Here is a 144,179-nt window from a genome sequence, read left to right as displayed (position 1 = left end):
GTAGCTTGGCAACGAGCGTCAAGGCTTAACTTAGGAGACAGTGTGTAAAGCATTCAAATATCACAAAACAGTAATTAAATAAAACACAGGAAACAGTTTAAAAATCCAAAACCAATTTATAAAATTAGTTTATATTTCTATCTTTAAAATGACACCAAAACGAATAAAATCGGATAAAGGGAACCGGAGATATGAATTTTAAAGAATTATTATTTTTCTAGCGCTTAGAAACAAAAAGCGCCAATCGGGTCATCTGGTTGCACCTCGACCGGGGCAAAGTCAAAGTTTCAGGCCGACCGCGATGGAGCCCTGCTCGGCTACAGGTCGCGGGAGGCCTCGGTTAAAAAGTTACCTTCTGACTTAGTCTTTATTTTGAAGATTTTCTTCAGCTGGACGAACCTGCCAGTCCTATCCGACCTCCTGGAGCCCTTCTCCGGATACGCGATGCTGGATTCCTCGGTGGAGATTTTTACCTTCGGACTTAGTCGTTTTTTCGAGGTGAAAATCCTTCGACCGGGGTAAACCTGGATCTTGATCCGACGTCCTTCTCGGATACGATGGCTGGGAGGTCCCGGTCAACTTTTTACCTTCGGACTTAGGGGGTCATTCTAACCCTGGCGGTCGGTGATAAAGCGGCGGCCAACACGCCAACAGGCCGGCGGTCAATAAAATGCAATTCTGACCCTGGCGGGAACCGCCAACACAGCCCGCCGCATTAACACTCCGACTGCCACGGCGGAACAAACAAACAGCGCGGCGGTCACCGCCAACAGCCAGGCGGCAGACAATGTACCGCCCACCCTATCACGACCCACCAATCCGCCACCTTTTCCGGGGCGGGAGCACCGCCGATAAAAACACGGCGGAAACAGACATTTTCAATGGAAAACGCTCACCTCGAGACACTCCACGCGGAATCCGGACAGCATGGAACCCGAATTGAACATCATACCTGCTCTCGTCTACCTGCTCATCTACCACGAGTACGAACTCCGGCGCAGACGTCAACGGTGAGTACTGCACCTACGACACACGGAAGGGGGGAGGAAGAAAGGTTATGGGCATACACATATGCGACCCCCCCACCCCCCCAATATGTACACACCAATGCAGAGCAGGAAGTCACAGTGACACCACACAAAGACCCTTTAAAAAAACAATGACACAACCAAATTTTGAAAAAAATTACATGTACAAAAAAAGCACCAGGAAATAATTGAGCAACCGTGAAAAATATTTACAAAAACCAAAAAGATATACACATCAGTGTATCACTGAAGTAACAAGTCCTGCACATCCTACGAATCTAACATGTCCGTGGGCCAAGGTTCTGCGAAACAAGGGCAAAGCTCACACACGAGACCTGAGTCCTTTGGAGAGAACACTGCAGGGGCATCCGATGTCAAAACTACAGGCACCTCAGGGGGAAGGGAAGGGGGGGCCACCACAGCCACATGAGTCCACGACGCCAGATCCACGAGGAGCCACCATGCCCACTGAACCATCCTGGGGAGTGCAAAGCCACAGTCTCTCAAGTCTCTGCAGTGGGTGGCTTGCCCACTGGACCATCCTGGGGAGTGCAAAGCCACAGTCTCTCAAGTCTCTGCAGTGGGTGGGTTGCCCACTGGACCATCCTGGGGAGTGCAAAGCCACAGTCTCTCAAAGTCTCTGCAGTGGGTGGGTTGCCCACTGGACCATCCTGGGGAGTGCAAAGCCACAGTCTCTCAAGTCTCTGCAGTGGGTGGGTTGCCCACTGGACCATCCTGGGGAGTGCAAAGCCACAGTCTCTCAATGTCTCTACAGTGGGTGGGTTGCCCACTGTGCCATCCTGGGGAGTGCAAAGCCACAGTCTCTCAGGTGGATTACAGAGTCCACTGGTCAAGGAGGAGGCATGGTGGGCACAGTGAACCATAAACAGTGCCTGAGACGGCGGGACCCAGCGCAGCGGTGCATGACATGGCGATGTCCAGCGGAGCGGTGCTTGACAGGAAGGGTCCAGCGGAGCGGTGCTTGACAGGAAGGGCCCAGCGGAGTGGTGCTTGACAGGAAGGGCCCAGCGGAGCGGTGCTTGACAGGAAGGGCCCAGCGGAGCGGTGCTTGAGACGGCGGGGCCCAGCGGAGCGGTGCTTGAGACGGCAGGGCCCAGCGGAGCGGTGCTTGACAGGAAGGGCCCAGCGGAGCGGTGCTTGAGACGGCGGGGCCCAGCGGAGCGGTGCTTGAGACGGCAGGGCCCAGCGGAGCGGTGCTTGACAGGAAGGGTCCAGCGGAGCGGTGCTTGACAGGAAGGGCCCAGCGGAGCGGTGCTTGAGACGGCGGGGCCCAGCGGAGCGGTGCTTGAGACGGCGGGGCCCAGCAGAGCGGTGCTTGACAGGAAGGGCCCAGCGGAGCGGTGCTTGAGACGGCGGGGCCCAGCATAGCGGTGCTTGAGACGGCGGGGCCCAGCGGAGCGGTGCTTGACAGGAAGGGCCCAGCGGAGCGGTGCTTGAGACGGCGGGGCCCAGCGGAGCGGTGCTTGAGACGGCGGGGCCCAGCGGAGCAGTGCTTGACAGGAAGGGCCCAGCGGAGCGGTGCTTGACAGGAAGGGCCCAGCGGAGCGGTGCTTGAGACGGCGGGGCCCTGTTCAGCGGTACCTGTCTTCACGGCGGGGCCCTGTTCAGCGGTACCTGTCTTCACGGTGGGGCCCTGTTCAGCGGTGCTCTTCTGCACGGCGGGGCCCTGTTCAGCGGTACCTGTCTTCACGGCAGGGCCCTGTTCAGCGGTACCTGTCTTCACGGCGGGGCCCTCTTCAGCGGTGCTCTTCTGCACGGCGGGGCCCTGTTCAGCGGTACCTGTCTTCACGGCGGGGCCCTGTTCAGCGGTGCTCTTCTGCACGGTGGGGCCCTGTTCAGCGGTACCTGTCTTCACGGCGGGGCCCTCTTCAGCGGTACCTGTCTTCACGGCGGGGCCCTGTTCAGCGGTGCTCTTCTGCACGGCGGGGCCCTGTTCAGCGGTACCTGTCTTCACGGCGGGGCCCTGTTCAGCGGTGCTCTTCTGCACGGCGGGGCCCTGTTCAGCGGTACCTGTCTTCACGGCGGGGCCCTGTTCAGCGGTACCTGTCTTCACGGCGGGGCCCTGTTCAGCGGTACCTGTCTTCACGGCGGGGCCCTCTTCAGCGGTGCTCTTCTGCACGGCGGGGCCCTGTTCAGCGGTACCTGTCTTCACGGCGGGGCCCTGTTCAGCGGTGCTCTTCTGCACGGCGGGGCCCTGTTCAGCGGTACCTGTCTTCACGGCGGGGCCCTCTTCAGCGGTACCTGTCTTCACGGCGGGGCCCTGTTCAGCGGTGCTCTTCTGCACGGCGGGGCCCTGTTCAGCGGTACCTGTCTTCACGGCGGGGCCCTGTTCAGCGGTGCTCTTCTGCACGGCGGGGCCCTGTTCAGCGGTACCTGTCTTCACGGCGGGGCCCTGTTCAGCGGTGCTCTTCTGCACGGCGGGGCCCTGTTCAGCGGTACCTGTCTTCACGGCGGGGCCCTCTTCAGCGGTACCTGTCTTCACGGCGGGGCCCTGTTCAGCGGTGCTCTTCTGCACGGCGGGGCCCTGTTCAGCGGTACCTGTCTTCACGGCGAGGCCCTGTTCAGCGGTGCTCTTCTGCACGGCGGGGCCCTGTTCAGCGGTACCAGTCTTCACGGCGGGGCCCTGTTCAGCGGTGCTCTTCTGCACGGCGGGGCCCTGTTCAGCGGTACCTGTCTTCACGGCGGGGCCCTCTTCAGCGGTGCTCTTCTGCACGGCGGGGCCCTGTTCAGCGGTGCTCTTGCAGTATGTCAAGGGAGTCATACCTGGCCTGGACACCCTGCTCAGTCGCCCTCCGACCGTGCTGTGTCAGGCCCCTTCGGGGAGTGAGTCCTGGGCCCTTTGGTGTCGTCCCTTGCAGCCGGGATGGGGCTTGTGGGGCCCTCCTGCTCCGCGCTCCTGGTGGTTGTCCTCTCCGCCCTGCTGTCCTTTCGCTCCTTAGATGGGGCTCTCGGGCCCTTGCCTCCCCTGGCTGCTGTGGCCGGTGAAGTGGCCGGAGTCACCTCCTTGGGGGCAGCCGTCTCTGTCCGCTCACGGCAGCCCTTCAATTTCCGCGTCCTCTTGCCTGGGGGGGGGCTGGCTGTCCCCTTGCTGCTCACCGAAGTGTTACTGCCGCCAAAGGGTGGACTCCACATGCCATGCACCACTTGCACTGTAGTAGTTGGGCTGGTGGTGGCTGAGGTGACCTTGGGACTTTTCCCAGTTGGAGGGGGTGGGTCGGGGGAGGGAAAGAGGTCAAAACTGGCGAGGTAATTTTTCTTGGGACCAAGGTAAGGGGTAGGAGTAGTGGTGAGAGAAGTGGAGGAAGAGGATGTGGTTGTATGAGAGCCAGGTGTGCTGTCCTTGGGTGCCGGTGACTGGGACGTAGGCTGTGGTGAGGTGGTTGGCTGTTGTTTGGGTGTCTGCCTGCGTTTATGTGTCTTGGAAGAGGGGGTGACAGACACAGTGGGAGAGGACACAGGGGACGTGTAAATGCCAGTGGGGGTGGTGACTGCAGGTGTGCGGACTGTAGTGGAGGGTTTGCTGGTGGTGGAAGAACTGGCTGATGTTGGGGTGCATGCAGGTGTGAGTGTAGACGTCACAGGGAGGGAGGAGGGAGACGAGGAGGACGGGGACACAGAGGTGGTAGTGACTGTTGATATGTCTGCATCTGTGTGTTGCTTGGGTGAATGCTTGTGTTTTCTGTGGTGCTTATGTTTGGATGAGCTGGCCTTGGGTGTTGAGGTGTGTGCAGGCTGGTCTGATGGTGTGGATGGGATAGGTTGAGGTACAGGAGACAGAGAAAGGGTGGAGGCAGATAGAAGAGGGAGACTGGAGACAGGGACAATGGCTGCCATCAGTGCTGAGGCCAGAGCAGTGAACGCTCGTTGATGGGCAGCCTGACCCGAATGAATGCCCTCCAGGTAGGCATTGCTCCGATGCACCTCCCTTTCCACCCCCTGGATGGCATTCAGAAGGGTAGTCTGCCCAACAATGACCGTCCTCACCAGGTCAATGAGCTCCGCACTGAGGGCAGCAGGGGTAACAGAGGCAGGGGCTGAGGTGCCTGGGGCGAAGGAGACGCGCGCCTTCCTGGCCGAGCGGCCACGGAGCGAAGACTGAGGGGCTGCTGGGAGGGCGGTGCTGGTGCGCTGGGTGGCGGCTGTACCTGTTGTTGCGGGGGGCACAGATGGTGCCGCCCCCGCTAGGGAGCTCCCAAACGAGGACGTGTCCGTGTCGCTGGTGTCTCCACCGGCCCCCGTTGTGGTGCTCCCCTCGCCCTCCGGATCACTGGTGCCCTCGGTGTCTGTGTCAGTGCCCACCGGGGCCTGGTGACCTGCAGCTCCCTCCTGCTCCGACGCCAAATCTCCTCCGCCTGATGATGCTAAAACACAAGAAGACAAAGATTTAGGGTGGGGGGAGAAATTAAACAAAGTTGAGTGCATGCCTTAGCAATACCCTTTGCAGAGAGGACAGACACAGGTGCCTCGTGCACTAAGTCGCGAACTAGGGGTACACTACTCAGTACTTCTGACTAGGCCAACAGGTCTAGGGACAACAGACGCGCAACTGGGTGATTCTGGACCATGGGTAGCTGCGTTTGGCACCCTACAGAGGTGGGGGGCGGGGGCACAGGGCCATGCCTAAGGGAGAGGACTACACTACAGAAAGCGCCCTGGCCTAATGTCACCCACAGCCCTCCTCCCCCACCCAGACGCCTCCACTGCACATACAGATAGGAGAATGTGCAGATGCTCACCCCCTTGTGTCTGCTGTGCTGTCCTCAAGCGCCCATCCAGAGCAGGGTAGGCCACCGCCAGGATCCGGGACATCAGGGGGGTTATCCCCAGCAGTGTTTCTGCGGTCTTCCTCGTTCCGCGGCGGATGTCCTCCCACCTCTTGCGGCAGTGGGTGCCCCGTCTGTTGTGGACCCCCAAGTTCCGGACTTCCTCGGCGATGGCACGCCAAATATCGATTTTCTGGTGGGCGCTCACCTGTTTGACATGTACAGGGTGGGAAAGAGAAACCGTCACATATCTGCATGTTTGGAGTACATGCCCCCCCCTCCCCAACCTTGTCATGGTTCCCATTCTCTCATCTGTCGTGCATTGCACTCCCCATTCCCCAGTCCTGCTGGCGGGGGTCTTGACATCCTACTCTGTCTTTTTTTTTGGTCTCAGGCTCCTCTTACGGGGTGGTTGTTCTTCAGCAGGAGGTGGGGTTCTGGGGGGCTGTCGAGGTGTTGGGACCTCCTGTCCACTAGCGCCGGCGGAGGTGGTAGGCTGTTCCTTGTCCGGCCTAGTGACAGGGGCCCTGTGTGGTGCACCATGGTCCCGCAACGCGTCCTCTATCCTGTGGAGGGCCAGGACGATGGTCCCCATTGCAGTCCCGATGATTCTCAGCTCCTCCCTGAACCCCATGTAGCGTTCTTCCTGCTGTGCCTGGATCTCAGTGAACCTGGCCAGTACCGTCGCCATCGTTTCTTGGGAGTGGTGGTATGCCCCCATGATGGTGGTGAGGGCCTCTTGGAGAGTGGGTTCCCTGGGCCTCTCCTCCCCCCCCTGTCGCACAGCAGCCCTCCGAGCTGCCCGGTTTCCCCCGGCCTCTGTCCCCTGGACGGTGTGCCCGCTACCACTGCCCCCAGGTCCCTGTTGTTGTTGGGGTGTTGGGTTAGCCTGGGTGCCCTGTAGTGGCGGACACACCGCTGATTGAGCTGTCCTAGAGACAGAGGCATGGGCCCGCTGGGTGGGAGCTGTGCTGGTGTTGGCAGAGGGGGTCGGGTCTGGTGTGGCCTGTGGCTGCCTGAGGGGAACCGACTGCCCAGAGGTCCCCGATGGTCCGGGCTGGTCATCAGGTTCACTGTCGACAGAGCTGCTATCCTCAGTGTGGGCCTGTTCCGGTGGTGGGATGGACACTTCTGGACCCTCCTGGCTGGTGTGTTGTCGTTCGGGTCCTGCATGGGGTAAGAGAGTTTGGTTATTGTTTCTGTGTGTGCAATAGCGTGCGTGTTATGGGTGCCCTTGTCCCCCAGTGCAGGCATTCCCTTGAGGGAGGTGTTGTGAGGGTAGTTAGGGGGGGGGGTTAGTGCAGTGGTCATGCTTAGGTGATGGGTGCCCATGATTTGTGTTGGCATGCAGGAGTTGGTGTTGGGATGGGTGGGTTGTGCTGGTGAGACATTGTCAGGGAGGATGTGTGCTGGGGGGTTGGGGGTGAGGGTGGGGGTGTGGATTGGCATGCTGGTGGGGTGGGGGGATATAGTAGTTGAGATTGGACTTACCAGAGTCCATTCCTCCGGCTACTTCTGCGAGGCCCTGAAGATGCAGGATGTTCAAGACGTCTTGCTCCCACGATGTGAATTCGGGAGGGGTGGGTGGGGGTCCGCCGCCAGTCTTCTGGACCGCGATGTTGTGCCTGGAGACCATCGATCGGACCTTCCCCCGTAGGTCGTTCCATCTTTTGCGTATGTCCTCCCTATTCCTGGGATGCTGTCCCACCGCGTTGACCCTGTCCACGATCCGCTGCCATAGCTCCGCCTTCCTAGCTATACTGGTGTGCTGCACCTGCGAGCCGAAGAGCTGGGGTTCCACTCTTAGGATTTCCTCCACCATGACCCGGAGTTCTTGGTCCGAAAAGCGTGGGTGCCTTTGGGGTGCCATGGGGTGGTGTGGGTGAGGTGTGGGGTGGTGTATGTGATGATAAGTATGTTGGTGAGTGGTGCTTTGTGCTACTATGTGGTGTGTGTGATGGTGTAGTGTGCCTCAGTGTGTCTTGCTTTGGATTGTCTTCTGTGTCTCTCTCTCCTTCTCTCAGTAATTTTGGTCGCAGGGGTTTGTGGGTGATGTGGGTGTGTGTTTTATAGTTGGTTGATTGTGTGGGAGTGGTGTGTGTATGTGTATCAGGTGTGTGTATTTCAAATTGTCCAATGTGGCTGTGTTTTGGTGCTGTGTGTGTATTCTGACCGCGGCGGTGTGTAGCGCCAATGGAATACCGCGTTTGAATGACCGCTGTGTGGATTCGTGGGTCGTAATGGCATGGGCGTATTTCTGTTGGCATGACGGTGGAGGTTTGGTCATCTCCAGTTTATCGCTGCCCGCTGATGTGGCGGCCTGCAGTGGAGGACGGAATTTTGGAGGTTTGGCCGTTGTGGGTCAGAATGACCGTGGCGGTTAACCGCGGCCGCGGCGGTGTTATGGCGGTCTTCTGACCGGCGGTAAGGGCCTTTTACTGCCGAGGTCAGAATGACCCCCTTAGTCTCTTTTTCTGAGATTTTTCTTTACCGGGACGAACCACCAAGTCAGGCCGGGTCACGGTTGAGGCAAGCCGGCTAGAATTTCCGCGGCGGGTCAGTCCCTCTATGGAGCTTTTTTACAAAAATTCTCAAATCTTCTCCAAACTTCTGGGGCTTCACCCAGATGTTCTTTTAAGGTTCCTTTGGGGTCCACAGCTCACCCCAAGGGTCCAGAAGTTCTGAGATGGTCCTTGGGGGGTGCGGACTACCACTCCCAGAATGCACCTGGCGCAAACTCCTTTTTGGCCACTGGACAGTGGTCAGCTGGTCACTTTCTTCAGGAGTTGGTGCAGGGGACTCTGGATAGCAATTTTTCACCTGTAGCAAACAGGGAGTCCCTCCTTGAACCAGTTGAAGCCAGGCAAAGTCCTTCTTGTGGTGAAGCCCAAGTGTGCAGCTGGTGCAGTCCTTCTGAGTGCAGGTTCCAGGTGCAGGCCAGGGGTCCAGCAGGGCAGTCCTTCTTCTCCTTTAGTTCTTTTCTTGTTGAATTCTGGTGGGGATCTGAGGTGTGGGTGCAGGTCTGCCAGTTTTATCCTTGCTCCTGGGTGAAAAGCAGGGGGGTCCTGGTTCTCCAATCAGGTACAGGGTCGTCCCCCTGTGATGACCACTTCCTGGGAAGTGTGGCAAAAATCCATCCCAGAAGGCAACATTCTCTAAAAATCCAACATGGCTGAATCTGATTTTTGGAGGTTACATCTGGCTGAGCCCATCCACTGGTGTGGCTAAAAATCATAAACACACCCCTCTCCTGCCCTCTCCTAATCTAATCAAGGGGGCACCTAGTTATCTGGGGTTGCAGGATGTGGGTGTGTTGCTGGTTGCTCCAAATGTCCTTCTCTGCCTTTGAAGACCAGTTTGGCAGCCCTCCCCCTTCCTGCCTCACCATCTGCTGAGGGGAGATTCTCTCCCACAAGCACATTCCTTTGTGTGAAGCCAGGCCACTTCACACCTCATCAAGGCAGCTTGGCTAAGCTGCTGCAGGCTGGCCAATCAGAGCACAGCAGCAAAAACAATGCAGGGCTGAAATTGGAAACTTTTTAGGTAAAGTCTAAAACTTTTTACCTAAACAAGTTATATTAAATCCCACAACTGGAAGTTGTGGGATTTATTACAACAATTAATTTGATACCAAATTCTTGGTATGCAACATTTAAGGAGACTTTAAAATTTAAAACAAAGTCTCCCCATTCTAGCCTATGAAGGCCATTTACTACAATGAGGGAAAAATGAATGTGGCTGTTTTTACCTCACCAGGGCTTATAAAACTATTTTTATAAAGTCTCTGCTTATAGTTACATGGCACCCAGCCCTAGGGGCACATAGGGCACACCTTAGGGGTGACTTATATGTAAAAATAAGGTAGTTTAAGACTTTGGAAATACTTTTAATTCCAAAGTCGAATTTGCATATAACTTTAATTTAAAAGCAGCCAGCAAGGCAGGCCTGCCTTTAAAATGACAGTGGGCACCTCAGCAGTGCACCTATGGGTGCACTACCTATGCTGTGGTCCCTAAACCTACATGCCCTACCATATACTAGGGACTTATAGGTAGGTTAACTTAGCCAATTATAATTAGCCTAATTTGCATATTGATTTTACACAGAGCACAGGCCCTGGTTAGCAGTACCCAGGGCACCATCAGACTCAGGAAAACACCAGCATAAAGTGGAAAATGGGGGCAAAAAGTTAGGGGGCCTCTGCAATCAGCCCTGTTTTCTCACAAATAGTGCTTTTTTCTTTTTTAGAAGTAAATGCGTCGCCTTCAATTGCCTCTAAATATGCATCAAATGTCTCTTTCCATGTCTGCCAATCCACAGGCGGTGTTCCTGACATCTGTAAGAACGGTGCAGGTGCAAATATTCTCTCCATATGTCCAAGATTTTAATAAAATATTGTTGTACCCAGCTATCTTGGTCTTATTTTCAAGAATATGGTCAGAATATGTCCTTTCATATATATTTATTTTTTATCATTTTATTGTTACTTTTGTGCATCAAACTGTACTTCCGCAACTGCTTTTATCCTTTTGCTTACTATGTAACTTTTATTCATGGAAACTGTATACCTTTTGACATTCAGTACTTCCAAGATGGCTGCCACAGTTTCTACTGAGCCAGTTGTTTCTATGACTAGTTGGGCTTGTTGTTGTGTTTTCCCAACCAGTCAAAATGGCCACCAGGCATGCGTGTTGAGCTGTCAATTGCAGCTCCGTGCTCCTTATTCACTTTCCTTCTCACAGCTCCCGAATGATGTTTACGCTCGTCACCATACAAAAAAAATGCTCCTTAAGGCGTATGTATGCCACAGCAGCTGTTTCCGCCTCCGCCCACCAACTTCTGAACGTGGCTGACCTCGACCCACACCACCTGCGCTGCTCAGCTCATCATGTTATGAGGCACCTCGACACCCGGATCCTTTTCCTGCTTGTAAGTTCATGCCTGCACGTCTCCACTGCAGGGAAGATGACACCGGGTAAGTGAACAACTGTATCTTTATTGCCGTCTTCTCTGCGTCCCATAACCGACTGTCTCCAACCGACTCCAGCGTTCCCTTCCTTTTTTTCCACTGCATTCCACATTCCGCTCGGAATGTGGAATGCACCATTTATCTTAACAGGACCCAACAAAGTCACATTGTAACACTTCATAGAAACTCTTCTCATTTGTCACCACATGGACACAACAACACCTATATATTTCTCAGGCAGGATGAAGAATCTCAGGAAAGAGATCCAAGTTAACTACTTGAGGTTTGTCCATAGCTAAAGGCAGCACTATTGCCTCTGCCTTAAATGCTATCAAGACAGAGATCTTAGTCAAGTGCCTCTCTGGATCCATCACAGCAGCATTTCTATGTCACCAGATTCAATAATGGGGATCATCTTATGTATGATGTGCAATTTGGGTGAGCACTTTGAAAGTGGCACATAAACACAGTCCCCAAGAAGTGATTTGACAATATTTTTAATAATGTTCTTTCAAGATCTCACAAAATTACCCTCATGCGTTCCATATTTACTTCCTGGCTGTTACCGTAGTGTATTAATACATGGTATGTCTATTAATACATGGTATGAAAGCTATATCAATCTTTGACCTGGCATCTTACATACCTTAAGTTTGGAGCGGATACCCAACTTTTTTGCTGACTTTCAGCTTATATGGCATTCTGTATTATAATTTTGCAGTCAATTGGCTCTAGAGTCAATGTACTGTACACACCAACCTGTCAGTTCTGAGGTTCAAGAGAAGGGTTGAGAAAACAGATGCAATAACCATTGACTGTCCCTCTATTCTGATGCCAGTTGATAACAGATATTCACTCCTTCCACTGTTCCATCCTTTTCTATCCAGTGCAGCAAGTAAGGAGGCATTTCACCATTATCCTCTTCTTCTTCAAATGCCACAAGGTACATAGTCATTGCAGCATTGTCAAAATGGGGCTTCAGTCTATTGGTATGGAAGGCTCCATACGATTGCCTCTGAGTCTTTGGATCTTGCTGTTTTAAAAGCATTTTTCCGTGTTCTTTCGATTTCATTTTGTTTAAAAAAGCATTTTTTCACTGTGTGTATTGTATATTTCTGCTCCCATTGTGTATTCCTGCATTGTGTTTCTGCCCCGGTGCACCTTCTGTAATCCCTTTGCTGTGCTCACCCGTTTTTTCAGCCGGCTCTTGCCGGTCCCATTTTCCCTGCCGCTGCGTCCCCTGCTGCCACGCCCCTGCGCACCCATTGTCCCTTCCCTCCCACCTCCCAGCTGCTTCAATGGCGCCTGCTGCGCGGAGCCCCGTGTGACTCCCTGAATTGGTTCTGGCCAGGAGTCCACTTGACTCCACCAGCCTGCCTCCGTGCCCCTGACCTCGCAGACTGCTGCCTGGACTGAAGTTCGAGGCCCTCCACCACCCGCAGGCACCCGCCTGCACCTCATCCCTGGTGCCTAGTGGTAGGCAGATCTTGCTGTTTTAAAAGCATTTTTCCGTGTTCTTTCATTTTCTTTTTGTTAAAAAAGCATTTTTTTTTCTGTCTGCATTGTATATTTCTGCCCCCATTGTGTATTTCTGCATTGTGTTTCTGCCCTGGTGCCCTTTCTGTAATCAATTTGCTGTGCTCGCCTGTTTTTTCAGCCGGCTCTCGCCGGTCCCATTATCCCTGCCGCTGCGTCCCCTGCGTCCCCGCCCCCCTTGCGCACACATTAGCCCTTCCCTCCCGCCTCCCAGCTGCTCCACCCTCCCACCTCCGCCTCTTAATGGCGGCTGCACCACCGGAGCGCCAGAGGCAAGTCCGTCTGCGCCCGTCCGTGCCTGGTCTGCGCCCAGTGCGAGTCCCCCTGGCCCTCGCTGCACTGACCCCCCTAGGCAGCATTACTCCTCGCCCTCAACCCAGGACAGCACCCGCCTGCGCCCAAGCCAACCCCAAGCACACACACGGACCTTTCACATGTCATGCATGCTGTTTCTCCTGCACCCCCACAAACACCAACAACACCAACACGCCCCAAACCAACTCTAACACGCCACACACCAACTATAACACACCCCACAACAACACTAACACGCCCCACAACTACACTAACACGCTCCACAACAACACTAACACACTCCACAACAACACTAACACACTCCACAACAACACCAACATGCACCACAACAACAACAGTCCCCCAACCACCTTAGCTGCATACTCCTAAACACCCGCTCCGTACACAAGCACGCCATCGAGCTCTGGGACCTGATCACAACACACTCCCCTGACTTCGCCTTCCTCACGGAAACTAGGATGAACCCCTCATCTGAACCCGACATAGCCATAGCCATCCTAGAAGGCTACAAAATCTCCTGTAGAGACCGTCTAAACAAACCGGGAGGAGGCATCACCATCATACATAAAAACACCATCAAGATCACCACCACCACCCATGACACCCTAGACAGTGCAGAACACCTACACTTCTTAATTCACATTAACGCCAACAGCACCCTCAGAGGAACCCTCATTTACAGACCACCAGGACCCCACCCCCCTTTCTGTGATACCATCACTGACACCATCAGCCCCCAAGCCCTCACCTCCACAGACTACATCCTCCTTGGTGATATCAACTTTCACCTGGAGAACCCCCACGATCACAACTCCACAACCCTGCGAGAAAACCTCACGAACCTAGGACTCAAACAACTGGTCACATCACCCACTCACTCAGCAGGACCCACGCTAGATGCAATTTTCTCCTCCAGCAACCACATAACATTCACACACACCACCGAACTCCACTGGACCGCCCACCACTGCATCCACTTCTCCTTCATGAAACCCCCCACCCACTACCGACAACACACCAAACTCTACCGTATGTGGGACAAGATCCCCACAGAACACCTGAACCCCAAGCTCACACAACATTGTTGCCCACAACCTCACACACTGGATTACAACCTGTGCAGACTCACTTGCCCCTCTGAAAAGAAACAACACCACCTGCAACATCAAGACCGCCCCCTGGTTCACCACTGAACTCCAAGCCTCCAAGCGTGAATGCCGCAAAACTGAGAAAGCTTGGCGCCAAGAACCCTCCATGATCAACTTTTCCACCTTCAAAACCACCATACGCAAACATCACCAACTCATCCGAACCACCAAAAGGGCTTACTACAAAGAACGCATAGATAGTATCTCACATAACAGCAAAGAACTCTTTACCATCATCAAAGAGCTCAACAAACCCAAATCATGCAACACTGACGCCACTCACACACAAAACCTTTGCAATTCCCTCTCCAACCACTTTCACCTCAAAGTTCTAGACATACACAACAGCTTCATACCACCTGCACCCACCATCACCACCACCAACACGACCAACAATACCCCACCCCCCCCACTCCAACCAACTGCACACCTGGGCCCCTACCAACAATGAAGAAACCAAAAAAAACATGAACTCCATCCACTCAGGCTCCCCCACAGACCCCTGCCCCCACCACATCTTCAACAAGGCCAGCCCAATCATCGCTCCCCAGCTCCGCATCGTAATCAACAGCTCCTTCGACGACGCCACCTTCCCAGACTTCTGGAAGCATGCCGAAGTTACTGCACTCCTCAAAAAACCCAAAGCAGACCCGGATGACCTCGCGAACTACCGCCCTATTTCTCTTCTCCACTTTCCCGCCAAGGTTGCTGAGACCTGTCACTCTTCCTAGAGGAAAACAACGCACTTGATGCCTCCCAGTCTGGATTCTGCAAGAACCACAGCACTGAGACCAGCCTCATCGCCTGCACTGACAACATCAGAACCAGAGTTGGCAAGACCGTCGCACTCATCTTCCTGGACCTCTCCGCAGCCTTCGACACTGTTTGCCACCAAAACCTCCGAACATGCCTTTATGGCGCAGGAATCTGACACAAGGCCCTGGACTGGCTCGCTTCCTTCCTTGCCGAAAGAACCCAGAAAGTTTGCCTCCCTCCCTTCCATTCCCCAGCAACCAAGATCATCTGTGGGGTCCCCCAAGGGTCCTCCCTCAGCCCTACCATGTTCAATATTTACATGGCCCCGCTCGCCATCATCGTCCGCCCTCATGAAATCACCATCATATCTTACGCAGATGACACCCAGCTCGTCATCTCCCTCACCAGGAACCCCACCACCGCCAAGACGAACCTCCACGCCGGACTCCTCTACACTGCCAAAAGGACGACAGCAAACCACCTCAAACCCAACTCCAATAAAACAGAAATCATCATCTTCGGCCCCAACAAGAAAGTATGGGACGACTCCTGGTGGCCCACCACCCTAGGACCACCACCAACACCCTCCACCCATGCACGCAATCTCGGCATCATTTAGACTCATCTCTCTCTATGGCCCAGCAAATCAACTCTATAACTTACTCCTGCTTCAACACCCTCCACATGCAGCGAAAAACCTTCAAATGGATCCCCATAGAAACCAGGAAGACCGTCACCCATGCACTCATCAGCAGCAGACTAGACTATGGAAACGCCCTGTACGCTGTTACCACAGTCAAGCTTCAGCAGAAACTCCAGCGGATCCAGAATGCAGCTGCACGTCTCATCTTGAACCTCCCACGCCACAAACACATCTCTGCTCACCTCAGATCCCTTCACTGGCTACCCATCAGCAAAAAGATCACTTTCAAAATCCTCATCCACGCCCACAAATTCCTCAAATTCCTCCACAACACGGGACCAGCCTACCTCAACGAAAGAGTGAACTTCCACACTCCCACTCATCTCCTCCGCTCTGCCGACCTCACCCTTGCCACAGTCCCTGCATCCAACGCACCACCTCCGGAGGCAGATCCTTCTCCTACCTTGCCTCCAAGACCTGGAATTCCCTCCCCACTAACCTACGCAAGACCCAGGACCTCCTTACCTTCAGAAAACACCTCAAGACATGGCTTTTTGAACAGTAAATCGGCACCCCCCCCACCACAGCGCCTTGAGACCCTACCGGGTGAGTAGTGCGCTTAATACATTTTTGATTGATTGATTGATTGGATCAATGAGATGGTTAAGGCCATTGATCTTTTCAAGTGCTATATATGCTCCAGAGTTATCATGGCTATGTATTTATATTAGTGTTTGATCAGCTCCTTACTGACAACATTATTTATCATGAACCTGAAGTCTAGCACACAATATACAGTGTCAGGTGTGGGCCTGTTGGGGATTCCTTCTGGCCCTACTTTCACAAGAGTTATTTAGACCTAGCTGTACTCTGTTCTGACAGGGCAGCAGAGGCATGTATTCTATTGCTCTAGCCAACTAGAACCCTCCATGTTTAGAGCCACTGGCTTTGTGGAGATCCCTTTGCCTTCAGAGGAATGATATTTAGGGCAGTTCTGCTAAAGGCACAGTAACTTTTCTGTGTGGTGCCATGCACCCACACATCACAGTTTTTTGTTTCACAAAGACAACCTCCTAAAGCGGAAGTTTGTTTTCACAGTAAAAAAACAAATGGTCCTGCCACCAGGCTCTTCCCTGGTGATCCCAAACAGGAAAATGTCCAATAGAACCTCCACCCGAAATAGGGTGTATAGCTTGAGATAATTTGATCAATGGCTCAATGTCAGTCAGGCTTTTAGTTAGAGGTTTCCAGTAGGGAAGCCACCAGAGACTCCACTGTTGGAAACATGATGGTTCACCCAACTCTAAATAAAGTGGACAAACTGGGAGCTTGTTGGACATGGTTTTCCACACATTTGTACCCGTATTGCCAAACTTTAAGGTCCTAATTAGACATCTCTGGCAGTAGCCAACAGAAACTCAAAAAAATAAATGCCACTCCCATCTATTATACCTCCTAGAATGCAAGCAAATTCAGGAAAATAGGATACTCTGTTTCCTACTCGGCCATCATAATTTTACGGTCTTGTTTAGTCTTTTGACATGCCTATTGGTCTGGAGTGAAAAGCCTTGAGCTGGACATCAAGAGGCCTATTCATAAACTGCATTTTGTAGTGCGTTTCATAGTACTTCTACAGTACTACAAATGCACTGTAAAATGGCATTTGCATACCCACGTAGAGAGCTCTTCTCCTCTGCCTCTCCTAGCTTTTCTGTGCAGAGATCTCAGTCCTGATTGCAGACATCTCCGCACACGTTGTCCAACAGATTCGCCCATTCCAGGAGATGAAAATCTCCATCATGTATTCCCTGCTGGTGTGAGTAATGCCCTGTAACTATCACTCAAGCCTCACCTGTCCTTTTCTACTGTTGTTGGCACCCCCCCATCATTTCTAAGGACAGTTTCAAAGGCCCATTAATTAAGCTCTCCGGAGATATCATATACAATTGGGGGGGACAATTGCAGGGAATCATGATATGCCTTTAGCCCTCAGGGTGAACTTGAGAGACCTCTGTTTTCAATATTTTGACTGGGACACTAGCTGCTTTGATCTGAAGACAGTGGCATAACAAAGGCCCCCGCAGCCCCCGTGGTGCAGGGGGTCTGAGGTCAACGAGGCCCCATAAGCACAGTACAGTGTGCACAGGTGGAAGGCCCCTGACTGAGTCCAGAGGGGAGGGGGCCCCTCCAAGGACTTTGCAGCTACTTCAAGTTTCGTTATGCCACTGTCCCACGATTGCCACCCCGCATTGCATAGGACTAAAGCCGATCTTGTCCTTATGACTATGGTCCTGTTTTTTCCAAGCACTATTAGTTTGGTCATTGGGAAGTGGGTAGTTACGTTCCTTTGGATGTCACATCCATTTCATGGGAGATGTTCTGCAGCACATTTTTCCCACCAACGTTTTGGGGCCTAGGATGAAGTCTTTACTTTTGTTTTCAGTCAGAGTATGTTGATTTGAGTCGTGTTTTGTATCCTCATGCGAAATATTTTTAACTGCTTTCGCTAGCTCTATGAGCTTTCTGTTTTAAACTGAATGAATATTTTGTCAGTGTTAATGCCTTTACCCTTTCCAACATAATAAAACACTGAATTATTATTTGGTTTATTTTTCACAATAAATTGTTTCAAATCTTGTGTCTTTCGGCATGGTATCCCTTGCTGCACACACGCATGTTTCTACGTCTTTACTCTGAGGCCAGACATTAAGGGGCATATTTATACTCTGTTTGCACCAAATTAGCGTCATTTCTTTTTTACTCTAATTCAGTGCAAAACTAACTCCATATTTATACTTTGGTGCTAGACCCGTCTAGCGCCAAATTTATGGAGTTAAAGTCATTTTCAGGAAGTGGAGACCTACCTTGCCTTAATGAGATGCAAGGTAGGCGTTCCTGTGCAAAAAATGACTTTATGCCCTTAACGCTATATTTAGGGGCATATTTATACTCTGCAGCATATGTATACTCTGTTTGCACCAAATTAGCGTCATATTTTTTTACTCTAATTCGGTGCAAAACTAACTCCATATTTATACTTTGGTGCTAGACCCGTCTAGCGCCAAATTTATGGAGTTAAAGTCATTTTCTGGAAGTGGAGACCTACCTTGCCTTAATGAGATGCAAGGTAGGCGTTCCTGTGCAAAAAATGACTCTATGCTCTTAACGCCATATTTAGGGACATATTTATACTCTGCAGCATATTTATACTCTGTTTGCACCGAATTAGTGTCATTTTTTTTACTCTAATTCGGTGCAAAACTAACTCCATATTTATACTTTGGTGCTAGACCCATCTAGCACCAAGGCCCTGATTTATACTTTTTGTGCGCCGCATTAACGCAATTTTTTGATACAAAAGTGGCGCAAACTTAAAAAATATTGCCCCTTATTTATACTTTTTGCTGCAAAACTGCACTAACTCAGTTTTGCACCAAAAAGTTTAGCACTGGCTTGCACCATTTCTGTGCACCAGTCAGGCACCATATTTATGGAATGGCGCAAGCCGGTGCAAAGGGTAGGCTAGAGTAAAAAAAATGACTTTAGTCGGGTGGGGCTGGCAGTATAGAAAAGAGGGTTTAGCAGCAAAAAATGACTTTAGGCAGGTTAGAGTAAAAAAAAATGACTCTAACCAGATTAGCGTACTTTTATGGTGCTAAACATACCATGCCACATGACTCCTGCTTTAGAAAAGGCAGGAGTAACGCCCACCACCCCAATGGCCAGCACAGAGGACAAGGGTCCCCTGGTCATGGCCATTGCACCCCGTGCCATGTATTGGGGCCCATTACAGGGCCCCATATGGCACTTTCAAAAATAAAATGCTATCTTACCTGTACTTACCTGGGATGGGGTCCCCAATCCTCCGCTGTCCTTCTGGTGTGGGTGGGGGTGCACCTGGGGACTGGGGAGGGCAACTGTGGGCTTATTCCATGGTGTTCCTCCATGGAAATAGGCCACAGGTCCCCTAATGCCTGCCCTGACCAAGCAGAGAAAAAAATCACACACACCCCTTATTGACCCAAGGCAGCTAACCAAGCTGGTGCTTGTACTTTGCAAAGCTGTGGTAAACTCTAACTCTGTTCTGGTTGGTGCTTGAAGAACTACTAGACTGACTTTGCATTGACTTCAATTGAAGTTTCCTTGTTTATTTTGCACAGGTTATCTTGGTCCCCTTTCTATCTTTTGCAGCTTAAAGTCTCTGAGGGATTGGTGCTCTTTCATCCTAGGTTTTTCATGGACCTCTGGACAGGCAGAAAAGGCACATATTTTGCAACCACCACTCTCTTATTTAGGTGGCTAATTTAACTAAAGGCCTACTTATTGTGGGCTGAGGGAATAACAAAGACAAGGACTCATATGAGAGACGATGAAATAGGACTCACCAATAATATTGTGAAACAGGTGAAGCGGACAGCAGGGGATCAAAGAATGGACCTGAACCTTGTTGGGAATCTGACTGACTTTTCATTCATGAAATTGGAACTAAGGATGCTGAATAAGGGGTTGGGATTCGTTCTCACCCTCACCGAAAGACACGTGCCCCTTTGAGATAAGAACGTAGATGCTTTTTTGACAATCTACTACCAAATGAGACAACCTTTTCCAACACTGGACTTAATCAAAAATCTCAGTTCTGTGCTCCTCTTCATATTATCGTGCCTACAGTTTAAACATTTCAAAAGGTTATGACATAAGACTTAAAGTAGTTTGACTCATGCAGAATAACATTGATAAAAATATGTCCAAAGCTGAAGATAAGATCTCAACAGATTAAAGAACAGGTCATACCTTATGATTAAACAGGTGGAGAAGGACAGAGCACTAATCTTAAAACACCTTACAGACTCTAGAAAAGTATTTATAGTTGTTGACTAACTAAGAATATTGCAAGAAACTGATAAGGGACCCTTCAATGAGATAAGGTTTCAAATTAATAATTTGGTCTCAGAGAAGGGACATGTAGGATGCCTCTCGAAACAGGAAGGGGTGGTTTTACTGGCTGATGGACCTAGAATCCTCTATTTAATTTATATGCCCTCCCAAAAATACACAAAGGAGTAATACCCGTGCCATGAAGGCAAAGTGTTTCAGAGACTGGGGTCATCTCCGAAACCCTTTCACAGTTTTGTGACTTTTTGGGGGGACCTGATGCCCTCATATGTGAGATATATAAAGAATATTCTGAAGTTGATAAATAACCTGACTTTTGAAAAAAAAATGAAATGCTAGTCAGTTTAGATTTTGAAACTCTGACAAACCAAGACCAAGAGGTTAGGATGAAGGTTGTGGAAGACATCCTAAACAGCTTGGAGTAGCAACATCAGATCCATGTATTCTTGGTTATGTTTCTAGCTCAGACAGCATTTATTAACATTTCTTTCAGTTTAAAAAAGATACATATGATCAAGAGGGCAGAACTTTGATGGGCAGCAAATTTTCCCCTAAACTAGATTGCTTATATGTGCTTTGCTTTGAGGCTGAGGCCACTTAAAATACTACAGCCAATACTTGAATAATGTTATCCTTTAGAATCTTTACATCAAAGACAAGCTTACAGTGGAGAAGGGGATTGAATAACAAGCTAATAATTTCTTTGTATGAATTAATTTGACCAACATATTCATGTTAGAAGGAAGATGCACAAGCATGATATTTGATTTTTTAACATTCTAATCAAACAGAAATATATAGTAAACTGATTAATTAAGTGCATGCTAAACTGTCAAACAACTAATTGCTGAATTTCAACAGCCAAAATCCTAGAACACTGAAAGAAAATTTCCCATTGAGACACCACCACTAGATCAGACGGAACTGGTTGATGGCAGCAGCATTTGAAGAGCAGCAACACACAAAGGACAAGAAATCAAAGTGGAGACCCAAAGATGGGCCCCACCAGCTAGAGACACACCATATTTGTTTAGAAAAACTGCCCTCACCCACAAATAGTGGCATGCTTATCATAGGGCTATGCTAACAATCCCACACCAGCCAACGTAAGGAATAGAGAAAAAGGAAGGTGAACAAAAAACATACAAGAACAGATGGAGAGCAAACATACAGAACACCTCACTCATTAGTTTAAACTATCTCAAGTGAATCCATAGTTAATCTTTATTCCGGGATTCACCGGCTAGAATTGAAAAGATTAGGGAGATGGTGGTGATATAGGGATATAATCACCCGTTCACCCCAAGTATCTGTTCTAGGGTCAACATGTTTTGGCCGTTTCCATCGCTCATATGGGTCGCTCAGCCTTCATCAGGACCATTGAACCTCATCAACATTAAATACCCTACCTGTTGTAAACCAATTTTTGATCAACAGATGAGTTTTTGGGTTCAATTGTCCCCTTTTAGTGCACACACTAAGGAATACTGAGTTATCATTGTTCATCTCCAAAAATGGAGTTCGGTGGGAGCACCTCCCTGTAGTCACACACTCATCAAGGGACCAGTGCCACCGCTCTGCCACACGTGGCTCTGTGAAGGTAACATTTGAAAAACATCCCCAGGTCCTAACTTGCAAATTGAAAGCTGTGACTATAGAAATAGGGGTCTAAGAAAGTCCAGGAAATAGGCTAGAAATAACAATTGGGATCCTCTCCTTGAATTAATCCAAAGGAGAATACAGAAAGTCTTAGACGTGTCACAAAATACTTGCCTATTTCCTAATTACTGAAAAAGTGTGTTAACAAGAATTGAGGTATCCTGAGCATGGGGGTAGGGAATACATTTTAAAAAACCCTCTGTGCACTTAGGAGAGAGAGAGAGAGCAATTGGTTCACACAAGAGCCAAATCAGAAGGGGATGATGCATCACTAACTACTCTATAGCCACCTCTAGGGTAACATGCCATTATTAGACATTGCATTACACAGCAATGTGGTAACCCAATAAGTCGTAGGATCTGGCTATAGCATAGTACCTTAAACAAAGTGGCCCCATGAAAATCTGCAAATATAATAAAATTAATATTGCATAGTCCTCTACAGTGAATGTATTTTTGTCTTAAACAAAAGGAGGCGAAAGAGCATGAAAACCAAAAAAGACAAAACTAAACAGAATCTATCAACTGTATTTGAAAATAGTAATGAATAATTACATATAAAAACTACAATGTTGCTCCTGTGCACATACAATAAACCTAGCAAGGTGCACTTCTAAAAAGAGTACAGAAAACCCACAAAATATATCATATAAAAGTTTGTACCAAGCCTGTCTGTACACAATTGCATTGATCAATAAAGTGTTCATTGAAAAAAAAATTGTTCCCAAAACCCCCGTTAGAAGGAAGAAAATGTCCGGTACAGGCACAAATAAGAGGTTATCGTTGATATTTCAATCCAGAAAAGGAAAGTGGTCATTCAAAAGCTCGACTAATGGTCTTCATCAGGAATGAACACTAGCAGAATGGGGCAACCTAGAATACAAACCATAATTCACATTTAGGGCCATATTTATACTTTTTGACGCACAACTGCGCCAACGCAGTTGTGCGTCAAAAGTTTTACCGCCGGCTAACGCCATTCCAACGTGCCATGCGGGTGCCTTATTTAAGGAATGACGTTAGCCGGCGCTGCGGACTGGTATGAGTAAAAAAAAATGACGCACACCAGGCACCGCCGGCATAGGGGAAAATGGGGGTTGTGCATCAAAAAATGCTGCACGTCAGGTCTGAGGCAAAAATGAGGCCTCAAACCGGACTTGCGCCATTTTTTTTTATGCACAACCCCCATTGACATGACTCCTGTCTTAGCAAAGACAGGAGTCATGCCCCCTTGCCCAATGGCCATGCCCAAGGGACTTCTGTCCCCTGGGCATGGTAATTGGGCATAGTGGCATGTAGGGGGGCCCAAATAAGGCCCCCCTATGCCACTTAAAAAAACTTTACAAAATACTTACCTGAACTTACCTTTACTTACCTGGGATGGGTCCTCCCATCTATGGGTGTCCTCCAGGGGTGGGCGATGGTGGCAGGGGGTGTCCTTGGGGGCAGGGGAGGGCACCTCTGGACTCCTTCCGAGTCCACAGATCCCTTAACACCTGCCCTTACCCAGGCATTAAAAAACACCGCACATCAGGCTGTGCGCCGTTTTTTAAGGCCCACCCCCTCATGTGCGTCAAAATGACACTGGGGTATAAGTAAGGTGCACAGGCCTTAAAGTCATTTTTTTGGACGGGAACGTCTACCTTGCATATGATAAACGCAAGGCGGGTTGCCACATCCAAAAATTACGCAGATTTTGACGTCCGCAGGCTCGGGCGTCAAAGTTTAAATATGGGGCAAGGTTTGCGCTGAATGTGCGTCAAATTTTTTGACTCAAATTCGGTGCAGGCAGAGTATAAATATGCCCCTCAACCTCTTAAACATATCTACTGCAACTATACTCCCTCCTATAAGTGCAATCACTCACCCATAGTTATGCACCATATTCTCCTGGAATCCCCACAAACACTGTATGTACCAGGCAAGGCAGAGTGGCTCCCCATCCAATATTGATGTCTCAACTACAAATCTAGAAATAATAAACGTATTTTGTAAACACAAGCATAGTGTCCCCTTATGCCCTCCCAAACTTTTGATACCAACCCAGCTCACCTAAGAAAGAAGTTGAATCATAGCATCATCACCTTTGACTGAGCATAACCAATACACAAGTGCACCATCGGATAGTACCCCCAAATCACCAGAACCCAAGAACTTCGCTGTATCACTATGCAGTTACACTGTAAACAATAACGTGTACATATCCCTCAAGACAAAATCTCTACACCTTAAAGCAAAATAATTGACTGGAATATGGAGCGAAAACCTTGCCACTTTCATCATAACATGTGCATCTTGCTTTCCTCACGTGTATTCAAACCATAAAAAACTTCAATCAATTTGCCAGTCTCCGTACAGATAGAAAAATACAAAGTATTGCTCACTTCCAATAACTGGCAACAGCTAAAGCAGAAAACACGAGAAAAGAAAAAGAAACCGCGGTAGCATAGTCTTACCGCTCCTACTATAATGTTGCCAAACTTTACTCTGCCGCGTTTCACTCAGCAGTCTCAGAAACCCAAAACACTGCTACACAGTGCCCACATGTACGCACTATCCCGTGGGTCCTTGCTGATATGGAAGGCCATAACCAAAAATCTTAAACCCCACGTGGTAGCCATAAAACTACAGTGCCACTCTCACAGAGCCCACATCCTTTTTCTATCAAGAAGGAAACCATCTGTAAAAAGGAAACCAAGCCGACACACTTTCAGTAATTATAAATACCTCTCTTCCATGACCAGTACTCCGTGTACTACCTATTCTAATCCCAACTAGGATTAATAACTCAAAACTGTACTGGAACCCTGGCTTTGAGTGGCTCCCCCTCTCTTCGTTGAAATTGTAAGAAAACTAATTGTGAAAACACGGTGAGGCAATATATAAATTGTAAGAAAATAAATTGTGAAAACAGAGTGATGCAGTACATACGACCAGATTGGTCAATTACATGTTCTGATGTAACAATTACAATATTATGAGAAAATGGCAACATATAAATCTATGCGTTCATATAAAAAATATTTTTAAAAATGCAATAAATCAGTTAGAACAATAAATCTGGAAATAACGGCACATTGTATCTGATAGCAACAGATAAATTTACAAAAAATTATCATGTAACTTGGGATGCCAGAACCGACATCCTTCCTGGTATTTTGGTACAAGGCAGTGCATACAATTTTTGACGCACAATCGGCGCAAACCCTGCCCCATATTTATACTTTGACGTCCGACCCCGCGGGCGTCAAAGTTCCACCATGTGCGTCATTTTTTGGATGGGGGAAACAGCCTTGCGATAATGATATGCAAGGTAGGCGTTCCCTTCCAAAAAATGAATTTAAGGTCTGTGCCCCATATTTATACTGTGACGTCATTTTGACGCACAGGAGGGGGCAGGCCTTAAAAAACGGCGCCCAGCCTCATGGGCGCCGTTTTTTAACGCCTGGGTCAGGGCAGGCGTTAAGGGACCTGTGGGCTCAGAAGGAGCCCAGAGGTGCCCTCCCCTGCCCCCAGGGACACCCTCTGCCACCCTTGCCCACCCCAGGAGGACACCCAAGGATGGAGGGACCCATCCCAGGGAAGGAAAGGTAAGTTCTGGTAAGTATTTTTTTTCGTATTTTTTTTGTGGCATAGGGGGCCTGATTTGGGCCCCCCTACATGCCACTATGCCCAGTGACCATGCCCAGGGGACATAAGTCCCCTGGGCATGGCCATTGGGCAAGGGGGCATGACTCCTGTCTTTGCTAAGACAGGAGTCATTTCAATGGGGGTTGGGCGTCAAAGAACATGGCGCAAATCGGGTTGAGGGCTGAATTTTGCCTCAGCCCTAACTTGCCCCATTTTTTGATGCCCAACCTCCATTTTCCCCTACGCCGGCGCTGCCTGGTGTGAGTCATTTTTTTTTACGGACACCAGTCCGCAGCGCCGGCTAACGTCATTCAATAAATAAGGCGCCCGCATGGCGCTTTGGAATGGCGTTAGCCGGCGGTAAAACATTTGACGCACAACTGCGTTGGCGCAGTTGTGCGTCAAAAAGTATAAATATGGGCCAAAATGCTTCAAATTGGTGATATCATGGCGTTGTGACGTAGTCGTTCCCAACAATCTGACACAGATGCCGCCGGTCACAAGTCACACGGACTCCCAGGTACAGTACCTTGTGCAAACGAGGAAACAAGCCAGTGCACGGAATCGTGGATAGCGGCGTCGCTGGATCCGATGCAGCGTTGGCTCCGGAGCTGCGGAGTGAAGGCATCATGAAGAGGCATTTGGTCCTTGCTGCGTAGTCGTAGAGGTGAGACAACGTCAGTGAGAAACATTGGATCCACGCACTTCCGGCGGGGTCGATATCTTGTGGTCATGGCGTGGTGCGGTGAACTTGAGTGTCACAGATGTCGGTGACACAGCACTTTGAGACTCAATGAGTTGTGGACTTCAGCGAAAGTGCTGCAGGGTCAGACCTATGGGGGTCATTGCACTCCAGTGTGGACCACGGCTTCAGTTGCAGGCATTGTCACTGAATCTGTCAGCGGCAGAAGTCTGGGGTCGTCAGAAGTCGTGCACTTGTTTTTTCTTGGCTTTTCACCAGCTTCTCTTTTCAAGGGCCTAGGGCCTGGATTAGGCACCACTTGACAGGGTAGGAATCTCAGCAGATAGTCCAGGTGCTTGTAGAGGTGGTGGACTGAGCTTGCCCCCTGTTCTGAAGAGGGGCAGAACAGGGGACAAGCCCAGTCCAAACCCTTGGAGATACCACCTCTAAAACAGAATTATACCACAAAGTCCAGTCTTAGTCTCCTTTCTCACGCAGAAGCAGCAACTGCAAGATAGCCCAACAAAGCACAGTCACAGGCAGGGGCAACTCTTCTCCTTCAGCTCTTCTCCTGACAGAGGTTACTGTGAAATCCTTGAAATGATCTAAAGTCTGGGGTTTTGGGTCCAATACTTGTACCTCTTTCTGCATTTGAAGTTGCCCACCTTCAAAGAAACGTCTCTGTTGTTTACAGGATCCTGCCTTGCCCAGGCCTGGCCCCAGACACACACCAGGGGGTTGGAGACTGCATTGTGTAAGGGCAGGGAGATCCCTTCCAGGTGTAAGTGACCACCCCTCTGTCCATCCTAGCCCAGATGGTCCATCCCACACCCCAGCACCCTTTGTGTCACTGTCTAGTGGAGATGCAAAAACAGCCCAATTGTCAGTCTGACCCAGACAAGGAATCCACAAACAGGCAGAGTTCCAGAATGGTTTAAGCAAGGCAATGCCCACTTCCTAAAAGTGGCATTGTCAAACTAACAATCTAAAAATCACCTTCAATAAAACTTACATTTTTAAATTGTGAGTTCAGAGACCCTAAACTCCACATTTCCATCTGCTCTCAAATGAAAACTACAGTTTAAGGATATTTAAATGTTAGGCTATGAGAGAGATTGACCTTGCAACAGTGAAACCCAAATTTGGCAGTATTTCACTATTAGGACATGTAAAAATTACAAGTGCATGTCCTACCTTAAACATACACTGCACCCTGCACATGGGGCTGCCTAGGGCTTACATTAGGGGTGCCTTACATGTATCAAAAGGAAAGGTTTAGGCTTGGCAAGTGAGTGCACTTACCAAGTCGAATTGGCAGTTTAAAAACTGCACACATAGACACTGCAGTGGCAGGTCTGAGCCATGTTTACAAGGCTACTCATGTGGGTGGCAAAATTAGTTCTGCAGACCCACTAGTAGCATTTGATTTACAGGCCCTAGGCACCTCTAGTGCACTCTACTAGGGACTTACTAGTAAATCAAACATGCCAATTATGGAAAAGCCAATTACACATACAATTTCACATTGGGAGCACTTACACTTTAGCACTGATCAGCAGTGATAAGGTGCCCAGAGTAACAAAAACAGCAAAAACAGCGTCCAACACACAGCAACAACCTGGGAAGTAGAGGTAAAATGTTAGGGGAGACCATGCCAAGGATGCCAGGTCTAATACTTATATTCAATAACTTAGCATGGTTCCCACTCCTCGGGTTACTGTGAACTTTCTCAATCACGAACAATTTCAAAGTTTCCACAGGGTAGCCCAAAGGACTGAAATGTTCTACCAAAGATGCTCCCTGGACCATACACCTGATTCTACTACAATGTTGTAGGATACCTGTCTTAACCTTCTGACTGGTTTGTTCTGTATACAGAAGGTCACAGGTGCATTTAAGGATATGAATAACGTTCATGCTGTTAAAATGTGTATATTCCTTCATTGTGTAAATATTGTCATTATGACTGAAAGTTTTAATCTCCATTGTAATGGTGCAGGCTTTACAGTCCCTACATTTAAAGTGCCCTGTGATCAATGGCAAATTCCATTGTGTGACCAAGGTAGATTTTGTGGCCCACCTAAAAAGGAACTCACTACAAAGTCCCTCACACTCTTACCTCTTTTAAAAGTATGCATTATTGAACATTGGGCAGCATTCACTTTAGCAAATTAACCATCAGATTGGTCACTCATTACATAGAATGGAGTCATATGGACAAATATGTGACTTGGATTGTTATTGAGAAAGATTACCCCACAGACAAGATACCTTTGTCCTCCAGCACAGGGAAGATGTTTCAGACTGACAGACTGTCAACAAATAAAAAGGACTGAACAATGGTGTTGAATGCGGCTAAATGGGCGCTGCTCATCCCACTACCCTGAAGATATAAATTCGGACTCACTGTCCACCTCTTGATATAGTGTCATGTGTCAATATAACTGTAGAGAACGTATGGTGGCAATTGAGTGAGGGTAGATCCCACTGCATCCCTTGAAAACAACATCTTCCAGGACTCTATTAGCATTCGTCTTTTTATACAAATAACATAGGCTATTGCCGAGTGTGATTGATTCCCAGATTGTTAATGACGCCATGGTAACTGGGTTAGTCATGTGGTTCCACGCATGACGTTGAAGTAATGTGACAACATAACCTTGTTGCAACACCCCATTGATGAGCATGTTTGCTTTTTCAGAACACTCTGCTTCTGCGTTCTCTATATTCAGTGGGCCAGTTCTGGTAGCAAGGAAATGTATTCATGCAGTGATGTAAGGGGGAGTTGCACTTACTCTTGGGAGCCTTTACGACCTGACCAGAACTATCAACTATTATTTTACACCCTTACTGATACATTTAGAAGACTTGATTCTATTACATTGCTGCATATTCACCTTGAATTGGTGAAATTAGCCACTCTCCATCAGCATTGTGTGTAGTGACTTTCGGTGTGGACGTGTTCTTGGTGATGTACTTTTCTGTGTGTGTGTTTTTAGCTATGAGTGCTGTTTACAGGAAATATGCTTGAAATGAACCTAAAGTACAAATATAAGTGTAATGAGTACAGTTAGCATGGGTGATGATGTCATGTAAACCAGGGTCAGTGACTATTAACAATAATATTATTTTATTAGACCACAGTTCTAGAGGCCATATCATACACCAAGAATACAGGTGTCCCTTTCGTTTTCGGGGAATTGAAATTTGAGAGCAATAGGGTTAGAAGAGAATAGGGACCTCTTCTCATGAATGCCTTTGACCTGTATAGGATTTTAAGTGAACAGAAACATGTAGGTAACATTGCGTTTGGACATCAATTTTAGTCATGTCAAAGGAATACATATTGACAATGTAGTACCATCCTGCATGCATTTTTACTTCTAAGGTCCTACATCTGCACATTCTCATTAAGTAAGGGGACGTCTAGAAAAGTATACCCTTCTTCTATGGTGTTGACAATTAACTCTTTTCCTGTGCATCTATGAAATATAAAAAATGTAAATATCTTTAATCTGTTAGAGCTCCCACAGGAGGTTGTGGTGAGGAGAAACACGATGATAAAGCATGCCAATGTTAGTGGGGGAGAATTACCAAATTTGTTTAGGAATTACCTTCAGTGAAATTTGAGAATTTATTGGAAATGTCCTAATAAGGTGATTATTCATCTTTTTAAATAGTGGACTCATTACAAACTCTTTTAGGAGCGTGTGGAATCTTGTTTGGTAACCACTCCTAAGGCAACAATCCTTTCTCCGCTTGCATTTTCTCCCACTTCAACTGTTGAAGAGTGAGAATGTTCTAAAAGTTTGCCTTGATAACTTTGTTAGGGGTTCGCAGAGTATAGAGTATTGGTCTCATCAGGGTGGTCTTGGGCCTCATTCTCTCCATCCTTGGTTTTGGGTTTGTCATTCTTTGAGTCATCTCCCACCAAGTCTTTCAGATCTACCCTAAGCTTTATCTTATTGTGCTCGGAGGCATTAGAGGCCAGTGGTCTCTTTCAGCAACTCCATAGAGGCTCAGTTCATTTACAGAAAACAAACCAATCACTTTTTGCATAAAAACAAACTCTTGAGTACCTATCCCCTTTATTTATGGAGCTCTGTGAAAGCTGCCAACCTGCAAACTAATGTCTTTGCACTACCTCACAATTCCATGGCCCTCTTTTCCTTCTTTACCATTGTGGTTCTTAATTGCCCCCCACCAATAGCCCTTCAGTACCTTTAACTAATTCTACTGCCTCCAAACGTCTGCCACATCGCTAATTTGGCTTTTTCCACAGAAATCCACTGCAATTGGTGCACCAAAAATTTACTAATGGATGCAGAGGAGATGTATTATGTTTCTGATATGCGGACACTTGTTATTTTTATATCAGTTCATTGGCAAGACCTCAAAGTTCAGAAAAACATATGAGGCACAACTGAACCAGCTCGACCATCCTTTTGTCTAACCACTGCATGCATGCCTTTAGATTACTTTCTCTACTTTACAAAACAACAGCAAATAAAAGTGTAAGCAACTGTCTTTTTAATTTGTTCTGATATGTTAAACTATCCTCCTCAGATGCTAATGATGCCATGCATGTCATACTCAATATTTACTTACGACGTGTGGGCATTGTTTTTGTCTCTCATAAAATGCATTAAAAATAAATTAAGACATTACTTAGCAAAGCAGTGCTTTGGTTAGATAACATACATGCGAAGTTCACAGCTATTGAAAACCTACAATAGGGTCGGACTGGCCTAAAGGGCGAGCAGATAGTGCCTGATGGGCTGGTCTGACAGTTCAGTGTTGGCCGTTTTTGGCTGTTTGTTGGCGTGTTTAATGGTTTGCTGGGACGGAGTTTACTGTTGATTTCCCTGGTATTAAAGCAAGCATTGCCTGCAGCAAACTCAAACTGCATCAAGCTCAAATCCATGCACCATCCATACCTAGCAAAACAGTAGCACAACGTATCTTTCCAAGTTCAAAACTGTCCCGATATGTAAAACTGGGCAGTTAGTTTATCTACGTAATTGGGGCGACGTTTATTTTGGTGCCCAGGCCTATTTTATGTCCTAGTTTGTCATTGACCTACAACAGCAGTGTATTTATCACATAGCCAAATATTGCTTCTTTCAAAAATCAGTAGGCATAAAATGTGCATGTGTACTGCTACATTTCATACAGGGAAGGTTCTGTTCAATGTTGGGAGAAGATAATTAGTTCATTGACTTGTAAGTCATGAGTAAAAATCTAATAACTCTGTTTAAGACCCAGCAGAATCATGTTACCCAGGAGCCCAGCAGCTTGCCTATCTGTAGCAAAATATGCGCTCGAGGTAAAGCTGCCTTGCAAAATGTCTTGGGGTGATTTAATCAGACTTAGAAATCAGGTTACAAAGGCCCGACTTAATATTTGCCATAGCTTTACGAAGTAGCACTAGACGAGCTTAAGGGATGTTCCTCCAATTCGCATTAGAAGGAAACATGATTGCCGCAAGTATATTTTATACTGGTCACAGTTTTGTACTTTAAACAGAATCTGGTTCTGGTTCTTCTTATTTCATTGAATTTACATAGTACTCTTTTTCCACAGTGACCCATTTACCTTTCTGCAAAGGTCAAGAAATACAAAATGTTATGTCCATGGGAATAAAGACAAAAATAATGAGCCTCGACACCTCATCATAACGCCTCGATTATGGAACAAGGGAGTTGTCCATTCTTAAATTAACCATTTGATTGGCAATTAAATCGCTGATTTTGCATCAATCAAGTTATAACCGTCAGGTGTAATTTTAGCTCCAGTCGTTTGTAGAATAAAAGACCCTCTGGTTTCAGATTCTCGCATCACCAGCATCTCCCCGCTAGAGACCCTGTTCTATCATATCCTGTTATGCAAATGGCATTTTTAATAATCTTGGGAATGTAGACATTCTCTAAAATCCAAAGCTGCATATTTATGATCTCTTTGCACATTAAAGTATCCCACTGGACATGGATTCATCCTTAAGAACGGGATCCTAATAGGAAAATTAATACTGTGAAAAGCTCTGTAAAAGTATGGGCTCGGCTATTCATTGCAACAGTTTATTTAGCACATGATCAAAAAAGCAACTGTTTTACGGCACCTTACTTAGAAAATATTACTAAATTTGTTTGTTATGAATTCAAGGATTGGACATATTATTGAAAAACAATTTACCATATTCTTCCTGCACTGCCTATGTAAATCCATCCATATTGCTGTCACAATTCTCTTCTTACATCAATATGGTGTCAGAATTTGAGCCTTCTGCGCGATTCCGCAAAATCAAAGGCTGTACCTCAGAATATGGAGCACAAGCATATCATGCTAGAAAAATATCCTAGTCTGCATGGCTATCATAATATTGTGACGGTAAGTATATATTTAGATAAATATAGATTTCCTTTTCTTGACTCGAGAACGATGTGGCTTCACACACACACAAACACACAGGCTCCTGCCTAAAGTACATGCAGTCAGACAACGCACATACAGGAATACATATACTCACAAACAAATGAATGCCTAAATATAAGATTATATGAATGTATATGTGAAATATTGATTGTTTTATTGGTGTGGGCAGATAACTGGGTGGCTAGACTGCATTGTATGGGAGATACCTGGTTATCTATATGCATGCCAGTTGAACAAGATGTCTAAACATTGATGGATGGATGAGTGTATGCATGTGCGTATGTAGAAAGATGAACGCAAGGGTGCATTGAGAAATGCCTGAGAAGCTGAATAACTGAATGTGCCTGTGAGAGTGGAAACACGTATGTGTTTGGGAGAAAGGATAAGTAGATAAATGCATGCTAGTGCATAAATGGCTATTGTGAATGGAAGTATGGATGAATTAATGTATGGATGTTGGTGTCGGATGGCTGGAGGGATATCTATGTGAAAGTGGAAGGGAGGAGAAATATATGAATATAGCAGTGTGTATACAAGGATGACTGAATAGAGATGACTGGTGGGTAATGTCTTTGAGAAGGGATTCCTGTCTATCAATGGGTGGACAGCAATATATATGAATGGGTGAATTGTAAGTATATTTTGGTTTTAAGAAGCCATTCGTTTTGTGGTCAAGATTTCAAAAGGTAGGAAAGAGTGGTCAAAGTATTCAAGTCTGACGAGAGTGTTTAACATTTTCTACAACGTTGTCAAGGTCCAAAGAGGGCCCAATCAGGAACGTAAATATGATACATTTGTGTACAGAAGGAAAATGGTGTCCGTGAACTGTGCTAAAAGATGATTGATAAAAAAAAACCACTTCTAGTATTGAAGGTACCAGTTTTTAATATACTATGCTTAATTACACTACTAGATATGATTTCTCTCTTACCAGAGACTCAGCAGTTGGATAAAAAAAACAATACGCAAACCAGGTTATCTGAACGATTATATCCTGAGGTTAAGGAATGTAGTGTAAGACAATTTTTTGTCGGATATTATTACCAATAACATATTTTTGTATTTGAGTTGATGTGCTTCATCCTGTAAGACAGTTATGTTGTTATAGTTTACTGTTTCACAATTTGTTTAGATTTTTTTTTTTTAAACTGCGTCTTAGACTCTAGGTTCCAATTTATTTTAAATATCTTTTCGGTTTCACTTTGTAAAAAAACACAGATGTGGGGGTTTGCATATAACATTAGAAAGCCATGATGGTTTAAAATGAAATGAGGTCACGCCGGAAGAGGGAGAACAAGTAGTTGGTGGACAAGTCCTGCGGTGGCTAAAACGATGATAGGAATAAACCTCCAAGAACCATCGTATGTCTGGACGTGTTAACAAACTGTTTACTTCACTGCTAGTTGCACTTCAGTGGACGGACATGAAATGGACACAGTGTAAGGAAGCCCAACATTTATAATAAAAATGTATGGCATATGAAAACGCTAGGGATCAGATTTTCTCAGATTTCATGCAACCAGTGCAACATCCAAATTTTGCTGAGCTGCATTGCACGAAGAGAAAAACAGTGTAGAACCATCTCTACAAAGAGTGACCTGCTTGTTGGTATCATCCCAAGCCATGGCGCAAAAGCAAGTCATCTTGCGCACTCCACGGCCTCACACTAGAGTGCAGACGTAAATGTACCCCGTTCAGTCTAGGTTTTATTCAGGAGGCATACTTTTCAAGTATACATTTCTATTCATAGAAAATCTCAGAAGAGTTTGATGCATTAGAGTTTAAAGCCTGGGCTGCCGATTAATGATTTATGCAGCAATGTTTGCAAACTGACGTTACCTGTATATGTCTTCATTTAAAGAACGGCCTCTTATTGAAGTGAGCTTGATATTTTGCCTCTCTGTATGGCCGGATAGATGTCACTTCCTTCGTAAAGGATGACATACAATCTCATACACCTAAGTCCAACCCCTCCTAACCATATACAAAGCTAACTGCTTTGGTGTCCCAGTAGACTGTGCCCATGGTGTTGTCAGAAAAAGATCATCTTGGATTGAGTCAGGTATCAATTCCTAGTGCTTCAGTCATGGAAAAGTCATGGACAACATATATAAGGATGGACCTGTGAGCCCTCAGGACAGGGACTGAAACATGGCACACATTAAGGCCCTGATTTATGCCAAAGTGGTGCAGTGCGGTGCTGCACCAAAAATAGAAGCACCATGCAGCACCACTTTTGAAACACTAGGATGCACTGTATTTACAGGAATACGGCACACACCCCTGCGTTTCCCTTTGCGCCGGCGCTGAATAATGCTGCCTGCACCAACGCAGGCATCCTTGCACCATAGTGCAAGGGTGTCTGCATTGAGGGGATAGATTGTTTATGTGCAGGTGGGTGTCCCTTCCTGCAAATAAGCAATCTATAATGGTGATTTGGCACTTCTATGTGTGCTGCAAAATGCAGCACACATTGAAGTACCAAAGCCTCATTTTGGAATGATTGTTCATATGTAGGAAGGGGCACCTTCCTGGCCATAAACAATCATCCATGGCATTTTGCTTCTTCTATGTGTGCTGCACAATGCAGCACACCTAGAAAAAGGAAAAGAAGAGGAGGAATAAAAGCATTCCTCCTCATTTTGCCATGACATGCCATGTTAGTTATTCGTGCTGCTACAGATTTATGATTTCTCATAAATCTCTGGCAGCGTCAAAAGCAATGGGTGTTGCGGTGGAATGTCCACTGCAACACCCATTGTTCACCCCTCCTATGCAGAAAACTGTGTTGGAGGGGCCCATACTTACCACGAGGGGAAACACCACAAAAAGTGGCATTACAACTCTTTGTAAATTTGGAGCAGTGGTTAGTGCCACCGGAGCATCACGAAAAGTGATGGTTCGGTGGTGCTAGGGGGTCTTATATCTGCCCCTAAGTTGGGCCTTTGTAACCTGAATTCCAAGTCTGATTAAATCACCCCAAGGCATTTTCTAAGGCAGCTTTACAGTGAGCACATATGTTGCTACAGATAAGCAGGCTGCTGGGCTCCTGGGTAACATGTTTCTGCTGGGTCTTAAACAGCATAATCATTAACCCCCATAGACCAGGGCTGCAACAATAACAGAAAAGATGGTCTGGGGTATACAACTGTTGGAAACGGCCCTTTTTGCAGGTTCATCCCCAATCCTTTTTCCTCCTGCCTCCTATTCTTTCTGACCTGTTGCTGTTGACTTTTGAACTCTGAGCACTTTACCACTGCTAACCAGTGCTAAAGTGCATATGCTCTCTATGTAAATTGTATTGTTGATTGGTTTATCCATGATTGGCGTATTTGATTTGCTAGTAAGTCCCTAGTAAAGTGCACTAGATGTGCTCAGGGCTTGTAAATCAAATCAAATGCTACTAGTGGGCCTGCAGCACTGGTTGTGCCACCCACAATAGTATCTCTGTAAACATGGCTCAGACCTGCCACTGCAGTGTCTGTGTGTGCAGTTTTAAACTGCCAATTCTGACTTGGCAAGTGTACCCACTTGCCAGGCATGAACCTTTCCTTTTCTTACATGTAAGGCACCCCTAAGGTAGGCCCTACGTAGCCCCAAGGGCAGGGTGCAGTGTATGGATAAGGTAGGACATATAGGTGGTCATTCTGACCCTGGCGGTCTTTGACCGCCAGGGCGGAGGACCGCGGGAGCACCGCCGACAGGCCGGCGGTGCTCCAATGGGGATTCCGACCGCGGCGGTAAAGCCGCGGTCGGACCGGCACCACTGGCGGGGTCCCGCCAGTGTACCGCGGCCCCATTGAATCCTCCTCGGCGGCGCAGCTTGCAGCACCGCCGCGGGGATTCCGACCCCCCCTACCGCCATCCAGATCCCGGCGGTCGGACCGCCGAGATCCGGATGGCGGTAGGGGGGGTCGCGGGGCCCCTGGGGGCCCCTGCAGTGCCCATGCCACTGGCATGGGCATTGCAGGGGCCCCCGTAAGAGGGCCCCTACATGTATTTCACTGTCTGCTGCGCAGACAGTGAAATACGCGACGGGTGCAACTGCACCCGTCGCACAGCTTCCACTCCGCCGGCTCGATTCCGAGCCGGCTTCATCGTGGAAGCCTCTTTCCCGCTGGGCTGGCTGGCGGTCTGAAGGCGACCGCCCGCCAGCCCAGCGGGAAAGTCAGAATTACCGCCGCGGTCTTTCGACCGCGGAACGGTAACCTGACGGCGGGACTTTGGCGGGCGGCCTCCGCCGCCCGCCAAGGTCAGAATGATGTGGTTTATATGTCCTGACAGTGAAATACTGCCAACTTCGTTTTTCACTGTTGCAAGGCCTGTCTCTCTCATAGGATAATATGGGGGCTACCTTTAAATATGAGTAAAGTGTAGATTCCCCTAGAGAGTAGATGGAGATGTGGAGTTTGGGGTCCCTGAACTCACAATTTAAAAATACATATTTTAGTAAAGTTGACTTTAAGATTGTGCGTTTGAAAATGCCACTTTTAGAAAGTGAGCATTTTTTTGCTTAAACCATTCCGTGACTCTGCCTTGTTTGTGGATTCCCTGTCTGGGTCAGTTTGACAGTTGGGTTGTTTTTCACCTCACACTAGACAGTGACACAAAGGGAGCTGGGGTGTAACCTGCATTTCTTAATTAGCCATCTCTGCTAGGAGGGAGGGGTGGAGTGGTCACTCTCATCTGAAAGGACTGTGCCTGCCTCTGACAATGCAGACTCCAACCCCCTGGTGTGTGTCTGAGTCCTTGCCTTGGCAAGGCAGGATTTCACAAGTAGGTGTGAGTCCCCTTTGAAGAAAGGTGACTTCAAAGACTAAAATGGGTATAAGAAGGGCACCCAAATCTACAGACTGGAGAAACACTTCTGGAACCAAGAGGAACCTCTCCCTGGAGAAGAGCTGAATAGCTGAGAAAGAAGTGCTGCCCTGCCTGTGACTGTGCTTTGTGGAGCTTTCCTGCAGTGCTGCTTCTGCCAGAGTAAGAGGGTAAAGACTGGACTTTGTGTGCCTTCCATCTTTTGAAGAAATCTCCAAGGGCTTGATTTAGAGCTTGCCTCCTGTTGTTTGAAGTCTCCGGGACAGCAAAGACTTCTCTCTGCCAGCACCTGGAGTCTCTGGAGAGACTCCTGCTCTGACAAGTGGTGCCCTATCCAGTCCCTGGGCCCTTGAAAGGAAAGCTGGTGGAAATCCAAGGAAATCGACTTCGGACGACTCCGGACCGACGCCGCTGCTGAATCCGGTGACGCCGCCTGCACCCGACGCCGTGACATTCGCTGGAATGCGACGCTCTTCGCAGGCCCGACGCAGGCGCAGCCCCGCTAAAGTCCGTGACTCCGTGGAAGTTGCCGCACCATGTCGTGACCGACGCCGCTCGAAGTGCGTGGATCCAACGTTTCGCACAGACGCCGCGATCCCCGACTTCGCGCACCGGCTTGTTTTCACTCTTCACCAAAGGTACTGTACTTGGGGGTCTACACGACTCTGTGTCTGGCGCTGCTGGTGTCGGCTTGTTGGGAACGACTCCGTCACGACGGCGTGTTAAAATCTCATCTAAGCATTTTTGTTTCTAAACGCTATTTTTGAGTTTAATCTTTAAAAATTCGTAACTTGACTTGTGTATGTCGGATTTTTGTCGTTTTGGTCTTGTTTTGTTTAGATAACTAATTTGTAGTGTTTTCATTAAGTTACTGTGTGTGTTGGTACAAATACTTTACACCTAGCACTCTGAAGTTAAGCCTACTGCTCTGCCAAGCTACCAAGGGGGTAAGCCGGGGTTAGCTGAGGGTGATTCTCTTTTACCCTGACTAGAGTGAGGGTCCTTGCTTGAACAGGGGGTAACCTGACTGTCAACCAAAGACCCCATTTCTAACATTGGTGATCAGCGGTTGGGATTTGCACTTGTATTTGTACTTGACATACAGTGATTAAGTGTACACTATTATTTTGAGTGCAGACCACTACGTGACCACATACTGCTTATCTTGAGATTTTTGCTTTTTCTCTTTTTGTGGATTTTTCCCTACATCCAATTTGTTTTTCTTCGCTGATCTTTGATTGACTTTGAACTTCATTTGGGAACTTGTTTCTGCATTTGGAACTTTGCACTCTTTTAACCTTTCATCGTGTCTCAACTTGGAGATGCATCAGTTGAAGCTGTTTTTGACCTGAAGCAATTGGATAGTTATAACAAGGCTCAGCTACAGCAGTTTTGTAAAAATTTTGGTTGTCCCATTAAGAGCTCTTCCAAGAAGGATGAGCTGAAAAAGGCGCTGAGGGCCTGGGTGACAACCAGAAGCACTGGAGGGCACACTGAGGATGAGAAGGAGGATGAGGAGGGAGAACAATCAGTACATTATGGTATAGTGGGGGGACCTGTTATTCCCAGGGAAAGAGTCCCTAGGGCTGGTACCAGTGTATCCTCCAAAGGTCTGATGCCTGAAGAATTGCAGGACAGACAGGCAGAGAGGGCATACCAATTGGAGCTGCAGAAGCTCAATCTGGAGAAGGAAAGAGATGAGAGAAGAGCAGTCCTTGAGGAAAGGAAGATGCAGCTGGCTCATGAGCTTAACTTAAAGGAGTGAGATCAGAGGAGCCAGTCCAGTAGGGATGGTGGCAGCAATCCTACAGTGCAGCCTGGGAGAAGGGTGCACATCCCAAAAGACCTTGTGAGAGATAAGAGGGAGGATGATATCTACTTGTGGTTCAAGGATTATGAGTCAGCTCTCTACATGAACCTGGTCCCTGAAGCTCATTGGGGGGCAGCCCTGTGGAAGCATTTTGAGGCAGAGGGGAGGGACACACTGACAGCCTTACGGGATGCTCAGAGTCTCACCTACCCTGTCATGAAGGAGGCCTTACTCACCAGGTATGGTCTCACCCCTGAGCAGTACAAGGAGAAGTTTAGATCCTACAAGAGAAAGGAATCCCAAAGTTGGTTGGAATGTGTTGATTCTTTTTGCAGGTCACTAGATGGTTGGGTGAAGGGCAGTAAGGTAAACACGTATGAGGGGCTTTACAATTTAATTGCTTGGGAGCACTTGTACAGTTTATGTTTTCGAGAGCTGCGCCAGCACCTCATTGACAGCAAGCTGACTCACCCCAGGAAGCTTGCACAGGAAGCGGACCGCTGGGAGAGCACCAGGGTCCAAAAGAGGTACGGGGAGACCACGCCAAGGGTGGGCAGGGTCCCTCTCAGAAGAAAGGGGGGGGGTAAGGGCAAACAGGGGGAGTTCTCTAAAGGGCCCCAAACTGATTCCCAGGGTAAGGATTCCCCACCCCCCAGTGAAAAGAAGCCATGGTTGTCCAAAGGGAAGCCAGTGGCAGGTGGTCCCCCACGTAAGTGTTATGCATGTGACCAGGTGGGTCATGTGAGGGGGGGCCCCAAATGCCCCAAAAGTACACCGGCACCCACTGGTGCACCGTCCCAGGGTTTGGCCAGTGTAGCGCTTGGGGAGGAGTTGGTTTCAGGTGGGTGGGAACCAGCAGAAATGACCCTTGTCTCACTAGGGGACAGTGAGATGGTCCAGAGAAACCTAGTGCCTGATAACACTAAGAAGTACAGGCAATGGGTGACCATCAATGGACAGAGGGTGGAGGCTCTGAGAGACACAGGAGCCAGTGTGACTACAGTGAGGAGTCACCTGGTGTCTGAAGAGCAGATTGATCCCCGGGTACATCACCAAGTAGTTGCGGCAGACATTCCCTTTAAATGGGGGGGGGGTCTCAGGTTCCTGGAAAGTAGCTGTGAGTCCAACCATGCCTGTTGATTGTTTGCTAGGCAATGACCTGGAGGATTCCCCTTGGAAGGAGGTGGAACACAGGTCTCACTTGGAGATGTTGGGTCTGCCTGGGTGGGTATGCGTATCCACCCGGTCTATGGCAGCCAATCAGGGTAGTCAAGAGCCCCTGGAGCCTGAAACAGTGGCCCAGGGGACCGCCAAGAAGAGGAAGGGCAGGGGGCGCGGGAAACCGACCTCAGACATTCCCACGGTCTGGGAAGAGGCGGAGCCCTGGGTGTGACGCCCCGTAACCTACAGGGGAGCAGGTGGCTGAACTGGGGGAGGTCCCTGAGCTGTCACAGTGGCAGCAGGAAGGGGGACCCACCAGGGAAGCATTCTGCACAGCGCAGCAGGAGTGCCCTACTCTTGAGGGGCTGCGGCAGCAGGCTGCAGCCCAGGCGGCTGGCGAGGCGCCAGGTACTCACCTGATATATTGGGAGGATGGCCTCCTGTATAGTGGGCCTAAAGTTCCTGAGCCTGGGTCAGCTTGTATGCTGGTGATACCCCAGCGCTTCAGGGCCTTCCTACTAGGTTTGGCTCATGATGTGCCTTTGGCAGGACATCTAGGGCAGGACAGACCTATAAGAGGCTTGTCTCCCACTTTTACTGGCCCTTGATGCACAAGCAGTCAGCTGCTTATTGTAGGTCTTGTCAGACTTGTCAGGCAAGTGGCAAGAGTGGGGGGAAATGCACAGCTCCCCTCCAACCTTTACATATAGTCAGTACCCCAGTTGAACGGGTAGGAATTGACATTGTGGGGCCTCTGGACCCCAAGACAGCCATGGGCAACAGGTTCATCCTGGTCTTGGTGGACCATGCCACACAGTACCCAGAAGCCATTCCTCTAAGGACAGTCACTGCCCCCGTGGTGGGACGTGCCTTGATGGGAGTTTTCACCCGCATGGGGTTCCCCAAGGAAGTGGTATCTGATAGAGGTACAAACTTCATATCCACTTATATGAAGTCTCTGTGGAAGGTGTGTGGGGTAACCTACAAGTTAACCACACCTTACCACCCCCAAAGTAATGGTCTGATTGAGAGATTCAACCGCACCTTGAAAGGCATGATTCAGGGCCTGTCAGAGACCTTGAGGCGTAAGTGGGACATCCTCTTGCCATGCCTTCTGTTCGCTTACAGGGAGGTGCCTCAAAAGGGACTTGGCTTTAACCCCTTTGAGCTCATCTATGGCCACCCTGTGAGGGGACCGCTCAGTCTGGTGAAGGAGGCTTTGGAGAAAGCTCCTAGTAAACCACCCCAGGATGTAATTAGCTACATGCTGGCACTAAGAAACCAGACTGCCCGCTTCAGGAGTCTCGCTCAGGAGAACCTGGAAGCAAGCCAGGAGGATATGAAACGGTGGTACAACCAGAATGCCACTCTGGTTGAGTTTCAGCCTGGACAAAAAGTGTGGGTCATGGCACCAGTGGAGCCTAGGGCTCTCCAAGATAAGTGGACTGGGCCTTTTGAGGTGGTGGAAAGAAAGAGCGAGGTCACCTATCTGGTAGACTTGCAATCCCCCCGGAACCCTTTGAGGGTCCTACATGTCAACCGCCTCAAACCACACTTTGAGCGCACTGAGCTATCCATGCTCCTAGCGACAGATGACGGGGTGGAGGAAGAGAGTGAGCCTCTTCCTGACCTCCTGTCTGCAGGAGAGAAAGATGGGTCTGTGGAGGGAGTGATCCTCTCCCCCTCCCTGACTGAGGAACAGCAGAGGGACTGTCGCCACATGTTGGGACAGTTCGCCTCGCTGTTTTCCCTGATCCCAGGAGTCACACACCTGTGCACACAGGATGTGGACTCTGGGGTCAGTACACCTGTTAAACATAAGGTTTACAGGGTGACTGACAGGGTCAGGGCTTGCATTAAGGAGGAAGTCTCCAAAATGTTAACCCTAGGGGTTATTGAGCACTCCAGCAGTCCTTGGCCCAGCCCAGTGGTATTGGTCCCAAAGGCTGCGGCTCCTGGTGCCACTTCAGAACTTAGGTTCTGTGTGGACTACCGGGGTCTCATTGCGGTCAGCAAGACTGACGCATACCCCATCCCCCGAGCTGATGAGCTCATTGATCGGTTAGGAGCTGCCAAGTACCTCAGTACGTTTGATTTAACATCTGAGTACTAGCAGATTGCCTTAACTGAGGGGGCAAAGGAGAGGTTATCATTCTCTACCCCAGATGGGCACTTCCACTTCAATGTGATGCCCTTTGGGATAAAGAATGCCCCTGCCACCTTTTAGAGGTTGGTCAACCAGGTGTTGGCAGGACTGGATGAGTTCAGTGCCGCCTACCTGCAACACCTCTGGAGAGTGTTAGAGGCCCTGCAGAAGGCAGGCCTCACTATTAAGGCGAGCAGGTGCCAAATAGAGCAGGGTTCTGTGGTGTACTTAGGACACCAGGTGGGGAGTGGCCAGGTGGCACCCCTACAGCCTAAGATTGACACGATTCTGGCTTGGTAGCCTCACAAGACCCAGACTGAAGTGAGAGCCTTTTTAGGTCTCACAGGATATTACAGGAGGTTTGTTAAGAGATATGGTAACATTGTTACCCCCTTAACTGAGTTGACTTCTAAGAAGCAACCCAAGAAAGTGATCTGGACAGAGGCTTGCCAGAATGCTTTTGATGCCCTGAAGGCTGCCATGTGCACAGCACCTGTGCTGAAGGCACCTGACTACTCCAAGGAGTTTGTTGTGCAAACAGACGCCTCAGAGCATGGTATTGGAGCAATACTCTCACAGCTTAATGAAGAGGGCCTAGATCAACCCGTAGCCTTAATTAGCAGGAGGTTACTACCCAGGGAACGTAGGTGGAGTGCCATAGAACGCGAAGCGTTTGCTGTGGTGTGGGCACTGAAGAAGCTAAGACCCTACTTGTTTGGGACTCACTTCCGAGTTCAGACCGACCACAGGCCCCTCAGATGGTTAATGCAGATGAGGGGTGAGAATCCAAAACTGTTGAGGTGGTCCATTTCCCTACAGGGGATGGACTTTACGGTGGAACACCGTCCTGGTACAGAGCACGCCAATGCTGATGGTCTGTCCAGGTTCTTCCGCCTTAGTGATGAGAACTCCCATGAGGTTGGGTAGTTGCTCCCCACTTTTAGCTGGGGGTGACACATGTTAGACTTTTCATCCTTGGCGTGGTGTCCCTTAACTTTTTGCCTCTGTTCCCCAGGTTCTTGATGTGTGCTGGACTCTGATTTTGCTGTTTTTATTACTCTGGGGACTTTACCACTGCTAACCAGTGCTAAAGTGCAAGTGCTCCTGTTTAAAATGTGTATGTAATTGGTTCTCCATGATTGGCATATTTGTTTTACTGTTAAGTCCCTAGTAAAGTGCACTATAGGTGCCCAGGGCCTGTAAATCAAATGTTACTAGTGGGCCTGCAGCACTGGTTGTGCCATCCACACAAGTAACCCTGTAATCATGTCTCAGACCTGCCAATGCAGTGTCTGTGTGTGTATTTTTACACTGTACCCACTTGCCAGGCCTAAACCTTCCCTTTTCTTACATGTGAGGCACCCCTAAGGTTGGCCCTTGGTAGCCGCAAGGGCAGGGTGCAGTGTATGGATAAGATAGGACATATAGGGGGTCATTACAACATTGGCGGTAAAAGCCGCTTACCGCCGTGCAGAAGACCGCCAATACCATGCATCCAGAGGGCCTCCGAGGAGTCGGTGGAGGAATGGACACTGGTAAGTCTAATCTTAACTATCATATTCCCCACCCTACCTGCATGCTATCACACACCCCCACCCTCACCCTCTCCCCTATCACCCCAAATCCTCAATAATGTACTAATAACACAAACCACTCATCCCAACACCAAGCCCTGCATGACACAACTAAGCATGGTCACTCCTCACCAAAGCATGCTCACTGCACATACCCAGAACAACCCCCTAACCATCATCACACAAGCCCCCACACAGGAATGCTAGCACTGGGGTACACAAACACCCACCCATTGCACACCATCACACACACACATGCAATAGTCATGCTCTTATGCCCCTGCAGGATCACGAAGAACCGTCACCACACCAGAGGGTCCAGACATCTCAACTCCACACACAGAAGAGGCCCACAGTGACGACATCAGCTCCGCCCTACTGGAGCCTGATGACCAGCCCGGACCATCGTGGGCCTCGGGACAGTCGGTTCCCCTCGCACAGGCACAGCCCAACACTGACCTTCCACCCTCTGGTAACACCAGCATAGCACCCACCCAGTGGGCCCAAACCTCCGTAACCAGGACAGGTCAATCAGCTGTGTGTCCACCACTACAGGGAACCCAGGATAACACACCACCCCAACAACAACAGGGACCTGGGGGCAGTGCTAGTGGGCACACGGTCCAGGGGACGGAGGCACAGGAACACAGGGGAACTGGGAGGGCTGCTGTGCGACAGGGGACAGACAGGCCAAGGGAACCCACTCTCCACGAGGCCCTCTCCTCCATCTTGGGAGCATACCACCACTCCCAGGAGACGATGGCGACGGTCCTGGACAAGTTTCATGAGACCTAGCGCATGCAGGACGAACTGTATTTGGGGTTCAGGGAGGAGCTCAGGACCATCAGCTCCGCCTTGGGCACCATCGTAGGGGTGCTGAAGGACATACAGCAGACCTTGAGAGACACTGTGGCACTCCAAGGGGCCTCTGACACTAGCATGGACGATGAACTGGCCACCACCTCCGCCGGCACTAGTGGACAGGACGCCCCACCACAGGACCACCACACCAGCACCCCACCCCCTGCAGACGGACAACCACCAAGCAAGCGGTCCCTGAGATCCGGGAACAGGACAGAGCAAGATGGCAAGATCCCCGCCAGGAAATGAGACCACCCTGATAGTCCCCCCACCGCCCCACTTTGTTACCCTGTCCATACTTAAACTGCCCCAGCTCCACTTCCTATGCCCAGATGGGCAGTGCACCTGTGAGACTAATAGACTGGACCCTGCCATGGACATTCCTCCACCATCACCCATCACCATTTTACAAACCCCCTCCATTTTTGAGCAGTTAAATAAACACCCTTGAACCACAAAACATTCTGGAGTCAGTCTATGATATTGTAAAATGTTTTATCAATGACATTGTCAAAATGATTTTTTAGTTGTTAAGGCAACATACTAATGTCACACATCACAAGTCCTTGAAAGGTGCATGCAGATGACACACGTTGGTAACCACACCTGTGAAACCGTAATGGAAAGGAACAACTCAGTTACCAAATAATCCCATTAAATTACACACAGGATAGAGTAAGACGTGTGACAGTGAATGTAATGTAAAAAATGAAAATGTTCTCACCTGTGTGTCACTGGAAATATTTCTGTATGACGGACTCCCTGTTGTCGTTGTCTTCTTCCTCAGCTTCCTCCTCATCACTGTCCACAGGCTCCACAGGCTCCACAGATGCCACAACACTGTCATCTGGACCATCCTCCTGCAGAAAAGGCACCTGGCGTCGCAAAGCAAGATTGTGAAGCATCGAGCAGGCGATAATGATCTGGCACACCTTCTTTGGTGAGTAGAATAGGGAACCACCTGTCATATGGAGGCACCTGAACCTGGCCTTCAGGAGGCCGAAGGTGCATTCGATCACCCTCCTAGTCCGCCCATGGGCCTCATTGTAGCGTTCCTCTTCCCTGGTCCTGGGATTCCTCACTGGGGTCAATAGCCAGGAAAGGTTGGGGTAACCAGAGTCCCCTAATAGCCACACACGGTGCCTCTGGAGTTGACCCATCATATCAGGGATGCTGCTATCCCGCAGGATGTAGGCGTCATGCACTGAGCCAGGGAACATAGCATTTACCTGGCAGATATACTGGTCTGCCAAACAGACCATCTGTACATTCATCGAATGATAACTCTTATGGTTCCTGTACACCTGTTCACTCCTGTGGGGGGGGACCAGAGCTACATGGGTCCCATCAATAGCACCTATGACGTTGGGGATATGTCCAAGGGCATAGAAGTCACCTTTCACTGTAGCCAAATCTTCCACCTCAGGGAAAATGATGTATCTCCTTACGTGTTTCAGCAGGGCAGCCAACACTCTGGACAGCACGTTGGAAAACATAGGCTGGGACATCCCTGATGCCATGGCCACTGTTGTCTGAAAAGACACACTTGCAAGGAAATGGAGCACTGACAGCACCTGCACGTCAGGGGGGATTCCAGTGTGATGGCGGATTGGTGACATCAGGTCTGGCTCCAACTGGGTACATAGTTCATGGATTGTGGCACGGTCAAACCTGTAGGTCACGATTAAATGTCGCTCCTCCATTGTCAACAGGTCCACCAGCGGTCGGTACACCGGAGGATTCCGCCATCTTCTTAAATGTCCCAGCTGACGGCGCCTAGGAAGGACAACAGCGAGGATCGAGTCAACTTTTTTCCAGGTATGTACCCACAGTTACACAGAACACGACACCAAACACAAAACCCTTCCTGTATGTGGGCCCCTGAAATGGCAGCTGCCTGACCTCTAAACTGGGACAATGGGATTGTGGGGTAACTGTGTTGCCGTTGCACGCCGTCGTGGTAGGCGGTCGTAGACCGCGGCACAATGCTGCATTGGTTAACATTGGACCCTATGGGTCCCACGAGCCAATGAGGAAGTGCGCCGGCGGTGATGATACGCACTGCTGCGGACGTCACCGCCGCGGACGTCACCGCCATTTTCTATCTTTTCAATCACTAGATACCTGATCTTCGACAGGAGAGGACCTACAGTGCAAGTGCTGCTGTGACCTCGGTCTGGAAGAGACAATGGCTGCTGCGTCTGGGGAAAGGGCCCCTGCCTTCACTGCTCAGGAGTTGGAGAGACTGGTAGACGGGGTCCTCCCCCAGTACATGCTACTCTACGGTCCTCCAGACCAACAGGTTAGTACACAGGTAGCACGTTGTGTGGGCTAGGCCTCGGTGGAGAGGGCTGGTTGGAAGAGGGAGGGGGGCAGAGTTCAGGGAACATTAATGCATGTGAATGAATGTGCCACATGGCTAGGGTAGGGAGGGGGGCCACGCACATTGACGGTGCGGTTGTTAATGACTTCTCTTCTTCCCTTGTGCATGTCATGTAGGTCAGCACCCACCAGAAGAAGGACATTTGGCATGCCATCGCCAAGGACGTCCGGACCCTGGGGGTCCACCATATACGGGGCACCCACTGCCGGAAAAGATGGGAGGACATTCGCCGCTGGAGCAAGAAGACGACGGAGGCTCAGCTGGGGATGGCCTCCCAATGTGGGAGGGGTGCCCGTCGCCCCATGACCCCCCTGATGTTCAGGATCCTGGTGGTGGCCTACCCTGAGTTGGATGGGCGCTTGAAGGCATCACAGCAGACACAAGGGGGTGAGTACAACATCATTCTGCGGACTTTGCGCGCAGTGGAGGGGTCTGGGTTGGGGACGAGGCCTGTGGGTGTACCTAGGCCAGGCAGAAATAGGTAGACTAGGCCCCTCCGTAATGCAGGCCATGTGGCACCCTACCCCACTGCAGTAGAGTACAGGTATAGATGCCCCTGTGGCATCCATGTGTGCAGATGTCCACCATAGCCATGTAGGCCAGATCCCAGGAATTGCATCTGTAGAGGCCAGGAGCACGGCGTAGTGCAGGGGGCTGCTGTGTCTGTATTGTCCGCCAACGGTCGCGGTATGCCATGCACTCAACCTGTCTTTCTTCTGTCTCCCCCCCCCCCCCTTTTTGTGCTCTCCCTGTTCTTTTGTGCATCAGCATCATCAGGCGGAGGTACAGTGGTACCGGGTCACAAGGGAGCTGCATCAGACATGGCCATGGAGGGCCACACCACAGACTCAGAATGCACCAGTGGGATGGAGGGCGAGGGGAACTTCATGTTGGCCACCGGATCACCAACCAGCGACACGGACTCGTCCGCCAATGGGAGCTCCCTTGTGGTGGCGGCACCATCTGTGCGCCCCACTTCTACAGGTACAGCCGCCACCTCCCCTACCAGCACCGCCCTCCCAGCAGCCCCTCAGCGTTCGCCCCGTGCCCGCTCACCCAGGAGGGTGGGCATCACCTTCGCCCCAGGCACCTCAGGCCCTGCCCCAGTCACCCCTGCTGCCCTCAGTGAGGAGGCCATTGACCTCCTCGGTCACTCACTGTTGGGCAGTCTACCATTGTGAATGCCATACAGGGTGTAGAAAGGGAGTTGCAATATGGGAATGCATTCCTGGAGGGCATTCATTCTGTCAGGCTGTCCTTCAGCGAACCCTGCAATCTCTGGCCTCAGCACTGATGGCAGCCATTGTCCCTGTGTCTAGCCTCCCCCCTCCAACCTCCTCCACCCAGACCCAATCCCCTGTACCCCAGCCTATCCCAAGCACACCATCAGACCCGCATGCACACACCTCAACACACAAAAGTAGCTCAGTCAAACATAGGCACCACACAACCCACAGGCACACACACAAGCATCACCCACGTACAGACACTGCAACATCCACTGCCTCCACTGTGTCCCCCTCCTTGTCATCTCCCTCCTCCCTCCCAGTGTCGTCTACACTCTCACCTGCATGCACTACATCTACAGGCACTAGGACTCGCAGCAGTACACCCAGCACCACACCCCGCTCACCTGCACTCAACACCTCCACTCCCATTTACACGTCCCCTGTGTCCTCTCCCAGTGTGTCTGTGAAGCCCCCTCCCAAAGTACACAAACCCGGGCACCCACACACCCAACATCCATCCACCTCACGACAGCCTCCAGTACCTGTACCTGCACCAAAAACACCTAAAGTGACACCTCCTACAACCACCTCCTCTTCCTCCACTCCCGGACCCCCTCCAACTACCCACCCCAGTGTTCGTCAGAAACTGTCCCTGTGTAAAGTTGACCTTTTTGCCCACCCCCCTACAATTCATCAGTCCCGTCGTAGCGCCTCAGCCAAAAAGCCTCCAAAACCAGTGGTGCCTGTTCAAGGTGTATGGAGTGCACCGGCCACCAGGGCAGGCAGTGTGACCCGGAGCCAAGGCACTGGCAGCCCACCCCCTGTAAAGGCTCTGAAATTGGAAAGTGGGCGACGGGACCCTGTGAAGACTCCTGGAGGCAAAACAACTCACAGGCGTTCCAGGGGGATTGCAGAGTCAGCTGTGACTCCTCCAAAGGTGGGGAAGGACCAGAGGAAGTCTGCACAGCCTAGTGTGAGCAGCACGGCGGAGAAGGGCGGCATCCTTCCTGGCGGTCGGGACGCCACCGCCAGCACCGTCGTCACTGGTCAGGAGACCACCGCCAGAGTCAGTGCCCAGGAGGGCCCAAGTATCGTCACTGGTCAGGAGACCACCGCCGGAGTCAGTGCCCAGGAGGGCCCAAGTATCGTCACTGGTCAGGAGACCACCGCCACCGACGGAGTCAGTGCACAGGAGGGCCCAAGTATCGTCACTGGTCAGGAGACCACCGCCAGAGTCAGTGCCCAGGAGGGCCCAAGTATCGTAACTGGTCAGGAGACCACCGCCACTGCCGGAGTCAGTGCCCAGGAGGGCCCAAGTATCGTCACTGGTCAGGAGACCACCGCCACCGCCGGAGTCATTGCCCAGGAGTGCCCAAGTATCGTCACTGGTCAGGAGACCACCGCCACCGCCGGAGTCATTGCCCAGGAGGGCCCAAGTATTGTCACTGGTCAGGAGACCACCGCCAGAGTCAGTGCCCAGGAGGGCCCAAGTATCGTCACTGGTCAGGAGACCACCGCCAGAGTCAGTGCCCAGGAGGGCCCAGTATCGTCACTGGTCAGGAGACCACCGCCAGAGTCAGTGCCCAGGAGGGCCCAAGTATCGTCACTGGTCAGGTCACTGGTCAGGAGACCATCGCCAGAGGCAGTGCCCAGGAGGGCCCAAGTATCGTCACTGGTCAGGAGACCACCGCCAGAGTAAGTGCCCAGGAGGGCCCAAGTATCGTCACTGGTCAGGAGACCACCGCCGGAGTCAGTGCCCAGGAGGGCCCTGGCTGCCACAGCCCCACTGGGCAATGAGGGAACGTCATGCCACACACCAATGCCCAGTCCAGAGAACGTCATGCCACACACCAATGCCCAGTACAGACACCGCCATGGTATAGCACCGCTGAACAGTCCAGAACCGCCATGGTAAAGCACCGCTGAACAGTCCAGACACCGCCATGGCAAAGCACCGCTGAACAGTCCAGACACGGCCATGGCAAAGCACCGCTGAACAGTCCAGACACCGCCATGGCAAAGCACCGCTGAACAGTCCAGACACCGCCATGGCAAAGCACCGCTGAACAGTCCAAACTGCCATGGTAAAGCACCGCTGAACAGTCCAGAACCGCCATGGTAAAGCACCGCTAAACAGTCCAGACACCGCCATGGCAAAGCACCGCTGAACAGTCCAGACACCGCCATGGCAAAGCACCGCTGAACAGTCCAGACACCGCCATGGCAAAGCACCGCTGAACAGTCAAGAACCACCATGGTAAAGCACCGCTGAACAGGGCATGCACCGGGGAAGAATGAAAAGGCCGCCACTTCATGCATCGTCATCCCATGTGCAGGTGGGACAGTGACGGGACAGGAACTTCCAAGGGGAGACCAATCCAGTATGGGCACCAGTCCCCCTCCAGAACCAGTGGAGGCTGTTATCTACTTGCAAAACTGTGGCTTTGGAATCCCCGGATGGTACAGTGGGCAACTCACCCACTGTAGAGACTTGAGAGACTGTGGCTTTGCACTCCCCAGGATGGTACAGTGGCAAACCACCCACTGTAGAGACTTGAGAGACTGTGGCTTTGCACTCCCCAGGATAGTACAGTGGGCAAACCACCCACTGTAGAGACTTAACTGTGGCTTTGCACTCCCCAGGATACATCAATGGGCATGGAGCCCTGTTGTGGATCCGGCTTTGCACTCCTACGGCTGAGGTGCCCCCACTTCCCTTCCCCCTGAGGTGCCTGTAGAATTTTGATCTGATGCCCCAGCAGTGTTCTCTCCGATTGTGGACAGGTATCTTTTGTGGGCCTCGCCAATGCATTTTTGGACTAGTGGTGCACGGACATTGATATGTGCATATCTGCACTACTTCTCGGAATGTATATACTTTTGTATGATTTTCTAATATATGTGTATATTTTTGAGACATGTAAATTGATACATTACAATGCTTGGACTGATTTCGTTTTGTCTTTGCATTCTTCCGGGGGGGTTGTGGGTTGTTACTGTGCTTTTTGTGAATGCATTGGTGTGTGTGTTGTAATATGCGAGGGTGGGGGTGGGGGTGGGGGTGTTGCGTGTGTGTGTCCCTGACTTTTGCCTCCCCCCTCCCCTATGTCATAGGTGCAGTACTCACCGTTGTCTTTGGCGCCTACGTAGATGGTGATCGTAGAGGAGCAGAAAGACAAGCGCAGGGAGTATTTGGAGTTCCAGCTCCATGGAGTCCTCCTTCCTCGTGGGATGTGTTCAGGTGAGCGTTTTCCCATTGAAATGGCTGTTTCCACCGTGTTTTTATCCACGGTGAATCCGCCCCGGAAAAGGTGGCGGATTGGCAGGTTGTGATACTATATGCGGTACATTGTCTTCCGCCTGTCTGTTGGCGGTGACCGCCGCGCTGCTTGTCTGTACCGCCATGGCGGGCGGTGTGTTAAAGTGGCTGTCTTTGTTGGCGGTTTCCGCCAGGGTCATGATTCCCCTTTTTTGTCCGCCGGCCTGTTTGCGGTATTACCGCACCTTTAACACCGTCCGCCAGGGTTGTAATGACCACCATAGTAATGTGGTTTATATGTCCTGACAGTGAAATACTGCCAACTTCGTTTTTCACTCTTGCAAGGCCTGTCTCTCTCATAGGATAATATGGGGGCTACCTTTAAATATGATTAAAGTGTAGATTCCCCTAGAGAGTAGATGGACATGTGGAGTTTGGGGTCCCTGAACTCACAATTTAAAAATACATCTTTTAGTAAAGTTGATTTTAAGATTGTGCGTTTGAAAATGCCACTTTTAGAAAGTGAGCATTTTCTTGCTTAAACCATTCCGTGACTCTGCCTTGTTTGTGGATTCCCAATCTGGGTCAGTTTGACAGTTGGGTTGTTTTTCACCTCACACTAGACAGTGACACAAAGGGAGCTGGGGTGCAACCTGCATTTCCTAATTAGCCATCTCTGCTAGGAGGGAGGGGTGGAGTGGTCACTCTCATCTGAAAGGACTGTGTCTGCCTCTGACAATGCAGACTCCAACCCCCTGGTGTGTGTCTGAGGCCTTGCCTGGGCAAAGCAGGATTTCACAAGTAGGTGTGAGTCCCCTTTGAAGAAAGGTGACTTCAAAGACTAAAATGGGTATAAGAAGGGCACCCAAATCTACAGACTGGAGAAACACTTCTGGAACCAAGAGGAACCTCTGCCTGGAGAAGAGCTGAATAGCTGAGGAAGAAGTGCTGCCCTGCCTGTGACTGTGCTTTGTGGAGCTTTCCTGCAGTGCTGCTTATGCCAGAGTAAGAGGGCAAAGACTGGACTTTGTGTGCCTTCCATCTTGTGAAGAAATCTCCAAGGGCTTGATTTAGAGCTTGCCTCCTGTTGTTTGAAGTCTCAGGGACAGCAAAGACTTCTCTCTGCCAGCACCTGGAGTCTCTGGAGAGACTCCTGCTCTGACAAGTGGTGCCTTCTCCAGTCCCTGGGCCCTTGAAAGAAAAGCTGGTGGAAATCCAAGGAAATCGACTTCAGACGACTCCGGACCGACGCCGCTGCTGAATCCGGTGACACCGCCTGCACCCGACGCCGTGACCTTCGCTGGAACGCGATGCTCTTTGCAGGCCCGACGCCGCTGCAGCCCCGCTGAAGTCCGCGACTCCGTGGAAGTCGCCGCACCACGTCGTGACCGACGCCGCTCGAAGTGCATGGATTTAACGTTTCGCACAGACGCCGCGATCCCCGTCTTCGCGCACCGGCTTGTTTTCACTCTTCACCAAAGGTACTGTACTTGGGGGTCTACACGACTCCATGTCCGGCGCCGCTGGTGTAGGCTTGTTGGGAACGACTCCGTCACGACGTCGTGTTAACATCTCATCGAAGCATTTTTGTATTTTTGAGTTTAATCTTTAAAAATTCATAAATTGACTTGTGTATGTCGGATTTTTGTCATTGTGGTCTTGTTTTGTTTAGATAAATATTTCCTATTTTTCTAAACCTGTGTTGTGTCATTTTGTAGTGTTTTCATTAAGTTACTGTGTGTGTTGGTACAAATACTTTACACCTAGCACTCTGAAGTTAAGCCTACTGCTCTGCCAAGCTACCAAGGGGGTAAGCAGGGGTTAGCTGAGGGTGATTCTCTTTTACCCTGACTAGAGTGAGGGTCCTTGCTTGAACAGGGGGTAACCTGGCTGTCAACCAAAGACCCCATTTCTAACAAATGCTCACAGTGTTTTATCTGTTTACTAAAGGATTTGAGACTCTTTTTGCTTTTTAATTAATAACTTGACTTGTGTATGGTGGGCTTTTGTCATTTTGGTCTTATTTTGTTTAGATAAATATTTTCTATTTTTCTAAACCTGTGTTGTGTCATTTTGTAGTGTTTTCATTAAGTTACTGTGTGTGTAGGTACAAATACTTTACACCTGGCACTCTGAAGTTAAGCCTGCCTGCTCATGCTAAGCTACCAAGACGGTCAGTGTGGGTTAGCTGAGGGTGATTCTCTTTTACCCTGACTAGAGTGAGGGTCCTTGCTTGGACAGCGGGTAACCTGACTGCCAACCAAAGACCCCATTTCGAACACCAACCAACATTAGAAATGCAAATAGGTTTAGCTGATAAAGGGCCTCTTTAGTAATTTATGTGTTTAGGTACTCAGTAAGTCATCATACATATACTCTGTCTCTCATCATCAAACTCATGCATCAATTCATCCACCAACTGACTCATTCTGGGGACCTTACAATATTTATATCAATAAATATCAGCACCTAAGAGTAAAAGATAGTTAAATATCCACACATGCTCATACCAATAAATAATACACAAATTTACAGTTGTCTCTTTGAAAGTTGCAAGGTTCTTGTGATATGGAATCTCTTCTTGAAATATTTACAACATTTGTAATTGCCATTGTCAGGTTTTGCCCAAAATCACAGGATGTTGCATCAACACCTGGACTCAAACCTGGTTCCACAGTTCCAAAGTTAGCACTCAGACTGTCAGCCCCTCCACCTTTGTATTTGGTGTGTGAGTTATGGATTGCACGGCAGTTGTGGAAGTTACAAAATGTTGTCTTAATCATAACTTGTGAGTGTTTGTGTTTTCCTCCGGGCTTTGTCAAAGGGAGCAGTCAATGCTAAAACCTTTCCTTACTATGGTAATCTGCGAGATTCCAAATAACATGGTGCACTAACAATACACCCTTAAAGCCTATTGGCTTCATCATATGTCATAATACATGAAACATGCCTACTTTATTTGCTGAAACTGTTCATATTAACCAGATTTGATCTATTGGCATTTTATAAAACTTTCCCCCAATGAACCAATCAGGCCTATAGACTTTATCATTGACTATTTCCCGTAACCAACTCAGACTCCTGCACTGAGTGTAAGCTTTACAAAATTACATATATCCACAAAATTACAGTTCCCAAAGCAATACCAAAACTCTTATTGTAATCTGTGAGATTCCATATAATAAAATACTAGCCTTCAATTTAATTGTAACTCACTGTTAAAAGCCTATAGCCTTTAACACATGGTTTTCAGGGATACTGGTGTTGTCATAATGTTTCATAATAAACAAATACAATCTGGGAAATCTAACAAAACTTTTCCCAATGAACCAGGGCCTATAGCTTTTAATATTTGTTTGTCACTATTACCAACACATGCCTAATGAATTGTGCATGGGTGGCAATCATCAGGCACACAGTTATAAAATTACACATATGTACATAATCACGAATTGGGAAAAAAAAAATATACAGTCCCTCTCAAAATGGCCTTCCAAGGATCATCACAATGAAAATGTTTTGCCCCAAGGTTTATGACAGGGGGTTACCAACACCAAAATCCACATAATCTGTGAGCTTTCATGTAAGAAAATATGTTTTACAGCCATTAACACATTGCAAAATCAGTCTAACACGAACGAAATTGGCTTTAACAAAATCATGCCACAGTAAATATGGCAGGCCAGCTTCCTTTGTCATAACTTTTCATATGAAATAGATCAGACAAATTACATTAGACATTACTTTACCCAGTGATCTAATTTGGTCTGTAACCTTCATCGTTGTCATTTCACCATAACCAACTCTGGTTTATTGTACCGAGTGTAGTATTTCCCACAAGGAACTGCAGTCATAAAGTTACAAATATATACAACATTACAGATGGCATAATAAAATACTCTCTTTCCTGAAAGGGCCTCAAAAGGATCATCACAATGCAAATATTTTCTTACCCCTGGTTTGTCAGAGGAGGTAACATACACAAAAAATCCTTCTCTACTTCTCTAGTGTGACATTCCATGTAATAAAAACCTATCTAAAGGCTTTATTAAAGAGTAATAACATGTGTAATAAATGTGTATTGACTTTACATACGCATTTCATAATGTATATGTCAGGCCTACTGCCTACATTGTAATTTTTTATGATAAAGAGTTCATGCTGATAGCCTTGAGCATTAGCTTACCGCCATAAATAGCGCAGGTCTTCTTTATTGAGCATATTCTTTCTCATAAGGCAAAAGGTGCAAAACAAGTTCACTTTATCAGGAGAAGCATATAACTTCTGCCTGTAATTAAATGCTGTTCTCAAGGAAATGAAGGTGTGTCAGGAGTGTTGTATCTGAATACTCTTTTTCTGGTGATTACACAAGGTTAATGATGCTCTGTCCAGCCAGACCTAAAATGAATAATTCAGCAGTTCTCTCACTTTACCAGGGGCGTAGCTTGGTCAGTACGATTGGGGGGAATGTGAGCTTCAGATTTCCCAACAATCACGTTCTCATATAATGTTGAAATACATTATACAACAAACAGGGCGCAAAAGAGGGGTTTAGGGGCAGCGTAAAGGGAGAGGAATGCATATTGGTAGAGGCAACAAGGAGCATATTTAAGAGCCCCTAGGGCCACCTGAGTGTCACTTTTAGTTACGCTTCTGTGGCAATATGCCCTCGGCCATATTTACAAGGTGGGTTAAGCCACTTTTTGTGGCTTAACGCCACCTTCTAAAAACAGCCCCTTCATGTGCAGCCCTTTGCGTGGAAGGGGCATGCAATGGGTGTTGCTGTGGGCATGCCACAGCAACACCCATTGCATTTTGACACTGCCTCAGATTTACGAGATTTTGAAAACCTGAGGTAGCATCAAAATCTAATGCCACCCCAAGCGTGGCATTAGCAAGGCGCAACGAGGAGGAATAATCCTTATTCCTCTTGTGTGTGTGCATTCTGCAGCGCACACAGAAATGCCAAATCACCATTAGTGATTGTTTGTGTACAGATAGGGACATTTTCCCACACATAAACAATCACACCCTTCACCGTAGACTTCCTTGCACAATGGTGCAAGGATGGCTGCATTGGCGCTGCCAGGTAAATTTAGCGCCAGCGCAGGGGGAAACACAGGGGTGCTCCATATTCAATTAAATACAGTGCATCCCTGCATTGTGAAAATGATGAAGAGTGGTGCTGCCAATTTAGGCGCAGTGTCGTGCTTCGTCATTTTCCTATATATATATGGCCCTAACTGAGAGAAAGCACGTTATTTTGTGAAATACCAAGCATTTTTTAAGTATTGCCAGAGTGTGGAAGAGAGTGAGTGCGTTTTTGTTTGTGTGTGTGTGTGTAGAATTCTTGGTGAAGTCCACCTCACCATACCCCACTAAACCCCTCTGTACCCAACTATTTATCAAAAGATACCTTTGTTAGGGGGCGTAACGCCCTACACGCTTCCCTCCCCTGAAGCTACGTCCCTGCACTTTACGGCCATATTTGACAACCACTACAGTGTTTTGAACAGCAGGCACAATAAACCCCTGCTTGGCCAAAACAAGAGAGACTATTTTAACTTGCAACCCCTATGAAAATGTAGCCAACACATAAGCGTGGTGCAATAGTACACACATCATCAATGACAGTTATATATCTTTATTAATGTACCAGTTATAAGGACTGCAGTTTCACCAACCAGAACGGATGCTCAAATTTCTGTAATATGTGTAACTGGAAGGGTGACAACGTGCCCTTAAGCCAAACATTTAAAAATACCGTTGGAGCTGTTAAGAATGTTGTGGAAATTACCGGTTTTACAATAAAAATGCATTTGAATTGGTTTCCATTAAAGGTTATCAGCAAGGGAGCATGAGAGCGATTTTGAAAGGGTTAAATTCGTGTAAGCTTCTGAGCCAAGTCATTTGTAAACATGACCCAAGCAAATTGGAATCAATGAGCAGATTGAGAGAAGGTCTAAACTTAGAAAAATCAATGAGCCTAAAGAGTAAGGAAAGAACTGAACAGAACGTACATTTATCAGCCTGGGCTGTGCTACAAAGGGATCTTAATAGCAAATTCCCAAAACGCATAACACTCTCATACAAAGAATCATTTGTATTTAAAAGACGCGTATGCTATGGATCACCATAGCTGTTTCCAATGTGACTAAGTTATGTGCTATTTTTTAGCGCTTTCCAGTGTATGGCACTGACACACTTGTTTGCTTGTCTATGATAAGGGTGAGTATTGCATTGCTAGATTTTGCTTTTCATCGTCATCGTCGCATTCATATTTCGGAAGTAAATCTATCAAATATACAATTTTTATTCAAAATATATACATTGTTCATCAAATTTAGTGGGCTGTGCATAGCTACTGGAAGGAAACTATAGAATGCACTACTAGAGCCTCTCTCAGAGCTTTTGACAATGCGGGCAAGGAGATACAGAGGGGACAGGATGACAGATATCGCTTTTCAAAGTATTAAGATAGAGTAGGGAGAATGCTTTTGAGGGCCATAATAGGTTACATCTTTGAGGGTACAAAGGCACAGAGAGCAGTGGCAAGGAGATAGGTTTCCCGTACAAAATAATTCATTTTTATACGCACAATGTATTTTTAGTGTTCACAATAAGTTATGTAATATTATTAGCTTTTCATAGCATAATACTTCCATTTGTATTGGTTTGCAGTGCTGCCTGGACATCTTTAATGGATCTAGGATTCTCCATATAAAGACACAATGTGGTTTGAGGTACATGAGTGTGGTTAATAAATATCTGGCTTTCCAATATAATATTTAGAATTCTTTGTATTGGTTTATGGTATAAACTAGACAGAGGCTGGTTACAAAGGTTGCTTACACGTTTGAGTAACTTACAGTGTAAGTTATCTCTCACACTTTTTCAGTAACTTTACTACTTTTGGCTATTAACGATTTAGGAGTTTAAAGTTACTCAAAAGTGTAGATTTACAGGGCTCTACCCCCTGAAACGGAGTTGGAGGGGTGGGGGGACAAATTTAAAAGTCTAAGGGCCTGATTAAGATCTTGGCGGATAGAATACTCTGTCACAAAAGTGATGGATATCCTGTCCGCCGTATTGAAAGTTCCACTATATCCTATGAACTTGTAATATGGCAAACTGGATATCCATCATGTTTGTGACGGAGTTTCTCATCCGCCAAGATCGTAATCAGGCACTTAAGTTGCTAATGCCAAAAAGGAGCATCAGTAAGTTAGAAACCACACATGGCCAACCACTGATACTGGAACACCCTCTTTTAGATATGAATACAAGCAGGACTTTAGGTTTTATATATGGGAGTCTGAAGGGCCATAATAGACTCAGGGGGTAGTGTGGCCCCCTTCGCCTTTTAATATATAACATTATATGGGGACCCACAAATATAACATTTCCCGAAGATTCATCAAGCAGCACCAAAGGTATAGGCAAGCAAAAAAGCTTTTTCGATAGAAACTAGGTCCTAACTATAACTATCTAGTGGTGAATGTCACTAGGTAATATAAAAATATATATATATATATATGTATATATATATATATATATATATATATATATATATTTAAATCATAGACATACATATGTCGCCATTAGGTAGTTATACTTAGGACCTAGTTTCTATAGAGAACGCTTTTTTTTTGCTTGCCTACATCTTATGTGCTGCTTGATGAATCTTCACAAAAAGTTTTTAAAAACCTCAACAGTCCCATGAGCTGCTGTCTAGAAAGTTTCGAGATGATCCCTCAAGCCGAGAATGAAGAGACTGAAATTTAGAGCATTTCAAATGTTAATACCCATAGGAAAAATTGTACTGCGATAGCACAAAAACCACTGGATGGAATTACACCAAATGTGGCAGGAAAGTAGCTCTTGGTGAAGAAAGAGCCCTTTCTGTTATTTGGTGTAAATCCGTTCAATAGTTCTTGGGAAATTTAAGGAAATCCAAATTTGTATATCCAGGGACTCAAAAGATTTGCAACCCCTGCCGATCTTGTGCTGAAATCTGATTGGCTGTCTACACATTAACCCAGGAAGTGTTGGCAACCATGTTGAGACTTGGCTTGAGCTGAGTCCCAGACAAAAAACTTAAAAAAAGAAAAGGGGCCAAGGTACAGGCCCCCTGACCCTTTAGCTCTGGTGGTGGGGTCTCAAAGCATTTTTTAAAATTTAAGTTGAGAGTCAGAGTGGATCTGTGGATCTGCTGTAAATTAAAAGAGAAAATCGGAGCGTAGTCTCCTGCACTTCATCTTTTTGAAGACCCCTGATTGGCCAAGTCCCAGGGGCATTTATATTATAATTCGGGGGGATGCCTGGCCACCTCCCTCTGCCCGGGGGACCACCAACTCTCTGTGGTATTAAACTAATAATATGCGGAAGGCTAGCCATCCTCCTCCCCCTGCCCGAGGACCACCACCTCCTCAGGATGTTAAACTAATAATATGCAGGGGCGCCCGGCTCCCTCTTGCTGCCCCGGGGACCACCTCCTCCCCAGGGTGTTAAATTAATAATATGCTGAGGGGCGCTCAGCACACTCCTGCTGTCCCGGGGACCACCACCTCCCCGAAGTTAAGCTAATAATACGCATGGGGCACCTGGGCTCCCCCCTGCAGCCCCGGGGGCCACCACCTCCCCAGGGCTATGTAGAAAATATGTGCAGGGGGACCGAATGGCCCCCCATGCTGAGAAATCACCACCTCCCCAGGGCTACAGTAATTACTTGCTTGGGGGAGATTTTGGCCTCCCCCACAGCGCAGGGGACCACCACCTCCATAGGGCTATATTTTAAGAGTGCGCCGGGGGTTGCGCATTCCCCACGCAGCCCTGAGGATTACCACATCCCCAGTGCTATATTTCAAATAGTTATTGAGGGTACGTTTCAGACCCCCAAACCCTGGGAACCATCACCTCTCTGGGGCTATAATTGTTGGAGGGGGGTCACACGGCCCCACTCGAGGAGCTACTGATGGCCCTATACTTTGGATACCTTTTCTTTTTTTCTATTGGTTGATGTTCCACGTTTTGTGGTTATTAGTTAAGAGGCTGCAAAGAAAAAAGGTTTTTACCACCAATCCATTTTCCATAGGGTTTTTAAACAGATTTAGGCCTTCATTAGGACCCTGGCGGTCGGTGATAAAGTGGCGGTAATACCGCCAACAGGCTGGTGGTAACTACAGCCAAATTATGACCATGGCAGAAAGATCTCCCAGAGACAGCCAATGTACCACACTGACCGCCAGGGCGGAAACAACAGTCACCGTGGCGGTAGCCGCCTACAGAATTTAGAGATGCAATTTACGAGTCCATATTACCAATTGATTGAGAGTAACCTGGACCACAAGACCCACTTAGTCATTATCAATTTTTATAATAATGCTGTTCCAAGAGAATTCTCCAATATCTTAGTGGGAATGGAAAATGATTTAAAAAAAATATTCGGAAAAAACAATCAAGAGATCCTATTGATATGGGGGGGGTGATTTCAACGTCCATCCGTGTGAAGAAATTTCAGATAAGATATGTGGTTGGGACTCGGAAGGCATAGGCACAAGCCTCCACTTCTCTCATAACGCTCAAGGAGAGGAAATGAACTTACTGGCCCAAACCTATAACCTCTCCTTTGTAAATGAATTAGTTCTGGCCGATCCACAGTTTAAACCAACATATAATGGAAGGGGCGCAAATACAGTGATCGATTATGTCCTAATGTCTACTCACTTCGCTCACTATCTTACAAACTACTCATTGCACGATATCGCAATTAGTGATCACTATCCTCAGAGTATGAATCTCTTAATATCTCCCCTTTTAGCAGCTAGGGAAGATAGTATTATACTGGCAGATGATATTGAACTGGCACCGCGCAATGGATATACTATGAAGTGGGCCCAGATAGACCCCAAGTCTTTACTGAAACAGGTAATACGCCAATGTAAACACGCCTTCGCAGACTGTCTAAGAGAGAACCCACATCCAGGGCAATGTCTAAGTGCGTTTACAACGATTACACAAACCATAAAAGAAGCCCTCACTAACAAAAGCAGTAAGGTAGAGAAAAAAAGGATGTCCGGATGGTTTGACCATAACTGCACCCAAGCACATAAGAGACTAAAAAAGGCCCTAATTGCCCCAAAAAGGTGCTGGAGTGATATACGCAAACGCAGACAGGAATATAAGGCAGCAATAAAGAAAAGGAAATTGACTATAAAAACAAACTTGTGGGAAACCCTCCATATAGCAAGTTGCAAGAAAGATAACATACTCTTCTGGCAGACAATAAATTCCCCTATGTTAGGGGACAGTGACACTCCTAGGATGGAAATTGCTATCTCCGAAGAAGTCTGGGTAGCACATTTCTCTAATATATATTCCCTGATGAGTGACACACCAGACCATACCCACGACCACGATGCACAGGAAAGTCCGCACCTAATCATAACCCCCCAATTTAGCCTTCAGGAGGTAGAGGAAGCTTTAATAGAAAGTAAATCAGGGAAAGCGCCCGGCCCTGATGGCGTTCCGATTGATTTATTCAAGGCCAACACGGAGTTGTGGGGGCCTGTACTGACGCAGACATTGAGGGCTATCTGTACATGCGGACCCCTACCATCTTGGAGAGACTCTAACATAATCCCAATATATAAAAAGGGTGACCGCCTCAATCCAGCCTGTTACAGGCCAATCTCCCTGCTGGACACAACCGCTAAAATTGCAGGGAGAATAATTCTGAACAGGCTACAAACATGGGCAGAGGAAAATAATGTGCTAACCCCGGTCCAGTATGGATTCCGAAAAGGAATCGGAACAGTGGAACAAAGTTTAAATCTAAGTCTTATTATTGCAAAGTATACTAAAATCAGAGCAGGCAACCTGTACCTGGTTTTTATTGATTTATCATCAGCCTTCGACTGTGTGATTCATGATAAATTATGGGATATTTTAAACAGCATGGGGGTGGAACCGGCCATAATTCAATTTATTCGTGAAATGTACACAGGGAGCAGAGCAAGAGTGAGGTACAGCCTAAAAGGGGAATGCACTCGCCCCTTTGGTCTATATAGAGGAGTGCGCCAAGGCTGCGTTCTTGCTCCGTTCCTGTTCTCAATGTACATAAACAACCTAGACAAAGAACTGGCCACTAAATGTAAAGATTTACCCCAAATAGATAACCGACCTGTCCCAGCATTACTTTACGCAGACGACACTGTACTAATGGCTAGGACCCCAATAGCTCTCCAGAAACTCTTAACAACCTGCATTACATACATGTCACAGCTGGGTCTTACTGTCAACCGCTCAAAAACTTTTATCATGAACTGCGGTGGGAAGCGCGGGAAGTCTTATAATATCACTATTGCAGATAGCAAGGTCGAAACCGCGCAATCTTTTTCATACTTGGGCATAACTCTTGACAAGTTGGGTTCCTGGGCCAACTGTAGGAAGATGAAGAGAGTGCACTTGATTAAAACAACGATGGCACTACGACTCTTCTCCAAAAGGCTTGGGGGGATTACACCACCTAACATGGTAAAGATCTACAAAGCCAAGTGTATTCTAGCTATTACGTACGGGGCAGGAATTTGGGGTCATACAAACTGTGATCTAGTTCAGACTGTGGAGAATGATTTCCTACGACACCTATTGAGAGTACCAAAAGGTACTTCATCGTACGTCACGCACTCGGAACTTGGGGTTCCTTTCATTGCAGACCTGATAAAGATACAGCCATTGCTATTATGGCATAAAGTCTGGACCTCGGAGCACACCAGTTTTAATAAGGCCATTCTTAGCGACTGTACGAAGTCATTATACACATCAAGGGTACCATGGCTAAAATACATCACGACCTTTTTTGAAAAATTGGGCAACAAAGACTACTACTCAAATCCAGCCTCGTTGCAGAAGATATCTAGAAAAGACCTGAGCAAACTGGCATTAAAACACCTAGAAGAAATACGCTGGGGTGTGGAATCAAAAAAAACTTCAGTCATTCATAACCAAATAATTTTGACGGTGGAGGGCATGCAGCCTTACTTGGCAAACATGGTACTCCCTCGCCACCGTTATGTCCTTACTAGACTTAGGCTAGATATGTTTCATCGCCTAGTTTCATTTCCAACTATGAATGATTGGTCCATCTTGTTAAAACCATGCCCCTGTGATGCAAAAACACCGCAATCGACAATTCATGTGGTCTTATTTTGTAATTTTTACGCCTACCAGAGGAAACGCATTAGTTGTTCCACTTTTAAGGAAAATTAACCTCCCCCAATGTCGCACAGCCTACGCCTGTCTCCAGTCACTCTCTTCCTTAGAAACGTGTGGAATTTTAGCAAATCTTTTATGTTCGGTATTCAAGATAAGGAAATCCATGGGGGAGGTGTTCTAAATATAATCTACCGTGATAGGTTTCTTCCATTGTTTTTTTTTTTTTTTTTTACTACATTTTTACTACATCTTTACTACATTTTTATCGTTTTATCTATTCTGTCTTTTATTCTTTATTGAAACACATGTATTATAACCAGAGATCTTTTTTATGACTGTTATGTCTTTTATGACTTGGTGAAAGTCGAATAAAGATTTGTACTACTACAGCCAAACGGAAGTCAATGTACCGCCCACCATATTAAGACCCTGCAAACCACCACCTTTTCCGAGGCGGTAACAACGACATCAAAAGCCTGGCAGAAACTGAGCTCAGAAAGTAAAGGCTCAATATTGGAGACACAGGGAAGAACCACGCCGCCATGGAACCAGAACTGCATGCTTTCTCAATGATATTCCATGTTCTGCTCCACCACAAACACCAATGCCGGCGAAGACGATGACAGTGAGTACCGCTGCCTAGCACACAAGGGAGGGGGGTGGAAAAAGAGACTGACACACACACACCATACACACAATCACATGCATTACTAAAACAAGCTGACCTCGTAACTCGGAAGAATAATGCAAGGACAAAACGATTTCGCAAAAGTGTTTGTAATAAGATCAACACAGTAGAAAAAATAAGTTACGCAAGATAATAGATATATACATATTTACAGAAAAAGGGACACAGCCCAGTCTTCAATTTTCGTGGGCCACATGGCCACAGGCCAAAGTTCAAGGCCACACATGTCACCTGCAGGGGCATCAGTTGATAAATAGGCAGGCACCTCGGGCGGGGGGCACCTCAGCCAGGAGATGTACCAAGATCCCTGGTTCTGAAGGGGACAATGTGCCCTGTGCTTGATCCTGGGGAGTGACGGGCCACATTCCCTCAGTTGGGTGTCATACCCACTGGTTCTGGAGGGGGCAACGTGCCCCGTGCTCCATCCTGGGGAGTGATCGGCCACAGTCTCTCAGGTGGGTGTCATACCCACTGGTTCTGGAGGGGGCAAAGTGCCCTGTGCTTGATCCTGGGGAGTGATGGGCCACAGTCTCTCAGGTGGGTGCAATACCCACTGGTTCTGGAAGTGGCAACGTGCCCGTGCTTGATCCTGGGGAGTGATGGGCCACAGTCTCTCAGGTGGGTGTCATACCCACTGGTTCAGGAGGGAGCACCGTGCCCTGTGCTTGATCCCGGGGGAGTGCAAGGTCACAGTCTCTCAGGTGGGTGTCATAACCACTGGTTCTGTAGTGGACAGACCGCACATCAGCCCATGGAGGCAGGATTATATACCGTCCACCGGCGGTGACGGCTGCACAGTGGTGGTGCTACTGGTGTGGGAAGGCTCCTGCCCATCCTCTGCAACCTCGGATGGCTGCACAGTGGTGGTGCTGCTGGTGGGGGGAGGTTCCTGCCCATCCCCTGCAACCTCCGATGGCTGCACAACCATGGTTGGTGGTGGGGGCTCCGTCACAGTTCCTGGTGAAGACTCCTTGCCCTTCCAGCCTGCTGGTGCAGACTCCTTGCACTCTCTGCTTCCTGGTGCAGGCTCCTTGCTCTTACTGCCTGCTGGTGCAGGCTCCTTGCTCTTCCTGCCTGCTGGGGCAGACTCCTAAGCCTTTCGCGTGGCAGGTGCAGGCTGCTTGCCCTTCTTGCTTGCTGGGGCAGACTCCTTGGTCTTTCGTGTGGCAGGTGCAGGCTCCTTGCCCTTCTTGCCTGCTGGGGCTGACTCCTTGGCCTTTCGTGTGGCAGGGGCAGGCTCCTTGTCCTTCTGGCCGGAAGGGGCAATCTCCCTTATCTTAAGGCTGGCTGGTGTAGGCTCCTTCCCCTTCAGTCCATGTAGCCTGGATCCCTTTCCACTACGAGGGGGTGTGGTTAGGACTGGGCCCATGGACTGTGTGGCTGAGGTGCTTGGCTGGGTTCGTGATGCCCTGCCCATATGTACAGGACTGGGGGGGTGGGGTAGGGAAGAGGTCAATGGTGGATAGGAACAGTTTTTTAGGGACATTGGGGCGGGAAGAGGGAGAAGGAATGGGAGTGGAGGACAAGGGAGTGATTGTTGGAGGTGTCTGTCTGCTGCTTTTGGGTGCAGGTGCATTGGCTGTATGCTGTTGTGAGGTGGACGGCTGTTGGGTGTGTGAGTGCTTGCGTTTGTGTACTTTAGGAGGAAAGGGACAGACACAGTGGGGGAGGATGCAGGGGATGTGTGCATGACTGTTGTGAAGGTGTCTGCCAGTGAGGTGTGTGTTCTGCTCGGTGTGGCGATGATGATGTGTTGCATGCAGGTGTGAGTGTAGATGTGGTTCGGAGGAGGAGGAGAAGGACGAGGGGCAGACAGTGGAAATAGTGAATGTTGGTGTGTCTGCAACTGGATGGTGTTTGTGTGAGTGCCTGTATGATGAAGTGTGGTGCTTGTGTTTGCCCGTGACACTCTTGGGTGCTGTCTTGTGTGTATGCTTGTCTGTATGTGTGCCTGCAATAGGTTGGGGTTGAGGGGGATGGGACTGGGCAATGGAAGTTGGAGGGGGAACTGTAAAAACAGGGACAATGGCTGCCATCAGAGAGGAGGCCAGAGTCTGAATTGATCTCTGTTGGGCCGCCAATCCAGTGTGAATGCCCTCCAGGAATGCATTAGAGTGTTGCATCTGGGCTGCCAGCCCCTGGATGGCATTCACAATGGTTGACTGCCCTACAGAGATGGATCTCAGGAGGTCAATAGGCTCCTCACTCAGGGCAGCAGGGCTGACTGGGGCAGGGCGTGAGGTGCCTGGGACGAAGGAGATGCCCACCCTCCTGGGTGATCGGGCACGGACAACTCTCTGAGGGGCTGCTGGGAGGGTGGTGCTGGTACAGGGTTGGCAGCTGTACCTTTAGCTGGGGTAGTCACAGAAGTGTCCGCCACCACCAGGGAGCGTCCATCGGAGGAGGTATCTGTGTCTGAACTGTCCCCTCCAGTCTCTGCCGTGGTGCTCCCCTCACCCTCCTTCCCTCAGCGTCGGTGGACTCTGCCTCCAAGGACCTGTGGAATGTAGCTGCCTCTGTCGCTGGTGCCTCTGCTCCTCTGCTAGATGATGCTAATGCACATAAGGACAGGATGACAAAACAAGAAAGGGAGAAGAGACAAAGGATACACAGGGTCAATGGCTGCACCAACTCCACCGCTGGCGTTCACAGCACACTCACAGACAGGGAACAGGCCTTCGCAATATGCATTGCACTACCAGAGAAATAGTTAGCCACCAAGGCACGGGGAAGGGCACACACCGTCAAATGAGGCACACCTGGGACCCACGCAGCCCTGACCAGTAGTGAATGCCTACGAGCTAGGTAGCAAAGTTTTCCCTTCTGAACCCTAGCCACCAGGGGACCTACGATGCAATGTCAGGCCTGGCCTAAGGGCATCCATTGACACACATCCCCCACCGGATACCACCCTACCATGCGTAAGTTGTAATGATGAGCACTGTACCCACCCCCTTGTGGCTGCTGTGATGCCCTAAAGCGGCCATCCAGCTCTGGATAGGCCACCGCCAGTATGCGGGCCATCAGTTGGGTCAGGGTTTGACAGGCGCACCTTCCTCATTGGGAGGCCATTCCCAGCTGAGCCTCCGCTGTCTTCCGTGCCCAGCGTCTCAGGTCCTCCCACCATTTCCGACAGTGGGTGCTCCACCTGCCATCGACCCCCAGGGTCCGCACCTCCTTGGTGATGGCACACCATATACCCTTCTTTTGATGGGCGCTGACCTGCAGAGGGAATACACACAGGAAAATACCATTAGACAAACAGACCTGCCTGTGACACATATGGCCCCCATACCGGTTCCCATCACCATTTCCACACACATGGCCCAGCACACATCCTGTACACGGCCAAGAGGACATCGACCCACCCCCCCTTACACGAGGCCTTCACACACACAACTCCATGCATTCATGCCACATGCATCGTGCTCACAGAGTACTCACCTGTTGGTCTGGAGGCCCATACAGCAGCCTGTACTGGGGTAGGACCCCATCCACCTGTCTCTCCAACTCCTCCAAAGTGAAGTCTGGGGCCCCTTCCCCTGTGACACGGGCCATGGTAGGTTCCAGACACAGGTCACAGCAGCACATGCAGTTTAGGTCCTCTCCTATGGAAGGTCAGGTAACAAGTGAGGAGTATGATAGAAAATAGCAGTCACGTCCACGGTGGTGCATGCTGTCACCACTGGCGTAGATCACCATTGCCCACTGTAACCCATAGGGCCCAATGTTAACCAATGAGGAGTTGCATGGCGGTTCCTGATCGCCTCCCGCAAAGGTGCACGACGTCAGTGGACTTACCTCACTTCCACCTGTCCCTCCACACAGGACAGGCGGAAGCCATTTTCAGGGATGGGGGGCAGGCCCTGGAATAATGGTGAGTCACAGGAAATATTAGCACATACTGGACAAATCACAATGACCCATTTCATGTCTACCGAATGCAAAGTTCTGTTCAAATTCCATTGTTCAGTTTGTGACCTGCTCCTCACTCTTTTGTCCCTAGATTCCTACCACTGCAGATGAGTAGGAGATGGAGACATACCCCCGTGTATAGACCACTGGTAGACTTGGCTACACTGGAGGACAGGCACATCATCCTCACCTATAGACTTGACAGGGCCACAATCAGAGAGCTGTCTGCCGAATTGGAGCCTGACCTGATATCTGCTATCCATCATCCCACTGGGATCCCCCCTCTTGCGTAAGTGCTATCTGTACTCCTTTTCCTGGCAACTGGCTCTTTCCAAGTGACAGTGGGCTTGGCTGCAGAAATGTCACAGCCAATGTTCTCAATAGTGCTGACAAGAATGTAGTCTGCCCTGATAAAATACATGTGCAGCTCCATTGTTTTCCCCCATGTTGAGGATTTGGCCACAGTGAAGGTGGACTTTTATGCAATGGGACATATCCCCAACATAATTGGTTGATGTAACACATATTGCATTTGTCCCCCCCTACCCCCAAGATTAAACAGGTGTTCAGGAATCGTAAGAGTCTCCACTCTATGAATGTTCAGATGGTGTGCTTGGTGGACCAGTACACCTCCCACATCAATACTAAATATCCTGGGTCGGTGCATGATGCCTTTGTCCTGAGAAATAGCAGCATCCCAAATGTGATGGCCCAACTACAGAGGCACAGGGTGTGGCTAATAGGTGAGCCCTTGTTCCCACCCAGTATATGTTGGTGTATGGGTATGGTGTGGGCCATATAGGATGGTGTGTGGCTAAATCTTGTCCCTCAATGTTTGCAGGTGACTCTGGTTACCCAAACCTATCATAACTGCTGACCCCTGTGAGGAATGCCAGGACAAGGGCAGAAGAACGTTATAATGAGGCACATGGAGGAACCAGAAGGATCATAGAAAGGACCTTCGGCCTCCTGAAGGCCAGGTTCCAGTGCCTCCATCTAGCAGGTGGATCCATGTGCTACTCACCAAAAAAGGTCTGCCAGATAGTGGTGGCATGCTGCATGTTGCATAAACTGGCCCCCAGACGCCATGTCCCATTCTTGCAGGAGGAGGAGGCTGGAGATGCCTGTGTTGCAGCAGTAGACCCTGTGGACAGTGAGGATGAGGAGGATGAGGATGAGGGCAACAGAACAAATGTGATATGACAATACTTCCAATGACACACAGGTAGGATACTGTGACTTCACATTTCAATGACATTTGTTTCAAATTGTGTGGCAATGGTAAGCTGATATTTTCAACTTCTAGGCCCACTGACTGTTCCCTTTGGCAATTCATTTTGCTGATATTGGTAACCTGACATATACTCCTGGTGTGATCACTACAGCCAGCTACAGGTCATTAATCTATGCTCATTCGCTGTACAGTTGATTTGCAATGTTTGTACCTGTTACAATTAATACATATTTGATATACATGAAATACTCCAAAATGTTTTTTTTTCCAAAGGGTGTTTATTGAAGTGCTAATATATGGAGGGGCAAGTGCAAAGGGATGGGGTGATGATGGAGGAAGGTCCCAGGTAATGTTCCAGTCTGTTTGTAGCACAGGTGCATTGTCCAAGGGGGCATAGGAAGGGGAGCTATGGCAGTTCAAGGTGGACAAGGTGACAGAGTGGGACACAAGGGTGAAAATCAGGAGAATCTCATTTCCTGGTGGGGGTCTTGGCAAGTGTCTCTGGCTTCTGTCTTGATCGCAGGAAACATTTGCAGGGTGGTTCACCTTCTGCAGGGGAAGGGGTGCTGGTGGCCTGTAAGTCCTATGGCGGGGTCTCCTGGCCACTAGCGGTGGCAGAAGTGGAAGGCTGTTCAGATGTCTGGCTAGTGGCGGGGGCCCGCTGATGTGAGACTGCTTCCCTCATAATGGTGGCCATGTCAGCCAGCGCCCCTGCAATGGAGATCAGGGTGTTGTTAATGGCCTGAAAGCCCTCCCTGATCCAATGGTACTATCCCTCCTGCAGCCGCCTGTTCTCCTGCACATTGTCCAGGATCTGGCCCATTGTGTCCTGGGAATGTTGATAAGCTCCCAGGATCTCTGCCAGAGCATCCTGGAGAGTCGGTTCCCTGGGCCTGACCTCCCCTGTTGCACAGGAGTCCTCCCAGTGTCCCTGGTGGCCTGTGCCTCTGTCCCCTGAACCGTGTGCCCACTGCCACTGACCCCAGGTCCCTGATTGTCTTGTGGGCGAGGTGTGGCCTGGGGTCCCTGTAGAGGTGGACACACTGCTGATTGGCATGTCTTGGGGACAGAGGTATGGGTATGCTGGGTGGGTGATGCAGTGGTGTTTCCTGATGGGGGAGGCTCTGTGGTGGTGTGTGACCGTGCCTGGGTAACCGGCTGTTCAGTGGTCCCTGATGGGCCAGGAAGGTCATCCAGGTCCTGAAGACCAGAGTTGCTGTCATCACTGTGGGCGTCTTCAGTTGGGGGACTGGATATTGCTGGCACCTCCTCTCCGCTGACGGTTACCTGTGGGAATGTAAATGATGTGTTAAGGTTTGTGGGTCTGACAAATTGTACATCCGTGGCTTCCCCTCTTTGGTTGGATTTGCCCTGGCAGCTTTCACTTGTGTATGTTATTGTATGGTGGAATTGTTAGTTCTCTATGGTGTGCATGCTTTAGTGATTAGTGTCCATGCAGGGCTGCGAGGGGTATCCATGCATTGGTACAGCATGCAGGGCTTGTCATTGGGATGAGTGAGATGTGATGGTGGGGTGTGTTGGAAGTATTGGTGTGATAGGAGTGAGGGTGAGGGTATGTGATGGCATGCAGGTAGGGGGGTGATAGTAGTAGAGAGTTGACTTACCAGAGTCCAGTCCTCCTCCACTCCGGCCAGGCCCTCAGGATGCAGGATTGCAGAGACTTGGTCCTCCCATGCTGTGAGTTGTGTGGGAGGAGGTGGGGATCCACCGCCAGTCCTCTAGATCACAAGCTGGTGTCTTGCTGCAATGGAACGCACCACCCCCCGTAGGTCGCTCCACCTCTTCCTGATGTCATCCCTAGTCTTGGGTGCTGTCCCACAGCGTTGACCTTGTCCACAATTCTCCTCCATAGCTCCATCTTCCTAGCTACAGATATCTGTTGCACCTGTGCTCCAAAGAGCTGTGGCTCTACCCTGACAATTTCCTCCATGAGCCTTAGCTCCTCCTCTGTGAAACGGGGGTGTCTTTGTGGTGCCATGGGTGTTCTGTGAGGTGCGTTGGTGAGGGTGTGTTGGGTAATGTGTTGGGGTGTTTGATGTGTAGTGTGTGAGTGGCGTACAGGGGTAAATAGTGTGTGGCTCAAGTTGTGTCAGTGGTCTTGGTGTCAATCTCCTAGCAATAATTGTTGTTGGCAAAGGATTGTGGGTACTGTGGGTGTGTGTTTTATAGTGGTGTGTGTGTGTTGTGTGTATGGGTGTCAGGTGTGTGTTGTTTGAATTGTCCAATGTGGTGTTGTTTTGTAAATAGGTGTCCATTGTGAGTGCGGTGGTATGTACCGCCAATGGTTTACTGCAGTTGAATGTCCGCCGTGGTGATTTGTGGGTAATAATGTGGTGGGCGTAGTTCTGTTGGCGTAACGGTGTGGGTTTCGATACCGCCAGTTTATCACTGGCCTTTGGTGTGGCGGATTTGTGTATGTGGCTGAATACTGAAGGAATGGTGTGTGTATGCCATAATTTGGTGAACGGATATCCGCCACGGCGGTGGTAAGTTGGCGGCCGTCAGTGTGGCGGTAAGTGGGATTTACTGCCAATCTCATAATGAGGGCCACTGTGTTTATTTCTTGTTCCGTTAGCACCTTACTCCCTAAGCCCTCTGACATGGTAGGTAACCCCCTTCTGCGAAGTGCAGTAATCTGTACTGCCTGGTTATGATGAATATTCCTTTTCCGAATGACACTGGCTTTTAAAACCCCAACCAGAAATGGCTTTAAAATGTAAAAATATTTTATTGACCACATGTTAAAGTGTCAGGCCTATCTGAGCATGCCCCATGGCTTCCAAGTGTTTCAGCTAAAGATGGGGTTAATAATGGAAAATCTTCAACCAATGGGACATTATTTTTAAATCAATACTGGACACAATATTTATATCAGGAAATATTTCTTTATTCCATACTTTCACAAACATTACATCTCCTTCCCAAGTTTAAATTCATAAAACGTAGCTTGCCTAGCCCCTAAAAAATTAATAAGGAGAAACCTCTTTGTGACAAAAACAACCTACAAAGAAAAAAAAGAAAAAAAGAGCTCGTAACTGGTCATCGGAGTTGGTCATCTTCATAAAGTTTATACCCATTTGAAGCTCCTAAGAATTCTCTTCATTTCTACCATGCTATTATTTTAATTATCCACATTAATAACCATTGTTCCACTATAATTTACTTTTAAAGTTTTAGTCACAATCCTGGTTTTGGCATCCTCGCGAACAAACACCTGTTGCAAAGTTTTTTCACTTTTTTTTCTTCCGATATATCTTCTAGCGGGAACTATCGCTCGACTCTGCAGCACATTGACTTCTTTAGTACAGTTTTTTCACTATACAAGGTTTTGTACTTCTTCTGGATTTCCAAGAACCTAAGATGACCTACTTCACTTTTTCGTACTTTCATACCCTCAACTGTGTAGACTGTTACATCTTTCTTTCTTTGAAAACGTTGGTATAATTCATCTTGTACTTATTACCCAATACGTCCTCCCTTCCCCATGTTCACCCTTTGTTCCATCCCATTAAATTTATGATAAAACATCCATAGCAAGAAATGTTTCATGTCCTTAAAAAATTGTCCCCTCTTCTCAATTACATGAATGCCTGTTAAAACTTCACCTATGAAAATATTTCTTGTGAAATTTATGGCAGGTGTGGGTGATACTCCTCTTACAAGCTAGTGAAAAAAATAACTACTAAAGAAATTGTCAACTAACACCACCACTTACAAATTGTTCCTTCCTAAACTTTCTGCTAGACAGTGTCCATGATTACTTTGAATCATGGTCCATTTAATACTTTCATGGTCTCCAGTAGTGTTTTCCTCAATGTATGTACTTTAACTCTGCTGCTATATTTTTCTCTTAACCTTCTTCCACATTACCTATTTTCCAGCCATCATAAATTTTCCCTGACCCTCCTCTTAGTTCAGGGCATTTTAAATATCATTTGTGCTGTCTAGAACCACAGACGCACGTTTGCACCATTTTGCAATGGTGTCGGCATGGTTCTAGTATAGGTTTAGGTTTTGTCATGGAAAGGTATTCATCCTGTACGAACTATACATATACTTTTACAATTGTCTTATTTCGTACGTGTGCTATAGAGCACAGCACATATGCAAGGAAGAAACGTTTGGAGAATTCTCCTTTGCAGTTGTCTCAGGCAGGCACAATTTACTGGTGCAAAGTTGTGCGTACAAATGTTAGTAAATAAGGCTTGCAAAGGAATGCCCATGTACCACCCATGGCACTCTCACTTGATACAAAGTATTTCAAAGAAGCATATAGGGACACTTATTGGTACCTTTATGAAACTTTCCAGCACAAATAGTTTTACTCTTGAAAGTTAATAGTTTATCAAGCCTTTGCTCCAGTTTCACCACTTTTTGCAACTTTTCACAAGGATAGAGTCTTGACAAATCTGCTCCCTAATGTTTACCAGTTTAAACCAATTTGAGCTTTTATTAGCCTGCAACTGGACGTGATCAACGAGCTATGGGTCATGTAAACAGCTGACCGTCCACTCTCTGAAAAACTGAGATTTGCCCAGTGTCAGAGACATTTTAAGGACTGGTGGGCTCTGGCCAAGGGCGGCCCATGATACTGCCAGCTGTGTTCTGCAGTCTTGCCCTGATGACCTTGAATAATTCTTAAACAGATTGTTTTAAACACCGATTTCAGTTAATGTCATTTTAATGTGGGCGATGTGTGGGAGTCTATTAACGACGTATGTTTGTATTTTTCAATACCATGCAACATCCATAAAAAAGTTTCTTTTTGCTCAAAACAGGACCTCACATATGAGAAACGCATACATGCCAATAAACTGGATTCAGACGGGAGACGCCAGATTTTCGAAGACATAAATGCCTTCATTTTGGCTGCCTCCTTCCTGAAATCGTCTCTGCTCCTATGTGGAAGCCAGTGGGAAAATGATCTTCTCCCAATTATTTCTTTTGAAATGTACCACTTTATCTTCTAGAATGTTATGTATGGAAACGAGTGGGGGTTACAAAGATTAATTGCAATAATATTAGTGAGCTAGTGTTGTATATTCTAATGTGGAAATCACGTCACTATCTTTGAATATTAAGGCCCATATTTATACTTTTTTAGTGCCTCGTTTGCGTCATTTTGTGACGTAAAAGCGGCGCAAACTTGCAAAATTCAATTGTATTTTGTAAGTTTGTGCCACTTTTGCGTCAAAAAGTGGCGCAAATGCAGTGCTATAAAAGTATAAATACGGGCATAAGTGAAAACGCATTTAGAGTGTGGACCGGTGTGCCTGTACACTTTCAGTGACCTGGCCAAAGAGGGCATGAATGACGCGAAACTGGATCACGAATCCAAAGCTGTTCTGAACAAGGGCCTCCAGATTACGTTTGGCCCAGGGCCCCCGAAATCCTTAAAATGTCCCTGCCCAGTGCATTGCTGTAGTACTAAACTTGCATACAAAAGCCCTTATATTCCTTAAAAAATAATTATTGACATGAAGTTAATTGCAGAATAATAGCAACGTTCCTTTTTATGCAACATGTTACTTTTGGTTTTTGTTTCCCTTTTTAGTAGGCACAGCGTATTTCAAGAAAAGACCCTTCATCAGGGGATGTTGTATTCAGGCAGTATCTAAGGGCCAGATGTAGCAAAGGTTTTTACCCATTCTGTGTCTATGGGAAAAAGCTTTCGTACATATGGCCCTAAGGGGGATATTCTGACCCTGGCGGTCATTGACCGCCAGGGTCAACGACCACGAGAGCACCGCCAACAGGCTGGCGGTGCTCTCAAGGGCATTCTGACCGCGGCGGTTTGGCCGCGGTCAGAAAGGGAAAACCGGCGGTCTCCCGCCGGTTTTCCGCTGCCCTCAGGAATACTCCATGGCGGCGCAGCTTGCTGCGCCGCCATGGGGATTCCGACACCCCATACTGCCATCCTGTTCCTGGCGGTTCGCCCGCCAGGAACAGGATGGCGGCATGGGGTGTCGTGGGACCCCTGGGGGCCCCTGCAGTGCCCATGCCAAAGGCATGGGCACTGCAGGGGCCCCCGTAAGAGGGCCCCACAAAGAATTTCAGTGTCTGCTTAGCAGACACTGAAATTCGCGACGGGTGCAACTGCACCCGTCGCACCTTCGCACTCCGCCGGCTCCATTCGGAGCCGGCTTCCTCGTGGGAAGGGGTTTTCCGCTGGGCTGGCGGGCGGCCTTCTGTCGGTCGCCCGCCAGCCCAGCGGGAAAGCCAGAATGGCCTCCGCGGTCTTTCGACCGCGGAGCGGCCATATGGCTGTTCCCGCCAGGCGGGCGGCTCCCGCCGCCCTCCGGCCTCAGAATGAGACCCTAAGTGTGTAAACATGTGCCTTATGATGTTAGAGAGGACTTAGAGGCACGTGACAGCATTATATATTACTGTAGTGGCAAGCATGACATTCGTAAAAGTGTTTTGAAAGGAGTTCAATTAATAAATGTGAGCATGTTCAACAGCTTTGAGCAGGATAAGTCCATTACTAAAATATATCCTACTGAATGCTCGATTAGGAAGCAAACGCAGCTCTGGCAAACATGTTCAAACAAGCCATACTCCCCTCCTACTCACTCGCTTAACCCTTTCTTCTTCTGTCTATCCCACTCCTCTCTCGCTTTCTTCTCTGTTGTAGCCCCCTGGGCCTTGTTGGAGAAAATGGTACAGGTGCCAGTAAATCAGGCTCCAGCCCCCGTCCCCGGTAGAAATGGCAGGTGGAAAAAACATGCAGGCAGGGCTTGGTCCTACTGTAAGAAGAGCAGGTTCATATTTATTCTTGTCAAGTTTGCACCACAGAGTTTGGTCGGCATGAAAGTTCAGTGTGCAATGCCAAAAGGTCTATACTGCAATGTTTTACTGGGTTATGGAGCAAGTAAAATAAGAGTAAGTCTGCTTACCTTTGTGTAGAGAAACATTGAGGGACAGACTGATTAAAATGCTGTACAGCACAGTGCAGTGACCAAAGGTTCTGTGCTGTGTTGGGTAGTGGGAAACACACACAGCAGATCCATTTCTACAAAGATACCTAACACTGTTGCGGTCATCCCCTTCACTGGTGCTCAAACCAGCAGCCACACTATGGCCCTTATTATGACCTTGGTGGTCTTAAGATCTCCAGGGTCGTGGTGGCGGTCGGCATGCCGCCAATGTAGCGGTCCGACAGCCACATTACGACCGCAGCGGTAGCGCTGCGGTCTGACCGCCAGCCACGCCACTTTTCCATCACAGGATTGACTGGCGGTGGTGGTAGTCCTAATCCACCAGAGCAGCGCTGCCCTGGGGATTCTGACTTCCCTCTCTGCCAGCGGTTTTATGGTGGTAACATCATCATGAAATGGCTGGCAGAGATGGTGTGCAGAGGGCACCAGGGGTCCCCTGCACTGCCCCTGCACATGGCATGGGCAATGCAGGGGGCCCCCTGGCCACCCCCGTCGCGATCGCAATGGGTGCTGGTGCACCCTATGCACTACAGCATTGCCACAGGCTCTCTTATCAGCTGGAGACACTGCTGTAGGCCATTTCCACCCATTTACCCAGCATGAAACTCGTAATGGGGCCCGCTGGAGGCAGCCGCTCTGATGGCAAACCTGCCTGTCAGGACTTCGGCTGACGGGCTTTTCCAACCGCCGAAGTCAAAATCGACGCCTATGTGTATGCTAAAAACTATCCTAAGCTATACTTTAAAACAGTGTGTTTGGCCAAGTTAAGCACACATGAAAGATTCAGAGAAATTAAAGTATTTTCTATCTCACAGATGCATTATTTTTCAGTGCAAAGCCCTATCTACAAATGGCAATGGGTATTGCTTTGCAATGCATAAAAACATTTGGTGGTAGAACAGGAATGCTCGTGTATCACCCATAAGATGACCCCTTGATTCAAAGTATTTGCAAACTAGCACAACTTTCTAGGACACAAATATTTTTTTTCTGGAAATTAAATAACAAATTAAGACTGCACCGTCTTAGATTATGTAATACCACCACAAAGTGTTGCTAAATCTGTCCCTCTAACTTGTGAGAAGGATTTTAGAGTACTACTGCTTTCATGCTGTCAGGAAAGGAATGCTAACTTGTTATGTATACCAGCCTATGTGGTCACTATAAATGATGATGCTCTAGCTTGTATCTTTAAACCTAGCTTGTATCTTGAAATAAATCCACAGCACACACCATAATACATTGGTTTCTATCACATAAAGAAATGCTACTGCTGGTACTATACATTCAGTTGATGTGGCATTTTCCAAGGTATGACCTTGCAAGATTTGTCTCAAGATAGCAAAAGGAACATCCTTTGTTATAAAAAGTATAGCATACCAATGACATGCTGAGGGGTGAAAACCAGAGGGTAAATGTGGATGACTATATTTGTAGGATCCCTGCTAGTCTGTAACTTCATTTCAAATTATTCACTATAATAAGAAGCATTACACTTCCATTATTTCATTTAAACCTTTTGAGTATGTGCCATGTACGTTTTTAAACCAAATTATTTCTCACTTGAGTAGACATTGGTTGTGATCTCTGCAAGTTATTCTTGCTTCTTTTTCAATTACCTAGAATTTCACTGGATTTATATTATGTCAATATTCATTGACATTTCTAGCCGCAGAGGATGTTTCATTTTTGTTACTTATGTACACTGTTGACATCTCAGTGTTGTAGAGAGTCATGAAAAGACACCGATCAATCTAACAATGGACTACAAAGCAAGAATTCGTGAACCACCTTCCAACATTCATAATTTAACTAATGGGGTTGTGTACCCCTTCATTCAAATGAGGGAAAACGTGATAACAATATGCCACCAAAATCTTTTGCTTGTGCAATGAAGTTTACAGATGAGGACATGCCAGTACTAAGTCACTTCTGTGATACCTTTTTTTTAAAGGGCCTGCTTATCATCCCTTCTTGAGCTCTGCCATTTGATTGATATTCGATGAGAGTAATTGAAAAGGATGCATTCTGTGTATGCAGAGGAAATCTAATAAACAGAGGCTGCTCTTTTATCTCTACACAGAATGCTACTTAAAGAGGCTGATAACAGTCCGGTGCAGTGTGTTCACCCTTTGCTGTGCTTATGTTTGGGTGCTCTAGTTTGGAGATAGCCCTGTCAATACCTGCTGTGAGAGCCATAATCTTTACCAAAGACTGTGTCTGCTCTGCAGAAGGAGAATGTATTTTTGAAAAGCAATCACTTCAAACGCATTATCCCCTGTCTGCAAAATGATTATAAGAGAAGGACAAAATATATCCCACCTTGGTTCCATTTTCTTCATGATCAAGAGAACTGCTGATTTCCAGGGCTGGTGTCCTTGACAACTCTCCCAGAGGTGAGGGGACATCACTTGAAGTCTGTGCCGCCTTGCTGAATGATCTGTGGGTCTACCAGGTGCCTGGGAACCTGCCTGGCCTGCTTGGGGAGGAGGAAGAAGTTTCTGACCTGGCAGGGAAATTACTGCTCAAAGAGAAGAATCCAAGGTGTTGCGGTCAAATCATGGTACAGCCCAGAAGTGCAAACTAAATCAAGGGAGTGTAAATGGTGTTGAGTCTAGAAGTGCATTTCTGACTTTACAGTAGGATGTTTGTCCAAGCTTGTCTGCCTGCACAGTTGACAGCTTGAGAGCATGACTAACCAAATGAATGTGAAGTTTCAACCTGCTGGAAGGATTTGACTGACTTGTGCTCCCATGATGGCAATGACTCTGCAGTCATGGACCTGTGATCAGCAAAAGCCAGCTGCGGGGAGGATAAGTTCCTTGTTGCTTGGGTGGGGGGACCCTCTCCCCAAGCAAGTACATTGTTCTTATGACATTGGGAAAAGGAGTCATAGCCAACTGCTTGCGCCACCACTCATTCTGCTGTTGGCTGAGCCTTGTACTCAAGATTCCAAGTGCCTGATACTTTAGGTAAAACAACCAAGTGAACTTGAACTTTCACTATGTCTATACCACTAAAGTGAATTAACATGTTATTCTCTTGAAGCCTGAGGAAACATTTTTAGTAGTTAGACAAGACTGAACTCATCTATGGGTGACAATATCAGGAATGCTGTTCACATGTGCTATTGCAGAATCATTTGAGTGCTGAGTCTCTACCCCACACCGCCTCCTTCAGAAGCCTTTGACTACTTCCCTCATTACCCTGAGAGTCAACTGTGGGAGGAGTGTGCTTGGCACATATTGGCATATTTCAAAGAATTGGAGCTGGGCAGCTACGCAAGCCTTCTTGCTGGGTTGCCCTATGCCAATGTGAAAGGGCAGTAATGCACCTTATTTAGGAAATACAGTATATTTATGCCCTTCTCCCCTGCACTGGTGCAAGATTGGCTTCCTAGCCCCAACTTAGGTAACCTTGCACCCTGAAAGGGTACCTGTGTTGCATCCAGGGTGGTTTTTGTGCGTGAAGGGACACCTTCCTGCATAAAACCAATCCTGAGAGGCATTTTCCTCTCTCTTTGTTTGCTGCAGAATGCAGCACACATGGAACAAGGAAAAAGCAAGGAGAAATGAAAATATTTCTCCTCATTATGTCTGCTCTGGGCACGCATACGTCCTTGGCACTGCCCCAGGTTTACAGGCTCTTATAAATCTGGGGCAACATCAAAATCCATGGGTGTGGTCTGGGAAAACCCACCACAATACCCATGGAACACCCCCCTGGTGCAGAGAAAGGCAATGCAGCGACTTCCTCTGCTTTGTCTTACTACATATCTATGGGACCATGCAAAGCCACGCAAAGTGGCTTTGCATGGCATCATAGATATGACTGAAAGGCTTGCGCCACCGGAGCATCAAAAAGAAATTACGCTCCAGCAGTGCGAGCCTCTTGTGGCCATGCCTCACAGTTTGCAGTGTTAAAGTTGGTTTATCCCAGGACATCTGTGGAAAAAAGCCTAAATCAGCACAGTTAAGACCCAATACCTGCTGCTTTCCTTGTGACATCAGAATAGGTTCTGAAATTGCAGAGGTGACTCCACTATGCAGCTTCTTTACTTTAGGGTATCCAAAGTGAGAGGTGTTTGTGGATATGAACGAGGACAAATTTACCTAGTGTCTGCCCCCAGAGGTGTTACTGAATCAATCTCAACTGTTACTTCTATCCTCCACAACGTGATGTCTGTACCCGCGGAATTCCCCTCATGACCTCCCCCATTCTGACCACCTGTATGGGGCAGATCCATAGCTTCAGGATCAAGCAAAGCAGCCAGGAGGGGCCCAGGGACCCAGAAAGAGTCCAGGTCAGTAAATCAGCCCCCAGTTCTGGATCCCTGCATGTACATAGCATATGATATTCCTCAGCATTTACCCACTCACTCATATCTCTCTTCCACTCCTTCAATGTGGGAGCCCCGGGGGACAACCATCGTATGGCTAATCTTCTCTCAGCCAGGGTATGTCCCAGAATTGTAAATTTCCTTTTCATTTTCTGGGATTTGTTGCATGGTATTCGCCCTAACAGGCAATATCCAACCTCCCTGGGAAGGTTCTCCCCAGTCAGCTCAGTAGGTCAGCGTCAACGGACAGAGCCACATGATATATAGGAAGTCGGTTCCTACCTGGCCACATCTAGGACAGTTTGAAGGCCTTGTGGGGCTTATTTAATGGAGGGACTTTGGAGAAAGGTACACCTGGCATATGACATTATAATGTGCCACTTTTAATCATGCATTGGAAGAGACCATCCTAACACCAGTATGAACTGTCTCCCAGTCCTTGGGTGGCATCTGTTTATTTAGCAGCGTCTGCCATTTATTTTGTACCGGAAGTAACACCAATGGTGTGTGTCCCCTCAGGATACCAACTACCCCCATCCCCACTCCCCCCAAGGACAGCAAAGCCTCCAGTGTCTAAGACCCAGGAGGCAACCCCGGAAAGGAGGGCCATATTTCTCGTACTGTTTCAGAAATCTTTGCGTACTATAGGAATGCCCCAAGTATTAAACAGAAGTGGCCTGTGTCTTAGGCAATGTGATAAAGCGGCCATCTGGGTGTAAATCACCCAGAGTTTCACATCCTCCTGTCTGCCATCGGACTGCAGCCATCGACCGTGCTATCTGTTGGAAGGGCCTAAGAATTCACAGGAGCAAAAGGCGTGTGGCGCAGGACTCCTTTGACAGCATGGTGCCATGATCTGTCAAGTCACAACCAGGAGCCCCGCCGGCACCCCAGAGACCATCAAGAACAACTCCAGCAGAGTGCACCCCCACCCCATACGTTCCAGCCAACAAGCACTACCTCCCACTTCTCTGAGTCTTCAAACCAGTGTACTGCATGTTGAAGTTGTGTGGACAGGTAATACAGCTCCAAATTAGGCAGTTCTAGTCCTCTGTCCCAGGGCCATCAGAGTGTGGCACGTCGTAGCTCAGCAAACAATTAGTCAATTTCAAAAAATCCTTTTCAAGGGATGTCATGAAACAACCCCTGGAATATGTACAGGCAGTGAGGTACAATGATCATTTTGACCAATGCCACCTTGCCCATTAATGATAAATGTAAAAAATTTCAAAACTGAATGGAAGTTTTTAATTTATCCTAAACCCTACCCAAATTGAGTTACCTGAATTGATGGGCATCATGGGTGAGTCGGATGCCCAAATACCTGATATTATCCACCACCCATGGGATATCCGCGGCTGAACGAGCAGCTAGCGGCCTACCCGTCAGGCCTCTCATAGGCTTTGGCTTTATTAACATTAAGGCCCTATATTTAGGAAAATGCAGTCAGAAGTGGCAATAATATCTGAGCCAAATTCTCGGGGTGTCTAAGATGGAGTAACGCGCCATCGGCGTATAAAGAGGTGACATGGATGTTCGCCCCCTACTTGTACACTTCAGTCTCCCAAAGCCCTGCGCAGTTGACAGGCTTGGGGCTCAACTGCTGTGGGGAAAAGCAGAGGGGACAGGGGGCACCCCTGCAGAGTTCCACAACATAGGGGAAATTGTTTGGACACCGTGCCACCCACCAGTAACCTAGCCATGGGATACCTATATAATTTCCGCACCCAACAAATAAAGCTGCCTCCAGGCTAATTCTGTACATTACCCCCATAAATATTTCCAGGATAGAGAATCAAAGGCTTGTCCTTTGTCTAAAAAAAACAAAGCACATGGGTCCCCCTCATTAAGTAAGGCATGCCAACACATAGCCAGACTCTGCGAGTTACAGGCTGTGTTGTGGCATGGGATAAACCCATATTGGTCTTCATGTATGAGGACAGGTAAGTGAGGAAGTAGCCATTCCACCAAGACTTTACTAAAAATTTTAAGGTCAACATTTAACATGGAGAGGGGGTGGTATGATGAGAGCACCTCCGGCTCTCTATCGGGCTTAGGGACTGTGACTACCACTCCTTCCTGCATGGAGTCTGGGAGTATGCCCTTCCAGAAGGCCTCCGTGTAGACCTCCAGGAGCCTATCGCAGGGAAGTCAGCTCTGTGCTGATAAAAGTTTGTGGGAAGGCCGTCAATGCCTGGGGCCTTGGCGTCTTCAACAACCGTATGGCTGACACATTCGCCTCTTTAGAGAGGGGAGCCCCAAGTCCACCTTCTGCCTCTTTGGGCAGGGACAGGAGGTCTAAGTTCTCCAAGTATCGCACACCCCCACCATCTAGGTGTGCCCACGGTTCTGCATATAACGCCTCTAGACGGGCTGTAAAGGCATCCGTTATACGACGTTGTGTACACAATTTCACCCCCAATTATTTTCAATTCCCGCCACCGGAGGGATTCGAATCTGAGCCTGAAGGAGAGTTGCCAGCATCCTGCTAGCTTTATCCCCTCCAGCCTGAAGTTGTTATCGATAGATGGTGAAGGTAAATTTCTTTAAGCGGTCCCTGGTCTCTAGTAGCTCACGTTTGCTCTCCGTCCAGTCTTTCAGTGTCTGAGGCCTGTCTATGATTGCATGTTCTAAAGTGATTAACTGGTGCTCCAGTGTGTCCAAGGATATGGATAATTGTTGCCTCACTCTGTATGTTGTTTTAAACACTTTACCCTCAGCACTACTTTGATCGCGTCCCACTCAACACCCCTCATTGACGCACTACCTCGATTTTCAGTGAAATAATGATCTATTGTGTTCCTGGCCACTTCTACCAAATCCACGGTCAGGGAGGGCCTCGGGCACATGCACCACAGGGGGATCCCTGGTAGCTCCCCAGAGAACCAGAACTTCACTAACAAAGGGAAATGGTCAGAGATATATCATGCCAAATAAATCGCCTTGACTACGGATTGCAGCATGGGTCAGGTTTCTAAACAATAGTCTAGACGGCTGTATGTGCCAGCCGCTGGGACATGGAAGGAGTATGTCTTAGTCTGGGGTTACGCTCTTGCCACACATCTTGTAGCCCCACCCTAGTCATAACTTCCAACAGGGTGCCATCATGGCAGGTTTCGTGTCCACTCAATGAGGGCATCAGACTACAAAAACCATGGCGGCAGGCCCTATCAGTGACAGGGAATTCCTTCCCTGTCATTGATAGGAGGCCTCCTCCCCCCAACATTCCCCAGATGCCCCCAACTCCCTTCACCCACACTCCTCCTCCCTTCCAACATCCCCCTATACACACACACGCAGACACACACTCATTCACACAAACATACATGCACACATACACACGTGCATCCATTCATTCATGCACACATCCGGACGCGCAGACACGCATTCACATTTCCATGCATACATGCATTCGCACGCATGCATAAACGCATGCAAACAACACTACACACACACACTCGCATTCACGTACACAAAAACATGTACATGCACATACATGCACACACACACAACACCCTCCACCCCCTCCCCTGTCGGAAACCCCACTTACCTGCATACGGTAGGTCTTCCGGCAGGGGACGGGATGGGGCACTGCTACCGCCAACAGAACACCGCCAGGGCGTATTATTTGTCATAATACGTCTGGCGGCCGTCTACTGGCATGGCACTGCTGGTGGTAACAGCACCACCTTACCACCATCCGCAAGAATGGCCACTGCCGGATTACTGCCCTTCTTGTGGCGGCAATCCGGCTGTGGTCATTTTATGGCGGACAGATGGTAGCCATGGCAAGTGTCTTTTGGTGACTGTCGCCGCAGCGGTAGGTGGTTTTGACCGCAAAAGACATAGGGCCTCATTATGACCCTGGCGGGGGTGCGGAGGCCGCCCGCCAGGATGCCGCCCTCCAAAATACCGCACCGCGGTCAAAAGACCGCGGCGGGTATTACAAGTTTTCCCCTGGGCTGGCGGGCGGTTGCTGAAAAACCGCCCGCCAGCCCAGGGGGAAAACGACCTTCCCACAAGGATGCCGGCTCGTAATAGAGCCGGCGGAGTGGGAAGGTGCGACGGGTGCAGTGGCACCCGTCGCGTATTTCAGTGTCTGCAAGGCAGACACTGAAATACTTTGTGGGGCCCTCTTACGGGGGCCCCTGCCGTGCCCATGCCATTGGCATGGGCACGGCAGGGGCCCCCAGGGGCCCCGCGACCCCCCCCTACCGCCATCCTGTTCATGGCGGCTTTCCCGCCATGAACAGGATGGCGGTAGGGGGGGTCAGAATCCTCATGGCTGCGGAGCGCGCTCCGCAGCCATGGAGGATTCACACGAGCAGCGGAAAGTCAGCGGGAGACCGCTGACTTTCCGCTTCTGACCGCGGCTGAACCGCCGCGGTCAGAATGCTCGTGGGAGCACCGCCAGCCTGTTGGTGGTGCTCCCGTGGTCGGTGGCCCTGGCGGCCACCGGCCGCCAGGGTCAGAATGACCCTCATAATGAGGGCCTTAGTCTCTGTGGAGGGATTAGACCTTTCATGTAAAGTCTGTAAAAATCATGATAACATGCGTAATAGGTGTCGGTCTGATACCACTCAAGATTCCCCACCGTGGTGTTATGAGACAAATTAAAGTGTGCATGGAGCAGCCGCTAAATCTGGTAATATCCAGGTACCCAGGTACCCAGGCACCTCTACACTGCATCAAGCTCCGGGAGCCTGAGGGATCTCACCTCACAAATAAGGCGCAGCAGGTTCTACTGCTGGAGATTTTATGATTGGGAGTGAAGCTGAATTGCCACTTCGCGGCCTCTGCTCCCACGGACTACAGTGTATTTTTGAATTTCCTCTGTTCCAGTCGCAAGCCCCCGGAGACCTACAAGGCAAGGGTGCTAGGATGGTTAAGTTCATCTGGTTGCATTAGCCGCTATTCTCATCCCCCAAATAAGGCTTGGAGCTGCACCTGGTCTAATTATAGCAGCTCCAACTGCGCAGACCCACACCGTCATCAAACCTTCCCTCTCAAGTGACTCCAGCACGCAATATGCCTGTGGGATGAGCTACGGCCTACCACACTACTCTAGTTTCCGGCGGCCACGATAACCCACGGGCCGCTCCAATTCTTTATTCCTGACCTGGGAGCTTCCAGCAAAGCCAGGGCCTCACAGAACCTCCTCGGTGACCCAGTCAGGCCCAGTGGCTGGAACATTGACTTGAGGGGTGTTGGGCATGGGCTCTGCTCATCCAGCTCCCCTCCGTGCCACCTCCGATCCTGGGTCCAGCATTGCTTCCAGCAGCCCCACGCCATGCAGGGGGAGCTCGAGTCCCACTCGTCAGGTCATCCAAATCATGCGTCAAATATAAAGTAGCAGTCAGCGATGTCAGGGACACAGTGTGGGGGGTGGCACGGGCTCCACAGTAAACAGGATTAGGTAGGATTATATTTTCCCTGGTGGGGAACTCTGTAAAACATGACCAGGTGGCTATCTTGTTCGGTCACACCCCAGATAACTATCTTATCTTCAGAAGACTATTCAAGAGTTGTCTCTTTCCTTCATAACCACCATATCCAAATAGCAATGGAATCCATTTGTTTGTGTTGGTAAAAATGTATATTCTGATTATGTGTATATATCTAGATATGTGTATTTCTTTAACAAATATGTATAATTACTTTACTATAGTAACAAAATATATACATACTCTATTTTACACATGGTTTAATGAATATATTTGTGTGTGCGTGTGTGTGTATGTATAATATGTGTGCATATATACATATGAATGTATGTAATGTGTATATGTGTGTGTATATACATATATGTGTACATTATTCTATGCTTACATTGTTCATAGGTTATTTCATAGATCCTGGATACGTTGTTAGATTAGATATTTATGAACAAATGTTATCCTAATTATTTATCAGCAAGCATTTAGCTATTGAAATATTGAGGAAAGATAGAATAATGTTAGAAAAGCACACAATTTAATTCACTTCTAATAAGGCTCATCTTGAAAGTCTGTGTTTATGTAAAACAACATTAAATCTCAAAAATATTATGTCCATTATTATATTCCTTACACATATATATTCCCTCACTATGTATTTGCGTATCTATCTATTTATGTATTTATTTATTACTTTAGTCCTAGTTTACAAGAGAAAAATAAACTACTCTCTCGTAAGCTTTACTCTGTCTCCTCATCACCCCATATCTCTATCAATCCATCCTTCATCCCCACTCTCTGACTCATCCCAAACCCATTCTACTACTATAATCTCCAAAATAACCCTATCTAAGCTCTTCCGTCCTATACTGCTCCTGGCTCACCCCAAACCTCAGTTTACTACTATGATCTCTCAAACAACCCTACTAATTTCTCCCTTATTTATCTCACCTTTGACTCATCCAAAAGCCTTTCTACTACTATGATCTCCCTTACCCTTTCTGCAGACTCTTTCCTCCTCCATCTCTCCTTTTCTCATCCCTAGCCTCATCCTATTACTATAAACTCCCAATTAACATTTCTGGATTCTTCCCTCCTCTATCCTCCTATTACTCTATTCAAGCCAACTAACAAACTCACATGTCCTCTGCTCAAATTAACTCATACTAATACTAATGCGGTACTCATGTTTCCCTATATTAATCCACCACTAATTCTTTTGGGGTCTGGAGTAGCATGCTGCTTGCCGGAATGCGCTTCGACGCCACGTCAGGGGTAGTAAGCACTATATAAATACAATAATAAAATGCTAAGTTATTCCTATAGAGGTATCACATCTGCAAATAATGTGTAGACTTAGGCCCATATTTAAACATTTTTAGCGCTGCATTTGTGCTGCTTTTTGATGCAAAAATGGCGCAAACGTACAAAATACAATTGTATTTTGCAAGTTTTTGCTGTTTTTGCATCAAAAAATGACTAAAATGCGGGGCTTAAAAAGTATAAATATGGGCCTTACTGTTTATTCAATGTCTTAAGGGTGATTGGGTATTTATTTTTAAAAGACAATATTCCATTGCAACAGGAAAAGCAGTAAATGTTAAAATAATCGCATTCTTATCAAATATGTTTCCTATAGTGTGAAGGCCGATGCGTCCTATGTAGGCAGGGTTATGTTATATTTGCAATCTAGAATCCAAAAGAAATGTTTGACAAACCTACAGTAAACATGCTTTCTAGCTAAGCCCAATAAATGTCAGCTGCTTGGTACTATGGGGCATGACAAAGGGCCTGCAAAAGACCTTTCAGTTGAGTAGAAGTATATTGCGAACAGGCTAGCTGTTTGAAATCTAACAGGTGCTTGCCAAAATAACATTCTAAATCATTTTTTATTATATTTTTCACAATACAATAAAGAAATTAAAAGGAAAAAAGGTTCAAACACCAGTCTTAAAACATAGAGTTCAGAACAAAAAATAACCTGGTCTGTTTACCAGAGAAATTAATTATTTAAAGATGTATTTAAAAAAGTACCACCTGAAGTAAAATGTCTATATTTGCTTGTAAGTTATTAAAAATTACAAGTTTTGCATATTTTTTCATAGAAATAATTTAAGTTAAGTCAAATATTTATAAAATAGTGCATATATATATATATATATATATATATATATATATATATATGTACACACACCCCACCTATAGTCAAAGTAATTTTTTTTATTAAATGTGATTTTCTACGGTGTTCTATTTTATGTCCCTGCCTCCAATATTTTCTAGGGCGGGGTGTTGCAATATTGGTGGTTAGCCATACAATGTTTGGTTCTGGACTTTCACCTGGTCTGAGCCAGAGTTCATTTACTACTGATTTGGGTCCTCTTTGGCTGTAGTAACTTTAGAAGTAAAGCTTATCAATTGCAATGGGCTTAGGATTGTGGGTAGATGTAGATGTCTAACCCCTACTTAGCCCCCAATCCCCTTCCATTTAGAAGCAAGTATCCCCCATTTACAGCTATGTCTCCTGTTCCCTCCCACATTTACTACTAAGTAATAAACATATATTTTTGAGGACTTCTCATTTGAAAAGATACGAGAGGTGGAGGTGTAGATTTCCACTCATAAGTTTATGAATTACATTTTGTAGTCAGCAAGAAGTACTACTGTAGTGCTGCTTCACGTACTACAAAATGTAGTTTATGAGTCAAGCCCTGTAATTCAACTGGTTCACCTCCTACTTCTGTGACAGTTGAATTAAATAATTCTGGCACAGAACTTAATCTTCACCTTACCACGCATCTGCTGCATTTCTCCAAGACTGAGTTCAAATGTTTCTTCTCACTATATGCTGCTCCTCTCCACCACCCTCTCCGACCATCTGTATGCTTATGATACTCACTTTTTTTCATTTTCAGACTACACCCTCACTTCCACTACTGTTTCTGGGATTACCTAACTGCAGTTCCTCATTTAATTATACTCCGCTAACATATGCTCAGTTTACCCAAAATTGACTCAAACTGTTAACACTTCCCTGCTTCTAGATCACCTCATACTTAATTGACTGTATAGCATTCACACCAAAGATAATTATGATATTGTTAGGCGTACCATGGAATAATCTGGACTCCCAACACTTGGTTATCACCTTGTCATTGGTACCATTTTTAACTCCTCGACCGTGCCAATATCAAAATTCTAATATCAGTTTAGGTGACTTTTTGTTAGAATCAGAACATTGTTTAAACTGCTGACACTCCTCTTTAAATTCCTAGTGGAATACGTCTTCTTTAACTCTCCTGATCACTTTCTTTCTTTACAGTGGAACACAATTAGCACTATGCTGACAGAAGCTTGCTAACCACCACCAAGCCACCCTGCATCTTATCCAGGCGTATCCACCACTGTACTGGAACTCACTTCCTGACATCCTATGGTCACTCATGACCCTGCCCTCTTCTAATCCATTCCAATGGAACACCTTCTCCTGAAAGAGAACCACAAGATGACCTCTTTATTACCCAGAACTACAACGGTATAACTGCTAGGAATCAAAGTATGCACCTATTTTTCTTCATATTTTGCATCTTTATTGTGTAGTACAAATCAGAATGCTTGTCTAGAAATGTATAATGTTTCCATCTCTCACGTCCATATAAGCTCCCCGGCTTCTATGTATGAACACCAATTTTTGACTTCATTCTTAACAGCCTATCTTTTAAAACTTTCTACGAATCACCTGGTAATACAATACGTTTTTCTGTAAAAAGCTGTTACTAAGCAATAATGAAATAGGTTTACTATCAGTACTAGAGCTATTTTTCTAAGGTCCAAGTTTATTTGATCTTTTTCCATGCTAAAGTAAAGGGCCAGATCACAAAAAAATTAATTTGCATGCTCTGTTTATATCTGCAATTTGTAAATTGTTTAGTGCTTCCTGTTACCACCGTTTTGTACAATGTCACTTACTATTCCTTGTCGCCAATAGTATTTCGTGCTGTTGTAAATTGTAACTTGGTCTCTGATTTATAAACATTTGGCGACACATGACATAAAGCAGCACAAATGGTAGCGTCGATCACATTTTGCACATAAAAGGGTTTTGCGATGTAAACCGCAACAGCCGCAGTGCTAAACCACGTTTCAATCGGCAATCCAAAATTCCTTCTAATCTATGCAAAGTAGGTGTTAAAGGGAAGGAACAGAGCAAACGCATGTATAATTTAGTGCTAACCCACACCTACTAAAGTCATGCATATCACTGAAACCTAACATCGGGGTGAACATCTAATTCCAAGTGAACATGGGCGCAGGCAATGGCCATCATTTGAGATGGTATGACATTGCCACATATTTCCATGTATAATTTACAAACGTTACACACTGGAGTCGCCCGTGGTTGGAGTGACGATTTTATGTGAGGGTTTCTCCTGAATACGAAAGTCATGCAAGAAAGCACTTGACCAATACGTGCGCCCAAGTGCAATACTAATCTGGGTTTAACCTCTTTGAGTTCCATGCTATTTAACCACTGAAGCATCATAGGCAGCACCTAATTTGTGAATAAAAGAGAGCCGTGCCTGAAACTCTCCTCAGAAGCCCATGGCCGGTTCAATTAAATGTCCATAAGTAGAATTTCAAGACTGGTAGGCCCGGATTTATGATATGTGCAGCAAAACTGTTATTGCAATTTTGCGGCAAAAAGTTTACCGGCGGCTTGCGTCATTTTACAATGCCAGACGGGCCCCCTATTTATAAAATAGCACAGACCAGTGCTAAGTTTGGGCTAGCGTTAAAAAAAAAGACGCTAGTCGGGTGGGAGTGGCGGGAGGGGTGAAGGGGGTTTTGCATCTAAAACTGACACTAGGCTGGTTAGAGGCAAAAAAACATGCTGCCAACCAGCCTTGAGTCATTTACCAGATGCTTAAACCATCCAAAAACATGACTCCTGTCTTAACAAAGACAGGAGTCATGCCCACCACCCCAATGGCCTTCAGAGGGGACCAGTGTCCCCTGGGCATGGACATTGCACCCAATGCCATGCAGGGGGCCCCATGTCAGGGCCCCCAATGGCACTTGGAACATTTTTAAAGAAAAACCTACCTACCTGGTCCCCCATCCTGTCATGTCGCTGTGGGTGGGGTGTTCCTAAGGTTTGGGGTGGGCACCTGTGGACCTATTCCATGGTGTTTGACCATGGAAATGGGTCCACAGGTCCCCTAATGCCTGGTCTGACCCAGGCATTAAATAATGGTTCTAAGCAAGCTTTGCGCCATTATTTGGGTCCGCCTCCCACCCGTGTGTCATTTTAACACAGGGGGGATAAATACGGCGCTATGGGGATAGCGTCATTTTTTGGACGGGAACGCCGACCTTGCATTTCATTGACACACGGTGGTTCACGCATCCAAAAAATGGTGCGAACTCCAATATTTTGATGCTAGGCAGGTCTAGCATCAAAATATAAATATGGAGTTAAGATTGCTGAGCATTTGTGTAAAAGAATTGTGCAAATGCGGCACAAACAAAGTATAAATATGGCCCGTAGTTTTAAAACAAACTCATACCTCTTTCATCTACCACAAGACAATTCCTCTCCCTATGTCTCACTCCTGCAAGTTCTTGCTTTCTCCTTTTGTGGTGATTTCTCTTCCTGTGCTACTTAAGAGGAACATGCCTCTAACACAGTCTGGCTTTCGGCTTCTACAGGTTTTTTCGTGTCACTTTTAAGAAAATCAGTTTTGTTTTTTTGCTGCATTTGTTTGTTAAAGCGCATTGCGGTACGGTCTGCTTTGTAAGGAACTTTTCCTGGTTGTAAGAGTGCACTGCCTGTTCACAAGACCAACTACTGTTTTAAATTGGCAGGTACTCTCTGGTACTGAGTCCCTGCGCTTCTTCAATTTAGAAAGGAAAATACATGCGCTTCTCAGTATAGCTTTCTATACATTTAATTGGAGATTACAGGTACTTCTCCAGGGCAAAGAAGTACTCTAAAGAGTGAGTACCTGCACCTTTATATTTCCGTTTTGAAGCACTGCGAACAAAGTTAAAAAGGCACAGTATCTGTTTTTTCTATAAGGTGCTTTGGGATGGTGGGTAAATTATCTGATATCGCAAGGTCCAAATTAACAAGATTTGTAGTATGTCTGAACCAAAAGGTACTTGAAAAAATGACTATCCCTAGGTGCAAAACTCAAAGGCAAAAAGACAAGAAAGACTTCTCAAAATGCAGACTGCTATGTAAGGTGTTAGGCTCACTCCGAACAAAAGAGGTATGCTGTTTGTCCACACCTGCGTTTTTAAAATAGATTTGGGGCCCAATTTGTATACATCTGTCAGGTTTTCCACTTTTCTTGAGCTATGCAAGTTTGAAATTACAGTAGACATGGCATATCTTGATGAAAGTAAACACATTTAGGGGCATATTTACAAGAAAGTGGTGCATCAGCTCCAATGCAACACTTTTTTTGCATCGTCCTGCGTCCCCCTAACATCACCATTGTAGCACTGGTGTTACTATGCAGTGCACCATGGCGCACTTTAGCACAATAATGTCATAATTTCTGAGCTGCATGAATGTGACATTGAGTGTGATGTTGGGTTCCTGGCTGTCTGAAACTAGTGCATGCTTTTGGACTGCCACTCTGTCTCTCCTGACCCGTTTCTAAAGAGCATTCACTGTTATTGCAAGTTACTCTTCAATGGCCTGGGAGAAAGTATTTGCATTGCCTACCTTGGCTAACTGTATACCACGTGTCTCCAACCAGTCATCTAGCTACCAGTAGCTCCCACACCCCTTCAGAGTAGCTCACAGCCTGGAGTTCATTTTTGAACAAAGCAAAGGATCACATTTTTTCTTTTACATTTAAGGGAAGGTTGTGTTTATTTTACATTATTATCACCAGATTGCAGTTAGAAGGGCCTTTTAAGGAGCAGTGCTGGAGTCAGATTTGTAACCCAGGGCAAAGAGGTGAAGAATTGAAGCACTAAGGTATTTAACTCTTAAATAAAAGTCCTTGTCATTTCAGTATTGGAGGTGAGAAGAAAATTATGTTTCTCTATGCTTTTAAATAGAAAAATTGAAAAAGAAAAAAATACCTTATAATTAAGTTGACTTTGAATTTTAATTCTCTCAAATCAATTTTTAAATGGGAGAAATGTAAAGTGTAGAAAAATGTTCCACATGATGAAAAGTTTTTGCATTTAAAATTGTTCCCATTTAAAAACATGGTTGTATGTTTGTGTTATACTTGTAATGGTGCCATGTATGGTGAAATGTATGCCCTATGCCAAAAGTACATATGACCCCAGCTCTCAGTTACCCACACACATGTACCCCATTCATATGCACACATGTTCATATATCCCCAAATACCAGCCCTCACTGACACACATGGCAGCCCTGTCATAGTGTTCTTAGTCAAAGTATTTTTTTCAAACCATAGTATCTGGTTCTATGCACATTATGCTTAAAGTCAAGGAAATTTGGCATGAGGGTGTTTGGCACTAACACACAAATTTAGTCTTTCGGTAGCTCACAATGATTTTCACTTATCAGAATTAACTATCGCTACAGAAAAGGTTTGAGGCTCCTGCTGTATATGGTTCATCCCTATCAGTTGCTTTCCTGTTAGTTCTCTGTGAAACATAAAGAGCATTATCTATGACCTGCATGTAATTATTGTGTTTCTATGAGTTGTCCCTGGACGGATGGTAATGGTCATATATCATCTGTGCCTGTAGCTGGTACATGCCATGGGCCACTTATTTCATTTTTGGACAGACTTTGAATAGCAATGATCCAGTGACCTACCAGAGGCTGCACATCTGTTGTTTTTGGTAGCTTTGAAAGAGCATTACTATGGCTGCCTTTATTATTGGTATTATTTATTGTATTGAAAAGTAATTAAAGGATCCAACATATTTTTTTCAGGTTACAAGTAAGCAAATATGATTTAGATGAAATATTATTATTATTGTAATGTTTCGTAGGGAAAGGTAAAAGAAGCAATTGGAGAAATTTATGTTGAAAATAATGCAACATCCATTAGAAAAAATACTTTTCTAATTAGATTAATGCACACTCTGTTAAAGGTTTACAATTTCTAATCTGAAGGACAATTCTTTATCTAAACTCAAAATATGGTGATGTAGATCAATCTGGCACCAACCTACGCAAATATTTACATGCAGATAATGGAAGAGAAACTAATATTACCTCATCAGGGAGGTCCAGAGAGTCGAGCCGCAAGATGGGCGCACTTTAGTGGGGTTCTGCCTGCTTCTGCCTACATCCATCACTTATTGGAGCCCTATTTACCCATCCTGTCTTCATTTTGCCAGACGGGGCTAAGTGGAGGAGGATACTCCTGGCCTGGAATATGTTGTGAGTGGGCAGCCCGCCCGCCTTCTTATAATTTCTGGATATGGGACATGCTAATCTGGCTGAATGGCGAGCCTAGTAACATTACAAAAAAAAACAGCTGAAAGGAACTCCCACAGGATGGTCAAGTAAAAAGGACTTTCCTCTAAGAAAAGCCCTCACCCACCAGGATTACCCCTTGGTGGCATGCTTCATCATTGGGTTTATTCCCATTCCATTATGGAACAGGACGTGCTGCGTCCAACGGGATACGTGGGAGCACTGACGTAGTGTCGTCAATGTGAATCAAATGAGGGATAGGAGTGGTGGGGTCTTAAATAAGTTATAAATACCTGCCTCATAGTGGTTCCAATGGTTTAATAGATCTCCTGGAGATGGTATGGTTGAAAAGGGGCTATGGAAGTTGGGTATGCCATGTACCTTCCTTTCAAGTCTACATGTTTCAGAGTCTTACACCTAGGCCCCTCTTCAGGCCCAAGGTTGACACACTTTTGTACCACTAGTGTAAGCATAAATAATACATGCTACATTAAAACTCACCTAACTAATGTGGTGTCTTAAACATAAAAACACGTAAAGCACACAACAAAGCATGCAAGGTGCATGCATGACCTACTTGATAGTATGCTGGCTATTGTATTGTGTTAGACCTCACAGTATTAGGGTGGTCATCCCTAACTTTTTGCTTGCCTCCCTCCACCTTTTGATACTGTATTTGCTGGTTTTAGGACTCTGCACACTTTACCACTGCTAACCAGTGCTAAAGTGTATATGTTCTCTCCCTTAAAACATGGTGACATTGGGCTCATACCCAAATGACTTATTTAATTTACTTATAAGTCCCTAGTAAAAGTGCAATACATGTGCCCAGGGCCTGTAGATTAAATGCTACTAGTGGACCTGAAGCACTGGGCTGTAGTGACTGGCCATTTTAGTGGTATCCCGTCTGCATCTCAGGCAACTACGATGTCACAGATATGAGTACTAACCTTGCGGGTGGTCATCCGGACACAGTGTAGGTTACATAGGCAAGTGATCATATATACTGCTCTATGAATAGTGCAGTTGGTGAAGTCTCTGATATTCCATGTCATGTTGTCATTGAATGTAACTCTTTTAGTATCTTTCGTTAGATGGCTCACACTGCAACCCCCACATGGGTAGTGTCCTGTGGGTGGTGGTAAGTAGTTGGTATCATCGTTTTCTTACGGAAATGATGTGGACGGGTGTGCACAACCATGTCTCTAAGACTCTTCCATGCTTATGTGAGAACATGGGTTTGGTGATATTCAATGAGCCACTATTGAGGATACACCAGTGTTTGTTGCTTATTTGATTGGAGGCTATATTGAATGTTGCAATGCATATCAGTCTTTCCTGCTTTTCCTTTTAAGGAGGGGTATCCAAAAGGGCTTCTCTGTTGTTATTGCAAGCTCGTTTCATGACTCGATTGGTTATCCGGGGGGGGGGGTATTTCGGTGCCTCCAGGTTCAATGCTAACTTTTGACCTTGCTTCTTGTAAGCCAATATCTCTGAGCAGTTCCTTCTCAATCTAAGGAATTGTCTAAACGGGAGGTTCTCTCTCCAGTGGCGGGGGTTAGCTCTGTCATACAAAAGTAGACCGTTCTCTGCAGTTGGTTTTTAGGGAGTGATTTTCTTGAGAGCGCCATGGGTGGCTATAATGTTTAAATCCAAGAAGATCAGTTGTTTCTTGCTCATTGTGTGGGTGAATCACAGGAACTCATCCTGTCTGTTTAGCCGTTCTAGGAATGTCACCACCTGTGTAGCTTCCCCTTTCCAGGTGACCAGGATATCATCAATATATATTTTCCACAATTCTATGTTCTCTCTGTATGGGTTGGCAGGGTTTAGAATTTTCTGGTTCTTGTGATGGTGGACAAACAGGGCAGCCAGGCTCAGAGTGAAAGTGCTTCCAATGCTGGTCCCATGTTTCTGAAGGTACAGAGTCCCTTCAAACTCAAAAAATGTTTTTGTTAGAGCTCAAAAACAACATTCCGTAACCATGTTACATGGTATTTGGTAGTCCCAGTCTATGTCAAGGATAACCTCCTCAATTATACGTAATGTGTCAAAGCGAGGGAGACTCGTGTATACGCTCTCCACATCCAGTCCTATCAGTATCTCAGTTTCTGGATCAAAGAGTCTGTCTTTTAAGAGACATAGGCGGTCATTCTGACCGCGGCGGGCGGCGGTCGCCGCCCGCTAATCGGTCACCGCCAAATGGCCGCTCCGCGGTCAGGAGACCGCAGATGCCATTCTGGCTTTCCCGCTGGGCCGGCAGGCGACCGCCAAAAGGGCGCCCGCCGGCCCAGCGGGAAAGGCCCTGCATCGAGGAAGCCGGCTCCAAATGGAGCCGGCGGCGTTGCAGGGGTGCGACGGGTGCAGTTGCACCCGTCGCGATTTTCACTGTCTGCAAAGCAGACAGTGAAAATCTTCATGGGGCCCTGTTAGGGGGCCCCTGCACTGCCCATGCCAGTGGCATGGGCAGTGCAGGGTCCCCCAGGGGCCCCACGATACCCGTTCCCGCCATCCTGTTCCTGGTGGTAAGAACCGCCAGAAACAGGGTGGCGGGAAGGGGGGCGGAATCCCCATGGCGGCGCTGCAAGCAGCGCCGCCATGGAGGATTCCCTGGGCCAGGGGAAAACCGGCGGGAAACCGCCGGTTCCCCTTTTCTGACCGCAGCTTTACCGCCATGGTCAGAATGGCCCTGGAAGCACCGCCAGCCTGTTGGCGGTGCTTACGTGGTCCCCGGCCCTGGCGGTCATGGACCGCCAGGGTCGGAATGACCCCCATAGTGCCTCTTTCGTATCTTTGAGGTAGGTGTCTGTGTTTTGGACCATGGCGGGCCTATGGTGGGCCTACCAGTCATGGCTGGTGACTCAGCAAAGAGGCAGGGTGGGGGCAGGGGGAATAACACAAAAATAAAAAAATATATATAAAAGAAACTTACCTGAAGCTCACCGCCTCATCGCACAGGCTCTTAGTCTGCACTGCGGCCAATCATGACGCTGCTCAGAGCAGCATTATGATTGGCAGGAGCACCCTTGCTGGGTGCTCCAAAGCAGACTGGGAGCCTGGGCCTGCTGTCTCTAACCCAGCAACACAGTGCAGTGTTGGAGAGAGCCCTGTGAGCTGTGTGTCCGAGACAGATGGCCAAACATAGATGCGCACTTAGGGGAGCGCTCTGTGCACTCCCCTCCATGGCTGTCATCCCCCATAGTCCCACCCCTTCAAAAATAAAATGATAATAAACCTTGTTTATTATCGTTTTATTTGTAAAGGTTTGCAGCTCCTGCATCTGCTGGGCGGCGACGCTCCTCCACCATAGCCGAGGAGCCACCCCTTGGGCCTTCACAGGAAGGACTGGGCTCTGGGGTCAGGCAGCAAAGTGTTGATTGAGCACAGTGGCTGGGTGCAGCACCTGTAGAGAGAAGGTGTCGGACCTTCACTTGGTGGCTGCACCAGAGGTACGAGAGGCTGGAATTACAGGCATAGAGATTCCAGATGTTGCACGGCTATGAGGATTGCTGTGGGACGCAATGACTGCCATGAACTACTAATTCCATGCTGGCCTCAGTCTGCACGGTGAGGACTGCCCAACTGCCTAGGGAGCTGAGGTCTGCTTGTGAAGAGGTCTGAGGCAGACTGATTTGAGGCCCAGAGAATTTTGTACTTGCTTTATTTGCTCTACCTGTGGTCCCTCGAGTCTGGGGTTGGGAGGACACAGGCAAATTAAGAGGCCAGCTGTTTTTGGAAGATAGGAAGATCTGTAACTATCTGGCCCTGCATTTACCCAGTGGTGGCGTGCTGGCCCTATTGGAGGTGTGAGATGTGCATGGTGCAATTTGACAGCCGCTGGCAGTGGCGAGGGTGAGAGACCAGAGATCTGCTTGTAACCCCCCTGCTTCTCAGGGGGTGGTGGGATCTGGTCCTTGGATAATCACATCAACAAGAGCACCGTAATGAGGGTCTGCGTGGGGGGGGACATTGGGTTATACCGGTCTGACCCCTTACTGCGATGGGTAAGGCAGACCAGATCAGGTGTGGTTCACATTTCAGAGCAAATGGACCACTGGCACAGCAGAGGAGACATGAGGTCACAAGGAGTAGTCTCTGGTGCCTAGTCCTGAGGCACTCTCTGACTAATATATCTGGAAAGGAATTATTGTAATGCACCAGAGCCTCCATCAAATAGACGCTATTAGAAATTGGGTTTCTGGTTGGCAGAGGTGTGCACCCTGGTAAGGCAAATACACACCATAAATTGACTGTGCTCACCCTCTAGTAGCTTAAAACAACATCCACTCCCAGTCACAGATCTGGGTCCAATACATCAGTTTTTTTGTTCACAATGCCATTCCAGTTTGGTCCCAGCCATTTGCACATTGGCCTTGACTCTGCTCCCCATGGGAACAGTCCAGCCTGAACTGCCAGGCCTAGTCCTTCCTGGACCAGAAACAAGCATCCTGGGACCAGTTTCGGGGTATCACCCCTCATTAGCCAGACTAGCTTGAAATTGGTGGCATAGTGAGCACGGGACCCGTTCCTGGCAATATCCTTCACACTTAGGGTAACAAATGCAAAAACAACAGATGATGGAAAGAGTATAGAACAAATCTAACATTCACCCCCAGTCACAGATCTGGGTTTAATTCATCAGTTTTTTTTGTTCACAATGCCATTCCAGTTTGGACCCAGCCTTTTGCAAATCAGTCTTGACCCTGCTCTCCATGGAAACATTCAAGTCTGAACTGCAAGGCGAGGTCCTCCCTGGACCAGAAACAAGCATCCGGGGACCGGATTTAGGGTATAACCCCTCATCAGCCAGGCTAGCTTGCATCTGGCAGCATAGCAAACACAATACCCACATCTGGGCATACCTTTTCCGCTTAGGGTGACAAATGCTAAAACAACAGATGTTAGATGGAATGCAGTCAAACATTCACCCCAACTCACAGATCTGGGTTTAATTTAATCATTCTTTTGCTCACCATGCCATTCCAGTTTGGATCTAGCCATCTGCAAATCAGTCTTGACTCTGCTCCCCATGGGAACCGTCTAGCCTGAACTGCCAGGCCAGGTCCTCCCTGGACCAGAAACAAGCATCTTGTGACAGGTTTCGGCGTATCACCCCTCATCATCAAGGCTAGCTTGCATCTGGTGACCTACGAGCACCGACCCCACGTCTAGGCATACCATTCCCACTTCATGCAACAAATGCAAAAACAACAGATGATGGACGGAATGTTGAACAAATCAAATATTCACCCCCAGTAACAGATCTGGGTTTCATACATCAGTTTTTTTGCATACCATGCCATTCCAATTTTGACCCAGTCATTTGCAACTTAGCCTTTACACTACTCCCCATGCGAACAATCCAGCCTTGTCCTCCTTGAACTAGAAACAAGGTAGGTTGGCACAGAGCAACAGAGCAGGCAGATTTAATTTAGGAGGTAATGTGTAAAGTATTTGGGCAACACTTAGAACAGTAAAACAGTGAAAACACCACATAAAGTGATCCACTCCACGTTAGACATATGAAGCTTAATTTAATGATCAAATTAAGGCCACAGCAACAAAAATCCAATAAGTAGAAGCCTATATGTGAATTTTTGAAGAATATCTGCAAATGTAGTGCCTAGAAACTTAAACACCAACCGGGGCTATCTGTTCCTGGTGGTAAAATCAATGTTCATGCTGACTGCAATAAAGCACAGGACAGAAACAGTGACCTACCTTGTCTCACTGAAAGAATACCTTGTATAGAGGATTGCGTCGACGTCAAGGATACAATGTGAGGAACAGAGGAGGTGATGCAAATGTGATGCATCTGTTCCGATCCGTGCAGTCAGGGATGCGGCGTAGTCGAGTCACACAGTCAATCCTTAAACCGTGGTGTACCATTGAACCCCCTTTGCGAAGAGGATGCATCTTCATAGGCACGCAGCCAGTTGATGCGAAGGGGATGAGTCAAAGGCAATGCATCAGTATCGAGCCATGCAGTGGATGCTGCAATGTCTTTGTCTTCAGTGGCAGGAGCAATACTTTGCTGTTGAGGGAAGACGCGGCGGTACCGATCGAGGCAATGGCTGCAATGCATTTGACATTGAGAGTTGCAGTACCAAAAGAACCCGGTTTCAAGGGCACAGGACTGCACTGGCACTACGTGGCAGGTCAGGACTTACAGGTGACAGAGTCCACGTGCTATTGAAGTGATGCAGGCAGTTTTTGAAGTCCCTGAGACTGCAGAACAGGAGGCAAGCCGGCAAGACCTTGGAGTCACTTGTTTCTGGGGATCTAGAGATTCAGGTTCAGTCCTTCTCACTCCCAGGAAAGGAGGAAGCAACAGCAAAGCAGGCAGAGCAAGTAGAAGTCTAGCAAAGTCCAGCAGAATTCCAGCAGAGTGGCAGTCCCTTCAGCACAGCAATTCTTCTGCCTGGCAGAGTATCCTTAAGTCCAGAAGTGTTTTGATTTGGAAAGGTCAGAAGTCCAGTTCTTATACCCAGTAGTGCCTTTGAAGTGGGAATGACTTCGAAGAAGGGCGTTAAAGTGCACACAGGTCCTCCCTTTCCTGCCCTGGCTCCAGACACGCTACAGGGAGGTATGCAGCATATTGTTTTGGACAGGCACAGCTCTTTTTGGGAGCAAGTGTAAGCTTCTCCCTCCCATCCTCCCCAGGATGGTCCATCAGTATGCTGATGGCTAATCAGGGAGTAAGTGGCCCGTCAGGCACACCTCTGATCTCTTTGTGTATGACTGTCTAGAGGGAATGTACAAAGCCCAGCTGTCACCAAACCCAGACGTGTATTGAGACAGGAGGCAGACACAGGCCTGAAGAGCAGAAAAATGGCAACTTTCTGAAAGTGGCTTTTTTTAAATTGTAATCATAAATCCTACTTTACCAGTAAGGGGAATTTATTATTATAAATTCCAAGGTACCAATCATTCCAGACCTACTCCTTGTCAACCAGGAATTATAATTAATAAATGTATTAAGAAAACCCCAATGTTATCCTATAAGAGGGGAAGGCCTCGCAGTATTGAAAAATGACTTTGGGAGTTTTCCACTACCAGGGCACGTAAAACTTAAAATTACATGCCCTACCTTTTAGTTACATAGCACCCTGCCCTATGGGCTATCTAGGGCCTATCTTAGGGACGACTGTTATGTAGTAAAAGGAAAGGTTAAGTCTTGGCAAGAGGGTTTAAATGCCAAATCTATATAGCAGTGTACACTGCACATACAGGATTTACAGTGGCAGGCCTGGAACATATTTAAGCACTGCTTGAGTCCCACTAGTAGCTTTTAACTACAGGCCCTGTCACATGTAGTGCACTTCACTAATGATTTAAAGATAAATTAAATATGTTAATTAAGTATATACCAATCAAAACATGTTTTAGGGATAGAACACATGCACTTTAGAACTGGTTAGTAGTGGTAAAGTGCTCAGAGTCCTCTGGCTGCCAAAAACAGATTCTGCAAAAATGTGAGGCAAACAGGCAAAACGTTTGGGGATGACCCTGTATGGAGGGCCATTTCCAACAGACGCCAAGATTGACTCTCTCACAAGCAGGCTAGACCACTTGAAGGGGCACATTGATAAGCACGATGACCACCTGGATCAAGGTGAACATTGTGTTTTGTATACTGAAGATGCGGCTATGACACAAAATGAACAACTACTTAAAATGGGAAAAGTGCTAGTTGGCATTAAGGCTAAAAATTAAGATTCAGAGGAGAGCTCCAGATGGAACAATCCCCGTATTCTTGGTCCCCCTGAGTCCACTGCTATAGACAAAATGGAAACATACCTGGAGACTATGTTTCACATGCTATTTGTGGACTCTTTGATGTGACTCTTTTATGTGATGCTGGTACACCAATTCCTGGGCCCAACAACACCTCCCAGGACACAGACCTGACCCATCATTGCATGTTTTTTTAAATTTAGGGATCAAGAAATGATTCTGCACGTCTCAAGGGTGCAAAAAGAATTATAATACCACAGAAACCAACTGTCCATTTAATCTGAATTTACCCTGGTGATCCTAGCGGTCAAACGAGAATTTCTGCCTGCCAGGTTACTCCTACCAAAGGCTAAAGTGTCATACTCACTGATTTAACCTTCGAAATGGCACATCATGGTTAAGGGATTACCAAAGCTCTTTACCGATCGAACGTTTGCCCACAAGTTATGTTGTGGCCTTGTCAGCAACTCAGAAGAGATAGAGGTGGTTTCTGCTGGTGCAAGTGTAGACGCCCTCAGTGACAATGACTGACTGCCTGGTTGCGTTTTTCTGTTTGATGCCTCTGGAAGATATTGGAATATAGTAAGCTTTGACTTTCTGAGCAAATCCTGTTTGGAGTACTATAGGCTTGGCCTTGTTCTAGCCTGTTGAACTTAGACAGAGTGTCCCAGGCCTGTATCCTGGGCACCTGTTAAGCCCTTTGTCTTTATAACTTTCTTGTTGTGCCCAGCCACTGTCCCCTGCTGTTGAGGGGAGTTCCTCTGGCACCCTGACTTCCCCAGGTATGTTTTCCCAAATTTGCTTGATGTTTTGGTTTTTCCATGTGGGTTACTCATTGTGAGCTATTGCTGTTGTGGTAAGAGAGTGGGAAGGTATGTTCTCGACAAATTTGGGTTGTTGGCGTGGGAGGGAGTGGGATTGTATGCTGTTATGTATGTTGAACCAATGCAGACATTACATATGACATTGCTTGGCGTCTACTGGAGTTTCTGATACCTTTGGCACCCTCTTGGATCACTGGATGACCTTATTGTTAGGAAGTTAAGCCTGAGGTGTCCCTTCCGTTCGTAGCACCGTCAAAGACTGATCTGATGCACTCTTCATGACTGATAAGGAATAACAGGAGTGCGCTGCAGGGAAGGGTGTTCAGGTGTAAGCGCTTTGTATGAAAAGACACTCCACAACATGGCAAATTCCAGTCAAAACAAAGTCTGAGATAATAGGATCTATCATGTAAACTAATGGCATGTTGAAAAAGTGACATCAAGTTTAGAGCATGGCTATATATGTGTTTACTTACAGGGGCAGAGATGGGACTAAGGCCCATTTTACATACTTTTTGACGCAAAACTGCGGCGACGCAGTCTTGCGGGAAAAATTTTAATGCCGGCTAACGCCATTTCTTTGAGCCGCTCGGGCGTCAAATTTATACTTTGACGCAACGCGGCAAAAATGACTTTGACCCGGTTTACGGCGTCGCAAACTGGATACGCGCCTTTTTTTGACGCAATTGTGTCAAAAAGCGGCACAAACACTGCAAAATGTGCAATGGAGAGCCAAAATAGATCCCAGAAGCTTGGAGACACCCCAGGAAGATGACAACAGACGAGGAACCAGCCAGGAGGTCCCACACAAGACCCAGGAGAGGGATAAGAAGAAAAGAAAGTGTCAGTTCAGTGCAGAGGAGTAGGAAATACTGGTGCAAGAGGTGACGGAACACCAGCACCAACTTTTTGTCACCTCTAAATTGCCAATTAGTAGGAGAGAGGCAATATGGCAACAAATTGTTGACATGATAAACAGTGTGGCAGAAGTAGAGAGAACAGTCATTGAGTGCAATAAATGCTGGCATGATTGCAAGCGCAGGACCAAGGAAAAGATGGCCAGGAACAGGAAGTCAGCACTGGAGGTGGGAGTCCTGCACTGCAGGAGGCCCTTGACCACATGGAGGAGATGGTGGCAGCCATCATCCCTGAGGAGATCGAAACAGGGATTCAAGGACAGCACAGCACAGACTACCAGGAGACAACACAAATGTAGGGTAAGTGGCATGGGGAACTAAAATGCACAAATGTTGAGCAGGGGGGTGGACATACCTACTACACAATGCATGTAAGTCATGATATTCAGAGAGTGGAATGGGTAAAGGGGCATGGCACAGTGGCATGGCCTGTTCAGAGGAAACCTAGGGCACAGTACTACACTACACCAACAGCCTTTGCATGGGGGTATGCCGCCATGCCAAGGATGTTGGAAAGGTAAAGTCAGTCCAAGAGGGTAGGGTACAACGTAAAACTGGCCTGCTGTCACACGACAGCTGGTATTCTCCCTACATGAACTAGGGCTCAATTAACAGTCTCAGGCCATATCCGCAAGTGGAATGTAACATTGACAACAGTTGCCACTACCACCTCTGCTGTGTGTGCAGGTCAAGTATCTGATGGCAGTTACGTGCCCATGGATCAAACACACCCAAATTAGAGTGTTCAGGATGACAACTTTATCAATCCCCTGTAAACAATACACATGCACTAATCCTGTCAAATGTGAATTTCCATAGTTGCTGCAAACATCAGCCATTGTCATAAACATTATGAGGTACACAGCACTAATGTCACACCCATGCTGTAAATGTCAGGGTCCACCCTGTGCCTGGGTCAAAATAGCTGCAATGACACCATGCAACATCCCAACTGTTATACTGCTCAGACAACAGCATTGAGTGAGAGGACATATGTCACCGGCTAGTGAAATACACCTGCACAGTCAGAAGAGGAAATGGAACACTGCTAGGACCATCAGTGCAATCCTATTTAGCACACATTCCCCAACATCAACATTACACACTACCAATGCTGACATCTGTAGTGTGCCATGCCAATGCTATACATAGTATATGCTTCGTCTCAGCAACATATAGCTGGATGAGAAATATCAGTGACTGGGGCAGTTCCAGATTGTTAAGTGTGGTGCAAGTACCATCAGAACACCAACAGCCAGTGCAAGGCCTCACCATGAGAATGGAAGTAGACGGAGGGTTGAGTAGGACAAGAAGGTGACAATATACAATTTTGGCAGAACCTCCACCTAGAGGATGTTGCACTGACAAGTCCCCAAACTGCCCTCAATACATGTGACATACGGGTGGGGCATAGGCCTGGGAGAATGCTAATATTAAACACAGGAACAATGAACAGGAACCAATATCACAATGTGCAACTAATAGGAAGGCAGGCACATCACATTGCAAATGTCACAACACAGACACACTAATTGTACAATATCTCATTGCAGAGGACGATAGCTCTCCTGGGGATATGCCTGCCCTGGACTTCCCTGATGACATGGATGATGAGCTGACACACATTAGCCAGCAAACCCTCCAAGATGTCCTTGGAACCCTCCAGACCCCACCTTCATACGCAAGGAGGAGCACAGATACAGCAGCCATCACAGAGGACCCACCTCCCCAAATGTACGACCTGCCAGCTCCAACCCAGCTGAGGACTCTGACGACATTGGCACCAACTTTGAGAGAACAGTAGTTGGAGTACAGCGGGAGCTGGCCAAGGAGGTGCGGGTGGGGATGGAAAATATGGCAGCCAGCCTTGAGGGGCTGCGTTCATGCATGATGTCAACTGTATAACAGGCAGCAGCCATGCAAGGGCAAACATCAATCTTGCAAGAGCTTGAAAAAAGTGTGAAGGAAATCAGCACAGCAGCAAGAGAGTTGACACAACACCTCCAACACCAAACCTTTCAACTCGTGTACGAATGCAATACTGACCCACTCAGGGCCGATCTGGCTGCCTATCACAGTGATGTGGCTGCTATTCTTAAGAACCAGCAGCTCCTCCTTGCTGCAGTACTGCCCTTAATAGACCCACAGTTGGCAGCTACCGGGATTTCAGAATCCACGTCTTCAAACACTGAGGTGGGTGTTGACCCTTCACACCCACCACCACCAAGGGCAGAGGAGATAACACACACATCAGATGAAGATGTGGAACAGATCAACTTCACCCGGAAGAGTACCCGTTAGCACTAGTCCCTGCCACCTGGCCACTTATTAACTAAGGTCCTCTGCTTTGTAACATGCCAGTCTTGTAACAGCTGCTCTCAAGCACTATTCTCCAGCCCACTGTTTACCTTGTCACTATGCCCTGGGATTGTCTCTCACTACCTCATTGGCAATTCATGTCCCTCTGCACTGTATGACACTTCACCCCAGCATGTCCAATGACATGTCCTTTTGCACTTGTGTAGGATCACAATGGAAGGTGTCACACTAATGGACTTACAATCATGGACAATGTAAATATAGCACTGCAGCACTTTAAAATAAATAGCACTTACACAACCACTTTGTCTCTTTGTAATGTGACACATCAAACGTAGGGAGATTAGATAGGTTTGCCTCATGTCAATGCCCATAGAATGTCAATATAACTGCCTTGGAAGATTGTGGGCTGATAACTATGCACTGGGGTCTGGATTGTACCATCATCTGCCCTTCCTGAGGGTTAATTCTGAGGGTAAATAGAAAATACAGAGTATAATGGTGTGCCAGACAGAATAGTCTTCTTCAAGGACGTGTAAGCAGAAAAATATTGTCTAATAATCTTTCTTCCAGCCAATCTTTACGTATGTGACAGTTGACTCAAATTTTTCATCACACACACCATACATCAGGAATGGATGTGTATGAGTGTACGTACAAGTAAGTAACCTGGCTGTACAATGTAACAAATGATATGTGTTAGTTATGTATACTATACTACATAAGATTGTACCACCACTCACCTTATCAGGGTTCAAATGAACATCAGACTGTAGGCAGACGAAACACAGTGTCCTCTATACCAAATCTGGTCTCAAAGTATGTCAGATTGAAAACATACCTCCAAACCTAATGACACATTGGGATCCATAGTAACCATGAGTGGTGGGTGCAATGGATGGCAGATGCATAGAGAAGTAGCTTTGGTGTAGCTGCCAATGTGACAGCTCATTTGGGATTCGGATGCAGGATGGAACACAGATGCAAATACTAAATTGACACTGTTCACCCATGCCAAGGCCCTGATCCTCAAGCATATGAGACATACTGTAAAGGAGTACCTAAATATTTATTTAGCTGTAAAAAAAGGATACTAAAACTAGGGGAAACACCTTAACTAACCTAACCTATCCTAACTACACATTACCCACAACTGGCCCTAGCTACCGAAACCTAAACTTACTTATCACATTTAACTAAACACTCTAAACATCAACCCCTCACCCCCTTTATATGACAGACACATGGAGGACAACATATACTAAACTAAACACATACTATCTCATATTAAACAAATATATATTTTTGGATTTTCTTTATTATATATATATATATATATATTTTTTATACACAAAAACCCCAACATCATTCCCCACCCAACCACCCACACACATGAAAACACATGTAGAAAGATCATACCCTCCACCCCCAACCCACTACTACTAACTAAACCAACAGACTATTCTAACCTAACACTAAGCCCCCTAAACCCACTAAATACAAGAACCAAGAAAGAGGAGGGAGGGGAGGGAATGATAGGTGAGGGTATTATAGTCACAAGTTCTTTTGCATGTCACGTTGCTGAGCATGAAAATCAGCAGTGTCAATGACTGCAGCAGGGGTGGTCTGAGTGCCAGTTGTTGTTGGTTGTCCACTTGGTGGTGCCATGCTTGGTGGGGGAGGTGCAGGTGCTGCTGTCAGTGGTCCTGGAGCTGAGGAAGTTGAAGGTCCTGCAGTGGTTGCTGACATCCTTGGTGCCACCTGGGTCGTAGTGGTGGAGCTGGTGGTGGCGGCTGTTGTGGATACAGAAGGGCCCCCTTGGGCGAATGCCCCCCACACTCCTGAGGCTCTTTCATGGCGAACCTAGACTCCACATCCAGAATGTGGCGGTAACGCATCACCCGCCCCTGAAATTTATGGATCTGGCTGGCATCCATGTTGGCTGCTGTTAAAAAAGATAAAGCCAAACATTAGGTACATCATTGTGTGATACAGTGACTGATGAGAATCAGCCAATACACCTAATGTAGCTGAAACAGGCCATATCACCATGCATATCACAGATTCTCCCTGAGGAAGTACATGCCAACACAGCCTACACATGTCCTAGCTAACAGCAGAGCAATGCTCTAAACGATGTGTGCCAACTTAAATGATCTAAGCATCATTGTTCAGCCATTAGTCACATAACAAATGCTGCAAGTCCTCCCACATGTGCCAGGGCAAGTAATGACTATCTTTTGGATGACAATCAAGGGCCACAAGATCTGTGATTTGTAAATGGAATTGCCAGGATGGTATGCAGTTGCAAATCAAGAGTGGGTATCCTAGGTTTGGACAAGTGATTTACAGATTTACATGTCTGTGTACTACACTTGGATCATCACAGCTAGGTACACATTTCATAACCCTAAGCTTGTGCCTCAGGGGGCGATGGACAAGTAACACATACTTTCAAACATCAAGGACACCCAGGAAGCTTTGGACAGCTGTACATGGGTTTAGTCAGTCCACCACATGTACATGACACAAGCCTTGGACAATCCCATCCACATTTATGTTTGTAATTGAAGGCAATTGTCAACATCATTTGATACCACCAATACCTCTCCTACAAGAAGAAGATAGATGCAACCACACATCTGGGCAGGAGCTGCATGCACACCTATGACATTGTACTCAAGTGCCACATACACGTAGCACAACGTGTGGAGCTAGATGCTGCTAGGAAGTCAGACATTCAGTCAAACATGTTCATCAGTAAACACGGAGGCTCAGGTCCGTGGGTAAAACTTTGGCATCCCTATTCTGTGAGATTCAGGGTCTGAATTGCTGACTAAATCATGGATATTGCCCTCTGCTAAATTTTCTTTACTATAAATTTAACAACAAATGTCACCCTATTCACATGGCCATGCCATGCCTACAGGGCTGCACTACAATCCCAAAAGGTAACTATACGCCACTGTTTGTCCAACTCAAATATGGAAAAAAAAGTGAAACTCCAGTCAAGTTACATATCAGATCAGGTGCCAGCACGTCATACCTTGCTATGTGTCCAACATACAGGAGTCAATCACTCAACAGCTGCACACACAACACAGAACAGAAATATCAACACTTACTGGATGTGTCTGGGTGCGCAAATCAAGCCACTTTGTCAATTGTGTAAGGGGCAGGTCCACCTGTAAAGCATGGAACGGTGAAATGTGCTCAATGTCTGTGCACTGTACAACACTGTCAAATAAAATAACTGTGTGTGACATTATATCTGAAAGTCCAGTCTCTCAGGCATGATGATACTCCAATATACATAGCACAGCAAACATGTATAGACCCTGTCACTCCAGTGGGTGATACTCATACATATGCACACATGCAGTGTCCTTAACTATCATGTGGTGACAAACATGAGCCATCAATTGGTTGCAGACTCATTTATGGAGTGTACTCCTTTCATCATTTTTAGTAATGAGAGACATGCAAATCCACATTCCTGGAGCACTGCAATACCAGTCACTCAGGTATTGTGGTTTGTGCATCAAGGGACAATCAGTTACTGTGTGATGCTCATGTGGGTTGATTGAAGGTCATGATTTATTATGCTTTCTATGGTCCCTTACATGTAGGGCCTGTGTTGTGTGTAGGTAATATATGCTACAATAACAGTGTACCCTGAGCCACATATGCCACCTATGACACCATAATGGCAGGTATCCTGTGCGTTACTTGGTGACAATTTGAGACAAAACATGGATCGGCCATTTTCAATATTTAGATACAACAAGGAAATATATGCTGACAGTGTATATTGTGATCATCCATGACAGAATGCATGGTCCCATGTGTAGTGATTGCACCTGAAATGTGTCACTCATTGCCCTGTGTACCCATAATGGGTTTTGGAAATCACAGTTAGCCACATTCATCATCTTACATTTGCCAATTTGGGAGATCCGCGGGTATACAGCAAACTGACACTATCACAATATTGAAACATGGTTTAGCAAATGTACTATTGTGTCAATCATGATGATGTAGGTTTCAAATTGTATGTACCTTCGGAATGGCAGCAGTCACAGGAAGGCTGGTCATCTGATCTTAGCATACACCCATGTCTGTGATAGCCTCCATACTGGGAAGTTAGTTATTGTATATATGCTGCACTAGATCAGCAGGGGTGTACCAAACGTAATCTAGCAAAGTATTTGTGAACTTCACATGTATGATGCATTCCCCAACGTCAGGTATCCCGTGATGACCCCATAACGTATGAGAAGTGCATCGCTATGGAGTAACACAGATGGGAAATGCATTAGCTCTGTTCCAGCTATTGTGCCCAAGACCAATTTAAAACACACAGGTACAATGAACACAGGGCCAGGGATAGTTGTTATCCCTCAATTTGTATAATTTGCTTCATGTTATATGCTACAGCTATGGAACGTAGCACCAAACATTTAGAAATGAACCCGTCTGCATTACTTTGGCCTCCATTCCTTATTTAATTGCTGCACAACCAAGTCAAACTATCAGCCTAAGATATTACCAGAGGTTAGAAAGAAATTGGTACGTATGGGCCAGAATACAATTCAGACATGTAATCGAAATAATTGGGGAACACATTAATTCTTTGACATAGCTGGTGAAAAACATCTCTTTCCTGGTACACTCACAGACCATGGATAAAACCTATTTTAGAGCCGCATTAGCATCATCTATTGACGTGAAGGCAGCACTAATTTACAAGCTCCAGTTGTGTTTTGTAACTTAGTGCAGCTGTTGTATCAACAAATTACGGTAATGTGTAGCAATTATTGTATAACTCAGGGCCACGGTATGTTCAACTTACATTCCACATGTCCAAAAACATTGCCTGCAGCATTTCAACAAATCTGCTACTGTCACTACAGAGCATTTAAATGTGCACATTACTCTGATTTGTACTCACCAACAGGGCCACCAATCACAATACCCAAGTGGTCCAGCAGGTCTTGCTCTCTGGCAACAAGGTCAGCCCAGCGGTGCTTTAGTTGGTGGTCATTGCGCGGTGTGTTGTTGACACCACACATATGGTACAACACCTTTGACCACCGGAGCCTCCTCGCCTCTGTGTGATACCCCTGTATCACCCTGCCACTTGCTTCGATCATCAAGGGGAGGAAGTGGAACACCAGCCAAATTAATCCCCCCAGCTTCTCCTCACCCATTCTCCCCAGATGTGGCCTACCCACCATGACAGAAATAATATGAAAATTAAAGGGTACAGAGGATAATAAAGGGAAAGGAGGGAAGAAAATGAAATAAAAGTAACCCTAAAACAGCCCAACTATCCCCAAACTAACAAGACCCACAACAGACTCCCAACAGTACAAAGACAAAATTAGACACCAAAAATGGCAAATAAACACTTACAATGAGCAACTGAGACAATTACAAATAACACAGATGACAAATTGGATGGCACACAGGAGACAAAGTCACAATTGGGACAGACAAAACTCTAAGCACAGCCACACAGTCTAGAAAAATCACAGACTGCAAAGTGAAAGTACACCCACTGTACCAATTCTGTAAACAGGATATCCTATTACATCACTTCCTGCCTCAAATGCGGTGCATTTTTATTATGATGCGTCAAAATATTATGACGCTTACAGTCTGTGTGTCACTTTTTTTTGACGCACATGCTTAGAAATTACCCCACATCCATAGTTCCCAATATTTTGCATTGGCAACCAATTTTATGGGGTACAGTGTAGGAATTAATGCTCGGGGCCAATCGATGTATCATGGCTGTGGTGTCATTTTTCTATGCATATTCGGTGACTTTTGACGCATATGCGTCTTTTTTGACACGTATGCGTCAAAATGTATGTCTTTTACTGGGTTTGGGTCATTTCTCACATTTTTATAGTACATGACAGCTGTAACTATACATAGATAGGCTGTTTGCACCTACATTGTGCATTCCAGTGTTTGGGCACTTCTTGCAGATCACACTACTGCAGACCATGATCCTCTAGTTGTTGTACCGGATTTGCACTCTTCACTGATGCAATAGATACCCAAACATTTGGAATACAAATTGGTATTACCCAGTTTGAGCAGGTTGTGCATCAATAGAGGATAGCAAGGCTACGCAGCTTAATACATTAACTCTTTGCCTGTGTGTCAATGTCTGTGAATTGGCTATTTTAATTTTAGTTGGCCCTCTGTGTGAACATCACAAGATGTCTTTTCATAATGTGCTTGTATACATGTGTTGTAAATGTGGATAACCATCAGATGCTATTCAGTGTGGAAATGAGTCAGGAAAAGTGTTTGTTATACACGTAGCAACAAATGCTGTTTGAACTTCCCTCACTTTTGGGACAAAAGCATCTCCCATGACAAACTATGCACAGGATAGATAGAGGACGGGTGATAATGGCAATGTTACAAGACTAAGCCATCACATATACTGGAATGTTAGATACCACTTCCTGGTTACTTGTTTGGATACTGCCCATGAGTCAGGCATTGGAAAATGCTATGTATGTACAGTGTTTGTGACACAGAGTCCCAAAAATGTTATGTCACTCCACACTTTGAGTCATATACATTACCTATGTTTCTCTTGTGGCAGTGGAGGACCAGCAGACCAAGCAGCATATTCACATATTTCCAGTGGTTAATTGCACAAAGGTGTCCAGTTCAAGTGTCTGGCCATGCATATCCTGTGTCATTATTGGGGTCCATGTTGTCACAGTTACGTGCAGGTCTATTCATGAGTCTGTGGAGCCATTCCCTGTATTAACAGAGTATCCTTCAAAGCAGAATTGAACAAAAGCCAAAGAGGAATTGAAAACACACATGGGGATAGTCCAGCTATGGCACTGTAGAAGTTTTATGAGACTGACAACAGGGCAACCTTGGTGTACTCACAAAGTTGATGAATCAGTCATTTTAAACCAGAAGGTTTCATCACAACATTTGTACACAGGGTGGCCTCTAAAATTCCCACTGCAACCGGGAACATCAGTGCCTCTGTGCTGATTAATCTCACAGCTATTCACCACGCAAGCCCCATCAATAGTTTGGGGCAAATGTGAATCTGTGTGTGGACCGTCAGGGCACAAACATGTTTTGTCCCTTCATGCACATTAGCAAACGTTGTTTGCTGTGCTGGAGGGACCATACCCAGTCCATGCATACAGCCATAGTACATTGTCACTGTTTGACACTCATGCATACAAGAAACCCAGACAAGGGATGGGCCGTGATTAGGCTCTTTGGAGACATGTCCCACACCATGATACGATAAGTAAACTGATTACGCTATACAATCTATTTAAGGATTCATTTTAGACCTACCAGACACAATACCCCAGGAGGAAAGTGAGGGCATGGAAACCAACTATGAGACAAATGTAGCAACAGGGAACCTTTATGGTAACAGAAAGACAGGAACCAATCAGGCTAACACGATGGAGGCTCTGTCAGGAACTAATATGAACAAGGCAAATACACAGTGAGCAGACTGAGACTGGGAAAAGCTGGAACAACACTGCGGAAAATGAAAACTGTATTTGTCCTGTGGGCTGCAACATTACACAATCACATAAAGCCTGTGTTGCACATGTGATTTATACGGCAATGCATAACAAGGATATACATATAATGGCAGCTTCTAAGCCATTCCAGGCAGCAGCAAGGGCAGTGCAGGGTCAAATTGCTGGTCTGCATGGAAGTGCTCACAGGTGTATGCAGCTTCAGCCTCTCACAAGTCCTGTAGGTGAGACTCAAGTTCAAAGGGCCAACAGTACCTTTCACATGTGAAGCAATGGACAGGTGATTACAGGTTCCACAGACTAGCAGTCAGTGCATTATCTGACCTGAAGGCCATGCAGACAGATGAGCTGTGACTATGGCATGCCATATTAAGGAGGGAAGCACACTGGAGTCAGAATGTGAGTCTGGGTGTGTGTAGATGAAGGATTATCTGGGTACAAATAGTCCATTTCCAGGGCCCCCTAGAGAAGGGTGGGGAGAGACTGAAAACATGGGAGTGGCAGGACTTATGACCCGGGAACTGTGCAGGGCATGTCTTCTGAGCAATGCTTGTCATACCTGGGGCACTCGTGCTATCCATTTGCAGCTTACATGGACATCTTGTCACACATACTCCTTGCAGAGATAACTGATGTCACACTTACTGCTGTCAAGGGTCTGGTCATACATTCCTGTTACCAATGCAATAGCACATCCACCGCCTCATGTATGAAGCAGTTTTTTTCCTTAGGAATGATGGTGTCATAGTTGTGTGCCATTTGCTTCAATGAACCAGGTTGCCAACATGGATGTGTGCCATAGATGTGGTCCTCTGATATTGACCTTCAAATGTGAAATGGACGGGATATATGTCATTTACACTGTGTGTGAAGTTGGGTGTACATTCATACCCATCAAATGTGATGTGGCTTTTTCAGTATCCTAATCTATATATCTGCAATGGTCCATGAGGCTAAACTCTGATTATGAATCCTAGGGATAATGTGATGCATAAATAATTACCCAGACCATGATTTAGTGATTAGAATAGGTGTTTAATGGCATATGGTAAGACAGTGTTGATGGTGACTAGAGTTAAAAGAAGTTTTGTACAATGAGTTGTCTCTAACGTAATCCTGCTGCAATGTTTGGATGGTCCCCCTCATGTTGATGGACAACGTCCTCCTCTTCCTCCTCTTCAGGCATTGGACTGGTTCATAGAGGGGAATGTTCCTCCTTACACAAATGTTGTGCAGTATGGTACAGGTCAAAATGATCTTGCAGACCATTTCAGGTGAGTATAGGAGGCTGCCTTTGGTGATGTTGAGGCACCTGAATCTTGACTTCAGGATACCAAAGGTCCTCTCCACTATGGTGCATGTCCTTCAATGTGCATCATTATAGGCACGCTCTGATCCTGTGCTTGGGTTTGCAAATGGGGTCATGATCCATGGCTGGATCCCATACCCCTGATCAGCTGAAAGAGAAAATGAATGATGGAGTTTGCACCATGATTATCACTTTGCATGGTAGTTGTTCTCTTGTTTGTCTGTGACTCATCTGTGTTTGTGTTATTGTGTGGAATCCTAGACTTCTAGGATGTACCATCGGCATTGGGATGTTTCATTATAAGAACTGGTGTTTGGCTGATTGACCGGATGCCAGCGGTATTTTTGTAGACTTGCAGTACATTGTGTACTCCCATGCATTATGTCATTTGAAAGAGGTGTCCATGTGTCTTAAATGGGGGTGACATGATATTTCCATACACAGAATCAATTCCACAGTGGTGGTAACACGGTTGCCTCTATGTGGCCTGGACATCCCATCCAAATTAACATATGTAATAGCATTTGTTAAACATCACTGAGGCCCTTTGATTTGGGTAGGTGAAAATGTACAACACATCTCCATAAGTTGGCAGCACTGACGTGTTGACAATTGACAATGCACAAATATCCCATGTGTGACAGGTTCTCTGCAGACCTATTTATCTGCCCTCACCGAGTTGACTCATGTTCAAACGTGTACCTGCACTACTGAACCTGGTCCAGTTCAGCTGGCTAACTTGGTTGTGGGGTTGACGAGTTAAGTGTCAGAAGGTCCATATTCCTGTACATCTGTTGTGTATATGTGTAATTGTCTCAAACCGGATGTGTAGGAATGTGCACTTTGCAATATTGTCATATCAATATGTGTTCTTAGCACAGTCCACTTGCTTATTGGTAGTGGGCAATGTCAGACCAGGAGTGATGTGGGGTGTTGGTACAGCCTCAATGATTCCATGTCCCATTCATTAGAGTCATCATCATCATCATGCTATGTGTGTCATGGTGTTATATCTGCAGCGAAACACATTGCATACCCCTTACACTGTACATATTGTTTGGAAGGGTGTGTGATTGAGTGTTATTGATGTCACATTGTAAGATTGATCTTCCAAGTTGTACTGGCAGTTAAGGACATGTCATTGTCACTGCGTGGTTTTAAATTGTTCCCTTGTGTCTGGAGCCTGGAATCTGTTGATACTTGCATCTGTCATTTGTCCATAGGTGTGTATCCCATTGGGTCAGGATATCAAACATGACTAGCAGCGTCACAACCTCAGTGTCTTCCTGGCCACTTGTCAATGTAGTGGTGTATGGGTTGCTGTGCTGTGTGTATATAACTGGGTTTCTGTACTTACCAACAAATAGGCCATTGCCATATCGTCCATCCTAGAAGTGTTGATTGATGGTGCAGTGGCAGAAGCTGAATAAATCATGTTCACTCCCAGGATACTTTGCCACGATGTTGGTGATCAAACCCCGGTGATTGACAATGGCCTACTCATTGATGGAGTGTGTGTGCTTCCTGTTGCGGTATAGATGCTCGGTTGCAGCAGGTGGCACACTCCATACATGTGTGCAGTCAATGGCACCAAGCACGTGTGGGAAGCCATTGATTTGGTAGAAGCCCTGTTTGGTCTCCTGCTGCTTCTGCTGTGTGTTGGGGAAGCTGATGTGCCATGGTGTGAGGGAGATGATGGCATCCAATACCTTGGGTAGGAAGGCAGACAATGAGGGCTGTGAGATCCTGGCAACCAGGGCATCAGTGGTTTGAAACGAGCCACTTGCCAACATGTGGAGGACAGCCATCAACTTGGTCTCTGGTGGAATGATGTGGGGTTTCTGCAAGCTGGGTGCCAACTGTGGCTCAATGTGGCACAGCAGCTACTGAATTGCCAGTTGAGTCTGTACCTCTGGATGATGTCTTGTTGCCTGAGTCCCAGAAGGGTTGTCCTGGTCCTGAATATCCTCTCCTGCCTTCTGCGTTGCCTTTAGGGTCCCTGCTGGTGTGGTGGAAGCTGCTGGTGTTGGTCCTGTGCTCTGCATCTTCGTGCATGCTGGATGAATAGCACCTCCATGTCTTCCTTTTGGAGCTCTGCTGTTGCTTCTCTGTGTTTTCCTTAAGTACTGGTGTGTTTGCCCCATTTAAATAGCTGCCCTGACCCAGGTGTTATTTTTTTATGCAAATCAGGCTGCGCATCATTTTCCGACTCTGCCTCCCAGCCGTGCAGGCTTTTTGTGCAGTAGGATAAATATGGTGCACGGGTGTTTAAGTCATTTTTTGGACGGGAACGCCTACCTTGCATGTCCACGCAAGGCGGTTTCACGCATCCAGAAAATGATGCAAACAGCAGAATTTCGGCATTTACGGGGTCGGGCGTCAAAGTATAAATATAGCGTAGGGTTTGTGCCAAATTTGATTCAAAAATTTTTACGCAAATTCAGCGCAGGCAGAGTATAAATATGCCCCTAAGTGTCCCGTGAATCATTGAGGCAGAATCATGCACAGCAATCTTGGGCGAGCCCAAGTAGAAAGAATAGCACTTCCTGACAGTCGATGCACATAATTCCGAACCATGAGTCTGCAGGGAATCGCAGCAGCTGACTCCTTGATCTGGCCTCTGCAGTTCATCATCGGAGCTCATCCCAGGCTCACATGAAAGGAGAGAATCAGCTCCCTTCCATTGTTATATCCCTGCCTCAGTTTGGTGCTATTGAGTGGCCTCCCAGTGCTAAAAACGAACTCAAGGGTACGCATAAAATGGGGTCCGTTCCTAATGTTAATTAATATTTCTGTTGCCAAATCAAAGGGCTGAGAGTGTCCTGCAGTGAAACAAGACCGGCCCTCATTTCTGAGTGGATTCACCCCAAATGTAGGAGGACAATAACAGAGGTGTCATGCAAACAAAACAGTAAAAGACTCCCACACCAGGATTATACAGAGGACTTCTTGTGACACGTCCTTATAATTGAAACTATGATTAGGCACAGTAACCAAAGAAACATCATGACATCGTATCTGTGAACATTGAGAATTTTTTACTGACACTACCTTTATACTAGTGAGAATACTCAGGAGAGAGACCTTGAAGAATGCTAAGTAAGACTATTTCTAAAACTATGCTTGTGGTATGCATGTTGGTTTGAGTGCTGTTACACTAATGATGTTTGAGGAATAGTGAATACCAGGACTTACAGATGGTCACAGTGTAGTCTCATAGCCCTTTTGGGGATCATTCCCTAACAACGATTGATGCCTCTACCATTACACTGAAAGATTTCCTAGTGCATCATAGGTCTTTAAATCTTTCTGCTAAAATATTGTGATCTAATTAGGTATCGCTTCTGTTGCAGGTCTTCTTTCCTGCTGTTCCCAATGCACACCTTTCCTCCCACTTGATTGCCTCAACATCCTGTGCCTTAATGAAAAGCAAAATTGAGGATATTGAGAGGTGGACCCTTTTGTATGTCGCATTCATCCTGAGGAGCATCAAACAAGCAGTTCTGTGACACTCATACATGGAGCCCAGACACCTGTATACCTCAGGACCAAATCTGCCTTTGGTGAAATTTATCTCTTGTAATATTAGGGTGACATGGCAAGAATGAACCACTAATGGTACCCATGGTGTACTGACAAGATGATAAGCAACACAGATGCCAGATACCTTATACTATGTGAGATAATGCGGGGTAAGCGTACGATGATCGTCTCTCTTTACAGTCCAAACAAAGGTGAACATTGCAATGTGGAAATAGTGATCTGTAGAGGGAATATTTGAAATTGGGTTTATAATTGGCATAGATATGCACCCTCTCCCAGTGGGGACCACAATCCTAGTCATGGTGCGTCAAATACATGACCTAAATTAACCTGGGCTCACCCTCTGGTAACTTGGTAAAGAGCAGCCAGGCTTAACTTAGAGGGCAATGTGTAAAGTTTTTGTGCGACACACATGCAGCAATCATAGTGAAAACACCACAAAAAGACTCCACACAGGTTTATGAAAACTAGGAATTATTGTTCTTTGTAAATCAAGACCAAAACAACAAAAATCCTATTTAGCAGATTATGAAATATCCATATGGTTATTACAAAAAATAGCTTTTAGAAAGGCATGTGCTCTTAAACGATGCAGTGATTTCTGCTATGTGAATGCACTTCGTTTGGATAGATTATGGTTTTGCTTTAATCGTGTTCTTCCATATAGAGTGGGCAGGTGTTGTGTTCTTATTCAAGTCTCTCCCCCAGCGTGGTGTAAAGAAATGCTGTCAAGGCAGTGGAAGAGCTGTTGGAGAGCCAGTGGGTTCAGGGAAATCACCTCTACAGTTGTGGGTTGAGAAGTATGGTGGTATTGCAGTGGCTGGCTCAGGTGTGCATTATGATGCAGGGCATCTCCATTACCTGCACACTTGGGAGGGGACTGCAGCAACTAAAATGAAGTCACTCCGCAGTCCTTGCAGAAGTGGGAAGTAGGTTGCAGGAAGGCCCCTCCAATGACTTAATGGCACGGATGACCAGCTGAGCTGAAGCCACTCCGTGGACTTTGGCAAATGTGAGCGGCAGGCTTCAGGGAAGCCACTCTGCAAACCTTGGCAAAAGCAAGCAGCATACTGCAGGGAAGCTACACTAAAGTCCTGAAAACATAAGCGGCTGGCTGAGATGAAGCCATTCTGCAATTCTTGACAAATGCAGGTCACAGCCTGTCTGGAAACCGCTCTGAGGGCTTTGCTGTCTGGGAGACTCCTAGTAGAACTGGAGGCAAGTCAGCAAGCCCTAGGAGTCACTCTGGGAGTAGTTGTTGGTTAATGGTTTGCAGGGCAGAGATCAGAAGGCAGCAGGGCAGCACAACAAGGTAGAGCAGCAGTTCCTGGGAACATTAAGCCCTGGCAGAGTAACAATCCTGGCTCACAGCACTCTTTCCTCAAGCAGGGTTTCCTTGAGTCCAGAAGAGTACTGTTTTAGGGGGATCAGAGACCCAGTACTTATACCAAAAAGTGACTTTGATCTGGGGGATGATTTCAAAGGTTTTCTCTGAAGTACACAGGTCCCCTTTCAACCCAACCCTGGATCCAGACTATTCATTGCGGGTAATCAGGTCCTTTCTGTGGGCTCAGGCCTTTACCCTTTGAAGTGTAAGTGTGAGGCCTTCCCAACCTCCTCCCCATGAAGACCCATCGGTATGCAGATCAATGCAGATGCAGTTGAGTATCCTGTGTTGTGGGTGTCTGAGGGGATTGCACAAGTGTATCTGTCACCTAGCCCAGGCCAGTTGTGTATTTGAGACATGCTGTAGGCTCACAGGGCAGTGCGGGCAAATAATTGCCACCTTTCTATAAGTGGGATTTCTAGAATAGTAAAAATAAACCAGGCCCTACCAATAAAGAGGATTTATCATTACTATTCCAATGATACTAAACATGACGCAACAATTCCCTAAGCCATTATTAACAAACGTAGTATATGATTAACCCTCTTGATAACGAAGACCAATAGATTTACCTATATTGCTAGACCAACCCTTGCTATAATATTTTTCTTCCCATTGCAATTTTAAACCACACTCAATCTACCTCTATATATTGCCTATATCTCACTACTATCTTATAATGTATATTGTTTATCAAAACATGAAGTGCCATTACACTCTAACGATGTTTTTAACATTCAATCTATACAAGTGACTCGTATTTGTTATATTTTGTATTTAGACCATCAATATTACTATTATGAAAAAAGTTTGCAATAAATATATATCTATGGTATGGTTTTTTCGCCTTTTGTCCATATATCTTCATAAAGGATTGCATGTTTTGTTTCACCCTATGGGACCATCTGGACACCCTGGCTCGTTCACCTACATGTTATATATTTTATGATGTCATGCCAGCACCGCCCTCACTGCTATGTCTCTTTATTGATTCTATTGTACTCTAACTTCACTTTAGGCACAGGTTTCCTGACACTTGTTCAGTCTTCATTAACAAGGATAGGATTACAGTATATTACACTCTGCTGCCCTTCTCAATTCCTTTCTTGATTGGATAATGGGTCTTTTTATTCACTGGGATCACCTTAGGGTCTTATACTTTTCTGTTGTGCTCACTACTTTACTACCTTTACCCAATTTATCGTTCACCAGCACGGAAGGGTTCAAGCCCTGCATGATCACACTAACCTCTAATAATGGGTAGATTACCTTTAATATCTGACTTGCACGGACTTTATTACTTGCAGCCTTGAGAAAGCCCTAGGTGAACACACCATAAGGGGCGAAACACGTGTCGGCTGTTTTTCTTCGTGCAACCTCACGATTTTCTTCAACATTGGATTTCAATGACTGCATAAAAATCATAGGCTATTTTCTTATCTTACAACTTTAAAATTCACTCCTATGGCGGAAATGAACTGCTGCATGTGATCTAAGCTCAGAAAAGAGCTTTTTGCACTTTCATGAAGGAAATAAATGTACTTGAATCACACGTGGACTTGATGAATTATCCACTGCTTGCCACCTGCAATATGCAAATCTAATTCTCTAATACTTATTAAGTGGGCAGTCAACTCTAGTTACTTTTGACTTCTGCTTTTTTAGGGGACTACCGGTCCATACCCCTACCTGAGTTCCCACTTACACATTTGTTAATCTCTTCTGGGCATTCCCTCATGAAGGAAATTTAGACCTCTCTTATCTATGGTTAAACTGACTTCTATCTGGACGTATGGCACCAGATGTTAGGACAGGGCTGCAGCTCTGTGATCTGAGGGGGCAACTTTAATGTGATATATGCAGTGCTAGACTGATCTAGCATCACTAGTCAACCACAACCGAAGGCAACCCACCAACTGGATAATATCATTTCAGATATTGACATGGTTGATGTGTGGAGACTCCACAATGGAGATGATATTGAGGGCACATGTTCCACATATACACTTAATGTGTGCTTCTGGATAGACTATTGGCTGATCACCCAAGATATCTGTCCATGCATGATCAGCATTGAGCACCTGCCCAGAATGCTCTCTGATCCGTCCCCGTTGCTCCTGAAACTCTTGTTAAAGGAAGACCATAGAAGGGCATTTGTGTGAAGGCTTCCAACAGGGGCGCTCCATGACCTACCATTCCTGATAGGTCATGGAGCGCCTCTGTGTGCACTCTCGGAGAGACCTTCAAAGTGGTGATAAAGGTGGTCTGTATGTCTGTACAACTAGGCATATTGCGGTCCTTGCATGACCAACTGACACACCTTGAGGTGGAAATTCAGGGATTGGAGCTGATTTATGCTGCAACCGATAACAAATAGACTGTTGAAGATATTAAACAAAAACACATTGAATATAATGAGCTGGCTGACAGGGATCTACATTATTTGAGCAAAGAAACCAAACCATGGCCAGAGTGTTTGGGGAGGAAGATAGAGTGGGCAAGACCCTGGCCAGGCTTGGATTTTGACTACATACCTCAGATTGTGGGTGTCAGGACCTCACCTGGATTTGTGCAGTAGTGAGCGAAAGTGAACAATGCTATGTCCTAACTCCACTTCCAGCCAAGAGGACCCAACAATCATCAAAGCCATACCAGCCAAATGGGGTAGAAGAGAATGGAAGTTAGACAAACACTGGCTCTGTCTTTAACAGTTTCTCTGCAGTACATCTCTCACTCTGATTGCCTCTAGATATTCTACCAATAATAAAAAGGGAACACATTGAAAAGCTATTCTCACATAGATCAAACAAGAGTTGTTCTTTGAACCTTTATGATGTCTAAAAGTGAGCTACCCTACCTGACTATTCCCTTCTCCCGCTGATGTCTGACGTAGAAACAAATATATTTTGCTGGGCTTCAAAGGAGCAGAAGAGAAGACGTCTAGAATCGGTGATGACAGCTTATGCAATACAAGGATCTCAATAATTACATAACCTCCCTAGCTTACTTTTCCTTTATATGTATGTTTCTGTGTAACAACCTCTACCCATGCAGATGTAGTTTCGTAGAGGACAGGAAATAAGTTTGTCTTGAAGGATATAACCAATGGATAATTAATGGTGCTCCAATACACATATATTAAGGAAAACAAAACATCAATAACACAGAATTTCACAGGCCCCAAATACATAGAGCAAACACATTCGATCATGCTTGCACAAATCGTGCTATACCATTATTAGACAGTACTGCCCGTTATTTAGAGTCCAATTAAAACTATAGTAAATGCTGTAATCTGTGCTTGAAATAAGATTCTTTCCCTTTTCTTATATTGCTGATTGATACCAGTAAGAATGACTTTATATTTCTTGTACCTTCCACTCAATGCCCAGTATATAGGTTAAGCATAGGTGTTCTCTGCGCATTACCCAAACGTTGGTTTCTGGTAACGTCTCTCCTTTGTTTGCAGGTTTATTGCTCGCCACAGTTCAGATTCCTGGCTGGTAGAGTAGTTTAATGCTGTGGGAGCTGCTGATGCCTCCAAATCCACCCAGGATCTCAAGAGAAGCGAATACACCGAGATTAGGTGAATGAATATCCTCACGTAAGTATGCAAGACGGAAGACACAGGAACAGTAAGCAACTTCCCGCGGGGCTGTGCATGGCTTTATAACATGCACAGCCCTACTCACAAAGATGGCCGCTGACCCACCCTTCTGCCATTAAGCAGAAGCGCAGTCATCCCCCTTCAACGTCAGCCAGTCAGGCACAACAGTGGATGAGGTGGGGGAAATGCGCACTGACAGATTCAAGCAGGCCTTTATATGTTTCTATGGCAACTTGTACCAAAGCACAATTAAACCGACTGTGGAGCAGCTGACAGCCTGTTTAAACTACATACAGCTTCTCTGGCTAGACAATGAACAGAGGCATATGCTCCCTTTACAGTTGAGGATGTTGTGTGGGTGATTCATGCCATGCTTGTTGACAAAGCACTGGAGCTGGATGACCTGACACCCTACTTCTATAAGAAGTATGCCCCAATGCTGACACCTCACTTGCTTGCTGTGTATGAGGCGACATTCAAGCTCCGGAGACTGCCATCCTCTTTCCAAATGGAGCTTATTGTCGAATGTTGAAACCAGGTACAACTCCTGAGAGCCAACTCTTACAGACCACTCTATAATAAATGCGGACAATAAGATACTGGCCAGATTGCTCGCAGACAGATTGGCCCCTTCTAACTTTTTTGGAATAAGCTGCCACTGTCTCTAGCAGGCTGGATTGTCATTGCCAAGATGGTTGTCTTGCCCACATTTTTGCATCTTTTTGTAAATATTCTCATCCCTCTAACTAAATGCTTCTTAACACCTCAGGATTACTGTCACTGACCTGGCATGGGTGAGCTCTGGGCACCCAACATGGACCTGTACTTTTACTGTGCTCAGGCCCAGTTTGCATATTACTGGCATCATTCTAAGCCTTTCCAGCTGCACGTGTCTGTTAAACTGCATAATGTGGCACCTTGCTCTTTAACGATTGAGATGTGTCTCTCAATAAAACGACCAAGAACTGTGGTGGATACTTTTCACTATACCGTTTGGGCATGGCACTGGCTGAAAGAACTTGCGGCCTTGACAGTGCTTTTTGACAGTTTGATTCCCACTTTGGGTAACCCAGCTTTACCATTGACTTCAGACTGCAGGGTGTGTGCCTGACTACAAAGACTGCAGGTGACGACACTGCGGCGACTATTGCCTGGGGTCAGTTTTTACTATGCATGATGTCCTGATTGGCCTGAACAATGACCGGTCAGATGCATTTCTGATTCAAGGACTTCATGCTACCGGTCGAGGGGGTGATCCCAACATTCCCTGCTGCTCCACCAGAACTACAAGCATTTGACATCTTGCTGAGCACATCCTCCCCAATGCAGGAGCGAGTGCCCCTCTGTATTCTGAGGGCTCCCAACCTTTGACAACAGGACTTGGGTGTAGAGTTAACGGAAAAACAATGGGTGTACTCTTGTATCTTAACTAGTTTGCTGTCCCAGAACTATTGACTATGCATTGTGCACTTTCAATTCCTTCACAGGCTGTATTACAGTTGGTGTAGTCGGGATTAGATGCTGTTAATCATCAAAACAACACAAGGTGTTGTATTAATAGAGAAACAAGAGCTTGAGGACCTGGAGAAGGCCCTAAAGGAGAACATGGCTTTAGAAAATGCAAAAAAATGTTTAGAGAGGATAAATCAGGATGTTGATGGATATAGAGATTATTTTATGAATAAGAAGTCTGTAAAATTGAGAAAAGACTTCAACAGATTTAATTATGAATTAGTTTATCAGTATCTGCAAAAGGATTTTTATCAAAGCAAAAAAGATCAGGGTGGTGATATGACCCAGGACGGAGAAGGATGGCCACCAAAACAGGAGGGAAGAAGGATGTAACTTTCTCTGAGTCATCGGCATGAGGTAGTGAGGATGAGGTATATACACATAATAGTGTAGAAATGGGAGAACAGAGTAGCAATGTTTTTTTAGAATTGCGCCCCTGATTGAATCGGAGAGGCAGGGCACGGGAGAAAGGGGTGTGCCACAACTGAACCAACCACAACAGGAATACATAAGAACAAGGAATCAAAGATATTGGAGGTAGATAAGGCCACAATAGTTAACTTATCATTAAGGAACCTGACTAATATTGAGATAGAGGTGTTTGAAAAGGGTCTTAGATTTGCTCCTACTGCCAATGTCAATAGATTAGACCTACAGCAGGAATTGAGGGCATTTTTTAGGAAGGTTAGGTTATATAAGTATTTTATGGGGTGTCAACATTCAAGAGAAACCAACAATATCTCTGGTTTGAGACCCAAAGCAACCTTTACCCCTTCGCTTTCACAAGTAGGGAAAGCAGTAGAATTGTTTGAGACATTGGTAGATAAAGAGATTCAGAGAATTGCACGGGATCCTTTTAAACCAAAGAACAACTTAGCGAGGGAGCATTATAGTGCTCTTTGTGCTTTACAGGAGGATGTTAGTATTACGATAAAACCTGCAGATAAAGGCGGGGGTGGTAGTCTTTGATACGAGTGATTATGAGAAGAGGGCTGAAGATCTCTTATCAGTACGAGACCATGATCAAAAAGTACCAATGAATCAGCTGGAGATATTGAAAAAGGAAGTTGGAAAAGTCCTAGATAAGGGACTATTAGAGGGTTGGATTTGTAAGGAAGAGGGATGTTTTTTTTTTAATGAGAGCCCCATTACTCTGGCATTTTATGGCTTGCCTCAAATCCATAAAGATGCCCTAAACCCACCTCTGAGACCGATCATTTCATGCATTGGGTCCCTTCTTGAACCTCTTAGTAAATATGTAGACAGGTTTTTAAAGCCTTTAGTCCTACAACAGAGGTCAGATATAAGGGATTCGACTAACATGATATCTAAGGTGGAGGGTAGACCTTTTGATAGTGGTACGCAGTTCTTAGTTACTCTAGACATAGAAGCACTAAATACAAATATCCCACAAGACCATACTATTGATGTGATAAGGAATTTCTTATAGGTGACGGACCTAAGAGGTGCAAGTAGTGAGTTTATCATTAACTGTGTCTCTTTGGTTCTCAAACATAATCTCTTTTTATTAAAAAATGATCTGTATCTCCACCTTAAAGGGACCAGCATGGGAGCTACTTGTGCCCCAAGTCTTGCTTGCCTTTATGTAGGAGAATTTGAGAATAAGCATATATACAATGAGACAGCACCCTTCTATGAAAGTGTTCTTTCCTGGTACCGATTCATTGATGATATATTTTTTGTATTGGAAGGATCGCAACAGACATTAGATGAGTTTCTTCTGTGGTTGAATACAGGAGATACTAATCTACGTTTTACAGCCCCTATAAACAAGTGGGTGGTTGATTTTCTTGATATTTCTATTAAGGATGATAATGTTTTTTTGGGGGTAGAGTTATTTACAAAACCTACTGATAAGAATACTCTGCTTCATTATAAGAGTTTTCATCCTAAAGCCCAAAGGGATTTTATCCCTTTTGGACAATTTTTGAGATTAAGGAGAAATTGCACAACCTTGGATGATTTTTATAAACACTCAAGTGTTTTGAAACAGAAATTGAAGAATAGAGGGTATCCCAAAAAGCTAATCAGCCACTCTTTCAAAAGAGCTCGGTTTTACAATAGAGATAGTATGTTCGACCAGATCAAAGAAGGAAGGAACATGATCGGATTGATTTTTGTGAGTTTAGTGGGATCAGTAATAAAAATAAAAAATGTGATAAACAGTAGTTGGCATATATCGAATGTTGAAGGTGAGATCATGTTCGATAAGCCCCTCTTTGCATTTAGACATAACCAAAATTTGAGAAATAGATTGGTTCATACCAATAACGAAGATCACCAAGCTGGACAGCTGGGTTTGACTGGTAATATAATTAGAGGGAATTATAAATGTGGAAATTGTAGCTGTTGTGACCTATGTATAGAGAAGAAGGCTATTGAATATGAGTGAGTTATAATCACCTCAAAAACTTTGAATAACTGTTGGAGTAAAAATGTGGTGTACATGATCTTCTACCCCTGTGGACTAGGATATGTGGGGGAGACGGGATGAGAACTGAGAACTCGCTTATGTGAACATAGATCCGCTATTCGAACTAGAAAGATAAATGCACCTCTTGTAGAACACTTTCTGAGTAGTGAACATTCAGAAAGGGACTTAAGGTGGTTCATTCTTGAGAAAATATTCCCTAGGAAGAGAGGGGGTAATTGTGGCCTATTGAGAAAGAAACGAGAATGGTGGTGTATCACTAGGTTTGGTACTATTGAGAAGGGTTTAAAATGTAGGGAAGAATGGTGTTGAGCTAATAGGGGTTTAGAAGGAGACTGGTGATTAGGATCAGTTTTGTAGGTTTTATATTGATTGTTTAGTGGTATATAATAAATTAGGGAGATTTATTGATTAGGATCATTTTACAGATGAAAGTAGTTGGCTTTAAATAAATCGGTTTTATTTAATATTGGGCTATGATGGTTTTATATATTGGATTTTGGCATAGTTTTACTGCCTCTAAGGAGAATGTTGTTTCTCTTTAATTAATTCCCTGCTAGGATGATTATAAATGCAGTAGATTCGTATAATTGTTAATTGTTGGGCGATTTTGCCATGATTGAGGAGAATGTATTTATTTTGAATGGACGCGCGATTCCAAGATGCCGCCCGCATTGAGACAGTAGTTGCGGTCTAGTGGTTCACTTCCGTTAAACAGGAAGTGAACTTTGAAGAAAGGAAAGCAATTGAGCTCCCGAGTCCACACCTGATGGTGGGTACTTTGTGTATATATAGGACGGCGTGAGGAGAGTCGGGTCCTTTAATGACAAATTGAAAGAAGAAGTGAACCAAGCTCTGCCACGCAGGTTTATCGGTAAGAAGAGGGTTTTTGGGCAGGTTAAAGGGGGCACTTTTTTTAACCTGATACATAAATGAATAAATATCGTGAATGAAGCACTATGAAATATAATACCTTTATATGGTACCAGTTTATTCTGCTGTAACAAAGATATGGGGGGGGGAAGAGCTTTAAAATAAATTGCTAACCATTTAGTAGGCTAAAGGTAGGGAATTATAGGATAATGTTAATACCAATTAGGAATGTTGGTATTAAAATGGTCATCATTAATCTGGGTAAAACAGTGAGGTATGAGATCAGTGTTGGGTGAGAAAAGGTATCTCTATATCTTTATTTAGGAAAAGTTAAAATTGTAAGAAGGGTTTTAAGGTAGTTTTTAGATTGGCATGTTATTATGCATCATTTTTTATTATAATTGTTTGATTTTTATTGTAGAAATAAGGTTAGAACCGGATGGACAATAAACAGTCCTGGTTCATTATATTATAGGACATGTGGATTCCATGGTAAGTTCCATGGACATTATAAGTTCACACTAATCTCACATTTTATGTTTTTAAAAAAAAGTTTGTGTTTCCTTTGATTTTCATGCATGCTATATAAAATTAAGAGAATTTGAGACTGCATGACACACATGAATTTGATTTTTTATTATGATATTTCTCACATTCTATATGCACTTATGAGGGTAATAACCAATACGTTGTGGATGGATTGGATAAGGAATATTGGACACTCTTTTGGATATCACATGGTGATTTGATGAGGGTCCACTTTAGATGAGGAGCAATTTATTAATGGATCTTTTATCTTGCCTATGTAGAAATATATTCCCAAAAAGAGTGTGGGAAATCGATGAAAGTATTTATGCTAATATTTGGATCGGTTTGGATGATTTGATTTGGCATTTATGGAGGTGAGTGTTGAAGATAAGGTAAATGTTTTTATAAATAAGTTTAAAAAAAATATATATTTTATATTTAATGAAAAAAGGTTTTTTATACATATACATATATATATTTATATATATATATATTTTTATATATATATATATATATATATATGTATTTATTTATACTTATATCTTTCTCGTATAGAGTGATTCTGAATGCAGGCAATTAAATCTCTCTTATTGACGATGGATATAAAAGGAATCTAGGTGTGTGTAAAAAAAATTTATGGGTTGTATTTGGGGAATAAAATGTGTATATTGGGGTGGTTTTAGGTGGGACATGGGGGACATTGGTGATATGTTGTAGTGTGTGTATATATACATATATGTTTTTTTGTGTTGGTTTATTTAGGCTTCATTTAATAAGTATTGGGAGCATATTAGCTAGTCCTGAAGAAGGTGGTGAAAAGGTCTGAAAGCCCACCGAAGCGCGTCAACCCTATATTTTATCACTGGACCAACAGGAGGAGGCCGGTATCGAATAAGGATTGATGACAGCAATCAATTGGCCTATGTCTACCAGAACTGGGACAGTTTAATTTTAATAGACTATTGTATATCTCTTTTTTTTTGTCTCCCTTTTATTGGATTTGATTGGTTTTACAGATGGTTTTGATTGATGTTTTGTTTTGTGATTATTATGATATTGGGTTTTGATTTGGGATTATATTAAATATATACCTGTAGATTCCTTTGTTTTGAGATTGATCATTTGAGAGATTCATTGATTGTGAGTGTGTGGGGTGATTGCATTATTTTACCTTGGGGGAATTTGTTTATTTCACTGTATTACACTCCAGGCACGCTACGTAAAATGGGTCGGCTGGAGGAGGCTGGAAGTGCGCTGAACACCTTGGGTGCATTTCGCCTACATATTGTACACATCGATGTGTGCTGGATATGGATTTCCTACACCTGGCATGGCACTGTCCTGGGGTGGGGGCCTTCTAGGACTCTGTGCTGGACACTGTGGTCATTATAATAGATGGACAGCTCGACAGAACCCTGTTAGTGGTCCTCCTGTATTATGTTCGGGATGTCCTGAGAAAAGTGCAATGTCTCATTGCCATGCTCTTTATCCTTGCTAAGAGACAGTTTGCGCTGCATTGGGGTAGACGGCCTGTACCCGATGCTGTCTGCGAGATTGTGTACCCTGCTGTGAGCAGTTGATAGTAACTGGGAACTTATTCCTCCTAGCTCAGGGCCCAAGGACATATGGGGGCCCCTGCTTGCACATCTAGCTCTGAGAGAGACCCTAAACAGTCCCTCCTGCCGGGCTGTGGATGCTGAAGTACCTGTGCCACTGCTCCTTGGAGTGGGGGAGCCTGGAGATAGCCCTGGACACAGTCAGAGCTCCCCTGCATGGGGTGACACTGACACCTGAACGTTCACACTGCTGCTTCTCGGATGTGTGAGGGCCATATCACCGCAGAAGGGGGAATATTATGGGTTTATGGATGTCTTTGTTGCTCTAGTGAAGCTGATTATGACTAAATGTTATGCTTCATGTATTTTCATGGAAATGTGATGCTCTGCAGTGCCACCGTGCTATTGTTAAGCGGGGGGACGTTCATCCGTCTGTATCTTCTGTGTTTGATTACTTACTGAAATTCAATAAATTCATTAAAAAAATATTACTTTATCGAACGTGTCAACAAAACAGCAAACCCTCTGGTGGGGATACATCAATGATTTTGGGGGATTTAGAGGAGCACAGAACAGGATCTGGAAGAATTTGTACGATATGTAGGCGACATGCACCCAAGGAGTTCAGTTAAAACAGTAATTGATAACCCATGGCTAACTTCCTGGCGTGAAAGTGACTATAAAGAATAGAACATTTAAACTGATTGGTACGTTGAGCACTGACAACAATATTCTTCGCTTAGGTATGAGTTTCTATCCAAAAGCAATCACATGAAGCCTTCGTTTTAGCCCAATGCTATGAATAAAAAGTATCGTTTCTGACAACAAAAGATAATAGGATTGTATGGTAGAAATGAAAGTGTAATTGCAGAATTGCAAATATGAAGTAGAACTACTGAATGCATTCCGTGAGTGAGTAAATTACATTTGGAGAATACATTCTTGATAAAAGTTGATTAGGACAAATAGTTAAATTGGAGTTAAGAAATTTATTTTTTTCTGAATGATGACGATATGTTAAAAGTATTCAGCAATTAAAAACCCTGAAACCTACACAGAGAAGAGAAATAAAAGAGACATTCTCATCAAGGCAGACAACATAAGTCCACAAGCAACATAAAGACCGTTGTTGCGCCATATTTTAACTACTATTCCATGTCTAAACAGCCAAAGTTGAGGATATGTAATGGATGGATGTGAAATAATGAATCCTATCGAGTGGGGAAAGGATATAAATAGCTCAATTAATGCAATTTGTTATATTTGATTAACTGTACAAGTGGACGTGCATATGTTGGACATATGTCTTAAAAAATAAAAATAATGGAAAAAAATCCACTATAAGGGTTTGCGATATTGGATCATATGTGGCAAAACACTTTTAGGTAATTGTCATTGTTAGAAATGGGGTCTCTAGTTGGCAGTCAGTTTACACCCTGTCCAAGTAGGGACCCACACTCCAGTCAGAGTAAGGGAGTCACACTCCGAAGGTAACCCCTGCGCACCTTGGTAGCTTGGCACAAGCAGTCAGGCTAATCTCAGAGGCAATGTGTTAAGTATTTGTACCCACACACACACAGTGACACAGTGAAAACACAACAAATGGACACCACATAAGTTTAGAAAGATAGCCAATATTACCTAAGTAACACAAGACCAAAATGACAAAAATCCAACATACACAAGCAAAGATATGAATTTTTATATATTAAATCTTAATAAAAGGGCTTAGAAACACAATAGCTCCAACTAGAGATATCATGACGTCGTTGACACAGTTGTTCCCAACAGTCCAACCCCACTTGCGAGGGAGTGTGGTACCATTCACCGAGTCGTATGGATCATGGCTTCGAGTGCAGGCAGTGGTGTAGAGTCGGGCAGCGGAGCCAATTCTGGACTCGTCCAGAGTTGATGCACCTGGTTCTTCTGATTTTTAGACCAGCTTTCCCTCCCAAGGGCCCAGGAACTGGAGTGGGCACCACCTGGTGAGTCTCAGTCCTCAGCAAGAGAACCTAGAGGCTGGTAGGTAAAGTATTTGCCTGAGACTTCTTAACAGGAGGCAAACTCAGTCCAAGTCCTTGGAGAAAATTAACAAGCAGGATACACAGCAAAGTCCATTTTTTGTCCTCACCAAAGCAGAAGCAGCAACTGCAGGCCAACCCTCAAAGCACACACCGGAAAGGAGCAGTACTCCTCCTCATAGTTCTTCAGCTCTTCTCCTTGGTAGACTTTCCTCTTGATCCAGAAGTGTTCTAATAAAGTGATGTCAGCAGTCCAATACTTATACTCATTTCTGCCTTTGCAGTAGGCTAACTTCAAAGGGAAATCTTTGTCGTGCACAAAACCCTGCCTTTCCTGCCCTGGTCCCAGAAACACTCTAGAGGGTTGGAGACTGCATTGTGTAAGGATAGACACAGTCCTATTCAGGTGCAAGTGTCAGCTCCTCCCACCATTCTAGCCCAGAAAGGCCCATCAGGATATGCAGGGCACACCTCAGCTCCCTTTGTGTCACTCTCTACGGTGAATTCACAAACAACCCAACTGTCGTCCTGACCTAGATGTGTATTCCAGCAGACAGGCAGAGGCACAGAATGGTGAAGCAAGGAAATGCCCATTTTCTAAAAGTGACCTTTTCAAACTTACAATCTAAAAACCAACTTCACCAAAAGATGTATTTTTAAATTGTGGGTTTAGAGACCCCAAACCCCAGATCTCTATCTGCTCCCAATAGGAAATTACACTTGAAAGATATTTCAAGACAATCCCTATGTTAACCTGTGGGAGAGATAAGCCTTGCAACAGTGAAAAACAATTTTGCCAGTATTTCACTATCAGGACATGTAAAACACACCAATATATGTCCTTCCTTTTAAATACACCGCACCCCACCCATGAGGCTACCTTGTGCCTACCGTAGGAGTTCCTAACATGGTCTGAAAGGGAAGGTTTTGGGCTTGGCAAGTGGATGCATTGACTAGGTCAGCATGGCAGTTTAAAACTGCACACACAGACACTGCAGTGGCAGGTCTGAGACAGATTTACAGGGCTACTCGTGTGGGTAGCACAATCATAGCTGCAGGCCCACTAGTAGCATTTCATTTACAGGCCCTGGGCACACATGATGCACTATACTAGGGACTTACTAGGAAATCAAATTTTTCAATCATGGATAACTAATCATAATCACAATTAACACAGGGGTCACTTACACTTTAGCACTGATCAGCAGTGGTAAAGTGCTCAGAGTACCAAAACCAGAAAAAAACGTTATACAGCACACAGCCAAAAATGCGGAAGGCAGAGGCAAAAAGAAAGGGGAAATCACACCAAGGATGCCAGGTCTAAACAGTCATCAAATATTGCAAATACATTTTCCAGTTTGTGAAATGGTTCAAAATCCAGTATGAGGTAATTGCATGAAATAGAATTATTAAAGGGAGTACTACTATTTGTCATTTTCTGCATACTTGCACCAACATCTAACTGCTAGGGTCAGATTTAGTTCAAAGGGAGAACTTTCTGATGGTTTTATCTTGCACCGTGGTATAAGACAAAGTTGTGTGCTAGCTTTGTTATTATTTATTTTATATATTAACTAAGTTAATGACATTTTGAGCACAGCAACTCAAGATATTCCTGAGGTTAATTCAGTTCCTATACCTGTACTTTTGTACGCTGATGACGCTGTGTTTCTTGCCCGAACTCCAAGTGTGTTATGGTGTTCTATTTTTGCTAAATCTCATACATGGCATGTAGCCTAAAGCATTATTTGCTACATACTCTCTATGTTAAAGGGAACTGTTTAGAGTCTGTGCCAAGATTTCCTTATCAGGGGCTTGTTTTTCATTCTACTGGATCCTTGATAGAAAATGTAAGGTGTAGAAACACTGAGGGGCATATATATAGGGCCCTAGCACCACCTTGTGCCACATTAATGACATGAATTTTGACATTATTGTGGCCCAACAAGGCCAAAATCCCTGCGCCATATTTACAGACTGGCGCAATGCATGCATTATCTTATCTGTTCCATAAAGAAACAAATAACAAAATGGTGGCTCATAACTATGAATTTCAGGATCATTATGGGATGAATGCAATTTCATTAAGGGGAAGAAAATGAAAGGATTATGACTTTATAAAGGACTTATTGGATTCAAATCTATGTGGTTGTATTCAGCAAGAAATATATTCATTCAGACATCTGCTGTACCATTCCAATGAAATCACAAAATGGAGCACTCTTATGATCCTTCAAGGTGTTTTTATGTATGAATGTAATGGGCATTGTAGATCCCATCACCTTTCTTTTGAAACAAAGCTTGACTCAGTGATTACTTAAATTCACCTCGGTGACACAAAGAGAGAATACCTGCATAACAAAAGAATGTCTTTATTAAAAATTATGATTTATGATATTGCGTAGGAAATTGCCCCTTTTTGACATGGTCACCCCCACTTTTTGCCTGGTATTTGATGTAATTTTGAGTGAAAGTGCACTGGGTTCCTGACAACCAGGTCCCCAGTGCCAGATCTTTTTTCCTAAAAGTGTGCAATTGTTCCTCAATTGCCAATACATTTTGGCCCCCTGTAAGTCTCTAGTAAATGGTACGCCTGGTACCTAGGCCATGGATCCCAAAGAGGGTCCCCAAGGGCTGCGGCATGTATTGTGCCACCCTCAGAGACCCCTCAGCTAGCACACACAGACTGCAATTGCAGGCTGCGTGTCTTGGTGTAGCTAAAAGTGAAAACACGGCCTAGTACACAGCCTGTGTGCTATGTCTTCTAACACTGCATGCAATATATGTAAGTCACCCCTACAGCATGCCTTACAGCCCTCAGGCAATGTGAAATATGTTACATGTGAGGGCATATCTGCACAAGCATATATGCCCCTTCTATGTCTTTGTTGATTCAGAGACATAGTAAGTGAACAGAGAATCTATTTTAAATACATGTGATGGGCATTGGCTACTATGTGTTTCCCAGCCAAATGGTGGCTTCACTGAAAATAGGGATGTTTGGCAGCATACATCTTGTATTAATTAACCCTCACTAATGCCATTGATGGATTTATTAAAATATGCACCCAGAGGGCACCTTAGAGGTGCCCCCTGAAAACCTACCATGTATCCGTGTGCCGACTGACCAGATTCAGCCAGCCTGCCACCACCAGACATGAGTCAGACCCTCCAAGGGTGAAAGCCTTTGCACTGGGAGAGGTATTTACACCCCCCACCCAACCCCCCACCCAACCCAACCCAACCTGCAAACTTGCATTCCAAGGCAGGTGTCTCCAAAGAAGCCATCCGCCCTTGGTATGCAGATCTGGCTTCACTCACAGAAGGGATGCCAACCATTGCCTCAGGGGCCATTTGGCAACTGGACAGGCGGCACATTTAGTATTCAGGGTAGTGTGTCCATCTTTGTAGGTCAAATCCAGCCCTATGGTGAGCTACCTGATGTAGATACAACTTTTAGAAATCTGTCATCTTTAAGAACTCTGGGGCAGGGTTATGCCCACCTCCCACAGAAGCTCTAGTGCCACATTAACATCATTGTTTTACACTAATGTGGCGTTAGGCTTCTAAAATTGCTGCACCATATTTACAAAGTGGCACAATGCATGCATTGCGCCACTTTATAACCCTTTGCACCTCATTATGCATGTGCCATGAATAATGTATGCAAAAGGGGTGTTTCCCCATTAGGGGGACCGCAGAAATGGGGCCGTAGACTCCTCTAAGGGCCAGATATATCAAAGGGTTTTACCCATCCGATGTCTATGGGAAAAAGTGTTTGTACATGTGGCCCTAAGAGATTCCACTGTGTTCGTTTTTGTGGCTACTTTTAACGCCTGCTTAGAGTAGGCGTTAAAAGGGGTCATACTATTGGTTACAATGGGCCCCTATTTACTGTTCAGGGTTAGCACCAAAATTTTGAGGCTAACCCTGAACAGTACATCAATAGCATCAACATGTTTGATGCTATTGCCACTTCCCTGCGTCATGGTGCACCATATTTTAAATATGGTGCACACATGGTAGTGGTAGGGGGGCGCTAGAGTGTGCAAGAAAAGTGGCACTGCATTGGTGCAGAGCCACTTTTCTTAAATGTGTCCCTAAGCCAAGCACTAGCTCCAAATACTACGGATTTAGTAGTAGTTTCTTAAGAAGAAGCATGTTTATTGCTCACTTGACAACCATTTCTCTCTGGTATTAGCTTGGATAATAAAAACAACCCTGAACAAAACAAATGCATAGACTGTTAAACAAAAAGAATGTATCTGGTTAGCTTACAGCCCTCTTAATATTCACTCTTTTTCCTGTTGACTTGGAGCACTGTGCTCCCTTAAAAATACCTCATCACTCTCAATAGATTGATTAAACTGCAGTGCCACAAAATCATTGCGAAAGCGTTACCTGTACAGGAATAAGATAACGTTTTACGTTTTATCACTGAAAGGGTTTAATGTATCATTTTAGTGACCTTTGCAGTGACGCATCGCTATTTGTTTTACCTTTATCTGTTGTGCTTGATAGAGATTTATTAGCCTTCCGTCATTGGAAGGTAGGCCTGGTATTGATGCTGCTGGTAAGAAGTAGGTTAGTGATTGCTTAACACTGTTTATTGACAGTATTCTGAGATTGTGATAGCCTCTGCACGGTTTTTTGTTTCTCCAATGTCTGTGCCAGAGAACACTGGCATGCTGCCCATCAGCTACGTTTAATAACTAGTAGGCAAGAGCCGCACCACCACTTTCTCCTAACTTCCCTGCGATATCTTGACAATGGTGAACAGTGATCCAACTATCATGATAACGTAAATGCTTATGATGTGCAGACTTAATGAGGCATAATGAAGCATTTACGAGGAATGATAGAGATTGTTATAAACATACTTTTTTATTTGTTTGACTGTGTCAATTGAGACATGCATTTATGCTTATTTTATTTAGCAGTTCTAATTGGCATTTTATAATACATAATCCATTGAAATGATTAGCATGACGTTTTGGTGTGAGATATGTTCAGTGTGGCATCAGGCGTGCTAGATCAATTTGCTCAGTAAATGTATAGTTTTGCTCTTACTTGTAAACGAAGCCGTTCTCCTTCAAGAAAAACAATACCAAATGCGTATTTTCTTGATTGTGAAACAGCAACCTTTTTATGGTGTTAGTTTTCTTCCACATACTTTCCTCTATTGAAATGTCTTTACTCGGTGTTTCAAATATACATCTGGAAATCAGCACGTATCACAAAAGGAGAGTTGGAGGTATACCACAGCACACTCTTCAAAATACAACAGAAAACACAAAAATAATGTGACAGCGAACCTTCTAATGCCAAATTAGGCATCGAAGTAGATCATTTGTCAGAGAATGCCCTGTTGGCAATCCTGAATGAGGTTATGCTTTACCACAGAGTGCCAAATAGATTGGAGAAGGAAACGGCTCCGACCGATCTTGGTATGCTTCATCATCCGCAATTTTAGGGATCATACCAGGGACTTGTAGTTTTCGGAGGCATGCAGTGTTCGCAATCGCATTCCTGTTATGGTTTCTTTCATTTGGAAATCTGGACATGTTTCTGGTTAGTCCCTTTATTTATCACACTCGCAAAACTCAAAAGCAATTTGCATATACAGCAATGCAAGATGCATATTTGAGAATTACAAACATTTTAGTTGAACATATATTCTATGTTTTAATGAGTGTAAATCAATTAGGTATGAATTATCCATTTTTAAATCGACCATAGCATATAGATAAGAACAGGATGATAGATTTTGAAAAGGAAATTGTACTTTAAAAGAGCCCAGTTCCCAAAAGTGGAAGCTCGCTCACATACAGCTCCACTTATGTTTGGAGCAGATTTTTGCCTTTTAAGAAATTCGCAGAGAATTCCTGGAATGCGCCTGGCAATTTACTAATGTTGCATTTTACCAATAGTACTCACGTGTGCATATACAACATTTTAACAAGTGTACATTTCCGCATGTTAAACGTGCCTAAAGAGTACTATTGTACATGAAAAACGTTATTTTTTCTCCACAGCATTTTCCACATGGAGATCCCCCTTTCAATTTGTGTGGGTGTTGCCTCCAAATTTTCAGCCTAGAAAAGCATTTATAAGTCACACTGACTGCAGTAAATTTGACCTCCCCAGTGTGGGGAATATGCAGACATTGGGGTGCATGTCAGAAATTCCAATACACAATCACCTACTGCTAATTTTGTAAACAAAGCGATCCTACCATAGTGTGACATTTATATACGTCAGATCCTGATTCAGAGAGCAAATATCATTCGTTTTTAATTTTGTGGATGAGGAATAAGATTTTTCCATCCCAAATTGCTTCTTTTATACACCTAAATGTAAATTTGGTACCGAAAATCTTTCAGAACCGGACTTGGTACCTAAATACAGCCCAATAACAAACAGGCTCAGCAGAACAGACTAACTATGAAAAACAATTTTACTAACTATTTTAAAAAGACAGTATAAGTTTAAGGGTCTGAATACGAGTTTGGCAGTCAGACCGCCATGTTGGCAGTCATAAAAGAGCCACTGCGCAGGAGGTCCCTAGTTCACTGTATTATGAGGGAAATAGGTAGAACTGCCACCTGCAAAGGGAAAGAACAGACCGTCAACATCCCAGGCAACGATGCACCCCTCAACCTGTGTGCCTAGCACACTTTCCACCATCTTGTGCACCCCAGTCCTGGATGCTGAGGTGCAAGGGCACAGGTTTGTGGGGATAGGGTGTGTGGGAGGTATGCTGTGGACCAATGGAGTGAGGACACTGGGGCTGCTGTCAGCCAGGACACCATTGATAACGTATTAGGGGTCTATCAGGAGTCTCAAGGTATAATGCACCAGGTGTTGACTAAACTCAGAGAAATGAAGCAGCTTCAGAGGTTCATGACTGAAACAATGGAAGGCCATAACAGCAAATTGGGCACCCTAACAGGGGTGCTGAGCGAAATCAACACCACCCTGAGCAGGGGTTTCAGCCCACCATCTACCCCTTCCAGTGTGGCAACTACATCACACCAAAGTACATCAGCGACAGCCACAAGAAGAGAAATCCTGCCAGAGGCACAACTACTCACAGGCACCCCTGCCTCTGCAGCAGCTGATCCCCACCTCTGCAAGCGGGACATCCAGCAAAGAATCCAGGAGGTACGGATGGCAAGACACCCATCACTTCCAGTAATAAAACTCTTCCTTAAAGTCCTTTTTTGTGTGTCACACATACACTCTGTGAACTGTGGCTACCAGATGGCTATTAGATGTGGAGAGATAGGAGCAATATGGGTACTTCTCTTTGATGAAAGAGTGACTATAAGAGGCACCCACCCCGAACAGACCATGAGGCACTGTGCTCTTAGTCACTAGGTAAATTAACCTCGTGACTGCTAGAAGAGAGGTGTGACCCCTCTATATACTGGGATTCATTTAGTCTGATTCAGTAAAAGGTCCCCTTTGGAAGCCCTGATAAATGTCCAAGACCTACATAGGCTGACCAAGGCCAGAAACATATTGGCACCTCACAGGTAAGGAAGGGACATGGCACCCACTAACGTTCTCTGATTATACTTTATAAGTATTTTTATCTGACCCCATGGGGACCATCTAATGAAGGATTCTTTGTGGTTTACACTCAGGGGTTTTTAACAGTATCAACTGGATGCCAAAGACTGGTCCAAAGAAAAATTGTTTCTAAGAACTCCCTCAAAGCAGTCCAACCTGAGTTGAGTCCACCCTAGTAGTATCTTCTTACCAGAGTGGGATGAAGTGGCCGATGATAAAGCATGTCACATTACGTGAGTGAGCCCACCTCATCCAAATCTTGGAATGACCAGGACTGAAAATAGAATACGAAGGACTGATTGTAGATAGACAGATCTTTTGAAGGACATATGGAAATTATCAAATGTTCCTAACGGGTTACTACGTCATTTAGTGTGTTGGTTGTTAATAGAGGCGGGCATGGGATGTAATTGTGCCTCCTTTTTAACATTAGTGTTACAGACTGATCCTGAACCACATACCATTTCCAATGGGAGGAATACTCTGAACATTGGAGTTCAAATGGAGTGGCATCTACTTCAGTCATTCACCACAACTGACTCTTTCACTTTATATTTTTGTTAATTTCTGTCACAAATATTTTCTGTCAGTAGGAGCATTGCAATAAATTCAGCCATCACAAAATCATTGCCTGCTGTCTTTTATCTCACTTTTATCCATGTAGGTATGTCAGACCATGTGAACCATACAACGATGACCCAAGGTACTTGCGCAAGCAGGGATATGTTGCATGTACACAGTGTCTAGCTCCGGATTACAACCATTCCACATAAACACATATATACAAGTGTTTTATCAAAAAAGAAATTCTATTACATTGGTCAGCACATAGGCTGTCAATATGTCTGAATCATAGCAAATCATACATGATTGAATCATACTAGGTAAATCATCAAATTTACAGCTGCGGACTGTAATACAATGAAAGGAATGGACTTATCTGACATTGTCCTGTAGAATAGGCAAATACTAAAGTGGTTGATGTCATCTGCTAGAGTCACATAGCCTAACACACAAAAGTAACTGTAGTGAAATGTGTATTTTGACCACTGACTTTGTGTTGCACCACTTTACACCTGGCCTAGCTATCCAGTTTTCACCAGTTACAGACTCCATTTTGTATTCAGTTTAGCCTTAGCTTCATTCTGCCTATGGACTTTATCGTGGAGTACTGAGGTTACTCCATGACCCAGTACATATGTGCATCTTGTCTCATTGTCAATGAGTGTCATTAGCTTATGACAGGTACCTTACTACCTGTCTACCTGTCTACCCAAGGGTAGGTCGCTCCCCCTGCCGCTGCAGCTCCTCCAGGTTCCTGAGTTCCTGAGACCCACCTCACAGTAAGTACCCCCCACCTCCCAGCCCCTCGCCCTGCCCCGCGCTACTCACCCTCTCTCCTGCTCCTGCTTCTTTTCTTCTTTTCTTCTTCTCTGTTCTTCCTCCTCGCTCCTTGCCTGTAATCTTCTTCTGTACTCTTCTTCTCCCCGTCTTCTCTCTTCTTCTGTGTGCTTCTCTGCCTCTCCCGTCGCCTCTCTTCTTCTTCATCTTCTTCTGAGGTCTTCTGCCTGTCTTCTGCCTTCTGTTCTTCGTATCTTCATCTGTGATCTTCTGCTCTTCTGTGAACTTCTGCTCTTCTGAGTTCTTCTGGACTCCTGTTCTTCTGTTCTCCTGTTCTTCCGTTCTTCTGTTCTTCCGGTCTTCTGTTCTTCTGTTCTTCTGTTCTTCCGGTCTTCTGTTCTTCTGTCTTCTGTTCTTCCGGTCTTCTGTTCTTCTGTCTTCTGTTCTTCTGTCTTCTCTCTTCTGTCTTCGGCTCCTCTGCCCCCTCCGTCTTCTGCTCCCCGCGCCTGCCCTCCTGCTCCTGCCTCATCCCCCTCCCTCACTCGCCTCCCCCTCTCTATCACCCCTATCTAACCCATTCGCTATCTACCTCCCTCTCTCCTCCTATCCACCTATCTCTCTATCTCACTATCTAACTCCCTCACTCTCCACCTCCTCCTATCTACCTATCTCTCTATCTATCTATTTCTCTATCTATCGATTTCTCTATCTATCAATTTTCTCTATCTATTTCTCTATCTCTCCCCCCTTCCCGCCACCCCCTCTATTACCTATTCTTCCTATCCTCTCATGCTACCTTTCACCCTCACCCACCTCTACAACCCCCCCTCCCCTATCTTCACAACCCTACTCCTATCTCTCTTCCTAATCTCCCAAACCTCCTAACACTCTCCCCCCTTCACCCTTAAACTCCCCTCCCCCAGCTCTTCTCACTCTACCTGTCCCCCCTCCCTCGCGCTTTCCCGCCGCGACCTCCTGCACGCCCCTGCCCCACCAGCTCCCATTCGCCCCCAGCTGACCCCTCCCCCCCCTCCTACCTCATATGGCGGCCGCTGCGCGACAGTGGTAGCGACCCTTGACCCAAGGGTAGGTCGCTCCCCCTGCTGCTACAGCTCCTCCAGCTCCTCCAGGTTCCTGAGTTCCTGAGACCCACCTCACAGTAAGTACCCCCCACCTCCCAGCCCCTCGCCCTGCCCCGCGCTACTCACCCTCTCTCCTGCTCCTGCTTCTTTTCTTCTTTTCTTCTTCTCTGTTCTTCCTCCTCGCTCCTGCGCCACGAACCCTGGTCCCCAGCTCTCCCAAACCCTGCTGATCCGCTACGACCCCACCACCCTCCTTGCCCTCAACCCAGGACGCTCCAACACCTGCTTCCAAGCTCACCCCAAACGCACCCATGGACCCTTCGCCTGCAACTCCTGCAAACGCATCTTCCACCACGCAACTACCACGACCACAAGCCCACGCGCCATCAACCACCTCAAGTGCATCCTGGTCAACGCTCGATCCGTCCACAAGCACGCCGTTGAACTCTGGGACCTCCTGGACTCCACAGCACCGGACGTCGCCTTCATCACGGAGACCTGGATGAACGCCTCCTCTGCTCCAGACATCGCCACCGCCATCCCCGAAGGCTACAAGATCTCCAGAAAAGACCGCACCAACCAAGTAGGAGGAGGTATCGCCATCGTCTTCAAAGACTCCATCAGCGTCACCACCTCCACCAAAGACACCCCTCTCGCCGCTGAACACCTGCATTTTCAGATTCGCACCGACCCGAGGACCACCCTCAAAGGATCCCTCGTCTACCGTCCTCCCGGACCGCGCGCCCCCTTCAGCGACGCCATAGCCGACTTCATCTCCCCGAACGACCTCGCCTCACCGGACTACATCCTCCTAGGCGACCTCAACTTCCATCTGGAACAAAACAACGACCCCAACAGCACCACCCTGCTCGACAACCTCGCCAACCTCGGCCTCAAACAACTGGTGAACACCGCCACCCACATCGCCGGACACACGCTTGAACCTATCTTCTCCGCCAGCAAACACGTCTTCTTCAGCCACACCTCCGCTCAACACTGGACCGACCACAGCTGTGTCCACTTCACATTCCGACGCGAGACCCGCCACCTCCGCACTCAACCCATCCCTCGTCGACAGTGGAACAAGATCCCCGAAGAGCAACTCTTCTCAGCACTCACCGC

The sequence above is a fragment of the Pleurodeles waltl genome, chromosome 10 (assembly GCF_031143425.1).
Source record: "Pleurodeles waltl isolate 20211129_DDA chromosome 10, aPleWal1.hap1.20221129, whole genome shotgun sequence".
NCBI classification, from domain to species: Eukaryota; Metazoa; Chordata; class Amphibia; order Caudata; family Salamandridae; genus Pleurodeles; species Pleurodeles waltl.
This window is presented reverse-complemented; position numbering follows the sequence as displayed.